This window comes from Dermacentor andersoni, chromosome 1, assembly GCF_023375885.2.
Source record: "Dermacentor andersoni chromosome 1, qqDerAnde1_hic_scaffold, whole genome shotgun sequence".
NCBI lineage: Eukaryota > Metazoa > Arthropoda > Arachnida > Ixodida > Ixodidae > Dermacentor > Dermacentor andersoni.
In genome coordinates, this window is record NC_092814.1 from 97487128 (window position 1) to 97631306 (window position 144179).

The following is a 144179-nucleotide window of genomic DNA, read 5'->3' on the forward strand; positions in this document are numbered from 1 at the left end:
GCTCAGTAGACTGGATTCGTAGTAGCCGTGATTGGTAGTCAGCATCCAGAATCTGTGCAAGAATATGTTTATCTAGGCTATTTAGTCACAGGGGACGCGTATCACGAAAACAAAATCTACAGAACAGGCGTTACGAAGTCATGGCCGGCAGTATACCGCGATTCTTGGAACGAAAAGTATACAATCATTGCATTCTAACGGTACTAACATATGGACAGAAACATGGACGTTAACAAAGAAGCTCGAGAAGAATTTAAGGATCGCGCAATAAACGATGGAATGAAAAACGATAGGCTTAACGTTCAGCGATAGGCGAGCGGTATGGATTAAAAGCAAATAGGTGTAGCCGATATTCCAGTTGAGATTAAGGGGAATAAATGAAATTGGGCAGCTTATGCAATGCGTAGAGCAGATTGGCGAATATGCGAAACGATGAGAAGACACTAAGGCAGGCCAAGTATTGCTGTCTACACAACCACTTAAAGATTTTAGTCAAGATTAGTGAACGTAGGGAACACCTGAGGGTTACGTACGTATTTTATGAAAGCAGAAGAAAGGCGCTATGGAATGACGATAAGAATGACGACGACATCAATGTCGCGGCAACGGCTCCCATAATAACGATAAGGATGGCATGACGACGACCATGCAAAATGTCCAAACTTCACTACCAGTTGAAAAAATTAAACTAGAAAGAAAACAACCGCAAAAGAATTTTCAGTGGTTGCTGGCTTCTGTAGCAGCACTAGCAATGACTGCGCTTACAATGCTTCTAAATTTTCACCTATAGAAAACCATTGTGGTTCAATTCCATTTCGAAGGACAGATGCTGCAAGTCAACGTCGCTATCTTGCACGCGCACTTTCATTGGCTGAGTGTGATATGCCAAGTATAACGCCCGCTATAGGGTGCCCACCTTGACAGCAGATGCAGCCGCTAACCGGATCGCTGCAGTGTAAGGTGATTCTTTTGTGTCGGCTGTGCCAAGGAGTTACCGTGACCAAAATGAATACCTTATTCAGAATGTTTAACAGCGCTTCATTCGATGTCGGTTGTTGCCAAGAAAACATCAGCCGCTCACCAGTGCTATTATCCCCGATTTGACTTACAGACAGAATTCCTCCCCGCTGCACCGAACCGACTAAACGATTTACCACTAACCGTTCAGAAAACTCTTACACTGTAGCTTAACAACTCGTCGGCTTGCGATGCACTGAAGGATCTTGAGTGCTTTTTGAGGTCGACATGGTTGAGCGTTGGGCTAGTTGGTGCTGCGTTATTAAAGTTTCCTAGTGCGTCCTGCACGGAAAACAAGAATGGACATTCTTTTTGTGACTGTCGATTATTGTTGTCCGTGTCCGGTGCACTGGGTAACTGGGGCCTTAATTCGCAAAGCGTTGCCATTTGCCAGCCGCCTCTGCTAATAATATATCGAACACCACCATTGCCTGAAATTTTCCCTGACGAATAATTCTAGTGTCAGAGATTTTTTGTGAATGTGAGACCAGGACTTTTTTTTTTTTTACATCGACTGATCGACATGTGAATGATTTTGTCTGCGCGGAGCGGCTCGTGGGCGCATGTGTTCACAGCGACCTCCCTTCCAATTTCTCTCTCTCTATTTTTTTGCTTGTCTACGCAGCGTGCGAAGCCAACCAGCTACTCTTCTGGGGCCAAATTCATGAAGGTCTTCGTTCATAAGTGATATTTGCCATTGGCTGGCCGTCTTCCCTAATTTTATTTATTTATTTATTTTCCATACTGCCACTCTCAGTTGAGAGCATAGCAGGTGGGCATTACAAAGACAATCATGTCTAAAAACAACTGAAAAAAAGAATCGACAAGGAAATACCGAAGCGCATGCGCCAGGGTAGCATTAAAGCAATAAATGTGGTCTAAGCAATTTTTTCAAGCAAGAACATTAATATTGAAATAAAGTTTAACAGCGCACAATCAATCACATTGCGAAAAAAATTAAAAATAGAAGATATTATTTAAGAAAAAAGACAAGAACGCATCCTTCTATACAGAGCATTTAAGGCAAAGATCGCCCGAAAATTCAAATTACCATCTCGAAAACATGCATGCTGCGCACACGAAATGAAGCACAAGCACGAGGATGGTTTACAACTAGTTTGCCAAGCAAAGAGAATCAATGCCGTATCGATCATGCGCAATGGGCAAACACCACAAAATTATATTGAAAATAAAAAGGCGAAGCACAACCAGGCACAGGATTGCAATCTGTTACAAAAATGGGAATGGAATAAAAAAGCAAGGAAGTGATTGTACAAGAACAAAATTATGTGCAATAGCATAATCAATCTCTTACACCAATACAACTGGTACACATTTCAACGGCCATTACCAGCAAATATTAGGAAAGGAAATACATTGTAATAGTGCAGGAACCTAAGAAAAGGGAACTAGTGTTCAAATGAGAGAGGGTGCGCGGCAATGGCGATGGTAGTAGAGGTTAGATGTATGTTCTAACTTTGTCCAGCGTCAGGGTTGGCTGGAATTCGCTCGTATACGAACAAGTATTTCGTGAATGCGAGTTTCTCTGTTTAACCTCCTTAATTCAACTCTTTTATTCTACCTTGTTTCATTGTTGCAGCGTACGAGTAAAGTCCAACAATTTGTATCTCAGATGTGCCATTAAATATTTTCTCCGTTCATAAACCGCAGATCTATTAAAAGTAAATTAAATTCTGAGGTTTCACGGGCCGGAACCACGATCTGATTGTGAGACAGGCCCCCATGTAGTGGACGGCTCCGGATTAATTTTGACAACCTGGAGTTTTTTGCCTAAAGCTAAATACAAGACCGCTGTTGCATTTCGTCCCGATCGTGCTCAGCAGTGCACACCGAAGTTCAGGTGGACGGGGAGGATGATGAGGCTGAATATAGATGCAAAGCTCACATCACCCCAGAGTGCGTCAGAAATTCAGAGGACGCGTGCCAACAAAAAAAACCTCTCACCCTATATTTGTTCGTAGCAGCAAATTCCAGCTAACATAACACTGCATTAACGAAGGTGGTCAGCTAATAGTCAAGAGCACTTATCAACTGAAATCTTTGTGGATTCGCCTCCTATTTATTCATAGTGCATCCACACGACGGAATAAATCCGGATTTTTCATGCCGGACAGCGCAATCCGTGACACAAGTAACGGATTGCAGTCGTCCGCTGCCCTTCAGCGACTCGGACGGACAGAAAATGCCGCGCTCTTTCTCGCATCCTCATTCTGGTGGTCGAACACCTTGGCTTTAGCTTATAAAGTGGTTTGTAAGTCTGGCAACCAGTGCTTTTCTTTCTGTGATAGGGGCTATGACGTTGCACTGCCGAGCTTGCGGTCGAGAGTTCAATCCCGGCCGCGGGATTGTCCCCCCACATAATCATGTCGTGGTTTTGTCGCGTAAAACCGCAGAATTTATTTTAAATTCAAGAACACACACACACACACACACACACACACACACACACACACACACACACACACACACACACACACACACACACACATATATATATATATATATATATATATATATATATATATATATATATATATATATATATATATATCGCGCATGTATAAGTTCCGTAGTGGCAAAAATAAAAAAAAAATACTCTCCTGTATTTAGATTTAGCTGCGCGTCAATAGTGCATCTACACGACGGATTTTCGCAGCGAGTATCTACAAAAAGGGGCGAGCCGCTCAGAAGACGGAGCGGTAAACACTACTGGCACTCACCGCAAATCCTAGCCGCGGATTGCTTTGAGAGTAGCGTCGCGATACAGAGCGTGACGCGCACACATGGAGGAGAAATTGATGTATACCACATTTATTTATTTATTTGTGCTACGCTACTCTCAAAGCAATCCGCGGCTAGAATTTGCTGTGAGTGCCAGTAGTGTTTACCGCTTCGTCGCCTGAGCGGCTCGTCCGTTTTGCAGATACTGCGAAAATCCGTCGTGTAGATGCACTGTTAACGTGCAGCTAAATCTAAGTACACGATAGTTTGTTTTTTTTACCCCTACGGAAATTCGGCAGCCGCGGTCGGGAATCCAGTCCGCGACCTTGTGCTCAGCTACAGAGCGCCATAGCCACTGAGCCACCACGGCGTGTAAAACAGGTGTAAGCAGCAGTATAATGTAGGTGCCTTATGAAGTAAATATTCTTTCTTCAAGGGGCAGGCAACTTCAACAGGGGCCCACTGATGTACAATAGCGTAACTTGACAAGTACAAAAGATAATCAGATTACTATCTAGTTGCCTTCCACAGCAGCGAAAATAGTCTGATGAATTCATTGCCTTTTCTCCCTTTCAGCTGATTGGTGTACAGAACAAAGGGTTAGGGTAAAGCCATGTTGGCGAGAAAAGCTCGTAAATCATTTCAGACGAACACTCCCAAGGAGTCCAAAGCGTGCAACAAGGATGAATGCGATCACCTGGAAACGCGTCCGAGTTGAAGCTCTTTGACCACAGCCTCGTGGCAAGTGCAAGGGGCTCTCGAAGCTCGTTCTTGGTTGATGCCCAACTCTGGAAGATATAACCTAGGCACGACCGTTCCTAGCCATCCATTTCCAGAGAAGCAGAGCCGGCGCTCGTTTCCGCACGCGTTTGATGGCCATCCGCGTCACTTTCCACTCGCCTATTTCTCAATGCGAGCCATCGGCTCGGTCGTGCCAGAGCCATCTTGTTTACAGGTCCAGATGGCGCCCGTGGAAGCGCTTTTAAGCTCTCCTGGAGCCCGCCATTGATATCGGTCGAAGAGAGAAGTCACGACATGGTTTTAAATCACGTTTTCAATGAAGTATATGCCCATCATGAAAACCGCCACGGCAGCAGTAAACGCCGTAGTATCAGATTTTAATTTGTGCGCGCGTTCCGCAAGCACTGGAATGTGTGATGGGGATACGTTGCTTTGTGTTTTACTTGCATTATGTTACGCAGCAGAGCTGCCGATATTGATTTTGTGTGCGCCCTCATTCAAAGTTAGGCGCGACCGGTTTTCTGTATCGAGCATTTCTCTGCAGAGGCACCCTCGGCGTACGGCCGGCTCTCGGGTTTCTTCAGGCTAGCGGCTAGTTTCGTTGAACTGTGAAAAAGTGGCGGTCCTTCTGAATGAACCCAATTTCCGTTAAGGCTCCGCCGTATCAGGAGGCGCCGAAAATCATGACCGCTGCGTAATTAGGTACATCCTGTTTCGCCCCCCCCTGCCCCCCCCCCCCCCCCCCCCCCAATACCTTGTCGCCCTTTCTATTCTTCCTAACAGCCGTGCTTAACGGGTGGTGAATGGTTTGCGCGTCCACTATGTTTTTCGTCTAAAGCTCACCGGTATACTGCTGTTTTCTTGAAATATCATTGCAGCTTTCACCAAGACAAAAAGAAAAAGACAAAAAGAAACGGGGGGGGGGGGGGGGGGAGGGTAATGTACGTTTTAGTGTTTCAAGAGCAATACCTTTCTTTTTCTAATATTTTAATTGTTCGCCTATATTCCTCAGAATGTTCTGCGAAGCGTCTTTTTAATATTTGCATGCTTCGGTGCCTCTTACAACCTTGTGCTGGAGGTTAAGGGCTGTTACTGCCTTTACAGAAATAGTTTTGGCTTTTTATGGTCTCGTCGTTGGGCTTAGTAACGTGTGAGAAACACCGATGTATATAACGTTGAAACGAGTAAACACAAATTTGCGCTATTTCATTAAAAACTTGCATCTCAGTAGATTTACCAGGTGTCGACTATAGTAAGGGTCAAAATTTACAAATACATTTCAATATGAAAGGAACTTCGTGATTAGGCCCCGATTGTTGTCACCTATTGTGCCTGTTGTGACAGGCCATCGATAAGTGCACGTACTCTTGCATTTGTGAAGCACGCGCGCATGCGGACCGTCCCTGCTCACCGCCTTCCGCGGGATAACGAACATAGATTTCATAATGATCAGCAGACTTCATGGATTCCTCAGGCGTTAAACTTACTGCGACAACAACAGGCTCTCAGAACTGACGCCGTCATCTTCTATAGAATATCAACTTCGTGATGCGCACAAAGTCTATTCATCCGATACAGTATTGCCTGTTGTGGCCTCCGAAATACGTGCACAGGCAGTGCCACTCTCATAATCTGTGGGGCGCTACGCCTTGCACAAATTACCCAGCGCAAATGTTGCTCAATAGCGCAGTGAATGGAGCGTCCCTTTCCGAAGTGCCATGAACATGAGTTCGAAACGCAGCAACACTGGTGGACAAAGTTTTGATCCGAGTGTGCAAGCGCTCATTTCGCTATCCTCAGCGCGTGTGGCCGACGCTCGGCGTTCGTATCTAACACCTAATGTGTGGACACGATAAAACTAGTGAGTATAAGGAACTCTTCTATTGGCATATTTATAGGATAGGATAGGGATAACTTTAATAAAGTGCCGGCAAACGACGGTTTGACGCGTCGTGACGCTGGCCAAGCGTCGACCCAGGGTTATACCCTACTCTGCACTAGCCCAATTGGGCCCGTTTGTAGTGGGTCATGAGGTCATTTACTTTGGAGATCCCTTAAGGCATACATATATACCGGGTATTTCACGAAGTGCGTTTGAAATGCCCTAAAATTAAACACGATTTCTTCTAGATTACTTTTACTACAGAGGCACACATTTGAAGATTATTCGATGTTGTAATCAGACAAGTAATTCTACAAAGCAGATTATTTAAGTTTTTAAACAAAAGAGCCATGCGATTGGTCCCAATGGAAGACTTGAAGCGCGCCATCTAAGGAGCTCAACCGTTTCCAGAAATGAAGAAAGCTGATGCTGCAAATTTTTACAGCGTAGTTAATTCCTGCCGACTCTACACAGAGACGCGAAACTGAACAGCCGAAGAGCTCAACTGTCACGCCCTTAGTAGACGCTGATCGATGAGTGACGTGACTTCTTGCGCCTCGCCGTCGGACCAGCATGAAGCTAGCGCGATTGGGGCTTGATAAGGATGCTCGCTTCACGCTTGGCCGATGGTGAAGCGCAAGCAGTCACGTCAATCATGGATTAGCATGGTTTGGATGTGGCTGCCGCGTATTTTATTGTAATAACAACCATAAGGACACTCCATACGGATTTTGTCCGTTGGCGTAGCCGTCGTCGGGATGTTTCTTACAAAGTCCAAAGGCGATAACACCGACGCTGTGCGCCGTATGCTGTATGTGCTAGTGAAAGCGCGCGAGGGGATCCGATGATCGTTGCTCAATCTGGCGCGCGGAAGGGGGGAAGAAACGCACCGTATTCCGTCACACGAAAGGCCATGGGGGACAGGAGGTAAGAAAGGGGGGGGGCGGCGTTATTTTCCGGCAGCAACTGCGTATTTCGCTACCGCGCGCAAGGGAAACCGATGATCGCGGCTCAATCCCGCGCACGCAAGGGAGGAAAGCAGGGAGGCAACGCGGGACTCGGGAGGGAGGGGGGCGGCGTTCTACTCCGGCAGTGACAGCGTACTTTGCGCGGTCGCGCGCGGCCTCACGCGCCCTATCTGGAAAGCGATCTGCAGACGGCTGATACCTTTGTGCGTGCTGTGTTCTCGCCGGTCAGTTTGCGATGGACAGCACTAAGGTAACTTCGCTCGCTACTGCTGCCGCGTTTCCTTACGCCAGTGTTTTTACAGCGACTGTCCTCGGAGTGCGATGTGTTCATGTTTGCCCGTGCGCGCTGACACCACGCATGTTAATTTAGTAAGTAAGCAAATTTTTCCAGGTTTATACGGCTGATAAACCTACTATTCTTATTTCATATAAATGTCTACTAATTCGCTATCACAATCGATGCTTCGGCTTTCGGGCGAAACTGCGACTTTTTTTACAGACAGCCTCTGAGCAATAACCGAGTTGCGAACATTCGTCAGAGTTGGCTTCTCTGCACCAAGGGTGGTTGTACGGAGAAGCCCGCATTAGTGATTTCATTATTTGCAGGTGTAGCCAACCTACTGAAAGTCATTGCACGCGTGTACTATAGATGCAGTCTCATAATATTTCAGAATATCCTTAAAAATAATTAAGTTTCAGAAAAATGGACTGATGGGATAGTTGGTATGACATTATGTTCAGTGTCGCACAAACGATACACACATGGCGGCATACAAGCGCCATGCCCCCCACCTGTTTCCTTGTTTGTTCAGTTTCCGCTGCACTGCACATAATTACATTTAATGACCGGCTTGAACCTGCGTCGTTTTTATTATGACACCGGCCTTCAATTTATTGCACTCAAAAGACGTTCACGGCCTGTATTAACAAATCTTTCTTAAATAAGTGCGCTTCCTCATTGGCCAGCTCTTTGGCATGCGCAGCTACAATAATAGCGAGAAGCCTGATAATGAGATGGTTAATGAGATGAGACGTGATAATGAGATGCGCAATAGTGGACAGCACTTACAAGAGCGGAGTATGCGATTAGTATTCTTAGGATACTTTACGAACTTTCCGGTATCTATCTATGTTTCTGACCGTTTCTCCGCCAGCTAGGGTCGCTGGGTAGTCCATGGTCTTATGGGTACAGCATCGGGGCGGCTGTGCTAAGGGAACCGTGTTCAAAACCAACCGTTGCGCCAACTTGGATCACTGCGCACGTGGCATTGGGTTTGTGGCGCTCTTCAGCGATCCTTTTACACACAAACTTGCGTCACTGGGCATTTGCCACTGGGTGTGTGCCGTTCTTGAATGAACCTCTTTGACACAAATCCGGGTCACAGGGTATGCTCCACTGGGTATGTGCCACTGTTCAATGACAAGAAAAGTCCTTTGAAAGTTATTCACTGCTGGGCGCAAGCAAGCCCGCGAACATGTTTCAGCAGTGGCAATACGGTGTATCGCTACATTGCTTCAATTCTTATCGTATTAACGTCGAGAGAGAGAAAGAGAATAAACTTTATACTTCTAAAGTACATATTCAAAGGTTGGAAAGATACAGAGAAGATTAGCATGGCACCTGCGTTAACGTCGACATTCATCGTAAGATGGGTTCCGCCGGAATTAGTGAGTACGTGGTGGACGCCCAAACGACTGCAAACGGGGAAATGCGCTTACTTTAAGAGTCGTTTTGTTATACCAAGTGTTCGCTTTGTGGGAAGCAGATTACTTTAAATAAAACTGGCATATATAGGCCCCTGCTGTTCTTGCAAATAGGCTGCGTAATTAGGGAAACCTTCACCGGAAGAAAACTTTTAACGACACTTTTGTTAATTATCTAAAATTGGCAATTTGACTTTTTAATTGCTGATTTTAGGACACGTGTTGTAATTGTGAAGTTGAAGACGAGGAATAGTGAAATCAGCCCTGCTTAGCAGAAATACTAAGTCTAGCACCCCTAGGCGGTCTGCGAGTAAATGAAGGCTCGCCTACTTGCCATGGACTCGTGACTTCCCTACGCGGACGTAGTCACCGACGCCGAGTTCAGGCTCCCCGACGTTGGTCCGTTTAGCTCCGATAATGTTAAACGATTACGTGCTAGGCAAGAGAGTTTTTTTCTGACAGCCAGGGAAACGAAGAAGCGTGGGAGGGAAGCTCGCGAGTGATGGAAGGCACGAGCTGGCATTAAATATGTTCTTCAGTATGCATCTTAGTATCGTTCCTTTGTGTGCTGTCAAGTGCAACGTATGCTGTATCTAGGGTAGCAGAATTGGGAAGAGGATCCAATACGCAGGGAGGTTGTGTGCGGCGCAAGCGCCGCATTCTGAACGCTTCTCATGTTTCCAGCATGCACACGCGGTTTAACGACGTCACAACTCGGGAGTAGTGGCTGCGGTGAAAAAGAAAAACTCGGAAATACGCGCTACTCTTGCCTGCCGAATGTAAGTTGTACAAGCGACGGCAGTTGTTCGCGATAACAAGTACATGAGGCAACAAACGTTTGCGCGATGTTTATTGTTTGGTACATGGCACGAGGAGGAGGTTTACCGAGTCGATGGAGGTATCGGCGAGTGAGCAAGTGCGTTGGGCAAGCGAGCTGGCGCAGCTTGCGACGATCAGTTTCTGTCAAAACCTGCGGCACTTGACGTTGTACCGAGCGTACGATTCCGCCGTCGTGTCATTTGCAACCCGCATTGATGAAATGTCACGTGAGCAGCTGGTTTCTTTGAGAGCGTTGTCGATGCATTCTTTCATGAGGTCAAGTTCCCTAGAAATAGTAATAATGTTTTGTTTACTGAGCACCTCACTACACTCTCGATGATACAACTCTGTGCATTTCTGTATTTATTGTTTCCAGGCTATGATATACGACGCAGTAGAAAAGGTCGGGTCACAGCTGTAGTTCTGGCTGCATTTACACAGATGGCTTAAAACATTGTGGTCTAGTTTTGATATCTTTAGTGAGTGTTTGTATAGTTAGCAACCTCATAAAACAGCCTTTTCATGCGCCTCCTGCATCATTTGCATTGAGTGCGTACAATTCAAAGGTAAATGTACATTGAATAAAATTACGCGTTTATGGTTTAATTCTTTATACGCAAAGATACAATACTGGCCCCGAGACAATAGCCGAGTCAGATTTCTGATTATCATGGCCTGAAATCTAGTAACCTGCTGATAGGCCAAAAGTACATTAAAATAGTCATGTATAAAACCCATTGTATCTTCCCTAGGTTACAATGCTTCTATATACATGGCTGAGTCTCTCCTTCCCGGTTGTTTGAAATTGCATCTTACGTTGCTGAAAGGTAACATTTGACGCTTTCTTTCTAGTGTCTTCTTTATAAGTAAACTTCAGAAACAGCACAAAAAGTTATAACGCCGTCTGTATAGGATGACTATGCAGTATTCCTCATGCTTAAGAAAAGATGCTGCGCCAAAAACACTCATTGTCTGTCTTTGGCACACCGTCTTTTATTAAGCATTATCAACCAACTCTCCCAATAATAAGTTTTATTGAACTTGATTCCTAATGTCACGGAAGTATAGTACGATGATGAAGTACCTTTGCATGTCGTCTGTGATGATTTAAGGAACGAGAAAGGATTGGCATAACTAAAGATAAAGAGGGTTGTTGAATGCTCTGAAACCTTTATTTCTGAAAGTTATTCATCGGTATTTTTATCCCCGTCTATATGCTATCCGGTAAGTAAATTGCAAGTGTCCCATCGTTTCCACCAAGCATAGATAACATCTTTCCCACCGTTTTTTTTTTTTTAAATACCCTCGAATGGATTGTTCAGAGAGTGGCTCATGAAAAGTTGTTTTGATTTGGCTCAGCAGTTTTAATTGATCTTAAGTATTTGTTAGAGCCGCAGTTTATGCTGCAGCCTATGGGGCCTGTGCCTAATAATATGAGAAAAATATGATGACCACTTTCGCATTCCTGAAGATGAAGGGAAATGGATGTTCTGTGCGTTTTTTTGTACGCCAGGAAGAAGCTAGTGAGATGCAGTAGAGATAAGCGAGTACCTCTCATGGGAGACGTGCCGTGAGAGACACGGCGAGATGAGGAAAAGCATTTGTGAACGCGTAAGATCAGCTGGTAGGCTCTTCCAGCTGATCAAACATGAGGAAAAGAGAGATATGGGAAATAAAAATAATATGAGTAGAATGTTCGACACCAAGAAACGACCAGAAAGTTATAGTTTGTGTCATGATAGGCGCTGACAAAGGGGTGGTGGTCGATTTACATTCACAGTAACCGAGCTGAACTCACTCGCAAATGTCCGTCTCGCTGTGCACATCCCGTGCGCGGATAGTGCGATAGGCGCTCTGCTGACAGGTGAGCACTTTCTCTCTCAGGTCCTCGGGGAGACACGCAGTTTCTTCAACTTGGCGAGCTTCCATCATGTCTGCAAGAAAGGCCAGGCCTTCGGCTTCAAATATTACCAGGCTGCGCAATTCAAGAAAGTCACGTGCACTGCTTCACAACATATAATGCGCGCGAAAACTCCACTACATCATAAGAAACGCAGAAGCGGTTACAGACACGAACGAAGGCGTTGCCTCTCGGCGCAGCGACGATACGTTACGTAGAGGAAGACAGTGCACTGACGCAAGCAGTACGAACTATCGCACGCATTATCAGGCCCATCTTGGCGAGCTGGCCTTTTGTGTTGACAAAGTAGCATAACTGCGCAACTAAACGCAACTTCGCCATTGGCAACGACTGCTTGGACAGAGTCCTTACAAATTTCTCCCCAGCGCCGGCTACCCTCCACTTTCTCTTGTCGTCGCAATTATGACAAGCGGCACCAGTTCTTGTGAACTTGTCGCGAAGTTTCGCCAAATACTGTTCGTCACTGGTCATCAGATAATAAAGCAAAAGGGTCTTGCGCCACTAGTCGAATGGGCTGTCGATATCCTCAACTCGAGATTAGCACTGTCAGTATTATTTGTTCGCAACAGCTTGGTGCTCACCGTCATAGCGAATATTAGCGAGAGCGGTCTACCAAGGATAAGTTGCAGTAAAAGTTTTATTTGGGCGAGTTGGTTCATGGCTATTCAAAAGGCGCAGCGTGACTGGGACGGAGACAAAGAAACCGTCCCAGTCACGCTGCGCCTTTTGAATACCAAGGATAAACCGCTCTGACAATCGAAAACATTTGTGCCAATCGAAAGCTACAGTTTGAGCACTCTATACTCTGCTGTCCTTCGCAACCCTCTTATATCTGTTATAAACAAAGGCATTTTGCCTATCGACAGGTTCCTTTCGGCACCAATTATTAAAGATTGGATAATGTTACCTAAATGGGCGCTTCTTAGCACTTAACGAAATAAGGACTCAACTTCGCGTGCGCTCAGCTAGAAACCCGGAAGTGTGCCGCGCGAAACGATTTCCCCCGCTCCTGTCTGAGGTACACAACCGGAGCAATAAAGCGGCTTCCCTAGGCATTGAAAGACGTCGCTCGATTCCTGATTGTGCACAGGATTATGAGCGATGAGTACTGGGGAGGGGGGGCGGGGTTGTTTAATATGATCGTGACACGCTTGTGTAATGAAATTTAAAAGGACTCACGTTTCATGGCTATTGTCTTGCAAGATGTTTGATACTCTCCCACCACAGCTCTTGAGAAGTGAAGTAATCTTGAAATGAGGTTTTTGTTGCCAGAGCACGCGTCGTTCTTTATCAGAGGTGTTACGCAGTGCTTGTAGTCCGTCAACGAGCTGCTCTTGAAATGAAGGTCAGAAGAGGTGAGCACAGAGAGGTTATTCGGGGTGCTTTGCACGCACCGCATGGTTATTTGGCGTTATCGTTTCTGCTCTTCGTTCTCGTGCGACACACGAATACCATCAAGGAAACACAGCTTTCACGATACCTGCAGAGCTTTTCTTTGTCCTCATCAAGCTCGAAGTTTAGATTGACGATCGACCTGTCGAAAGTTGTGCCGCAAGCAAGATGGCGATTCAGGAGCGTTTTGCTGTCGCACATGACGTAGTCGTAGTTTTCTGGAAATCGAGATCGTATCAGCACCACACACGCAATTGGAATTTATTTGGCTTGCTCACAGAAATATTCTTGAAATTTAATTATAAATAGAGGGTATAAAAAAGTGTATTCAATATTTTCCGGGGCGCTCCTTTGCATTTGCCAAGTGTTCTCGATTAAGATTCTAACTTCGAAAATGCCCGTAGCGCGTTTTTACTGACCGCATTAAAGACATTGCGCGGTGACGTATAGCAAACATATTCTCGATGTAAGATTATTGTTCGCAATTGTCCTTTTTTTCGTACACGGCCTTAGGCAACAGAGCCCGTATTTATGAAACTCCTTTCGATGATCACACCCTCAAATATAGCGCGCGCTCCTGCGCCCGGCGCTCATTATAGCGATTGCAGCGTTAACGAAATTATTGCCGCGCTGATGGGCAATCACAGATGGCACTTTGGTAAGACAACTTTTATATATACACATGGACCCCATATATAGTCATATATAGTCATCTGAGGAGCAATCCCAAGCACGCTTTTTAAAGATGTTGCAGGTTTATTTTGTTTGAACAAATTGCCGCTCTGCGCAATTACGTAACAACACTTCGAGCTCTGCGTCTTCCTGGCTCAAGACAAACGAGTGATGTGTTGTATGAACAGTGAATTCCGCTCGCAGAAAATTTCCCCTTACGTACCTTTGAGATCGTTTCAAGTGATTCCAGGCATCTTCTATGGATATTATTACACGAAAGAGGCTCGAGAAAGCATGCATTGCAGGACAGTTAAAGTACACATACCAAGCAGCAGGTGGTAACAAAGACATAAAAAAAGGACGTGTCTAATTTCTTCGCGTTATCACTTGTACTACACACAGGCGGTTAACGATGATGGATCTAAGATAACCCAAAAGAGCTTACGCATTTGTAAATTGCAGTCCCAGTTGTAGGTCTCTACTTGGCGTTTGCGGCGTTCAACTTCACGACCAAAAACGTAGCGGTCTCTGCGACACTTTGTTGACGTTAGCGCCATGTCGATGCACGTTATGTACTTGCGAAGTTTTCTGCAAGCAAAAAGTTCTCTCTGTAACAAGCTGGTTGCAGATATCTCACAAGTGTTGACGTACCGTTTTGTTGGTAAGGCATACTCGAGGTTGTTCAAGCGCATTGATGACGAGTACAAGCGAGGCGAGCGCTCGTGTGTGCTCACTCGCTTGTCTTCGTCGTCAATGCGCCTAAATAATATTGCTTGTAAGTAGATAGCTCAGCTTCAGAGACTTAATTTGCACCATAATTAGACGCACTCAGCGGCGTGTATTACTGCTATGTGCTAAATAGAGGAGTAGCGCTTGCAAAATAGGCGCCACGTCTGACGGCGAATCACTTGTTTGCGCCTGAACTGAAGCGTATCTGGAGCAACTTGAACAAACGTAACTCAAGGGAAAGCAACGCTGGCTCAGTCCGCTTGCATTAGCGTTAGGGTAGGCGAGCAGACACGCGTGACAGATCGTGTTACGTTTGCTTGTACTTTGACCGGTATGCTGCTGCGTTTGAATTGACTTTTCGTCTTCCTTTCTTTGTGAATCCTCCTGTACTTTGCTGATCGTGGCTGCTGCTGGTGCTGCTACTGTCTTGCTGAACAGCTCCTACACATGACAGCACACATATAACGAATCGTCGGATAGGTAGCCATCTTTTCTACCTCTACAGCTGTGCAGGTGACCGGCTCCTTTCTCTACGGAATTAGGCGATGAAGCGACAAACTGTACCTAAATATCATCACTGCAAGCAATACATGCTTTCAAGCCCATAATTCCTTTGTTATAGCAAAGCATTCTGTGCCTTCAACCGTGGGGTCTGGCATGTATATTCGGTCGGATTCTCGCCTACTACAGTTGGCTGATCCCCGAAATGGTTTACTGAAAACCGAGACGATCTCCGAGACAGTGTAATCAGTCATCGCGTGGGTGACGTGGGCAGGCGCGTTGGGGGTCACCGCGTCTTTCCGGGCAGATACGTAACCGCAATTCTCCAAAACGTGGTGTAGAAGATGCAGTTTTCTGTTGCTCAATACGTTTTACATAAATTTGTTTTTCTGAGAGTAAAAGAAGCGCGCGAACACACGCAAAATTGCCGCGCGACTGGCCGAGGCACTTTGTGTGCATTCGCGGGATTATTTCACTCTTGAAAAAACACTTTTATGTAGCTCTTATTGAGAAACAGAAACCTGTATCGGGACTTTTCCATGTTGCTCTACAATTTTCTCATTCACACTTTTCATTTAATTAAGGTGTTTGAGAAGCTGATTAAATAACCATTTTAGAAGGAAACTAAAAATGCATTTATTATTGACAGACTAATGAGAACGTTTAGTGTAACCATTTTTTGTTCGTGGTTTTCCCGCTTTTTTTCCTTTTTTGTTTGTTTTTGTTCTTGTAAATAAAGTACTGGTATTTTCTTCCCATACAATTCTTCTTGCTACCATGAGATATGCTAAACCTAGTTATTATTTGTAATCAATTCTGTATTTTGTTCTGTTAACGTTCATTTCTTGTTGCTTGTACACTACCTTATTATATGCTACTGTTACTTTGAGATGTTAACTATCATAACTTGGGGCCCTATAACGTAAAACTATTCCAATATGTTTTAAGTCCAATCTCCAGACGTCAAATTTGCGTAACCGCCGACGCAAGCACCGGGCGTTCACCCGAAGGGTTGTCTGAACAGACCAATCAAATGCTCTCCTCGTTCATAGGAGGTCACTTTTGTTTGCTTGAAAAACGAATAACATTGCCTACACTGAGCGGCTTGTCTTATTTAATTGGCTCACAAGAGGCGAGGAGCATGCTCAAGTGGAGAAGGATTCGATGGGGCCGAGCCACTGCACTGAATATGGATAACCGGATGAAGAGGGTTGTGCCGGCGTCTGCGATTGGTCCGCTTTCTCTTACATAACTCGCGGTGGCTCGTCGACAATCGTGGCGGCATGCAACGGAAACTTAAGAATGACGCTAATACGGCTCCTCAGCAAAGAAGAGTTGGCAGAACGAGGTCGTAAACGTGCCGAAAGTTCTCGGAAACGTTACATGGCCACGAAAAAAGGTTTATTACACGCAAATAAACCCATGCTCTCCAGCAGGGGCGAGTAGCCAATGCCAGAGCGATGGGCGGAAGCCACCTTTTATTCCTTTCGGAACGGGGCAGCCTGCGGCTATTCAGAAAAAAAATTCAGTTTTGTTCGGCATATTAATGCATCTTTAATGCTTACACGTCACTTCGACGCGATGAGTTATTGCTGTTTTATGACGTCGCGTGACAGGCAGGTGAAGTGGGTGCAGCCCGAAAACTTTTGACCAATAGCCGGGGGGGCTAATGGCGAAAAGGCGTCGAATCACAAGTAACATTTTTATTTTTTCGGTCAAATCATGCATAATCAGCGTGTACCTCAGATGCGGAGCTATGGCGGTTTTCGTGTCGTCGCGTGACAGACAGGTGAAGTGGGGGTGGTCCAAAAATGTCTTTGACCAATCGCGGAGGGCTGATTGCAGAATTGGAATAGAAAAGTTTGGAATAGTTTTACGTTATAGCGCCCCTGTTCTTGTACAGGAGGTTTCGATAGAGACTTTGACTATGGGACCTCCTTCTGCATACTAAATACTTGCAATGTGACCCAACTTCTAACAATAAATTCTGATCCTGATTCTGATTCTGAAGACTAGTTATGTAATTAGGCGGAATGCAAAAAAGTAATCTATCTCCAAGCGATGGCAAACAACATTGGCTTGGTTATGTCAAGCTACGTTGTATTCGCATATTTTTAAAGTTTGGCTAAAACTACATGGGTCTCACTGTATGTATGTACATATATATAATGATCGACAGAATCGCGGAAACCTTTCCTTGGGGATGAAACCCACAAAGCCTAAATAAAACCATTGCAGAACGCGGTCTTGGCGTCACCGAGTAAAACAGATGGCTGCTCATAGACTTCTATGCGGCTTTGTTAATAAAAAATGCTTTTACGATTTCGTGCTCAGTCCTATCTTTCACTTTATTAAAACCTTTTCCTGCCGTCAAAGTTTGCGCACCGCAGCACCGCTTGCAATGTTCAGCTAAGAAGCCGCCTTTCTTGTGCGTTAAAACTGTGCTCCTGAGCCCTCTCCTTACGGACTCTACCTCTTTGCCCTATGCGCTGGCAACCACATCTTAGTGAAATTTCACAGATGGCGTTGGCCGCACATTCTTGTAAATCCGGTACCGTTTTGTGTCGTGTACTGTGGCAACTTGTCTTTGTCTTGGCACAGTCTTGATAATTTGTTCGGGGCCGGAAAAACGAAAAAGCTATCGGAACATCATGTTTTCACTACGGTTTAGATATTATGGGAAAGTTTACGAATGTACAGAATCACTCGTACCAGCCTCTGCTGCGTTTCCGTCTTTTTTTCTTTGTTTCTTTCATGTTAGATTTCTGTAAAGTTCTAGACCAAGATACTTGCAAGAAGGACTTGTAGGAATAAGACTGTCGCCAAGAAAGTAGGAGGAATGGAGTGAAGTCTTTGTTGGTGAGCAGTGAATAGAAAAGATGTCTTTTTCGACGGCTTTATTTGCAGGTTCTTAGTATGGCACCACTCCAGAAGGCTGTACAAATTGTCATCAAGTTTAAATATTAGAGCTGTAAAACATTCATCACAGTTGGTGAAAGTAGTAGCGTCTGCATAAAGTATACATTTCGAAGAAGAAAGGCAGTTAGGCAGACCACTGACAGACGTATTAAAAATAGAAGCGGACCAAGTATGGAACCTTGGGGCACGCCAGTTTTACATGGTTTTATAATAAACGTCTTAAATGGGTACTACCTGCGTTCTGTATTTTATGTAATTTCGTAGTGACAGCAGTGCTAGGCTGGTAATTCCTAATCGATCAGGCTTATTAAATGAGATATAATCATTTGTTTTCTCAAACACTTTCGTTAAGTTATCGAATACAGAAGATGCATAACTAGCCTGATCGATGGCGATGTTATGTTGATCGGTTAGAGCAACAAGAGCAAGCTCGGTCGACTGAGTCGGGTGAATACCGTATTGGAATGGCAACAGAAAGTTAAATTTTGTAATGTAATTAGTTAAGCGTTTTTCAATAAGCCTTTCAATTAATTTGATGCGAGAGGTAGTACGCAGATGAGGCGATAACTGGCGATTAAAAGCAGTCACTTTTCTTAAAACTTGGACTGCTTCTGCCTTGTTTAAGTTCCTTAAACATGATGTTGATTATGTCCTTAAGGATACCAGTTATTAAGGGTGCGATTAGTTTTATATGAGAAGGGTTTAATTTAACAATGCCGGCGCCGGTTATCTTCATGTTGTTTATAATGTTTAGAACTTCTTGGCATGTGGTTGGAAATAAAAGAAAGACCGGCAGATGGCGGCGCATGCGACTATCATGCGCCGGTGTGCCTAGTTCACTACTGAAGAAGCAATCAGCGAACGAATCAGCTATTTCTAAGACAGCTTTAGACAAAAGGCCCTGATGAGCAATTTCTGTTATTATTTCGTGATTACTTGCCTTACTTAAGAAGGAACGATTACTTTCCCATTTCTTTCTTACGTTCTTACCGCATTCCAAAATTTTCCTTTCGTACCGTATATATATATATATATATATATATATTTCAAAGTGGCAGAAAGCTGGTTGGAAAACTTCTACCGAATGGCCTAGTTCTCTTTAAATGGTTGTCGTTTAGCTTTCTTGCAAAAATTATTGTTTTAGCGCATTAAAGCTAGGAGGTTATCCACTATCCATGAATTCTGAGGCGACGGAAATTTATCTTTGCATTTAACTTGATGGGAATGACGATCAAAACAGTATTTATGCATACAGAGAAAGAGTGAAAATGTCCTTTGTGGAACCTTTGCCACTAAGATGGGGGACCTGTCATGATTACACACGGCTTCAAGAAATGATTGTTTGTCCAGCATAAATTTCGACCACATTATTTTTTTGGAACCATGAGTATAGTGAAAATTCAAGAATATAGGATAGGGATCAGTTATGTCGGTCATTAGAACTTATGCATCTGAAGAATATGCCAAATTTTACAGCGCATGGTCAATTAATGTACCCATGGGGTGATTAGCACATCGTGTCTTTTTAAACATTCATAAACAAAGAGCTTTGTTAAAACAATCAGAATAATGTAAAGCGCTAGAACACGAGCTGTCAGCAAGGTTAATGATGATGTCACCTATAATTATTACATTTTTATTTTCATTTACTAGCATTCCCATAACATTATGGAGAGCAACACAGAAATCTATTGCTTATGAAGGAGGTGAACGATATATGTAACCAGTTGTTAGGATTTTGTTGTCTATGTTAAGAAAGTCGTTTTTTAATTCAATCCAAACATATTCGCCATTAATTACTCAATTGCTTTGATTATTACAATTAGGTCATGCACCTTGGGCCGTACTTCTAGCGTATATGATTATATTTTAACAGCAACCATATGTCAAGAAACTGAAACTTGTCGCTTTCCGGCGTTTCTAACGTCAGCCTATCTGCGGCGCTGTTAGTGCTTGAAACGAAGCTTCAGACACCTCCCTTGGGCACTGGCCACCTTCGACAATTGCAACACATGGCCTAAAAATATTACTTTATTTTTGCCTCCAAGGTACATATGTACATGACAGCGGAGACGGCCGATAAGGCATGCATATATAAAAAGGAAAATAGGCGATATGTAAAATAAGGTAGTAACATGAGGATAAACAATTAGTATGAATAAGAGCACCTTGGCTAATTATTTGGTTATTCACTGGCTATCACATATGTAGCGGTGTGGGCTGCCGCTATTTATTGTATCTGCCAGAAAGACGTTATTCGTTCTACTGCACTGTTTTCAAAATGTTTTGGTTCTTCCTACTTGAAGCATGTGGTATTATGGGACGCTATAGTACCTTCTAACAGATCATGTACTCGCCATTGTGTTCATCAATGGTGTAAAAGTATACCAATGCAAATGCTCACCGTGACATTATTCGCGTTTTGCTTATGGTCGACTGCGCACAGTACAGGGCCAGCACAAAAGATCTAACCGATTCACTCTACCCAAGCACTCCGCTACGGCGTCCCTTATGGCTTGCGTGTTGATTTGGGACGTGAAGTCCTACAATTCGATTTGATTTCAATCCGCATGCCAAATATAGGCCGGCTTCCTTAATCGAAAACTCACCGACATGATTCCGATTGGTCCCTTTTCATCCTGAGTCGGGCCACGTCGTCGAGCGAGCCTTCGCATTCCAGCCGCAGCCGAAGAAGCCGGTTCTCGAGACAGCCTGTTGCGGGCGCTGCGTGATAAGAACTGCCCCGCTGTATGACTAACACACACACAGACACACACGCACACGTGCGCGCACAGGCACGCATACACACAAGAGAGAGCGAGAGAGAGAGGAACCACCATCTGTGGTAAATCGGAATATAAGGTTGAGGAGTGCTCGGTTCCCCAAGGAGAGTTTTATCCTCAACGTCGGCCGTCCCGGTTGTAATTTCACGGTCAACACTAAACCAGGGCGTCCGAAGAGTGTCAATTCACAGCTGTCTGACGCCTCGCTATAGCTAACGCTGGAAGGCACGCAGTTTTGATGCGCCACTTATCGTGCGGACGCTTCAAAACATGTGTTGTCATTTCAGCGACAACAGCGTGTCCAAGTATTGAGCACTAAAACCAAAGGGGTCAAATGCAGTGATCTGAAAGCAAGTGGCACAGGCTCCCGCTCACTGTGCAAAGAAGGCGGATCGCGATGTTCTCTTTGCCGGTCCACTATATTCACTGACCGTCGTACACATGCGCGATTCGCGCTGTCTTTATCTGTTGAGCTGCACCACAAGGGACACACATCAATGAACCGAGCACGTCAGGGCGCATTTGGTCCGTCCTTCCATAAAGGTTCGATGCGTTGTGAGAAAGAAATCCGGGAGTGGGACGCTGTCACATGCAAGCAAACTTGACCATGCCAATGAGCGCTTTCTTCCTTGTTTTTCATTCCGTTCGTGCTTTATTGTAATTGAGCTGAATTCAATTCCGGGCCTTTACGTGCCAAAACCACGATTTGATGATGAAGCACGCCGTAGAGGACGATTCTGGATTAATTTCGACCACCAGGGGATCTTTAACGTGCCCCTAATGCACGGGACACGGGTGTTTCCGCATTTCGCCCCCATCAAAACGCGGCCGCGTGGCCGGAATTTGATCCCGCAACTTCTTGCTTAGCATCGCAACACCATAGCCGCTCAGCTACTGCGGCGGGAAGTTTTATTGTAGCCTGACAGTACATTATATGACGGCGTGTCACTTAAATAGACCATATTTGCTCCAGAGTGACATCACTGACGATTATTACGGCACCGATGGTAAAGTACTCGTCTATCGGTCTATTGAATTTTCTGGCATAGTACACACTTCTGCGTAACTTATCTTTGAGGCGGCGGTCATGACGAAGCAACATTCACAATGATGTCCGGAAAAACTCACAGGCGAAGGGTCGTCTTCGGATCTGATCGCTTTCCGCGTTGATTGAGCAAACCACCAGCAGCAGGTAAGCTGGTAATCCAACCCGCATCTCTACCTTTAGCGCTAATCAAAGGAGGCTAAATGTGGCGAAATCTTATCTCGCTAGCGTTTGTGCTTTAGCACATGCACAAGCTCGGCCACATTTGTGTGGTATGCCGTTACCTCTAGCGTGGTGAAAGTTGCCCGAAAATTCTAAGGCCTGCGTTGCGCTAGATTTTTATGACGATGTTCATGCTGATGCGCCTTCAATTTTTCTCACAATGTTGATATCGACGGCGCTGCCCGCTCAGCTCTTCCCCAATTTTCAACGCAGCATTGTTAATGTGTCAGAAATATGGTGACTAGCGTGAACTATTTGAGCACGAACAATAAAATGATTGTAGACGTGGTATAAAAGTGGTTGCAGAAGAATGTATAAAAAACAAGGTTCATCGAATAGAAAAAAAGGGAAATTCTTTTTAGTCGTTCTAGGCAACGTGTTATTGTTGTAGCAGAGTGGTCAAAGGTTCAGCGCACCGAAGTAGGCAGTTGCGCTACGTATGATTTGCTGAGCCAAAGCATGCATTCATTTTCATGAGTAGCTTACTTTTGGGGATTGTGAAGCACCACACACACCGGGACCCAACAGCGCGTTCTCGTCCTTATGCATCTGCTCTATCCCATTATCCATATTGGTAAGCGTGATAGATTGGAACCAGAGCTCGAGGCTTGCGGTTTGAGTGTTGGTGGCGGCTCCTTATTTTTCAATGATAGTTGTTCATCGCTGCAAGCTAATGAACGTTTTTGCGAGCGTGAGGGCACCGATTTGGAACACTCGGTACACCATCCGACAACAAGACATCCAATTGAACGCCGTAATGAAATTGAGGGAGATGACTAAAGATGTTAGTGCGTGTGAACCTGCACAAACACGCCATAGGACAGAGGCAGCAGGGGCGCTTTGAATCCGTGCACTACACATGAAAATGAACATGGTATCGACTTGCAATACTTCTGGGACCGAATTCACGGAGCTTTTCCTTCGTCAGTGCCGTTTGTCGTTGAATAGCCACCTTAGCTAATGTTTCCGATCCAACATTTGACACCTGCTCTTACGAATAGTTACGAGTTACGGGCGATCGTCACGTCACGCCGATCACAACCGTCTGCGACTGGCCATCGCCGCGACTATCCTCTCTATCGCACCGATTGCAGTGGTGAGTGGTGGTCACCAGTACGCCGGCCAAGCTTCCCGATTGGCCCACGTAAGGGCACTGACCGCTGCCTCGGATACTGTGTGTATTGCACCACATTCGCCAGTGCAGTTCTGGAAAAAACCTTGGCAGAGGTGCTAGGTACAGTCACCAAGCAAGAAACAAGTCATGGGAATTGTAGCGGCCAAGAACCGGCCAGTCATTCGTTTTGCTTCACTATTTTTTTTCTTTGGCCAGCCTTCTTTTAATTTTGACTCTGTTTAATATTGTTTAATCCCTTCGGCTAGACCGCCGCTTGATCACGATTGGCTCGACAGGTGTGCGAGCCAGACAGCTGCGCTGGCGAGCGTCATCATGCCCCAGGCGCCCGTCCTGCGACTGCAGTCGGAACAGTAGATAAGGCCCAGGCGGTCGAACAACTCGTTGCTCATCTCTGCGACCTGAGGTGCCACCGCGGAGCAGTGGTGCTTGTCAGCTGAGTCGTTCAGACATTTGCGGTAGCCGATGAGGTCACTGCGCAAAGAAATCACCTCGCAATGCGTTACAAGCAAAGGCATCAGGAAAGAAGGGGAAGATTCCGAACAGGCTGCGACTGATAATGGTTCGTGTTGATGGTCGTTTTAACGAGAAACAGACTCGGTACTCGGTACCACGAATTCTATTGATTGAGGTATGGCACTCCAGTCATGTGCGGCTAGTTTTTCCCCAGCATGAGCCTCTGTTTTGGAACGCCCCTGGAGCCCCTGCAACGTTAATGTCGATAATGCTGAGAGCGAACTGCCAAACTGATGCTTCCCACGAAAGTGAGTGCATTTTTCACGATGCGGAATGGCGCGGCAATTGCACTTAGTGCGTTTTACGAGATGTGCGTTGGCGGGGCATTTGCAACGGCAATATCGATGGCTGTAACATTTCAGTTTCTGTAGTGGTGACAGCGGGTGCAGTTCGAGCGGCGTCCACGGTGTATGTTAGAGGCGCTCAAAAGCCATAGTCGGCATAGTGAACATGGTGCAAGATTGCGCTTATTATAGCGGCGTATTAAAAACAGTACTTTTTTAATACTATAGCCTAGGCTGCACGAAAAAAGAAAGTTGTGCCATTTACATGGGAAAGTATAGCGCGCAGTGCGGGAATCACGACAACTTCACAGTGGATCGAGCGCTGTTGGAGTTGCACAAGCGCACTAGTAGGTCGGCTTTTTATTTAGGTCTACAGATAAGCTTGGCTAAAGTAATTCGTCGAACACGTCCCACAACCGCACCTATGGTCTGCAACCGGTATACCGGCGCTATGTGTAGCGCAAATATAAGAAACGTTATTCTTCGCGCTCTAATTTCGCTCAAATTTGCAGGAGATGTTACTTCTGTTGTAGAGCGACCGATATTCGTTCCCACGAGCTTAAGACTACCATTATTTTTGACCTGCAGCTCCCATTCATTGGGTTTGAATTCACCGGTCGCGTGCACACAAATCATTCCGCTAAGAACAAAGGAAGGTCGAGATCTCGGCTGCCGCTCGCGAGACAGGCCTGGCGTGCTCACGTGCAAAGTCTCCGTCGCACACGGTTGCTGACGGGAGTCTTCCGGAAGGCAGAGCCGTTGCGATAGAAAAGGCTGATGTCGTCTTCCATTGCCGAGTCACACGATTCCCATTCCTGGGTAAATTCCTTGAGCTCGCAAGCTGCGACGACGGAAAGTTACAGGGGACAAAATTAGGCTCCAAACAATGGTGCATCCCGAAATTCATTACTACTAGCCTCGTTTTACAGCACGACAACACACTCAGCACCTGCTCCTCACGGTTGACTTTGTAAACAGCCACGTGAAGGTTTAAGAGTAGAATGTTTCGCTTAACGTTTAATCTCGATTTGCACACTAATCCCGTGGCTTCATGGTTCTTCTCGGCCAATAATTTTTACATTTTCAAGAGTATTTTGTATCAGCTGAGCTGTGAAGGAGCAATTCAATAAAGCCACATAACAAGCGATCAGACGAGCGAATACGGCGCGCAGGAGGGTAATATTTATTCGGCAGCAACCCTTGAACTGGCGAAGTTGCGTGCATTTACTATGTGTCACTTCAGGCAATGTGCAACAAATTTTTATATGGGACAATTGCATCTGGGTGTAGGAAGATTTCTTAGAGATGACCTTCGCACTACACAACATGCAACGAAGACACAAAGATGAGAAGGGGATCATATCTCTATATACGAGCTGTTGCGCTGTGTAGATGTCATGCATGATCGCCCAGCCAGTCATCCTACTTCCAATGGCAAGCTAGTAGACTCGTTACTCGGGGCTCTTCAACCGGCTTCGCTATATGCTGTTAGCATATATTAGGGATAGAGACATATGTGTACCATTTCGGCTACAGCGCGTGCAAGAACATCATTACCATTGGTCTGTTGCTATGAATGTTGATGTATTTGTTGTTGGGGTGGCCTACAGAGTTTTACGTTCTAATGTTACGCTTCAAAAAGAGAGACATCGCATATAGGCGGGGGCGTTTGCATTCCGTCAGAGTAGGAAGTGCACTATATCAGACACCTTGCTGCGACGCGCGGTATTTCCTCAACTAGTGCGCATTTTGAATACATCCAATGTGAATCTTCATCCTGAGTTTCCCTCATTGTGAAAAAAAGAGACCCATGCAGAAATTCTCTGTTCGATTTCAATTGGTCGAAAACTCTTTTTTTTTCATTTTAACCGGGACCGACTAAGAAGTTAAAGGTGCGACTGTTATGCAGTGGACGATGCACATGGAAACAATGCATAGCAACTGCTTCCAGCCGTACTCACTTATCGCAGACTGTTTCCAGTCCCGTGTCACTCACATCCAGTTTAACGAAAAAAAAGAAAATGATTGTGGGGCTCAGCGGTCCTGGAACTGCACAGTGATTTATGAAGGATGCCGCATTGGAGGGCTCCGGATTAATTGCGACCTCCTGGAGCTCTTTACACTGCTTCGAAATATGCGAGCAGTTTTGCATTTCACCCCCATCCAAATGAGGCCCGGATTCGAATCCGTGATCTCATGCTCAGCAGCAGAACGCCATACACTAAGCCACATTGGTGGTTGACTCAAGCCCAGTAGCTTGGGAGAGTCAGGTTAGCTACTTGAAATCATCATATATGGTTAAGTAGTTACCCTCCCATCCCCCAACTCCACCATTCGAAAACGCCGCTTTGATAAACCCAACTTGTTGGTGTGGACAAGCTAAAAATATTTTGGATTAGATTTTCCTTTTCAGTTTTTTCACCCTGGTTAAGCCCTTCATACCTATTTTCCCGATAGACCATCCTGCTGGATAAATTTGTACCCAACCAATCGATTCAAGCAACGCTGCAGACAAACCACCCATGGTGCATTACGGATGATAATATTGCCAGCTAACCTCCCTCCCGCCTTCCTGCATCACGGGCTCATGCGAGCTCCGGATCACGCGGTACGCCTGCTTGATGAAGTTATCTGACTGAAATTATTGTAGCCGGATAGAATGGGCCTAGCTTCGACAGCAGATGCCTGCTACTTTCTAGTTTATTAATAAACTCGGTGCAGCTGGGCTTGCTTACCAAATAATACAGCCGTGCATAAACGTCACCTGGCTGCTGTATCGTCTCCTTCCTATTCGATGTGCTTTCTTATTTTGTGAAAAGGGGGTGTTTGAATGGTAAATCCTGAATCAGATCGAATGTAAATATTTGATAAAAATGACATACGAACTTTAATCGAATGCCGTATATTCTCTAAGTTCTAAAGCCAGTGAAACAAAAAAAGTTTGGAGTGCGTCTGGTTAATACGGCTTGTTTACAGCATTGTACATGTGCATGCAGTGATCTTAGAAAATTGGACGTCCTGTAAAGTGAGGAGCATGTAAGTCATAAACTAGTTCTTACAGTTATCTGGTGCGCTTCGACAATGACAGCAATGAAACAAGAGAACAGCGCCACATGCATGTACAGTGCTGTGTTCTTTTGAAAGAGCGGTGTATAATACTGCAACGCTGCACACCATTTTAGCGAAATGCAACCACGATAAGATCTGTAAAAATTAAAGAAAAAAGTAATGTTTAGAAAACCAACGAAGATGATTGTTCAAGTACTGGCTTGCACCATACTATGCCTGTCGTTCTGTTTTTGTTTTTTTTTATTCAACCCCCGTGTTGTTAAAGCGTCGGCGTTATCTGCGGCTTATGCACGGCTGCACCTCGCAGTCCAGCAGAGGCATGGCACCAAGACACGTGGCTGTGCGTGAACATCGTCACAAGCGCATGTCTCGCTCTTCTGCTGTACATACTCGCGGACAAATGTCTATGACAATGAAAGGAAAGCTGCGCTGGGGAAGCTTCTGCGCGCGTATTGCAGCGCCGAAAATTCCCGCAGCGTTTAACAGGGCTTTTGGTTTCTTATAACAGAAACCGGAAGGAATCACCGTAGTTTCCACATGCGATGGTGTACAAAAAGAAAAGCAGAAACATGAGACACATTTAACACTAATTTGCGCATGCGTTTTCTTTTTTTTTTTTGTGCGTGTGGTTGTAAGTAGGACAACTTAAACTAACGCGCATGAAAATCCGGGACTTTTTTAGGAGCGCTCTTACTTGTGTGCGCTTTTGTCTCCCTAGATTCCCTTCATTGCTACAGAAAGCTGTCCGCGGACGCAGCAGTGTTCGCGCAACATGCGAAGCCGCGCTTTCTGCCACCGACCTATAGGCCGATCCCGAAGAAGGTGCAATGCAACATCGCATCTCCAAGTGCTAGCTGCCCCAAGGGAAGGATGGGGGAAAATGGCGCGCTATGACACGAGGCGAGCAGATCGCTTCTGGGCGGCAGGACCGACTTGCCGAACGTCTCAGAGCGCTAACTTGAACGACAGAATATGTAGTAAGGTTTTCTCTCGTGGCATGCTTGTGTGTGTGGCCTAATGGGTAAGGCAGTGGGCTGCAGCGCTGGAGGACCCTAGCTTAAATCCCATCATCGGGCACGTGATCTATAATTCGATGAGCATTCTTTGGGAAGTTGGCCCACTTTGCGGTATGCTTGTAGCTAACTTCTTTCACCCAGTGACCCCACTTGTCTACTAGCTAGGGCCAGGCATGTGGTGGCTGCTGTTTTGGGCCACAGAGCATGTACCCGAATAGTATAGTTGCTGCTCGCTGCTCTCTGGACCGGTAGCCAACTTGGGTCACTGAGTATGTGCCACTGGGTATGGGCCCGAGCAGACAACTACGGCACCGCGTATGTGATATTTGTATGTGCCATTTTTTTGCTATCTCAAGCAATGGATGTGCCAAGGTGACATAAGGGGTATGTAGCCTTAAATATATTAAAGCCATAGCGTCCCATCCGCAGCAGACACCACCGCGTCCAGTGCGGCCGATTGATGGAGAGCCACTGCAATGAAGTCGCAGCCAGGATACTAGGGATAATTACGGAGTTTCAACTGGCGTCCAATGATTGCAACAAGATAGGCTTTGTCCTGGTATCATTTGGAATTGGGGTTGGCAGCGAGATTGCCACTTCGTGTGCCTGCGGTAGCAATACGGTATGTCGCTACATTGCTTTAATGCTAATCGCATTAACGCCGACATTCGCCAGGATATCTGTTCGGCCGGAATTTTTTGAATGAGCTACAGCTTGCGTTAAACGTGTTCTGACATAAAGCGTGACGCATATACCTGACGCACCAATAAGCAAACATTTTACTTTCTTGGCGAGAAACCGCAGCAGCACCGATCCACGGCAAACCCCGTTGAGCGAAGCCAAAGGAGCCTTCGCTTGAAGAATGCTTTGCCTCAACAAATAGAAGCTCACGCACTGCCTAAATAAGTGTCGTTCTTAGTCAATGACTGGAAGTTATTGGGTTCGCCGCTCATGGCGTTCGCTGAGTAGCTGGCGTCTTTTTGCAGTATCCGTGGGCTATCCTGAAGCCAAGCAATTCGCCCTCGTTGCCATTCTTATTTCTCCTCCGAGTGTCCACTAAGTGTAGTTCTCCCTTATATTCGAACAAACACGAACATTCTACAATTTATAGCAGTGAATTGTTCAATCGAATAGCAAAGACTGTTCGATTCGGATTCGAAATGCCTAAAATACTCGCACGGCCCTATTTGGAAGCTTAAATTTGAAGACTCACCTATAAGAGGGATGGATTTGTATGAGCATTTCTTACCTTGACGGTACACCTTGAATTCCTGGTCTTCACTAGAGGGTAGAGCATTGCATGTGTCTTCGAACTCCATGAGCAAGTGCTTCTTTAGAACAGATATCTCAGTGTTGAGAAAAAGGGCATCTGAGCAGCCGGAGTCGTGTGTCGCTGAATACATGCAGTATTTCATTTCCTTCACCAGCCTTAAAAGAAGAGAAGAAGAAAAGAAGACATGCGTTGCTGTGATTTCGATGCGTAATGCGTAGTCATGTACTATTCGCAAAATGACGTCGCAGCGCCGGCGGTTATTCCCCCAGTCTGCGCACATCTATACAGGCCTAATGCGTTCATGCAACACTATTTAATGAATTTGCGAAAATTCTTACCTATCAGAGGGCATCGCTTCATGGATTTCCTCCTCGCGGAAGAATGTTTCAAGAGCGTTTTGTAACATTAGAATAATGAAGTGGCGATTCAATTGACACGCAAGAAGCACAAACAACCGTAAGAGCGATTTTTCAGATTCCCTGCTGTGTGTAGTAGAATATTTCCTTGGAGTATTTACAAGAGATAATATGTAGCTACTCGGTGAATTTAACTTTAATAGCAAAAAAAATTGTAGAGACGTTTAACCCCTACGAAAACGCAGTCCCAAGCTTAGGAATCGACGTTGCCGACAGAAAGTTTCAACGGATCGAATGCTGTGCCCCTTGCTTTTGCGAGATATTACGGTCTGCCAGTTAGACTAGCACGTAGCTGAAAATTCCGTAAAGAACTTACTGCTCTCGCATAGATTCATTTTGTTTGCTTGCGAGACATAAATGGCCTGCATATGTTATCCTCACTAGAGCCGAAATCAGGCACCCCAGGGCGGTAACTCGCACAGCACGCGTTACCGAAACGGGAAAAGTCGGTCGCATAGAGACTGTAGTAAGATCGAATAGTGGTTTATGTTCACTTTCTTGAAAATTCTGACCGACGGTTCTTGTGCTCCGCAGCACGGCCCATACGTGCTGGCCAAACTATCTCACAGCCCCATTTCCCTCCGTTTTGTGCTGCCTAGAAAAATTACTTCAAAGACTTGGATTGCCCTGTACAAGCCACCCAGAATTAAGCTATCACAATTTTGTCTGCAACCACACCAGCTTTCGAAACTACATTTGTCCAGCGTATTATTTGACCATGCGGACAATGTTTGTGGGCATAAAGTTCTGAAGTAAAATATTAATTATGAAAATATTCATTCACCCTTTAATTATATACGAATGCCCTTTCTTCCACAAACATGCTACAGAAAAGTAGGAAGATACCTATAAAGAAAGGGGTCAGAGAAAAAGACACAATCTCTGTTATGCTATTTACTGCGTGCTTGGAAGAAGTACTCAACCTATTAAACTGGGAAGGCTTAGGAGTGAGGAACAACGGTGAATATGTCAGCAACCTTCCATTTGCGGATGACATTGTGCTGTTCAGCAACACTGGGGACGAGTTACAACAAATGATTTAGGATCTTAACAGAGAGAGTGTAAGAGTGGGGTTGAAGATTAATATGCAGAAGATAAAGATAATGATCAATAGCCGGATAAGGTAGCAAGAGCTCAGGATCACCAGTCAGCCTCTAGAGTCTGTGAAGCAGTACGTTTACCTTGGTCAATCACTGATCATGAGAATCAAATTTACAGAACAAAAATAGGTTGGAGCGCATACGACAGACATCATCAGATACTGACTGGAAGCTTACCATTATATAAGAAAGGTGTACAATCAGTGCATTCTACCGGGGCTAACATATGGGGCAGAAACTTGGACACTGACAATAAGCTCGGAAAAAAGTTAAGGACCGCGCAAAGAGCGATGGAACGAAGAATGTTAGGCGTATCGTTAAGAGACAGGAAGAGAGCGGTGTGGATCAGAGAGCAAACGGGGATAGCCGATATTCTAGTTGGCATTAAGAGAAAAAATGAAGCTGGGCAGGTCATGTAATGCGTAGGTTAGATAACCGGTGGACCATCCATTAGGGTCACAGAATGGGTGCAAAGAGAATGGAAGCACAATCGAGGACGGTAGAAGACTACGTGGGGTGATGAAATTAAGAAATTCGTAGGCGCTAGTTGGAATCGGTTGGCGCAGGACAAGAGCCTTCCACCTGCAGTGGACATAAAATAGGCTAATGATGATACAAACACGCTTGCAGGAAGTTTGTGTCCCTTACGATTCCCAAGATTCGCTACTTGGCAGGACGAATGATAATAAATAAGAATAATTAAAGTGAAAGAACCTTTACACTAAAGCACGTTGTTGGGCTAGTTGGTGCATTGTAGATTAGAAAAAACCAGCCAGAAAAAGACGAAAGAGGAAAGAGGCACTTCCTGTCTTCTTGTATGTTTCCTGTGTGCCGTCTTTTTTTGGCTGGTTTTTTCTTAATACAACCTCTACACTATTCGGTCCTATCGATGTGTCAGTGATAAAATGTAGAGCAACATGAACTCCCGATAGAGCTTTATACGTCCTTGCTCGATACGTCCTACGTAAAGTTTTTTCCGAACGTGAAAGAAGCCCGCGAATACACGCACAGTGCCGCAAGCGGCCGGTCGCGTGGTACTTTTTCGTGCATTCGCGGGCTTTCATGTTTGTAAAAACACTTTTATATATCACATATTGAGGAACAGAAAGCTGGATCGGGAGTTTCTCATGTTGCTCTACATTTTTCTCATTGACACTTTTCATGCAATGATAATATATGAGAAGTTATTTAACTAATTAAGGCTAATTATGTAATTAGGAGGAATGCAAAAAAATAATTTGGGTATCTCCAAGTGACGGCACACAACATTACTTTGGTTCTGTCCAGCTACATGGCATTTGCGCATTGTGAAAGTTTCGCTAAAATTACATGGGGTGCGCTGTAAAGTGTGAATCCTGCTAATCTACATGTACTGCTGTATTCACGACGCCTCCCCCCCCCCCCCCCCTCCTCCCAATTTATGCCTGCGGACCTTCAAGGTGGAATAAATGGAATGAACTGAAATGAATTGACTGCACAGAGCGCATTTAAAAGCTTCTGCTCCAGTGCAACGTTCCCCTAAGTATATCTTTAAAAAATCCCGTGTCCGTGGTGCAGGCGATGGCACAACTTTGTATTTCACGGGTGGCTTACGGGCAGACTTCTGTTCGGTTTTCCTTCAGATGCGTTCCATTGTCGAGAGACACAAGCATCCTGTGGAAGGTAACGCCACACAGCACGAGCTTCTTGATGGCCTTGAATTGATCGCACGTGGTCTGCCGCTCCAGTCCCAAGTAGACGCGCCGCTTGTCCTTGTCTGGGCAGTCACAGAAAATACAGCGAAATAAAGATGAGAATCGAACCAGAGCGTGTTTTTTGGACATACGTGGGAGCAGGGCAAAACGCGTAACACAAGAACAAGACAACACACTGCTCACTGTCAGTCGTAGACCTGCTGTCGTACTCCGTGCTTGGCGCCGTACGTTTTTATATTTCACCAACAGATGACAGCTAGACATCGAGAGCGTCTCAAAATACTGTAGCGGTTTGGTCCACACGAAAAACTCCGGTGCCCACCGGGCGCCAAGTAGATAAAATTTGCAATCTATAGTTCCTAATAGGGCGCCTTGCATGCGCTGACGCGAAAACCACTGCCTTTCGTAAATAGCACTATATTCACGCACGAAAACGCCACATGTTCGCACACACTTAAGGATTAGTGCCGGGCTGTTAACCTTCACTTATTGGCATAGGAAATTGGGCCAGATGCTAATGACTCATCTTCAACAGCGCCACTGTAGCCTGTATTATTTTGCTTGTCCCTGTCGTAAGCGGGGGGGGCGGGGGGGGGGGGGGGCATGGTAGAAGATGAATTCACCTTCACGCCACAAGTTCCTCCAACCTGTGACGAAAACACGCAGCGAAGTGTTACTCATTCGTGGTCATGGTTCTTTGCACTTGAATTTTGTAGCATTAATTATCGGTTCCCTCGCGGTTGGCGACCGAGGAATTGATATTAGAAATGATGTGAGTAAGACAATGGTCGAATGGACGTCACCTGCAGGAGCTTTGCAATCTGATTTGTGCTTGCGGTTGAACACCTTGGTCACATAGTCCCTGACCTTCTTGATGTTATCAAACAACGCCGCAGTCTCCTTGCAGTTCGGTTTGTTCTTGAATACAGATTCATAGCTGCAGTTGTGAAAATCTTCCAAAAGCCTGTAAACATGGACACATACAGGAGTCTGAACGGGCTCAAAAATCATGACGCGTGCGACGTACTTGCAAATGTGTGGATGATTAACAAGGTACGTTGAGCCGAACTCGTTGTACGACTGGTAGTACGTCAGACCGCAAGAGAAGAAGTTCTTTATCAAAACCAACTTGTCACAAGTGTCTGCAAAAAAGAGCAATAATTTCTTTAGCGAAGGCAATTTGATTATCTACCAAAAGCATAGAGCAGAACGAATACAAAAGGATATTTGCAAACTGAAATCCTCAAACCAGAGTTCAATACCAAGCGCTAAGAATTCAATGTTGAGCGCTAAGAAAGCTTTGGTTACGTGTGATGGCGAGCAGGCCCACCGCGGGCCAATGCTGCATTGAAGCTCGTGCCTTGAACGTTTGCTTCAATGACTCATCTCACTGTAGTAGTTAGAAGAATGATAGATTCATGTGGTTTGGCGTCTCAAACAACTATGAGGCTTTCAGAGACGCCGTAGAGCGGAGTGCTACAGAATAATTTTGACCATCTTAGGCCCTTCAACTTGCGCCTAAATCGAAGTACGCGAGCGTTTTTGCATTTCGCCTCCATCGACACGCGGCCACTGTGAACGGGAATCATACCTGCGACTTCGAGCTCAGCAGTCAAACACTGAGTGAACAAATACCGAGCTGCCATGGGGGGTAGTCAGAAGAAACATCGCTTTTGCAAGTCACTTGCACCTTTTCACGGGGCCGCACTGGAACTAAGCTAAAGCTGGGTGAACACGCAAGTCTTTCCTAACTGTGAAAAAAAAGGAACCTTTTGTTGTTTAGTTCTTGAAGCGCGCACAATTCATCTTCCACCACGAAATATTCGAGAGCTAGCCCCATTACATGAGACAAACTTTTTTATTCGGTATATCGACGACTTACATTATTAATGTCGTTTTATCACAGGTTAACGAGAATATCTTATCTGTGGCATAGCGAAATTTCGCACTTAAAGCTCAAGGTTATGAACAAGTGGAGGGGGATAAGGGTTGTGATTCGAGTTATTGTTTCAAGTGATAATGTGCCTAAAGCACAATTTTAACGTATTTTCTCGCTGAGACATTGAATGGAATGTAAACGTAGAGTGAGAACCGTCGATTTTCATATAGTATTCTATATAAGTATAATCCTGGTCATCATCATTTCTACATTAAGTTTATCTATTTCGTATATTTAGTAGAAATGTAAGCTTTGTTGACTGTTGCTTCTGCTTTGTCCAATACTGTGGATTGTGGAGTGCCGTGACACGTAAACGAACAACTCTAGGCAATCGCCTCCACGAGTAAGATAATTAAAACAACAACAACAAACAATTTCTTCAGCCTTGACAAGTGGCAATAGAACAATTAGCGCTCGACGCAGCGCCTGCTTCCGGGCTACTGGCTGTTGTTATGAAAATAACTCATAGCAACACCGTCTGACAAACGAATGGAAGGGGGCGCGCTTGCCGACTTGTTGGTTTTGTTTATTTGGAAGCGTAGCTGTCGAAATATGGAAAATATTTAAAACGGCGAGCTAGAGATACGATTTCAGTAAACAATGTGTTTCTGCACGTGCGCCTGCATAAAGCGTTGTTTTAGAGCGTAGCTCTTAGGCGCCCGTTCCTGCGTTTAGGGTCGGCGTCCCTCAGCGTCGTCCTTCAGTGTCGGCCCTAGGCGTAACCGAGCGAACGAGGACATCGAAAGATACAAGAGCAAACGCGGAGCGCAGCGGGGCATGAAAGACAGCGATAATGAAGAGAGCGCGAGGCCGAAAGCGGAGGAGGAGGGCATGGCGAAAGCGTGAGAAGAAAAGCGTAGAGTCGCGCAAGACGGGCTCTGCGGCGACGACCTCATAGAGATGGCGCCAGAGTAGCGCGCAGTCGTCTGTTCACCGATGGTATGCCACAAGCGCGTCAGCCGATGCCATATATGGAAACAAAGCCCTGCATGAGCGGAATTCTCTGTGCGGCGGCTGCTATGAATAACGCCCACGCCTCACCCACGCACTGCCTCTCGCTATCTCCCAATTAGCGAGGCAGTCGCGCCACACTTCGCTGCGTTTGCAGTGTGCCGCACGAGATGGATTGTCCGCGCCAGCCAATATATCACGAAGTGAAAACACGTATAGAGCTGCACCCAAAATTCGCATTAGGGTGTATCGTAATGGTCAGTGAATTTTTTCTGTAGCGGACACGGTACCGAGAAAGTTTCCGGGGCACGCATATTGCGAATTCCAACCTGACTTTGAATACAGGGGTGCGTTGTGATAGCGCTAGAGAAACTTGGGCGATTCTTTCCCTTCTATGACTGTAACATTGACTAGGCCAAGTTTTGTTTTATTACGAATCTCGGTGCTAAATTTTGCAATCAGATAACACACAGTAGCGTACCGCTAATGACGTCTTGCTATACGTTATCCTAACGTGTTTCTTTTTTCTTCCTTTTTCTTTTTTTGTTGTAGGTACGTACTGCAATCTCGAAGGGGGATTTTCTCAATCTTAAATAACGGCCACCTGATTTCGACTCTTTCGGAAAAAGGAGCAAGAACAACAAGTAGTGTCAGAGAACCATAGCGCATAAGTGCAGCAACACGCATCCGGGAAAACGAGCAAAACGTGCCACAACATAATCATCACCATTTGAGAGGTGTAAGCAAATTCAGAGAAGGCTGTAAAGCTTCAGCATAAGAAAATTTATTCCATTGCGTTATTGCTTTATAGGAAAACGAACATTTCAGGTAGTTTTGACTACCAAAGGGAGCATATATTAAGAGCAGTTCTTTGTCGGCGGAAAAAGGCAACATTTACGACGTGCCTAAAATGAAATGAGATTAAATTTTGGGGTTTTACATGCCAAAACCACGATGTGATTATTAGACACGTCGTATTAGGGGACTCCTGATTAATTTTGACCACATGAGGTTCTTTAACGTTCAGCCAAAACACAGAAGGGGGTTTTTCTTCTTTCTTCCGTCTCTTTCTTTTCTTTCTTCCGTCTTCCTTTTTTTTGAGCAGTTATAATACGACTTAAGCATTTTTGTGGCATTGTCCAACTGAATGTCGCATACCTTCCGGCGAATATTTTTCATTTATTCCCTTGAGCTATTGCTTTCTGTCTTTGCCAATATTTTTATTTTGCTTCGAACATTTGCCCTTGTGAAAATTCTAACCTTTTCCGTGGTGATAACTTAAGGAGGAAGAGGAGAGAGAGACAGAGAGAGACAGGTAGAGGCTATGGGGCTGTCGAGCTCATTTTCTTTTTTCCTTGAGCTTTGCCAGTCTTTGCTATCAGACCAAGCGTAGGAACAAATAAACGCACAGAATAAAAGTAAGAATAGCTTGCTCAGCTCTGCCACCGAGGCACCGCTCACCAGTCAAGTTGACACCCCTGCACTTATCCTCGTAGCCTTCCGTCAGTATTTGTGAAAACCTCATTATTGCTGACTTTATGTCGGTCGGGCTGGAGCAAGGAATCAGGAGGGAATAGCACTTCAGATACTGGTTGTAGAACCTGCAGGAGGAACCATTGCCATTAGTGTAAACTAGATGTGGTAGTCGTTAAGATTACTAGTAGGCGAGTGCCGGCACTGGCACGGCCGTGAGTCACGCTCGTTTCATTCATACGCAAGAATGATCAAAGAAACTATCATAGCGTTATTTCCATTGCACGATGCGAGCTTCTGTCGCGTTACAACATGATCCTTCACCGATTCCGGGAAATGCGAAATCCGCGTGTTGCGAGTACAGAGTAGGTCATACGTGTCCCAATTTCGCCTCCTCATGCAGCCATATAAGCAAGTGGCTTCAGGGAGGTTAACTACTTCGCGTCTATACCTTCACGTACCCCTGTTTGAGGGCCACTGATACGAGAACGTCTCAAGTGAGGAACGCGTTTGCTCGGCTGAAAAGGCAATGCGAAGAAAAGCTCGTACAATCTCAAATGTTTTAGACTTTAAGAGTGTTTGTTTGTCTCACAACTAACACATTTACCTTTATGGCTGCACAGATTTTGTTGTACATGACAGCGAGGTCAGACTACGCCTGTGATGAGGGAAGTCGTAGCTGCAGGCTGTGTTATAATTGTGACCACCTGGTGCGCACTGAAAAATATGACACGAGAGCTTGACAGCGGAGCTATTTAAAGTTCCTTTTTGTGCAGTTTTTGTGTTGTCTGTCTTAGCTATGCTCATGCTTACTTTCCACAAAAAGTCGGCCGAAAAGATAAAAGAACTTTCAACAACTATACACCTTAAAGGTAGGAGTGTTGCCATGGGACGAACTTAGCACCCTTTATTTATTTATTTTTACGTACTACTCCTTTAACACAACTATTCCAGGAATGGGAGTGCTTACACAGAAAGAACAATATAAAAAGGACGATGAGCAAAACGAGAACAAGGTAAAAGCGGGAGCCAAGCTCTCTAGAAGTGGTTTTGTCTTGGTCAAGCCCTTGAAAAGGGCTTGACCAAGACCCGTCGCTAGCGTCACCCGTCGATACCCCCGTCGCTAGCGTCAATGTGCCATAAACCGTGGCTATCCTCCTGTTTCTGCACAGTAATGTTCGCGAGGAATCAGGAGCGCCCGAAACGCAGGGTGTGTAAAAGTGGGCAATAAAGAGCAATAACATACCATAATATAATGAGGAGGTGTTTTTAACCTTTGGATCGCAATACTGTTGGCTACCATTAGCCATTTTGCCAGCCTGCTCCTCGTTTTCTCTTTCCTGTTAATTGTGTATATGTGTTCAAAACAAATAATAATACTTACAGTGACCTAGCTGGCGAACCTAGGTCAATGTTTTCAAAATGCCTCTTAAGCACTAAGGCCTCATTTTTTTTAATTCGAGAAATGGTACCGAAATGGCTCATTAAAAAACTATGTAAAATGATCTGAAATGCTTTAAAAGCATGTTTAAACACAAGGACATCTCAGGTAAACTTGCATCACAAGAAATAATTGTTTATTTACAATTATGGTACCGCCCACTTCACTTGTTGGGTCTCACTAAAAAAATGCTACAATATTTCTGAGAATTGTACACTAATGCGTAAGCATTATTTGGCTCGGCTGTTATCTAGCTTTTATTTACTTGATTTTCCTAGCTTATGCATGACTACTCATCGCTTTTCCGGTGCCAAAGAAATGAAATCCGTGTACTGAACGGTGTGGAGATGAGTTGCCAGGAAGCTGGCATGACCCCTTCAAAGCGATGAATTGACTCAGCCGGAACGCCGTCACAACGGGAAAATACCCTGACGCCCTCGAAGTAGCAAAGGTAGTACCAATTTATAAGGAAGGAGGTCTTTCTGCCCCCAGCAACTATAGACCAATATCTGTTCTGAGCATAATACTTGGTTTGACAAACTAATTTGTACACGCATGCAGGAATCTTTAGGTAAACATAATATTATCTGTGCCAATCAGCATTGGTTTCGTCCTCACAGATCCACAACATCTGCAGTTCTTGCACTTAAACAATTGAATAATACAGCATTACATGATAATAAAATTGCCGTTGTTTTTCTGGACTTGGAAAAAAAAAGCATTTCATACGGCTAGTCGTATAATATTACTGCATAAACTGTATACTTATGGTTTTAGGGGAACAATATCAGATCTGATAAATAGTTATCGCTCGGAGTGGCAGCAGTATGTTGTAATTAATAGCTTCATGTCAGCCTCACATAGTGTTTCGATGGGCGTTCCGCAAGGCTCAGTTCTTGGGCCCGTCTTCTTCTCCCTATACGTTAACGATCTTCCCTCGGTGTTAACGTGCTCTGAAATTTTATTATACGCGGATGATACGGCTTTATTATTTGTTGGGGACACTACTGAAGAACTGCAGGGCAAAATAAATCAAGAAGTCCGTCGTGTCGCGAAACTGTTCACGCAGAATCACCTCACACTTAACATCGGCAAAGCCAGTTTTGTAGTCTTCATTCTAGGAGGAAGGAAACGAATTGTGACACCGTGTCTATATTTTTGAATAATGTCCAGTTGAACAGAGCATGCCGCTACAAGTATCTAGGTGTTTGGTTTGAATCTGATATGCGTTGGAAATATCAAATTGGTAAGGTATGTTCCAAATTGGCGTATGGTTGTCATGTATTGTTAGAAGTCCATCAGTGTTTTGACCCTCAAGTTTTACGGATACTATGCTTTTATACAGAGGCACCTTTATTATTGCTTAAGAGTCTTGGGGAAGTACGTACACAACCTATGTAGAGCCTGTCGTCGGTCTTCAAAAACGGGCGCTACGAATAGTTACATTTTCTAAACACAATGATCAAAGTAAACCTCTCTTTCAATTGCTTCCTGCTCTGTCGTTCATCCAGGCGCATTAAGTAAACGTTGCTGGGGCAGTTAATGCAAAAATATGTTTTAATTATCTACCACAATATCTAATTTTCCGGCATGAAACACGAGGGCAGCTACTAACAACTGTATTAACTTACCATCATGTCACAATGTATATGGATGGAGACTCGTGGAGTTCAACGGTGTTATAATATGGAACGCACTCCCACTCAGTGTATAGACTAGCCAAAACTTTCTACAATGGTTAAAATACTTCTTTCATGAATGATCAAAGGATCTTTCGTATTTGTATCCCCTGCTGTCATAACATGGTCTTTTGTTTATCCTATATTTTCCCTGTAAAAATACTTTAATAACGCGTGTTTAAGTTGTCTCGTACAATAAGTACGCTTTTCTTATGTTTATTTTGTTATTGGACCCCAAACTAGCCGCCAAGGCTATGGGTCCAAACAGTATTGTGTACTGTGTGTATGCAATGAATTAAATAAAGAAATAAAAACGGTTTCAGCAAAGCGGCCTTTTTTTTCATTCTTCTTAATTTAACTTTTAAAATTTTTTATTACCACTGTGACACAGTGACGTCGACGTGGCCAGTTTTTCTAAGTCCACCAATCTATGATTATTATGATACTATTATCACGTGCACCAATCAGTTAGCCTTATTTTTATACTGAGCAGCCCCATAGCAGGCTTCTCTGCGCACCACGCGTCATGCCAAAAAGTAACCTTTCAGGGCGGCCTGAAGAGAACGGTTTTCTCTCTGATCAATCTTATTTTTATTTTATTTTTTGTTTCAATAGTTCCTTATCGCTTATGAATGTATCAATCAGCTACATTTACGCTATCATAACGATTAAATGTCTGAACTTCATAAATTATTCATTTTTGTGCAGGTACAAGCCTTTACACGTCTCACATGACAGGCAGATTTTGCTCAGGTACTCGCCGAACAATACTTACGCATTAAAAATATCCGGATTGTAAGTGTCCCTCTCCTGATGCTCTGCAAACTGTACCGCAGACTACCACGGGTCTGATAGTGCTAAAAACATGGCGCCCTGAACTGCGCATTCTTACACCACCCACTCCAGATCCTAGTTTCCTTGCGCTGTTCTTCCGATTGCTCTCTTGTAACTTGAGGTACACTTGGTACAATATGGTTAACCTCACTGGTATTGCATCTACCCTTGCATTTCCCCAAGAAATGTCTTGCAAGGCCATTCTAAGCTCATCGATAGTTACACATAGATCTTCTATATCTTGTTCGTCACTACTCCTGGTGACATTACTTTATGGGGTTGTGATCTTAAAGAACCAGAAGCACGGCATGCTAAGTTCAACATGGTGTAATAAGCAAAGCGTTCCACGGCGGGGACACGAGAAAACGCACAAACGCATGGACACAAGCCCATCGTGTGTGTGTTCTGTCTAGTGCACATGACGTGTTGAGATTTACTTAATCAAGGTAGCACTTGCAGAGTTGCCCATCATGTGCGTTGTTGTAATAAATGAAGTTTTCATTGAGATCAATATGCTTACCTGCAATCTTCATCTTTGCTCGGAGGAGTTGGAAACGTGTTCATTAGGAAAATTGTGCCGCAAGTAAAGAATGTTCCGGCGTATTCACGTAGGTGGCATTTTGGTTCGTTACTACGGAACCGTATTTTTCCTGTCAGAAGTGGCAATAGAAGCGTGTTGAACGAAGCGCCATAATCGGACTCGACAAATGCGAAACGCAACAATCCACTTACCGGAACGTTTGAACGACGCTTTCGAGCATTGCATGCCGGGAGCCGAGTGCAGCTCGTTGGTTAGGTAGTCGAGACTTGCTTGGATTTCAGACAGCGATTGGCAGCTGGAAGACTTCTTGAGCTCTTCCAGACAAAGGTTATGGCGCTCTATAGTTCTGCGTACGATAAGAAATAGGGCAGGATGTATAGTTATGGTAGGACAGAACTAATGTGCCGCTTGCCAGCACTGGCCAGAAGTCTGAAGCGGCGCCGAATTGAAGAAAGAAGTGGGAAAGGCAAGAGATACTAAATTATATTCTGTGTGGAAAGAAACTATATTGGGGCAATATAAAACATTACCCCGACATTTTTTTCTTGTCCTTCCAATAAACTTGTGTCCAGATGCAAACACTGGTAGTAACCGTTTCACAAGTATTACACGGCGTTTCAGCCAACTTTTGTCAATTCTGAAGGTATCCAGGTTTGCGCTACGAGAATGCAACCGATTGAGTATAGTTCTTGTGTGCTCTTGAGAAACTCAAGCTATATTGTTACTATTGCCCTAAGACATTAATTTAAAGAAGGTAAACTCCCAAACACTCCGTACAAATGGTTAACCAGTGAAGGTGAAACGTGCGGCCCCGGTGTTTATCACTGGGTTAATCATGGCGGTTCATTAAACAGCGGCTTGGTAGGCTGCCGGATCCTCGGTACGCAGTTGCTGCTTGTATTCGGCTGCACGAGCATGTTCTTGCGCCCGGGCTGCAGTATCGGCACGGCGCAGACGAGCTCGTTCCCGATTCTGCTCGGGGCGTTGCTGATCGAAAGCTGCCTGCTCCTAAGGAGTATCTATGACGCGTGGCCTACCATTTCGGAGCCGGAAATCAACTCCTGTGCGCGCACTGGGCTGCGACGGAGAAAAAGAACGTCACTATTGGTGCAGCTAATCCAACACCACCTAGATAGCACAAGGCCTTTTCTCTCCGATCCATGACGTCATGTTAACTGGGCCGACTGCCATAGAATATAACGGAGGTACTCCCGAGCAGGCAACAGCGATTTTGACCAGTGCTTTCATCACGCCAGCCTTGTCAGTGAAAATTTCGGGCCAGGTAGCGTGTCCTCATGGATCGCAGTAAACAGTCCTTGTGCTATCTACGTGGTGTTGGATAATCGCGCGCCTCTATTTCTCTCTCTCACTCCCCCCCCTTTTTTTTTTTTTTGGCGCATACGCATGAAGTTGCGCCGGAGGAGTTTTCGGCGTACAGGCGACTGACAGACGGACGGACGGATGGGTGAATCGGCTAGCCATAGACAGCTTCGCTGTAAAAACAATTAACCGACATTTAAAGTTTTGTTTAAATTCAAAATCTTAATTTTTTAGCCGATTTGATTAAACGCCACTGAAATACTGCTCTGAACCGCCCTGTCAGCAAACCATCAACACGAATCGTTCTTGGGCGAGTCAATACAGTTTTTGCGAATACAGCTCTCCTCGCCGTTTTCGCGGGACGATCCTGGAGTTGGTACAGTCTAAAATTATGCGCCACTGGGGCTACCCGTCACCGTGATGTTGCAGATCTATATAATGAACGAAAATAAAGGAAACTGGGGTGCCCGGTTTTTATTAGCTATATCATAAGTCAACAAAGACACCAAGGACAGCATAGGGTAAATGATTTCTACTTATTAATTGAACTAAGGAAATAATAAATATCATTAAAAATGAAAGGGGATGTAAAAACAACTGGCCGCAGGTGGAATACGAACCCACGTCTTCGCATTGCGCTTGCGATGCTCTTACCAATTGAGCTGCCGCGGCGCCGTTTTCCCATTCACTTTCTGGGGTATTAATGTTTATCTACTAGAACTAACCCTGGGAGTGTTAGCCAGCGCCACCACTCACAAGCCTTGGCGGCGGATGTTGAACATCCTTTATGCCCCAGGCGTCACGTGTACGTGAACTTTTTGGGTGCAATCAACTGGTCAATAAACCCACACATGCTAACTGAAAGCATCAATGCTGCCGGATTCGAGACTCCAGGTGGGATACGCATAACTAATAAAAATTGGGCTGCTCGGTTTCCTTTCGTCTCGTTCATTACAAAGCGAGGGTCTCGTATCCGGCAACATTGATGCCTTAATAATAATAATAATAATAATAATAATATATTTGCGTGTGTGCGTGTGCGTGTGTGTGTGCGCGTGCGTGCGTGCGTGTGTGCGCGTGCGTGTGTGTGTGTGCATATTTAGCGCGCGCGCGCGCTAAATGTGCTACGCATAATATGATCCTGCTGTAGTCGACTTAAAACTGCATGTAGCATTGCGCTCTATGACCGTCCGTTGCTTGAAGTTTCATTTTTGCGAGCTGTTACAGAGTTTTAGCCTGTCCATAATTGTATTTAGTTTACAGAATACCAGAGTACTGGAGACTTCGACGGCTTTGATAATGATCGATGAATTGTATTCGCATCCCCTTTGAAACGGGGCGGTGACGAATGGCCTCCTAGCCTCCTTGAGCTAATCAGGTTTTACTGCATCTCTGGCGGTTTAGTATTATGCATGTCTCTCGATCTTTTCTTTGTTCAATAAAACCTCTATCTCTATACTTTAGAGTTACTTATGCCTGTAGTGACTCCGGCTCTACCAATCTATTCCGTCTGTTTTTTCCATCAATACTCTAAACGTCTGTTGTCTAGCTCGACTGATTACCAGGTAATGCCTCCATTTACTTTGAATCCAAGCGCTTATTGAAGGTGGGCGTTTCCTACGGGCCTTGCTGGAAGAATGTCTTAGCATTCCATTACAATGTGCTGAGTCGTTTCGGAATTTTGCTGCAGCAGACACATGCCTCGTACTTTTCCGAATATTAGCTCCGGTATGTTCTTGTCTTCAAGCAGCCAGCTTGGGTCTCAAATAGCCAGGCCACTGCCCTTTGTGTTAGCGTACAAATTTCCTCGCCTGATTTCTTTCTTGTATTTGTAGGTATCCATGGTCCCTTCTTTAAGGCGAAAGTTTTAAGTGGCTCGTTGCAGTGGCGCATACCCCTAAATAGCGGCGTGTAGTCGAGTGATGTATCAAGTCGAGTGATGTAAAAAAAGTTGACGAGTGGTGCGAAAAATATCAGCAATGGTTCATACCCGAAAAAAAAATTGCGATCTGGAATGGCTGATGCCTCCCCCCCCCCCCCCCTAAGCAAGCAAAGATGCAATGGCTGAATATGAATGAAAGCACGAAAGAAAAAAAGAACGAAGGAAAGAAAGCAAGAAAGAAAACAACATCAGGAAAGCCTCATAAAGCCGCAAGCAAAGATGCAATGGTTGAATATGAAAGAAATGAAAAAAAGAAAGTACGAAAGAACAAACTAAATAAAGATCGAACGAAACAAAGAACGAAGGACAAAGAAAAAGAGAACAAAGAAAAAAGAACGAAAGAAAGAAAGAAGGGAAGAAAGAAAGAGGGAAAGGAAAAAGATGGTAAGAAAGAATGAACGAACATTTAGATAGTACATTAGGTGCTCGCATGTGTCGTTTAGGAGATGGACCTACAGCGAAATACGTTTACTTCACACTGCAGCTCGTCATGTGTTGCAAGAAGTCTGACACCTCCGATCGGAAAACTTAGTGCATCATCCCTACGTGTGCAGCAGGCTTTCGCCTTAACGTGTTACAGGAGTGTAACATGCTGTGATTTTTTGTTTCCATCCTTTATATTTGCTTAGCTGCTCTGAATAACGCTTTTTATTAAACGTTACTGTTGCGTTATTGCCTTCTCAGGAGGGAGAATGAAAGCATCCACGTCAAGCTGATTGCTGCTGTTGAAGCCTTGGCCCAGCACATAGGTAGAACATGGTAATTTGAATTACATTCTCTATATATCAGCGGCACAAGATGGCACTACCAGGGCTGCATCCGCCATCTGTCTCTCTTTCTCTGGTATTCTGCAAACTTAATCGTCTATGAATCAGTTAGAACCCTCTCAAAAGGTCTGCGCGTAGCGTCGGAAGCGCCATGTATGAAGGTCGCAAATAACTCCTCTATACTATGTAATGTTCCAATGGGCATGCATTTCCTCTACGTCGCGCCAGCAGCTCGCAAAGGGGCAGGCAACGAAAGAAAGGCTCCACTCACTCGCACACCTGGTTCTTGTGCTGTGGATTGTCGCCGTACATTGCGTCACGCAGATTGTACACGTAAAGGAGGCCGCACTCAAAGTATTTCTCCATGAAGTGGTCCTCGACACAGCCAACTGGTTTTGACGGCGTCTGGCCGTCGGTAGGGGGTTGTTCAGGTTTAACAACTAAACGGATGGTGAAGTGGACAAGTTGGAATTTATACACTGTGATTAGGGCGCAAACAAACGAGGACAACCGCTAAAGATAACACAGGACAGACTCACCCATATTGCTGCAGAAGTGCTCGTACTGGCTGGTTAGTACGTTCATCACGTGCATAGAATGCGTGTGGAACTCAGAACCGATGTTGCAGTGTAAATCCTTCTCAATCACGTTTGTGCAGTTTTTGAAGTTTTTGTACGCCCTGTAGAAAGAAGGAAGAAAGTGGGCAAAATGTCGGGGAACGCCGATGCCAAGTGATTGCGGCCTCAAAATGCGTTTGGAAATGTCACTTGTTGAGTCATCTTTCGATGACATCACTGTCTACTGCTGCTCTATCAAAGTCAACCATAATAGTCGTAAGGAGAGAGAGAAAGATAAAGATAAAAATAAAAGAGACTTCTGTCAAGCGCAATGTCAAGACGTGCCACGCCAATGGGTGAAGTAAACATTCCGACCAGTTGCCTCCATTTAAGTCATGAATGCGTGTGTGTTGCCAGAATTTTTTTAAATTCCTGGTTAACCAGATGGAGGCAAAAAGAACTGCACGCCCCACATGTCGTTCTCCGCGTAGCTCTGTAGGAGAGGCGGAAGCAAAATTATTCGCTGACCACAAGCGTCACTGCGAACGATAGCAATTTTCTCAGACAGACCAGCACAACCAGTGTCCGAATAAGAGACGCGCTGTTCTTATGGTTGAACGAACCCCATGAAATGAAACGCGAACAGTGCTGCGCGAATTCCCATTAAAAAAATAAGTACAAGTAAAGCAAATGAAGAGGGAGAGGGTACCTTCAGCACAAAGCGGTGCACCTCATTTTGTAGTCGAATAGGTACAACTTTGTACGTAATTCCGACAGTTTCCAAGTATGACGCCTCTGTTCATACATATACGCCGACGAGTTAAGGGGTAGCTTCGGTTAATGTTACGTTTATTCGTAGTTCCCAAAAACATGGGTTCCGTTTAAACCAAGTTTGATAACACTGTGCTTATGGGCGGCCAATCAAAGTTTATATCATAGTTCTGTTTATCGGCCATTCCCGTTTAAGTGACTTTCGTTTATCCAGAGGCCACCGCTGTGCCGAAGTCGACTGAGCAGTGAATATGAGCACTTATGAACAACTTTGTGACGCCATCCTTGGGCCCAGAGGCCGCACTCGCAAAGCATTCAGTTCGTAAGTGCTGTCTGCCATTGGCAGGCCCTTTTCGCAAATATATCCAACAACATGATTGGGTGGCAGTTTGCGTTACAAACAATTTTACCGCAATAACATTTTTGTGAATACAGGTCCTGCCTCTGTACTAACACCGGGGAGCAGGGCTGCACGCTGCGGCAGTATAACTGACCTTGACGGCCTCGTTCCTCGTTCTTGCGGGTATGGTTTCTATCGAGCGACAGAATGACATTTGGCGATGGAAATTGGACGTTTTAGAAATGCACCTAGTACTGCATTTGTAAAATAGTGCGTCAACAAAATTAGTAAAACATTGTAAATGTGCACTGATCGGGGTATCATTGCTTGTACTGCTGCGTGGCTGACGGACAAGCATCCTGTGCTTAGGTTGGCGAGCAGATTACTATCGTGTAAATATACCAATAATAAATTTAAATGTTCTATAGCCTCGTAAGAACAAAAGCTTGTCAGTTGTAATAGCGAATATATTATTAAGCAGATCTACTGGCTGATAATAGAGTTCTTACAGGTGAAAAACATTTTAAATTTCACTCAGTCTTCAGTGGCTAAAGTGAGTTAAGAGAACTTACACGCAGATCCTCTCCTTAGAGGGATTGTGACTCACAATCTCGTTGAACAACAAGCCACACGCGAAGAACTCCTTTGTGGCGTCTTCTTCCTGGCAATTGTGATCTTGAGTGTAGCCTGCACAAGAAAGCCAAGACGGTACGGAACATTTCTACTAGAAGCAATCACGCTTGCGCGGAGAGGTGCTCGAAGTGATAACTGTATATAGGTCACGCACAATAGCATAGGCTTACCCTCAAGTCTTTTGGCGACGTTCATGGCAGTAAGCTTGAGCTCAGCGTAGCACATCTCGCGGTACTTCTGGGTTAGCACTTTGGGAAAGTATTCCATGTGCATCATGAGTTCTGTATCCTCTTCGCAGGATTCACTGTGAAGGACTGTGTTCAGGCAACTGTAGTAGCGACTTAGAGATCTGATGCAAGGAGTGAAAAGAAAGAAAAATAGCATACAAACCACATGTCTATAGAATTTCGCACAAGGCGTTATTCTTCGAAAAAGCAAATTATCTGAACTGTAGTCGGGTTCTCAGGCCCCAAGGCGAACGGTCTTACTGACAGCAAAGAAGTGTGCCGACGCCACTTGGCACAGCTCGTCACACTTACGACTCAATATTATCTGCTAAATAAGTTACATTTTATTTCATTTACCATTATGTAAGAAAAATTACTGCTGCCGCCTTCTAAGAACCTTCTAAGAACTACTACCTAGTGGTGGTTCATCACATCACGCCACATAGTAGTGGCGGTTAATAAGTTACTCCTTGGGCATAATGTCAACAATTAGGCTTTTCGCTGAAGATTATTTTGTACCGCATCATTACAAATCCGTCTGATTGCTCACAGCTACAGTACGATATTGCCAAAGTTAACTCATGATGAAAGATTTGATTAATGAAATTAGATGTTTCTAACTGCAAAGTATTGAGGGTTATCTTATTTTTCTAGCATACTTAACGATTGTCTTTATGCAATAAAGAAAACAGTGCTCAGCCCTGTATATTCCTTCAAATGACTAGTTGTCCATACTATCCACTACCTTTCTTGGAATTTGCATGAAACTTACGTGTCTAATAACGCTAAGGGCATGCTACAATATCTAGGCTGAAATTTCTCCGCTGTTCCATCCAGCCTTATGGTGCAACTCCTTTGTCCAATCTAAATTAGTGTACGGGTTTTCTATTTGGGATCCCACTTACGTCACTTTATCACTCTTGAAGCAGTGCAAAACCTAGCTGCCCGCTTCATGCCATCCAATTTTTGCCGTGCTGCCAGTGTCTCGTCAGTGAAGGCTAATCCCAACTTGTCTGTCCCGCCATCGCGCCGTAAATGTTCCCGCTTATACCTGTTCCACAAGCTTGACCATACTAATTTAACATTGAAAAATCAACGCCTACTTCAACCTAACCACATTTCGTCAAGCAGTGATCATTACATTGAAGTAGGTGTTGCCACATGTCGCACTAAAGCATATATTGATTATTTCATCCCCCGGACCAACAGCGCAAGTGAAGTGAACCACTTTCCTTCGTCCATTCCTACCATAACTGATGCGGCCGCCTTCAAAAATGATGTTACTAGTACTTTGTAACACCACTCCTCTCTCTGATGCCTTCTGGCCCTTGAGAGTATGAAAATAAGTAAAATAAATAAATAGTATATAAGAATGACTCTGACCTGCAAATTTGGTGGGATTCGACTTCTTTGTCGTCTTCAATCTTTCGTAATTTAGTATGAAATTTTTTGGCACACAGGAACTGTGTCTCCCATGCCTTATCTCTTGTGCACAAGTCTAGCTTTGCACGAAAGCCTGTAGGTGATCTTGACTCTGACGACGCTGGAAGAAAAAAAAAAGCACAGAATTTGAGGTGCTTTGCAATTCTTGTGCAGAACATTGTGGCTATTGCTCACTAGCAGACATACCGTTGACTTCTGGAATGCATTCGATGTGGCTTTCTTGGATGTACTGCTGCATTGGCTGTAGCTGTCTTATCAGGAACTCTTTGTCGTCGCATCCAGTCGCTTGGATCGCGTTGGCAAGGCACATTTTATATTTGCCGATAACCCTGCAAAGTTAGAATTAAAGTATGAATGATGACATCGCAAGCTATACGCTTGTGAGCCCGGGCAGGTGGCCCGAGTATAAAATGCCACCTGCGGACGGTCAACCCGTGATGGAGTCATCTGTACTGCTCACATTATTTTTTGTTTTAATTCACTTTGCTTGTAATTTCCTTCATAGAAATGAAATGAAATGAATGAATGAATGAATGGCTCAACCGATAGTGTTCTTAGCACTGATAACAAGCTTGGCGCAGTGCCACAAATACTTGTCCGGGACGCTTTCAATGTCGAGTCACGCGAAATTTCTCGAAAGGGATCGCCCAAGAATACCGCCCAAGGAAAGCTGTCTCCACCTCACATGATAACGATAAGTGAAGATAACTTGTTTCCGATTTGTGATTTCTTGAATAAAGATACCGTTTCTTGTTCCGTTCAGCTCGCGTTATATTTGCGGTTTTATGTTTTGTTTATTTCGCGTGACTGGAAAATAGACCGTCGCGTTACAATCGCGGTCGCCCTACATTTGAGTAAATACGGTACATTATGAAGCAATGAAAATATATACCGCATATATGGTTGGCGACTTCGCTTGACGGCTTCTGCTCGGGATCCCGGCTACGATGGCTGCATTGTGATGGGGGCGGAATGCAAAAACGCTCGTGTGCTGTGCATTGGTGACCGTTAAAGGACCTCAGATGGACGAAATTAATCCGGAGCACCCACGGATCATGCTTTTGGCACGTAATGGCCAAGATTTTTTTCAATTTTTTGCTCGGGCTAACCAACTGAATTTGAGATTTACCGAACATGGACACCTCCGGCGTAATGTTCCAAACGTCTAAACCTTTGGAGATCCAAATTTTACAGCTTCGGATCGCACACTCGAAGATGCTGCGCAAGGGCAAGACAAGGCCGAAGCAGAAGGAAGAGCGATGGTGGCCTTTTCTTACATTCTAGCTTTCATGCCTTTATTTCAAGCATTAACTATTTACAACAAGCCCAGCTGTCCATCCTACTCACAATCACACACTTCTCCTCAGCTATACAGTGCGCTGTACCGAAAAGTATTTCATTCTCATTACACATCGATACAGATCGTCAACGCGTGATATAGTTTGCACATACACGAGGCAGGGCGAAAATTCCACCTAGACGCGCTCACGGTAGGATTTATAGCTGGCTCACAGTCGAATTTATACCAAGTAGAGATGTAAACAGCAAGAACGCTCTTGCATAGACGTTATTGTAAATTACTTACGCGCATACAAACTTCATATCTCCGTGGCTATGAGGAATGTTCAGTTTGAATGTAGCATCGCACAGCTCCCTCTGGGGCGTGAAACGGGTGACGTCGCAAGCACTGTCATCTAGGAGAATAAGTACAACAAATAAGACGAACTAGCAACACGAAACAAGAAAACATTGAAGCAAGTGCAATAATAGGGAGCCGCAATGTGCTAGGCGCAATTGTTAATGGGCTAGTTTTGTAAAGAACGAGTGATATACCGGAGTTTTATTTTCTTTTTTTTCTTTTTCCTTTTTAATCTGAGGATGCTGAGCTCAAATTTCACCTCCTCCAGCACACTACTTCTCTCCAGGCTTCGAGTGGCGCCTGACACCGGCAAAAGATGCCGAGAGCTCTGTGGGGCTACACTGATCCAGGTACAACCAAAATAGGAAGGCCCACTAAGCTTCAACAAAGACACTCCCTCACCAGAACAGGAATCGGCCTCCGTAGTACAGTATAGGGCCACTACCTCCCTCATGATTCCTACAATTAATCCATGGCCCTCAGTCCCCAGCAGCTGCGGAGCAGCTGACCAGGGCGGCGGTCAGATCTGTAACGCGGCAGAGGGTGCTAAGAACCTCTGGACCCTGACAGGCCGCCAATGAAAACTGACCTTGGCAACCTTTAGCACCCGAACTCTGTCGAGTGCGGCTAGATTACGAAGAGTCTTTGAGGAACTATCAGATATGTTTGGGATATCATTGACCTTAGTGAGATTAGAAGAACTGGTGAAGCTTACGCAGTGATGACGAATGGCCGTGTCCTCTGCTATAGAGATCTCCCAGATAAGAAGCAACACGGGGTAGGGTCCCCAATCCAAGGACATAGCGGGCAACATTGACGAATTCCACAGCATTAATGAGAGGATAGCAGTAGTCGTAATTAAACATAATAAGAGGTAAAGGTAGCACAAGCCTACGCTCAAACATCCAGTCACGATGACGATGGAGTAGATCAGTTTTATGAAGATGTTGAATTAGTGATGAGAAGAAGTGCAAACTCAGTATGCTCTCTAATGGGCGACTTCAATGCAAAAGTGGGGGTAAAGCAGGTTGGTGAAGAAGCAATTGCAACTACGGCGTCGATTCTAGGAACGCTAGAGGAGAGATTCTGCTAGAATTCGCAGAAAGGAATAAGCTACGAATAATGAACACATTTTACAAGAAGCGTAACAACAGAAAGTGGACATGGAAAAGCCTTAATGATGAAGCAAAAAATGAAATAGATTTCATACTTTCTGCCGATGCCGCCATAGTACAGGATGTAGAAGTGTTAGGTAGGGTAAGGTGCAGTGATCATAGGTTAGAGAGGGCTAGGATTCACCTCAATTTGAAGAGACAAAGAGTAAAATTGGTCAAGAAGAAACAGGCCAACCTAGAGGCAGTAAGCATAAAAGCAAACAAATTGAGGCTGGTGTTTGCAAACAAATATGCAGCCTTAGAACAGAGAGATGAAGATGACATAGAGGTAATGAATGAAACCGTAACTAGGCTAGCTTCAGAGGCAGCATTTGAAGAGGGAGGCAAGGCACAGCGGCAACCAGTAGGCTAGCTCTCCCAAGTAACAAAGGACCTAATAAAGAAACGACAAAGAGTGAAAGTGCCCAACACAAGAGATAAGATAGAATTCGCCGAAGTGTCAAAACTGATCAACAAGGCGAAATTAAGGGATATTCCAAATTCTAACGTGAGAAAGACTGAAGAAGCCGTAAAAAATGGGCGCAGCCTGAAATAAGTGAGAAGGAAACTTGGCATAGGACAAACCAAGATGTATTCACTGAAAGATAAGCACGGTGATATCATCAGCAATCTCAAAGGCATAGTAAAAGCAGCGGAAGAATTCTATAGTCACCTGTACAGTACCCAGAGGAGCCACAATACCTCCAGTCGAAGCAGTAATAAACAGGTTGCAGAGACTCCTCCTATAACTATCGATGAGGTCAGAAGGGCCTTGCAAGTCTTGAAACGGGGAAAGCGGCGGGAGAAGATGGAATAACAGTCGATTTAATCAAAGATGGAGGAGACATAAGGCTTAGAAAGCTGGGGGTTCTGTATACGAAGTGTCTATCGATTGCAAGGGTCCCAGAAAACTGGAAGAATGCAAACATTATACTAATCCACAAAAAGGGAGACGTTAAAGAATGGAAAAATTATAAGCCTATTAGCTTACTCCCAGTATTATATGAAGTATTTAACCAAGATAATTTGCAATAGAATAAGGGCAATAATTGACTTTAGTCAACCAAGGAAACAGGCTGGCTTCAGGAAGGGATACTCTACAATGAATTACATCCATGTGATTAATCAGGTAATCGAGAAATCCTCAGAGCACAATCAGCCTCTCTATATGGCTTTAATAGATTACGACAACGCATTTGATTCAGTAGACGTACCATCAGTCATAGAGGCATTACGTAATCAAGGAGTACAGACCACTTACGTAAATGTCTTGGAAAATATCTACAGAGATTCCAAAGCCACCTTAATTCTACACAAGAAAAGTAGGAAGATACCTATAAAAAAAGGGTCAGACAAGGAGAGACAATCTCTTCAATACTATTCACTGCCTGCTTGGAAAAAGTATTTAAGGTATTAAACTGGGAAGGCTTAGGAGTAAGGATCGACGGCGAATATCTAAGGACCCTTCGGTTTGCCGATGTCATTGTTCTATTCACCAATACTACAGACGAGTTACAACAAATGATTGAGGACCTTAACAGAGAGAGTGTAAGAATGGGGTTGAAGGTTAATATGAACAAGACAAAGGTAATCATGAATAGCCGGGCAAGGGAGCAAGGGTTCAGGATCTCCATTCAGCCTCTAGAGTCTGTTAAAGAGTGCGTTTACCTAGGTCAATCACTGGGAACCCTGGTCTTGAGAAGGAAATTTCCAGAAACATAAAAATGTGTTGGATCGCATGCGGCAGACATTGTCAGCTCATGACTGGAAGCTTACCATTATTATTGAAAAGGAAGATGTACAATCAGTGCATTTTACCCGTGCTCAAATATGGGGCAGAAGCTTGGAGACTGACAAAGAAGCTTGAGAACAAGTTAAGGACCGCGCAAAGAGCGATGGAACGAAGAATTCTAGGCATAACGTTAAGACACAGAAAGAGGGCGATTTGGATCAGAGAGCAAACGGGTATAGCCGATATTCTAAATGACATTAAGAGAAAAAAATGGAGGTAGGCAGGTCATGTAATGCGCCGGTTAGGTAACCGTTGGACCATTATGGTTACAGAATGGGGTACCAAGAGAAGGGAAGCGCAGTCGTGGACGGCAGAATACTAGGTGGGGCGATGAAATTAGAAAATTCGCGGGCGCTTGTTGGAATCGGTTGGCGCAGGACAGGGGTAATTGGCGATCGCAGGGAGAGGCCGTCGTCTTGCAGTGGACATAAGATAGGCTGATGAGGATAATGACGTTGACAGCGAATACTTTCACATTTTTGTAAAAATTGCGCATTGTAGGTAGGACATTCCTAGTCCACAACGTGGTCTATTCGAAGAGGCAGACATTATTTGCACAAAAAAATTGAAATGGGTAATCGTCTAAATATAAGTATTCACTAATTAATTTTTTAGCTAATTCCCCTATGGCACGTATTCTAATTTACAAATTCTAGATCGGGAGTTTGCTAGGCGGATCCACTTGGAACGAATTCTCAGGATGACACCAGTTTCGAGATATTAATTTCCGAACTTTGCGGAGAAACGCATTGGCGTTCCATTTACTTCTGTGCTTAAATGCAGAAAACCACGTTTTTTTTTTTAAAGTAAGTGGAATGACAGTTCCTTTTTACCGCAAGTTTGACGGCGCGTATCTCGTAAATGGTGCCATCCACACAGTTCTTTTCAAGTGGATATGCCTTGCAGTCTCGCCCGCTAGAATTTGCAAATTTCAATACCTGCCATAAGGTAATTAGTGAAAAAGCTTCGGTAATTGATCTTTTTTAATTAGTCGGTATTGTATTTCAATTTATTTCGTGCACGTAATTCCCACCTATTATAGGAGACCAGCTCACGTACTAGAATTTTGCTATCTGCCACAGGCAATTTCTAAAACAATTTTGAAATTGTTGGCTTAAACACCCGGTATGTACGCTTATTGTATCTCCCTAGCAAAAAGAAAAAGAAAGCAAAAGAAACAAGAAAAGAAAGGAATGTAACACTTTTCTGCAGTTGGTCCAGAGTGGCCAAATTTTCTTTCGTAGAAAACTCCATTTGGCCGACCAGTCACTGCTAAGTCCGCTTTCTCTATCAGAGAGAGTCTTTTTTCTTTTTCCCTTTTTTTTTTGAGGACCGTTGTAAAAAGAACGCGGAGCCGAGGAGCTTAGAATTCTGGGGACGAATCCAGAAAGCGTCTCGTTCGTAAGTGCTGTTCGCAGTGGCAAGCCGCCTTCACTAATGTGTACAGTATCGCGATTAGCTGCAATTTGTGCCGACGAGCAATTATAGCATAAAAGCTTTTTGTGAATACGGGCCCTGCATCCTTGGGCCCCAGTACAGTTTGCCATGCCACTTGACCTATTTTCGCAATGTATGAGACGGTACGCCGCTCGAGCCGCTGATGAAATTTTAGCAGAACCATGTTGTTGTACAACTAGACCAGAAGCTATAGAACTATTACATCAGCGTTGTTGGTTGTCACCTTCGGTCTTTTTTTTTTTTTTTTTCTAAACCGGGATCTTGTCTTATAGACAAGGGGCGTATTCTTAAGACCTTATGGTTCTGCAAACTGCTTGTCATTGACAGGTCCCTTAAATAATGCTATATTCGCTGTCCCGATTGGCTTAAGCTTTCTCCTACGAATGTTTATATTATACTACATAGCTTGTGAATTCGCGCCCTAGTGCGCCCTGGAGCCATCGGAGGGGTTCGAAAGAGCAGTTTGCTAATAGCGAATATTCCTTTAATGAAGGCCGTTGACTAATTAAACTCAGTTAGGATCAAAAACATTGAGAATTCGTTCTCCGGCGCTGAATTAACAAACCTCTGTCACTGGCCGGCAACCTGCGCTAGTAACATGTTCGCTCTCACCGGTTCTCTCAAACAATTCTATCGTAAACGATATCGTGTGAATGTGGAGTCAGGACCCCTATTCCCATTGTGTTTATGAGCCCAGGGCCCGTATTCACGGAAAATGCTCCTTCCCTAAGAGTGTTCGTCAGAGAAAACGCCAGCGAATCGTGACTTTGTACATGTTAGCGAAGGCGGTCGGCCAATGGTGAAACAGTACATACGAACGAACATCTCCGTAATCACGAACAAAAGTATTTCGTAGGTACCCTTTGTCAATGGCTGGTCGCGTTCGCCTAAGTATGTCCAGCGTCAGGATAGGCAAGAATTTTTTCCTTACTAACACCTCTGGCGTACTAACAAGTTCCAGGCAATCCTGATCCTAGACATACTAATACCGAAGGCGACCGGGGAATGGCAAAGAGCATCTACGAACGAAAAACTTTTAATTCGGCCTCCGATATCTATGGGGTGTTCATGACCAACGCGTTGCTGTCACGTACTTATTCGACGTGTCTGACTCGTACTTTAGTGTATACGCGTGCGTGTGTGTAATCGCGTGCGCACACAAACACACGTACTCATCAGCAATATAGGTTTTCTTTGATGCTCTGGTAAGCCTTCCATTTGTTCACATTCGCAATAATCCCAAGAGCCTTAAGTTTTTGAGCTCTTGCGACAAGTTCATCGCAAATACAAGCACAAAATACCCGAGACATAAAAACGTATCAGTGAAAATGCACGAGTACGACGCCATGCGGAAAAATACATAGTTATCTTACGTTTTGTTTCCTGCCGTAGCACTGACACCTCGACGAGTTGAGAGCCATCGCAGGTAGCTAAACAGAGCACAACGCCCAAGAAGCCGATAAAGGCCTTCATTTCCAGCCTAAGACGTGCAGTAGTTACTAGGGAAAAAAAACACACAATCACACACACACATGAGTAACTCCAGGAGCTCGTCAGCTTCTTGCTAGGACCCAACGTTGAAACACAATGACAGAAGAAGAAATCGCCGACAATTAAAGATTTTAATGTTAGCTTTTCGGCTCGCACACACTAGCCTTGTTTACAATGTGGTTAAAAAATGACCGAACAGTCACTCAAATAAGCCGTATAACGTGTTTTGACGTGAAACGACTTTCGATTCGATGATAATAAAGGGCTAGACCAGTTGATTGTTGGGCAAGTTGGATTTCCATAACTGAGCAAATAATATAGTGCAATAAAAACCACAAACACAAGAAAGGTGGACAAAGTGCTTCTCTTTGTCCACCTTTCTTGTGTCTGTGGTTTTTATTGCGCTAAGTTACTTGTTCAGTTCAGAATAACGGGCCGCTTGATAAAACCGCATGTAACGAGAACATGCCACAGTATTATCATTTGTATCTTTGCAACCGTATTAACCACGTGCCTTACTTTGGTATTATTGTGTACAAAGTAGTCATTAATCGATTACGCATGGATCGCGTCCACAGATGGCACTGATGTCGGGCCATCCATGACGCAATAGAGGCTCAATTTTAGCCTCTCACTCGGCGTTCAGAGAGACATTGATCGGCAGTACCTTTGTTATTCCGAGCAGGAGCAGTCACGTTTGAGAACTGACTCAATCATATTAGGTATAATCCATGAAGTTCAAACCTGTGCTCATCTCACTTATAAGGCTTACAGTGTGCAATTTTGTGCAGAAATTTGATCCTTGCTCCGCTATGGCGCCCTGGCATTCGACACATATGGCCCAGAAATTGCGGGAAGAAACTCAGGTAGCAAGACAGAGATGCTTATCCTCGCCCACCCCATCAGACCACGGCTCAAAATATCTGTCTCCATGGGAAGGGCAAGCGAGCGCAGGTGACATATGAGCTAGATACACTACACCAGCTGTAACATAAGTGAAGCACGTAAGCTTTGTAATGCTTGCGTAAATGAAGGTTGTTACGTTATTTCACCCTGGTACCCCATACAACCTCCTCAGCACGTCAAGACGTTTCAAGTACCCCACAGTGGTTGCGTCACTGATAGAGCCTAGCCAATCTTTTAAAATCTCATTGTAAACAACGCTTCCGAGTGGAAGCAGGAACGTTAACCTACTATATTGTTTGTGGCCGGCTGTTTGTCTCTCTTATCGTGCTCTTTCACAGAGCGACGGGATTTGGTCATACTCGTTTCGAAACGTTGAAATAGCAGCGCAATATATCGGCAGTCCAGTCTGTTTGCAAGGTTGCTTCTTGTTTTCCATGTGAATAAATATTGCAGCTGAACGGCAAACATGAGTATACGCATCCACTGCTTATCTGAAAAATTAGTCTTGCAAACAAACCTAGCATTAGAAAGCACCAGTTGCACAGTGCGTGCAGCATTATTTTGCAAACGATCTTCGCAGCGTCAACAGCAGCCAACCCGCAATGTCAAAGTATATCGAGGTGCGACGAGTATGTCAAGAATCAAGTAGCGGTATCCTGCATCACCTCTTCTTTTCAGACGCCGGATGTTGAGTTCTGTTGTTTTGTCCGTTTCCACAAATGTTGCGATTGGAGGATTTCTCGCGAAATCATGCACATTTACACAAATACAGCTCTACCGGACGGAACGAAACAAGGAGCACACAGAGAGGGCGCTTACTGACGACTGTACGCATTTAATGACACCCCTTGCCTTGTATACACGGATAAATAACAAGGCCAACAACATAAGATGGCCACAAAAAATAAAATACATACAGCTGCTAGCACCGTGTCTGTGTGCTTCTTGTTTCAGCCAGTCTGGTAGCGTTGTTGTCATCTAATCATGAACCTACTATAGCCCGGCATTCAATCCTCAATTATTTCTCGTACACAGACAGATGCACCGCTGCGTCGCACGGATCACTGCAATTTACTATTGCTGGTGCCTAGCGCTGACCGGGTCGTTAAATTCTAGTGTCCTGCGGCTTATGTGTCGCTACAAGGGTTGTGCACTGTCACTGTCGGATACGGCTACGGCGCATGCGCTTGCGTCGGCTTGTAAGTAATCGCACGCGAACGTAATTTCAGCAAACAAATGTCGCATCTGTCCGTCATCTGCATTTATTTTGCATTTTCTTTAATTTTTGCTGCGTATAAACGTAGGGAAAGTGAGGATGCTGTTTAGAACTGCTGGAGCTCCCCTTTTCTTCCTGTCATTGATGCTATTGAATATCTCGACTGAAACTCAGGTTCCTTTAATTACAAAACAAAACACAAATTGGTGGGCGTGCCATGACAGCACTGGCTGCATGACCCATCCCAGTTACCCGTTGCGAGTTCTTAAAATCTGCCTTAGTGTAACGTACGAGACTACGAAAAATTGCGCTATGAGATGAAATTCAGTCAGTTCTCAGAAGCTCCAAAAAGCGCGGAAGAACTATGCTCACTCGCTTATCAATTACTGGCTGTTTATTTTGCTAGAACGGCTTCCCCGAAAAAATACGCTAGTTGACTCCGGTTCGATGCCCTGCACACTAATTTCACTAAAAGCAGCAGTGCAAATGACCGCACGAGCGGATCAGTCTCCCGTTAGTCTCTTGCCTTCTGTCGCTTTCTGTCGTTCGACGTCATCTTCATTAGGTTTGCGCTGGTAGCGAAAACGAACGCGCTAGCGCGGTGAGTGGCAGCAACCACGAAAAAGCCACAATAGCATCAGAATCCCCACCGGCAATTCCAACGGCCCACTGTGATAGCACTGGCGAACTCGCTGGCAAGCATTCGCGGTAAACACTGAACACCGGTAAGCCTTACAGGCCTTGCGAGGCGCTTGCAGCAAAACACATGCGCTGCACTTTCGGCTCCGCCACAAAGAGCGAGAAAAATCGACTCTGCGGTACCTGGAACAGGCTGTAAATCGGGCTTCCTCTGATGGCGGTCGCTAGCTTCGTTTACATGGCCCACCTTGGCTCAGCGTCCGAGGGGCCGGTTCACTTCGAAGGCATTCGAAGGCTCGCGACAGTGCGCGGCGAGAACGTGCCTCGCAGCCGCACTGGCTGGTTGTGTGCGCTCGCGATGGCCATGCTGCTGGTCGGCGCATGAGCCAATTAGTGGGTCTCTGCTGCCACCTAGCCAGCCGTATGGAGGGGTCGCAGTACACGCCGTTACTAGAAGTACAGCCATATGTTTTCAATGCGCGGACGCCCGCTGGAGTGAGTAACACGTTTTGCACACCGTTTAGCGTTCGAGAAAATATATAACCGCCCGCAGTGCGAAATGTTTGACCTCTCATAGTACGGGAAATGCACCGAAAATAATGTAAAATGGAAGAGTTCAAGCTTAACGAAGCTACGGTGGTCCTCCATTTACACGAAAATAACGCTGCACTTAACGCCACACTGAGGTCGTGGGCTGTCGTCGAGCGCAACTACAGAAGTTACCTAAAAAAAGAAAAAGCGGTGTAATCAAGGCAATAGTTCGAATCTACGAGAGTTCTAATCCAAAAGCTCGTGCAGTACGTTTAAATAAAATTCATTTCACAAGCTTTCAGATACATCAGTATGGTCAACTTCGAAATACTCCACGTTAGACTCAATGCGATAATTCCACTTGTACTGCTGGAAGCAGCCTTAGATGTTCTCAACGGAGATGTCGTTTCCTTTTAAATTTGGTCACATCCCCGAAACGCCACCCCCAGAACACCAGTCTGCATTTGAAAAAAATATGAAAATCTGGTAGAACCAACGTTGGGTTGATATTTTTGTAAGCATCTCTCAGCTAATCATGTTACGTAGTGACGCACACACGTTTACTCGTATGAGGTATTTACATAAGTACGTTTTGATTATTTTCAATGCGAAGCATTGTTTGTCTCATTCTAGGAACTTTTTAATAGATGGGTAGGTCGGTTCCTGTCTCACTTTGTTTTAATAAACAGAAAAATAAATGTATGAGCGATGGTGGAACCAAACCTCTACCGTCGAGCATCCCTCCAATCGAATGGAAGACCGCCCTGGTCACTTTCATTCTGAGAGCCGGCAAAGCCATAACCACGGACATCCTCCGCCCCATCTCCCTCACGTCTTGTGCGTGAAAGCTGATGGAGACTATGGTGCGAGATAGGCTTTCGGAGTTTCTGGAAAACCAAAACGTTTTCGTAGGCACCATGTTCGGGTTCCGCCCGCACCGGTCCGCGCAACATGTTCTGCTTCAACTAGACCGCGAAATTCTAAATCCCGTGGAATACCCCTTCAATGACAAGGCAGTACTCGCCCTCGATTTGAAGGGGGCTTTCGACAATGTCACACACGACATAATTCTGACACACCTCTCCCAAACCAACTGTGGACATAACACGTTTCAATACGTTAAGCAATTTCTCTCCGACCGGCTATCGTACATCCGGATACAATATGAAGAACACGGCGCTTACCAATTAGGCACCAGAGGTACCCCGCAGGGCGCGGTCCTCTCACCCCTACTATTCAATTTGGCAATGCTGAAACTCCCGGCTCAGCTGGAGAATGTGGAAGGCATACAGCATGCGCTGTATGCCGACGACATCACCATCTGGGCTAAACACGGATCGGTAGGAGACATTGAAGCCAACCTGCAGCAAGCGGCGGAGATCGTGGATGCCTACGCCCGCCGCTGCGGCCTTCAATGCTCCCCGGCCAAATTGTAATTTGTGCACATTCGCCCCTCGCCGAAGTGCACTACCAAAATCGAACTGTCCCTACCAAATGGACCCATCACAGAACACGATCAGATCAGAGTACTGGGTCTCTTTATTCATAAACACCGCCGAGCCGACACAACACTGGCCAAACTGCGCATGGTGGGGGACCAGGTGGGCCGCATGGTTCGCCGGGTTTCCAATAAACGCGGGGGGTTACGGTGCAAAGACGCTTTGCGGCTGGCGCACGCATTCATAACCAGTCAAGTGTTGTACTCGACTCCTTACCTCCACCTTCGCAGGTTTGACGAGAACGCCCTCGAGGTGATTCTCCGTAAAATTTACAAGCGTGCTCTCGACCTCCCGATCAACACATCCAACCAGCGCCTCCTCGGCCTGGGAATGGTCAACCCTTTCGCGGAACTCCGAGAAGCACACTTGACGAACCACTACACAAGACTCTCAAAGACGCCGTCGGGTCGCCGCCTTCTTGCCCGACTACACATCCACCATCCAACACTAACGGAAGAGCGCGTGCGCATCCCGGAAATCTGGAGATACGCCCTGTACGTGCGCCCTCTTCCGGCCAACATGACACGAGACGACCATAGTGGCCGGCGCCTCGCGCGAGCGGAAGCATTGGCACGTCACTATGGGAACAAGCACGGAGTATTCTACGTGGACGCCTCCGGCCCACACCATGGGGGTTGGTATAGGCCGCAGTCGTCCACCAAAACACCGCGGTGAACGGCCTTACGTTCAAAGCACAAGACATAACACATGCGGAAGAGGTGGCCATCGCGCTCGCCGCCGCAGATCAGGATTCGCTGGTCATTATTAGCGACTCGCGAGGGGCCTGCAGAAACATCGAAAGGGGCTTTATTCCTTATTTGGCGTACCGCTTACTTCAAGGCAGCAATTATCTCGGGGTCCCCGCGCCCCGCACAATAGTATGGACTCCCGCGCACGAGGGTCTCGAGGGCAACGAATCGGCCGACGCCGTTGCCCGCGCGCTCACTCTCCGGGCATCGCCCTCGCCTCCCGTCGCTGCGGACTCCGACCCAAATCCGGTATTTACCTTCAAGGATCTCACCCAACACTACCAATACGGCCATGCAATCTTTCCTAAGCCCTGTAAGGGCCTCACGAAGGCAGAGGAGCGTTTACTCCTTCGCCTCTATACTAAAGCACTGTTGTGCCCGGCAGTCAAAAAACATTTCGACCCTGCTTGCACAGGGAAGTGCCCGTACTGTGAGGAAAAATCTTCGGACATTTTTCACATGGTGTGGGCGTGCCAATCAACCCCTCACCTTCCCCCTATACCCAACCCTACCCGGGGGGACTGGGAGGCGGCCCTGCTCGGCTGCTCCGACCTGGCAAGCCAGAAGGCCCTGGTCGGCCGTGCCCGAGCCGCGGCTACAGCCAATGGGCTCCTGTAATGAGGTGCCCACCTAGTCTTTATAAGGAGCGGCCCCTTAAGGATATTGCTCCACACTCTCCCTGTAGATACTTCGAACAATAAAGTTTTTCAGTCAGTCAGTCAGTCAGTCAGTCAGTCAGTCGGTCGGTCGGTCGGTCGGTCGGTCGGTCGGTCGGTCCGTCGGTCGGTCGGTCGGTTGGTCGGTCGGGTCGGGTCGGGTCGGGTCGGTTCGGTTCGGTTCGGTTCGGTTCGGTTCGGTTCGGTTCGGTTCGGACCGGTCCGGTCCGGTCCGGTCCGGTCCGGTCCGGTCCGGTCCGGTCCGGTCGGTCGGTCGGTCGGTCGGTCGGTCGGTCGGTCGGTCGGTCGGTCGGTCGGTCGGTCCCACGACCGTCTAGCAGGGCGAGGGCTATGGCGGCTTGCTCGGCTACTCCGGGGTCTGAAGTGCTAATCGAGGCGCTTTTGGAGTCGACCACAACGACGGCAAAGGTCTTCCCGTTGCTGTACTTTGCGGCGTCGATGAAGCTTGCTCTAAATCATTTAAATTTAATTATTCGAAATACTCTCGAAGGGACCGCGTGACTGCTCTGTGCAAGTATACGTACATTCCAACACTAGCAAGCTACCGACGCATTACTTAAATACCTACACCTTTTTTGTCATGACTGCATGGCTATCAACAAATACTGCATCCTAAAGACACCATATCCCCGCTCATCTAGAACCATGCTAAGTTTATCCGACAAGTTCCGCACTGTGCGGTGCAATATTCGAACAATATTTTATATCCATCTCTTATAGAAATATGGAATAAGCTGTCGAACGAGTGTGTATCTGAAGTCTGTAGGTTCATTCGTGACAAAGATGGAAGATTTAGGAGATAGTGAAGCAGATGCGCAACACGCAAGCGTAGTGATACGAAGTAATGATTGTGCCATTCAAGTACTTTTGTTTATTATCGTAAAGGTCCACAATTTGCTGCTGCACATCTCTATTGCATGTTTGCTTGCGTGCCTCAAAATTGGATTTTGTCGAAAGCTAAGCAATCTTGCTCTTCCTGTTGCTCGCAGTACTTGCTTTGGTCCAGTTTTTAGATTCGTTGCATTGGGTGTATTCTTGCTTAAGTGTTGCTCACACACGCCTCCATTCTGCACAGCTTCCTGACATGTTCATCTAATCAGTGGGGTAGTTATAGCTTGTTTGTCGAATTTGTTGACAAGTATTGCCTGTTGTACGTTTCTGCCCACTCCCGTGAGAGTTCAGGAGTGCTTACAGCACTAGTAAACAAACGAACAAGTTGCCGCCAAGTTGAAGTCGAATCCGCATTTTCCGCATTCAATGAGAGGCAGTTTCAGATCTTAAGAAAGGTGACTACACATGGGAATATGTTGAACGGCCTGCGACAGTACTTTTATATAGTCGACGCTTTCACCATTATCATCTACGTAGGCCTGGTATGTTCACGCATTCGTTCAGGCAAGCAGTTTTTTACAAAACAAGAGGAAATTTTGGAGATGTCCTGTTTGTCAAGCACGCTATGCACACGCGCAACGCGAAGGCTTTGTATGGCGTCTTTTTTCGCTTAGAGCTACTCTCTTATGGAAGGAAGGACAAAGGTGTCTGATCTGACACCAGAGAGGTTGTGAAACTGTTTGTGATGGCAGCATGCGCGAAAGAATAACTAAATCAGTGGGTACCACACTTAGTGCACGCCAAGATGAATACTTCGTTCGGGTTGCTAAACTACAAACCGGCCTTACGGCAGACAAATGGGCATGGTCCGTGAACCTGAGGTTTAATAAAGCTTGCATAGCTCCAAATCTGACTGATCAAAGATAAATCCGTGCAATTAGGATAGCGGTGTCGAATACCGCCACACTGTAGTTTTTCTTGCAGCAGTGTGCCTCTGTGGTGCAACCGCTCTCGCCGTTGTTTGCCGCTGCCTCTTACTAATTAGAACGGTTAGAGGTAGATAGTTACGCCAGTTTTCATTGCACCTCAATTTTCAAACGCCCTCATTTGTTCCTTTGGACGCGATTTTGTGTCTGGTGCTTCGGGAAAGAAAAGCCTCTTGGTTCGCACTTATGATAGAGGAGTACCGGCGCTGCGCCCGAGTAGCTTGTGTGTGCACCCAAATTATGTGCACTCCCTACGCTTGCTGCTTCAAGACACATTGCACGTGAGGGAACCTTTCGTAAAAAATTCTTTGCGAATGACCAGCCGCCATAAATGTCCGACATCCCGATTGGCTATAGCGCCTGCTGTAGCGCATATGTAGTTGCAGCACATATGAGAACTTTTTTGTAAATACTAGTCAACGTTTCCAGAAATAGCTGTACGTAGTCGAAGTTGACATGATATACGACGCGTTGATGTTCTCAACTTACCAGATGTGATTAAACCATGGCTCCAATGACAGGTCCTGGTTCGTGCTCTGCAGCTTTGCATAAAGGTAACTAGAATTAAGGGCAAATACAGGGTCGCAGTGGCACAACATTCACGACCACACTTTTATGCGCACTCAGCTGAAGTGATGTACACGACTACATGATGCAGAAAAAAAAAATACGCAAAGAGAAAGAACGGGTGAGTAGGTGGAAGTTTTTCAGCGCTGCTCGCGCAGCTTTTTCTTGCGTCGGCTCATTCCTTCCGCCTCCTCGGAGTCCTCCAGGAAGCCATCGTTGGGGTCAGCTGGGTAACCGTCGCCCTTGTCTTGGTCGTCCCTCTTGGTACCCCAGTTGTTGGGCCGATTGCGACGGCCTTCTCCGCGGGATCCCTTGAAGCCGCCCTTGCGGGCGCTGCGTTCTCCGCTGTCACCACCGCCGCCCTCGTAGCCGCCGTGGTGCGCGCCTCCTTTCCTGGCGAACTTGCCACGCCTGTTCTCGCGATTGGGAGGGTCGTCGTAGTCACGTCGCGCCTCGGGTCGCTTTCTCTCCAACTGCGACGAGTCGTCGTCGTGGCTTCTCGGGTAGTCCTCGGCTTGAGGAATGCGCGGCTCAAGTGGCATCTTGCGAATTGGAGGGTAGAATGGGTTCTCGGTGGTCACCTTGAGAAAGGAAAAGAAAAAAGCTTATCATTTCTAGCCGTGCTCCCTCAAGGGCAGCAGAAAATAGCCCCTCTTTACCACAGTCTATCACTCACTGTCCTGAGTGAACGTAGCTTAATGCACAAGATGCGATGTGTACCTAGCAAAAAAAAAAAAAAAAAATGACCATTACAGCCATTTTGGTTTCTTTAACATGCCGATATGGTGGCGTCAATTTCATTGCGAGTGTTTGATGGAGGATCGCCAGAGACCTTGTCATTACACGTTTTATGTGTTTAAGCCCCAGGTAATAGTTATATTAAATCTTTTCGGTGCCTCTATGATCAGTGCAGTTAATTTACTAGCTTATTGGACTGCTAAGTTAAGCAGTTGAATGGCGAAATAATGAATTGATGAAGCAAAATGGAAAATAAAGCTATTTTCCGTTTGCTCGTGAGCGTTGTATTGTTAATATATCTCAATATATCGCCTGGTAAAACGAGCAGACCGCAGGCTTGTTGTATAGTCGGACCTTCAGTTAAACGCGCACCAGCACAACTGATAGTATTGACTCCCAAAGAGCGGAAGTAAAACTGTGCTCACCATTGGGCACCTTGCAATGCTTGTCTTCCCTGGCACGTTGAACACATAGCTTAATATCGACAGAGAGCGTTTTACTTAGCCTGGAAAGGAAGCTTACTTAGCTCAGCAGGGAAGTCCGTCGCAAAGGGATCTCATTGTGCCTCCATCTACACGTCAGGCGCAGAACGACCACGACGTTAAGCTTAGGGTGGAAGTGCAGCATTCCATGCATCCAACACAAGAGAGGAATTCAAAGGAAGATGGAGGCTTGGTCTGAGGGACCGTGGTAGAGCAAGGAATGCCGCTGAAGCCAAAGTTTCGACAGGGAAAGTTGTCTTCGTCAGGAAGCGCTGACGAATACAAGTTTCCTTATCGAAACGTTGGCTTCGACGACATTTCTACCACTATTCTATGCATTCAGCTTAAGCTAGAGGCAGTTTCTGTAAACGACTCGTGGCTTACGTTTGATGCAATATTTATTTATTTATTTATTTATTTATTTATTTATTTATTTATTTATTTATTTTCAGAATACCGCCGTTCTCACGTGAGATCATAGGAGCCTTGTAAAATACCCCAAATCAACGGCCAAGAATATTCGATTGCACTTGCCCGTATGCGACATCAGCTTTCTGTGAAAGGATTGGAGTGAATGTCGCGAAAAGCCCGCTAGAGAACAGTCTTTCCAGTCACCAGGTTGACTGCGCACTGTGGAGTAATAGGCAGTTCCAGAAGCGAACAAATGCAATGGAGCACTCTACACTCCACTTGCTCTGTACTTTATTGGGTTTCTTGGGCCGAGTTCACAAAGCCTTTCGTTCTTAACACGGCCATTGGCCGGCCGTCTACATAATATGTCCCTCATCCCGATTGGCCGGCAGCTGCTATGAAGGACAGTTCTCGTATAAGAGCTCTTTTAGCGAATACGGGCCCTGCAACTTATGTGCGCTTTCAATATCTTAGCGTACGTGACTTTAACTTACACAGCGTTCGCATATTTTGGCAAATGGCGTTGGCAAATAGAAGTAGCGTTGGCAAACATGGTTGCACAAGTGGCTCCCACTTCTGTGTGAATTGTTCAAACGACTGCGCCCTCTCAGTATCGCTGTTTGCCAGTGGTGACTTAAGCTATCGCTTCCCCTTAGCTAAGCTGGGCCTGTGTTCACAAAAAGTTGTACAATAGTAATACTTCGTAAGAGCAGATGCAAAGAAATCGCGATGTTGAACATTCGGTTAGCGAAGATGACCGGCTGATGACAAATTTCGTTGGCGAATAAAAAGGTTTGTGGCATTGGTCTCTTAATCCCAAGTTATGAACGGCCAACTCCATCGATATTTAGCTGGTGCGGGGCCATTATGGGCCGGTATAATACAAATACGCCTTTCCCTCGATTCTATTCCGACCAGCCGATCCCGGTGACAACGTAGGCGGAGCGCCGTTCGGACAACTGACGAAGCTCGAAAAGGAATAGTATTCAAACATAATGTTGACATTATACCAGTTCTGGCGCCCGTACTTCTGAGCCTACGTGTATGCATAGGACGTGTTTCAATCCTAGACAGCATTTAGGCCAGCAGTGTTCATTTAGGCCATTTAGGCGCCAAGCTCGAGCACACACACACATCCAACACACAAAAACAAACACACAAGTACGCCCACACGCGCGCGCACACACACACACGAGCACAGGCAGAAGCTGTCTTCTTTGCCTGCTTTGTCATAATTGGAAGGAGTCTTAAGATGGCTGGTCACCTCTCACTTCATTCGGTTGACTGCACTGGTATTTCGCACAAAAGCCCACGAAAAGGTCGCGCACTAAGTCCTTTTGATTGTATTTTGAGCGAAATACCAGCGCAGTAAGCCGAATGATGCTGTATCAACTAGACTCAGCCTTATTGAACTCCCGTCACTGTATATAAAGCCGTCTACGACGATTATTATTGCGATAGCAATTATATGGACACTCCAGACGCATTTTGACGTCGTCGTCGCCGTGATGCTCCGTATAAAGTCCAAAGGCGATAACACCGTCGACGCGCACCGTATGCTGTGTGTGCGAGTGACAGCGTGTGAGGGTGAGCCAACGATTGCGGCTTACTTTCGCGGGCGCAAGCGGAAAAGCGGGATGAAGCGCGCCGTCTTCCGTCGCGCGCGAGGAAGCGGGGGGAAGGGAGGCAGGGAGGGAGCGTTGTACTTCGTCAGCAACTGCGTATGGCGCGGCCGCGTGTAGTCACATGGGCTTTATCTTGAAAGCGATCTGCTTTCGGGGCAGAGCCTAGGTGGTCCGACTGCTCGTAGCTTTGCCTGTGCTGTGTTCTCGCCGCTCATTCTGCATTGCAGCCATGGACAACACGGTCACTTCGCTCGCTGCTGCTGCCGCGCCTCCTCACGCCAGGGTTTTGACGGTGAGTGTCCGCGGCCATCGAGTGTGATGTGTGCATGTTTGCCTGTAGGCGCTGACACCGTCTTTGTTACTTTAGTTCTTAAGCGAGTGTTACAAGTTTATACGGCCGGCAAAACTACTATCCATACTTAGTATGGGTGTCTTCTAATTTGCTATCGCAATCGACCCTTCCCCTTTCAAGCGAAACTGCTACTTTCTTGGAAAACACCCACGGAAATGGCACGACGTATGCTATAGGATTGTCTTTGTATGGACAGCTTTGGCAGTAGCCACAATCAGGTGGGGCCACGTTCACTTGGGTTTTCTTTGCGTTTGCGCTCTCGTACGTTAAACAAATTATTGAAGTGACGTGCACCCAAAGGTCTCCTAAACTGCTCGTGTTTAACGTAAGGCATGGCACACTAATATAAAACCGTCTAATAGTTAGGTGGAAGCAATGCTGCTGCTGCCCGTACAAGAAATACAATATAATACCCCACATCAGAATTGAAAGTACAGAAGCCGCGTGTGTTCTTGTAAGCGCAGAGAATCGCCGTTCAACCTTGTTTTTTGCAATGCAGCTGTAATCTTTGGTTAAAACTCTATCTTCACTCCTTAATTAACTGTAGTATGTAGTAAATGCGCAGCCAAACGGGCAATAAATCGCCGCTAAGGAAGATTGGTACCTTGAAAACTTGGTCTGTGTGCTTGAAGAACCTTCGGCGTGTGGGGCCACCTTCGTGTTCTGGCGGGTGCGATGTAGGTTCGGTGTGTCTTCCGTCCGGTTTGTTTTCGGGCAGGCGCGGGCCACCATCGTTACGCCCGCGGCTATTGTTGTCTGCTGTGGTGTTAGCTTGCTCTCCACCGATCCTGCCGCGTTTGTCTGCGAGAAGGTCGCGGAAATGTTGCACACAGTTATAACAACGTTGTAGTTTTCGCACAAGTTCGTCGACAATCCGATCGTGTTATTTGTGCTTTTCGCTACTCGCCTCATTTTTATTAACTAGCGATTCGGAGCCACCTGGAGAAGGCACCTGTTAATTCACTGGTCATTTGAACAATCGGAAGTTTATAAAGGCCCAATAAAATTTAAAGTGTGCGTTATTTAGTATTATAATAAAACCGGTGCCTTTAGCGCTCTTCGAATTCCGGTTAGTATCCGTCGTTAATGTGCTATGATTGAATTACGAAACACTGTTTTTTCTTTTGTCGCATGCGCAGCAAAAGAAGTGTCAGCTAGGAAGCTGCTTTTTTTTTATTTCCCTGCTTTAGAAGAACCATGCATTCTTATTTATTCGCTTACAAGCAGAGTTCGCTACTGTAAGGCTGTGACAGCTCGGTTACAGTGAGAAGTGAAGCCATAAACATTCACAGTTTATGGTATGAGCTCCTACTCTCGACTGTCATAGCGTTGTCGTGTGGGACGAGGGCCAGTTGGCGAACGTATGCCAATGAGGAAACGCTGTTACGTAAGTTTTATGAATATAGAAGGATTGTGACTTAATATATGCAAGAATCACTGCAGAACTGTGAATGTTCAGTCAGTCAGTCAGCCTAATTCCTAGTATCATATGGAGTTAGGCGAGAACGCTGCAATAAAATATTGCTCAGACGAGATCATTTTATTCCCAGCCACATTTCTACAATTCAATTGAAAGATGGGCCCTGTGGGAAAGCCGGGTGTACGATTTTCTCTCCCGTAAGCTTAACTTGCGTATAAGGGGACACTCCTGTAGCGCACAGATTAGGCAGTTTGATTACTAACAAAACCTGCCCTATTATTGCCATATTTGCATCTGCGAAGTTTAAAGGACGGTATCTTTTTCACAAGGAGGCAAAATTAAAGGCTTCAGTTAATTTTTCAGCGAAGGTTTTTCTAGATCGACTCGCCAATCGCAGAAGAAAACTGAATTTGGTAGGTCGAGTGGGATACTTTTGTTCGCTGTATTAAAATAGGCTGGTTGTGAACAAGAAACACCATGTTTACAGAGACGATACCGACACCAAGTGTGAGATTAAATTTACTACGGTTATCAAGCCGACGCGAGGCCGCACTGGCTGTCCATTAGCGATCTCCTTCGCATTTCATCGCATCCAGATGCAACTTGGAAACATGCAGATTGTATATCACTGAATCTCACAAATCCGGGAAGGGTTCGAAAGAAACGTGCCACGTTGTCATCAGTCATTGATTTATTCACTGTTGATATATTTTCAATAATCAAAATGTGGCCTCTCCGCTAAAAAAAAAAAGAAGAAAAAAGAACGATATATTTTAATGTGAACTACGTATGCGTATCGCTGCGACCATGATGTCCATTCTGAGGGCGGCGCGTTGTGGTACTGTTAATTTCGTCTGCCTTTCTTATCGCATCGTACTTAGAACTTGTCTGTGTGCGCGTAATCGTCACCCATGTTACCACGCCCTAGCTACTTTATACTTGTCATAAGGAACGTTATGATAGCAGTCTTGTCATTTCCTATGTCGCCACCGTTTGTTGTAGGTGATTTCAACTTCCTTGCCACTTTTGTCACTGTAAAACGCATTTGCTTTGAATGTACGAGATTTTAATGCATAAGCATTCCTTGGCGAGTATTCTGGAGAAATTTACTGCGTCTGTACCGTAACACCTTGTAACTGGGAAATAAGTGCGTAATTGGTCAAGACATTTTATCGTTATAGTAGTGGAACTGTAGATGATTGGCAGCTTTATCATCGATAAAAAAAAAACTGCTCACGTCGTTGTCACAATTGCCCAGTTTTGAACACTGCATTTGCTTCGCTATGCTGCAAGAATGTGCCTGCATGGTTTTTGCGACTACCTGAAGAATTTCTTTCTAGAATATCATTTTTATTCATTGCGTTGGTGTTGCTAAGAATATAAACAATATAAAGATCTCGTCTACCGGCCCTTATTCAATCAACTCAAAAATCCTAAAAAAGTAGCAACGTATATCCGCCCCATAATGCTTTCGAACTTTCTTGCTCAATTCTCAGATTGTTCCCTACTAGCAAATAGATGGAAGGAAGAAAAGGTGCTTCCTGTCTTCAAATCAATCAACGCAAGTTTGCCCGATAACTTTCATCCCATCCGAGAAACCTTAAAAAAATATTATATTCGCAGTCATTTAATTTCTGAAGGATAATTCAATCTTTAATAACCAACACCATTGATTCACAAAGATATGTCATTGCGATAGCGATTACATGGACACTACAGGCAAATTTTCGCCGTCGCCGTTACGTTCCCTATTAAGTCCAAGGGGGGTAAGATGCTATCCCGCCCTGCGCTGTAGGTGCGAGGGAAAGCATACGGGAGTGAATGGAGAAGGATAGTCGCTTGATGCGTGTCCAAAGTTAGAGGTTAGGTCATAAAGCACGCGCAACGCAGGCAGGAAAAATGGGGGAGGGGGGTAGTTCGGTCGTGGCTGCGCATGGCTGTCCGCGCAGCTGAGCGCGTATACCGCCTGCGCCCTATAAACCTCTTCATCGGGCGAGGAGGATAGAGCGCGCGGCGAGCATTTCCTCCTGTCTGGTTTGGGCGATCCGGCGCGGTGCTGCTTGAAAGTATTGCTGTCGCGTGCTGCGGAGCGATTTCGGAATGTTTTAGATCGTACTTGGTGAAATTTACGCCATGTATGTTCATATAAGGTCGTCAGGGAAGCCTTTCGGTGCATCGGTAACTACAGTAGGCGGAAATATGTCTTGGGGGCGCAAAAATGTGCCTCGCATAATCAGCCGCGGTGTACGCACGTTATCAGCCGCGGAGTGTGCATGTGTTGTGAACTATTTTGCTTATATCGGTTTTAATTCAACAAAGAAAACCGGTGTCTCTGTATTACCAGCATTAAATGGTAAATCAGCTCACTGTCTGATCGCTTGGAGTAGGGAGTAAAACATAAAACATACGAGCGCATGCTCGTGCACGGCCAACCTAAGGCAACCACGAGACATCTAAGCGGCAGGCGCTATCAAGTTCAAGTTCAAGGTTATTCATCATCAACGATGTCAGTTTTACAACAATTCTATGCAAAATAACACTATGCGTTATCTCAAGTTTCGGAGACATGTTGAAGCGAAATGTAGCAGAAGCATTCGCTTCCCTCTTGTTTGCGGTGTTCATCACGCCAGTGCCGTGACAGCGAGTGTTTGCGGCCATCGATCGAGTCAGATCTGTGCATGTTTGCCTGTTCGTGCGTGACACCATGCTTCTTAATTTAATTAGGAAGCGAATGTTTACTGCAATTTATGCGGTGGAAAGAACAAAAAACATTTCTTGTAGTTGTCTAATCCTTTGCTATCGCTATCAATGCTTCGTCTTTGGAGCGAAAGTGCGACCTTTTTGTTTATATTAATGACCCGCCCCGTGCGCTATGTCCGTAGATTGTAACGGGGCGGCTGAAAACTCGGGACAGTGACGCCGCTATTGTCGGTAGCAATGCACATTTATAAAACCTTACACTACATTTCGCGCTTAACGCGGAGGGCTCAAATGTGTTACATAATGATCGGAAGAACCTACCCTTACGACTCAAATAATAAAATAAATTATGGGCTTTTGCGTGCCAGAACCACTTTCTGATTATGAGGCACGCCGTAGTGGAGGACTCCGGAAATTTCGACAGCCTGGGGATCTTTAACGGGCACCTAAATCTAAGTACAGGGGTGTTTTCGCCCCCATCGAAATGCAGCCGCCGGGGCCGGGATTCAATCCCGCGACCTCGTGCTCAGCAGCCCAACACCATAGCCACTGAGCAACCACGGCGGGTCCTTACGACTGAGTACGTTTGTACAATGTAGTAAAAATCGTTTCAGGGTCCGTTCAAACTTTTCAAGAACAGGCAACAGAACACAATGCGTTTCGCTGCACGTCAATTGCACCTGACGCTCGCAACATTCACTACCATTTATCAAGAGAGTAATACTACTACAAAAAAAAAAAAAACGATTGAAACTTGGTTGCAAGTATCAAATGAAAGCATGAAAAAGACGTGTTCTTTTGAGGAAAATAACTTCTCCGTATTGCGTGATTTCTTAGTCTTTTGGCGCACAACTTTTCATTTTACCCTCGCAGGTTCAGATTTTCACGTCCTGCTGGCCTCGACATTGGGCAAGGTTAACTTAAATTATGGAGTTTAATGTCTTGAAACAGCACAGTGGGTTATATGAGGGATGCCCGCATAGTGGTGGGCTCCGGATTAATTTTCACCAACTGAGATTCTTCGACATACAACTGCAATTAAATACGCTAACTATTCTGCATTTCGCTTCCATTCAAATACAGTGGCAGCGGCCACGAAACGAAGCCGTGACCTTGTGCTCAGCAGCACTACGCCGTAGCCACTGATGGAGCGTGGTGGAATATTACAAAGAGCGCATTTTCATGGCGTAAAAGCTGCGATACGGCACTGCGCTTAAGTGTGCAAGCAAGACAAAGGGGGCACGAATCATGGATGGAATCGGCAAGCGCCCTCACGAAGACAAGCCCCCTTGACGAAACGTTGACTCTAGACCGAGAATTTTCTTGTTCGTCCGCATTTGCACACTTAAATGCATGCGTCACGTGTACCACTTGAAGCAACCTCCTTCGCTCCCGTATCAATTGAGGCGGGCTTCTTACTGTGAGCGCACTTTGACTGGTAGTCGTACAGGAGGACAGCCAACACATTTTGGGCGTGATGGTGGAACTCAGAGCTTTCTCCACAGTTCAGTGTTTGGGCAATCGTTCTCGAACACTGAATGAAGTTTCGGTAAGCTCTGTAAGCACAAGGGAAAAAAAAAGGTAATCAGAGTGCAATAATGAGTCGTTAATGCTGGGCCTTTTGATTTGCAAAGCATTTCTTATACGTTAAGTGCCGACCGCGGTTGGCCATCAAAGCGCCTAGTGTCTCGTTAACGCGACGATCGCTATCACGAGTAGTGGACTTCAGAACACCAGCCAGCGACGAAAAGCTTTACACAGTCGAGAATTTAGTCGCCTCCGCTGATAGATACAGCGTCACGACCGGCCAAAATGTTCTCTTACGAACAATACTAGCGTAAGAGCTTCTATTGCGACAGCAATTATAAGGATATTCCAGGTGAATTTTCGCCGTCGTCGCCGTGATGTTCCGTATAAAGTCCAAGTGCGATAGCAACGTGACGCGCGCCGTATGCTGTATTTTATTTATTTACTCTCATACCCACAGCGTCATTTAGGCATTGCAGTGAGAGCGGGGGAGAGGGGGGGGGTTCCACAGAGCAGTGTGAACAACCTATGGCATTTTTATGTGAACATCGGTACAGTATGACACACAATCAATGTCACTAAGGAACATATCAGCATATCAAGATGTCAGTGCACATTACCAACATAAAATAAGCTAAGCTCATATTTAGACGAAGATGTAGGTGCGAGGGAAAGCTCACGAGGGTGAACCGAAAAGGATGGTGGCTAGATGCGGCGCCGTCTCCTCACGTGCGCAAGGGGGGGGGGGGGGGGGCGGTTGCAGGGAGATGTGCAAGCGGTAGCAGTGGAGGGCGGGGGGAAGGGGGCGGGCTAGTGCGCACCTGCTCTTCTACTCCCTATCTTGGAGATAATCCGCGGTGGGTTCGAATGATAGGCGGCCCGAGATAGGCGATGGCTTCGCATGCGCTGTGTTCTCGCGCGCCTAGTTAGCATTGAAGCGAGAGGCAGCACGACGGGCAATTCAGTCGCCGCTGCCGCCGCTCTTCACCACGCCAGCGTTCTGACAGCGAGTTTCCACGGTCATCGAGTGAGACGTGTTCGTGTTTACCTGTGCGCGCATGACAACGTGCTTATTAGGGCGCTATAACGTAAAACTATTCCAAACTTTTCTATTCCAATTCTGCTATCAGCCCTCCACGATTGGTCAAAAACTTTTTTCGACCACCCCCACTTCACCTGTCCGTCACGCGACGTCACGAAAACCGCGATACCTCCCCATCTGATATGATGTGTACACACTGATTATGCATGATTTGACAGAAACAAAGAAAAACAGTTATTTCTGATTCGACCCCTTTTCACCATTAGCCCTCGGCTATTGGTAAAAAGTTTTCGGGCTGCACCCACTTCACCTGCCCGTCACGCGACGTCACAAAACTGCAAGAATTCACTGCTTCAAAGTGACGTGTACGCGATAAAAATGCATTAATATACCGAACAAAACTGAATTTTCTTCGGAATAGCCGCAGGCTGCCCCGTTCCGAAAGGAATAGAAGATGGCTGCCGCCGATCACTCAGACGCTGGCTACTCGCACCTGCCGGAGAGCATGGGTGTATTTGCGTATAATAAAACTTCTTGCGTGGCCGTGTAACGTTTTCGAGCACTTTCGGCACGTTAACCCCCTCGTTCTGCCAACTCTTCTTTGCTGAGGGTCCGTTTTAGCGTCATTCTTGAGCTTCCGTTGCATGCCGCCGCGATTTTCGACCAGCCACCGCAAGCTAAGTAAGGGAAAGCCGACCAATCGTAGACGCTGGCACCACCCTCTTCATCCGGTTATCGACTTTCAGTGCAGTGGCTCGGCCCCATCGAATCCCTCTCCACTTGAGTGTTCTCCTCGCCTCTTGTCAGCCAATTAGATACGACAAGCCGCTCAGTGTAGGCAATGTTACTCGTTTTTCAAGCAAACAAAAGTGACCTCCTATGAACGAGGAGAGGGTTTGATTGGTCTGTTCAGACAACCCTGCGGGTGACCGCCCGGTGCTTGCGTTGGTGGTTACGCAAGTTTGACGTCAGGAGATTGGAATAGAAACATATTGGAATAGTTTTACGTTATAGGGCCCTTAATCTAGTTAGAAAGCAAATGCTTACGGCAGTTTATGCAGATCATATAGACTTCGCATAGCTTTCTATTCATTTGCTATCGCAATCAATGCTTGGCGAAACTGCGCCTTTCTTCTGAACATGTGCGCAGAAGTTTTGTGAACATGGGCCCCGGTTTCTTTGTTCTTACTTATACAGGGTGTGACAACTATCATACAGCGAATTAAACAAAAAAATAAACATGTATTATTCTGCGCATATAAGCACAAGCACATCTTGTTCATATTCTGATTAAGAAACTGGTAGTAACTTCTAACGATGAATTATTAAAAATTATTATGACTTTTTTTCGCTCTGCTAATTGCCGTTAAGATGTCAAACAGTTGTAAACTATATTAAGGTACGTCAGAATGAGGTGTTTCCAGCAAGCTAAGCATCGCTTCTTCATTTGCTCCGCGTAATAGAGAAAGCCCGCGAAATTTAAAAAAAAAAAATTACCGACGATTACGTTACTTCCTAATGCGAAATTTGAGCGCAGCAAATAAGCTGTTTCACCTTTTCGATAGATTGAGGCAAAGAAATCGAGCAACACATGTATGCGCTATCACAGAATTTTTTTTTTACTTTTCACACGTATTCCTTTAACAAAGACTCCACTAACAGTTCTTGACAGTCATGAAGGAAGCTTTGTGGTCGGAGAAATAGACTGATATATGTTCGACTTGGTACACCAATGCTTGATTCTCAAAGACGAGATCTTTACAAGTGCCTCGCGAGGTTGTCACAGCCGTGGGACGCGTTACGAGCGAGAGGAACGGGATGTTCTCCCGCATAAGTGTTAGGAAATTGCTGTTTGTCTTTATGTCAAGCCGCCACCGATCTGGCTCTCTGATTGCCACCGCACAGGGCGAACGGCAGCGGCAATTTCGGCTCGGGCGGTGCACATATACAGATCCGCCGCCACCGATCTGGCTCTCTGATTGCCACCGCACAGGGGTTGCATTGGAGGAGGAGCGAAGAAAGGAATTAAGTTCGAGCCGGCGCTTTGACAACCGGAGACTCGCAGGAAGAGGGGGGAGGGGGGCGGCGTGTACACCCAGCGGCAAACGATGGGGGCAGAAGCGCGCGCAGCAAGCGGACAACACGATAAAGGGAGGAGGGAAGAGATAGCAGCGACTGACTGATGCCGCTGACGCCGATAGTGAGTCAACCCCAGCTGCGGAGTTGGTTTCAGGGACAACGCCGCCGATGCCGACACAAACAATATGATACCCTCGCTTCCGCAGCGCTAAGAACCAGGTCTAGCCGTGGGAAGGTGGTCACGTATTCGTCGACGTGCCGGGGCCTACGTGAAATAACCGGCGCGTCGGCAACTGAAGAGCACCCTATCCGCCACGCAAGAACAGGGGGGGGGGGGGGACCCTTTCCTCCTCTTTCTGCATGGCGGCGACGGTGTTCTATGCAGTCACGTTATCTTGACTCTCTAGCGGCGTCAGCGGCATCCAGCGGTATCAGTCGGTCGCTGCTAGCGCTGGGGGGATGAAAGGGGGGCGGAGCTGGTTACGAGGCCGACGACAACGCCGACGACGACGCGAAACCCAGGAACGGACGCCAAAGAGCTGCGCTCTAAAAAAGAATAGCATGTGACTGCGCACCCGTCAGCCCATATTGTACTTGCTTTCCTACCGAAATTGTTTAATGGCGGTATACTATCCCGTTCCCACTGAAGACTCTGGATCCTCGAAAAGTAGCGAAATAGTTTGATCTCGCCACCGAGCTACGCGATTGGATGATACCTTCAGTGCGCCTCCTGGTTTAGGCCAGCTAGGAGCGCTGGCAGGCAGGGCACATCGTTCTCCGTTCTCAACCGGCGCACAAGTTTGCTTCATGACGTTCCCTTTGATATGATGTGGCTGTGATATGACTATAACTTCTTTCTCAGTTTCTGGGTTCTTCTCCGTTTGTTCACGCAAATGGGAAAGAAGCAAACGGCTTTTAGAGAGACGCCGAATTCCCGGTTTTGTCGCCTGCAATGTCACGCAGCCATTTAATGTAACGCGGCCTCGTAATGAGGGCTCACACAAATAAATCCTTTTCTCTTGGCACAAACCAGGAGGTGCAAGTGTTACTGCATAACGGAAACATCCAGGGGCTTTGGTGCGCACGGGCGCGCGATCACATGGTGCTTTAATATTTTGGTCGAGCTTATTTGTAGGAAACAGCAAACACGCGATGTCTATGTTGCTGGAAACAGCTTAAACAACTACCTAATTGACATCTTTACAATTAGAAGAACAATTAAAAAATGTGAGATTATTTTTAAATGAATAATTAAATATTCCAGACCAAATAGACTAAACATTAACTTTTTTTTTTCACCTTTGTGCATGACATGTACAACACCCTGTATATATGTGAAACTGATTGTCTCCTGTTAATCCAACTGTCTTGAAACCAAACGAAGAAGAGTTCCATACTGATTATCGCGATTCATTGCGAAAGTACTTCTCAATCTGTATTTGCTCAATTTGACGTTAGAGATTATTTTAAATGTTAGGCTCAGAAACACTTTCCTGGGTTTTCTTGATAAGCGGTCTATAGAACACAAATATGCGGACAATAATGCATTTAGGTGTTTGCTCTCTGAGTAGAAAACACCTGCTCGCCTAAGGGACCTGGTGGAGGCTCGGGATGTGTCAAAAAATGCTAACGTACTCGCCCCCCCCCCAAAAAAAAAAAAAAAAGAAAGCGCTCTTACGTTAGAAGTTTTTGCAAAGAGCAAGATCCAGCCAATCGTGATGCTGGCCATATATATTAGCGAAGGGGGCCGGGCAATCGTAAAGACCGCTTGGAAATGAAAAGCTTTGTGAATTCGGTTCCATTTCTACATTACGCTCTGTTGTAAAACTTATTTTTTAATATACTCTAGTGAATATTAAAAGAAAACGCGCTTACACTAGAACTGTTCGTAAGAGAAAATTTGAGAAAATCCTGATGCTGCGCGTATTATTAGCGAAGGTGATCGACCAATGGCAAAGGGCATCTTACGAAGAAATAGCTTTCTGAACTCGGTCCTCTGTTCTCTCTAAGGCTGATGCCAAAGACAGGAAGTAAATTCGGCGCATTTGATCAACTTTCGGCGTCTACAACGCGTACCTCGATTAAGATGTGCACAGCTGCACGTGCGCTATAGAGGAATCTCTCTCATGCTCGCAGAACATTATGGTGCCACACACCTGTCACGGAAAAATCAGAACGCAGGGTTACCTAATGAAAGGCCAAAAGTGACACGTGTTTTGTATGGTGTTGTTAGTAGCATGAGAATACGGTTGTCCAACAGGTTTCTATGTAAATAAAGTAGCGCGTGCTGTACACAATACAGACCCAGTACGCTTGGGATTTTCTATCAGCCACCATGAGTTGGTAGGTCTAAATTTGCACATTCTTTTCAAAATTAGTATTTCCTGCGTATCTGGCCAACATTTTGCTCATTTGGCTGCGACCAGACGCGGCATTTTCTGTACTTTAGCCACCCATTTATTTTCATCCATGTTCCTGGGCCTTTCTTCTAAACTAATTTTGCTCATAATGTTGGTGACCGCAGCGCCATGTGGGGTTTCGTGCGTGGCACTAATCGAGCATGCGAAGATGCGAATTACTTGGCCGTCTCGGCGCCCGAGTGCGCAGGATGTGATGGAGCAGTAGCTTACTCGCACTGTCGGAAGTGATCCCTCGTGTGTGCTACCACTTCGTTGAACACCAAGGCGCACGCCAGAAACTCTCGAGACGCCTGTTCCTCCTTGCAGTTGTCCTGGCTGGCAAGCACGGCGGCCATTGATGCTGTTGAGAGAGCATTCTTTTTAAAGCAACACCACCAAGGTAATTGCACGCATCTTTTGATCAAACATCCTTTCGGTATAGCGCACCACAAGTTTATACCGCAGTTTAAGTCGTGCGTTAATGAAATACGGCGTTTCGCGTTCGGTCAGTGTGGCTGGCCGCTGCTTTGGCACATAAGCAACTATGCTTTGCTCTTAGGTGCTTTCCTTTCATAAGTTATTTCAATGTATTTAATTACTGAATGGTCGTAATTACCGCTACATTAAATCAAATATTAAAAATGAGAGAGATCCCAGCTTGAGTCAAATAGCGCTAAGCAATAACCTTGCTAAGTGTTTCTAATGTTGCAACTTCTGCGTATCCGAGTAGGGTTCATAATTTTTTTCTTGTTCTCCTCTATATTTTTTTTTGGAAACCATGATTTGATTATGAGGCATTGATTAAATAATACACTGATTACTAATTAAAATTACTAATTAATCCGCATTAATTTTGGCCACCTGGGATATCTTAACATGCACCTAAATCTACGTACACGAGCAGGCTTTCTCTTTTCTTTCTTTTTTTGTGTGAATGGCGTCCGTATATCAAAGTGCGGCCGCCGCGGCCAGTAAAGTAAGCTGGATTGCACGAGGAAGTGTTACGGACTATTATATATTTTTTTTCTCAGGCCGCTTTCCGTGTCTATACAGAAATACCACGAGGAGTTTAGCGCCATTTAGGTATTAAAGTGGGAACGGGGGTGGGGGTGGGGGTTACACAGAGCAATGTGAACAACCTATGGCATTTTTATATAAACATCGGTACAGTATGAAGCACAATCAATATCACTAAGGAAGAGAAGCAGTACATCAAGATGTCAGGGTACATTAACATAAAATAAACCAAGCTCCTAGGGCTTTGACAGACGAAGGTATAGGTGCGAGGGAAAGCTCAGGCGTTTGTATAACCTTTCATGTAATACAAACCCGAACATAAAAGGGGTCGCGAAATAAGCGAAAAAAGAAAAAAAATGTCTGGATATAACGCAGCTAGAACACACTTGGTTTTTGGTCGCGTATTCCAAACGACACTTAGAGCTGGAATCTTTCCTATCCGAATATAATAATAATAATAATAATAATAATAATAATAATAATAATAATAATAATAATAATAATAATAATAATAATAATAATAATAATAATAATAATAATGAGCTTGACGTGCCATAATATGGAACAAAGCCTGATATTAGATATTACGGCGCACAAATGTTAGGTTACCATAAAGAATTGGTTTACCGATTTCTCGAAGTGTTGGATTGTATATGCTTTTGAGAACCCAGTACAAAGGAAAAAAAAAAGGTGGGGGGGAAGCTAATGTCGAAAGAACGATTGCAGAAAACTATTGGTTTGTCTCTCGTAGAAGACTGGCGGTACTTTTTTTTTTTAATCGTGTGATCTTTTAGTGTTTCAGGAAAACAGTATGTCTCGCACGCGATTATTGCATGAGCTATGCGCTCTTGAATGAATGAATTCTCGGGTTTGGTGTGCCAAAACCATGATTTGCATTATGAGGCACGCCGTAGTGGGGCGCTCCGGATTAATTTTTACAACCAGGCGAATTTTTTACTGCCCCCCATCCCCTGCACGGGACACGGGCGTTTTCTTTTCTTTTCTTTTTTTTTTTCATTTCGTCCCCATCAAAATGGGCCGCCGCCGCGGCCGGGTTTTGATCGCGGCGGATGGGCTCTTTTGTTCCGTTCTAAAATTACATGCATTAATGACACGTTGCAATACTGCCAAAATAAATTTTCGTACGTATTAAAGCTGCGGGCCAAGACGGAGAAGCAAAGCTCGTCAACGCTATTGTTCGAAACGAACGGAAACAGGTCACCAAGTGCGTTTAGAGAGGTGGTCATTCTCTAGACTCGGCTGTGCGCATAGGGCATCGGCGTTGTTTTATCGCGAATGATGGCAATGACTCAAACAGCAGCGTTCGTATTCCGACTTCCTTACTGTTCACTTTTTCCTTGAAGAGAGATGGACTGATGTCAAGCTCCCTGAGGCACACTTCCTTGTACCGGGAGGTGATGGCTTTTGGGAAGTACTCCAGATCTTTGACGAATTCAGGATTTTTTTGGCAACTAGCCGACTCTGTGACAGGTGTCAAGCAGTGGTAGTAGCGAAGAATGGTTCTGAAAAGGCAGGCACAGTCGAAAACTGTAGAGCATACCAGTTTTAATTTTAGGAACATCTGCCCATGCTAGTAATAGGCGCAGTGCTGGGGGAGCTTTAATTTTGTGCGCATAATGAACGAAAATTCTCATTCATGGCAGAATTCTACTTAGCTGGTGTTTTTTATATGTTGAAGCGAATTGGTTTTAATTTACACATAGAATTACGTAACGCTGAGCAACACATCTGTTCTTTAAGAACACCCAAATATGTACTCGTACGGACACTTGTTGACCTGTAGAAGTGTCTTAGACCTGGTGTGTTGTCTATGGCACCTTCATTTCCTGATATATACAGGACAGAAATTAAGTAAGTTTCGTTATAATTATTATATGATGTGGTGATTTCGTGACCGCGAGTATACCGCCACCGTAATAGCCGAACTGTCATATATCGACATAATTATTCTGACGTCGTTACTTAAAGAAAGCAGTTTGGCTCGTGGAAGCATAAAAGAGTCACGTAATGAAAAATTGGTATTCGGGCTTTTTCTTTCTTGTTTTTTAATGACGAAAATAGAATATACAGGGGTGATTTAGCGGTAAATAGGAGCGAAATGCGTTAGAATTACGTCGCACCTCTTTGAGGACCCTGACCTCCGATTTAAACCGCGTCCACCACATTGCAAAGTGCATGTCGTTCATGAGCTCACTCGACACACGTGCTGCCTCTTCAAGGAGCGAAGTGCCACTGACTATGGTCTGCTCTGGAACAGCGTCAGTGGCACTTGGCTCCTCGAAAAGGGAGAATGTGTGTTGCAGTTCTTTATGCAGTTCTTCAAAGAGAACTGTGTATTGTCAACGTTTCGGCCGGAGACCGACCTTTCTCGAGAACGGCCGAAACATCGACAATAAACAGAAGTTTTTCAAGAAAGTGCATGAACTTTTCTATTCTCTTTCTCTCTCTCTCTCTCTCTCTCTCTCTCTCTCTATATATATATATATATATATATATATATATATATATATATATATATATATGTATGTATGTATATATATATATATGGTGTTTATGAGTCTGGTACGTTATACAGGACGCTGGTTCCTGTAGCCGCATTTGCATGAATAGGACAAGTGGCGCGTCGCATCGCATTGCTAGAGCCTCGCATCCATGTCTACGGCGGTAATGTGCTAGGAAGGCGAATCGCAATAATGTGCCAGGATAGGGTAGATCGAGAATGGTAAGTCGACTCACGCGGTGCATGCAAACACGCCGGTGTGTCGCATGGAGGGAGTAAAGAAAATTGAGACCCCTGACAGCACACGGTCTACTCGACTGATCGGCGAAACGCACTCTTCGGAAACAGGTTCCGCTCGTTCCTGACGAAATGGGAGGGCCACGTGTGAATTTTGTCGCATAGCATTACCTGGATGCACTAGGAACTGCGACAGGCCACTGTAGCATTCGTGTAAACGCGGCTGGTGTTTCCGATATAATATGTACCTGCCTGTCGTCGTGCGAATTGGCCGCTGTTGAAAATAACGGTGCGGTATAGCCCACATCATCATCATCATCATCACTGTCGTCGTCATCAGCCTGTTTTATGTCTACTGCAGGACAAAGGCCTCTCCCTGCGATCTCCAATTACCCCTGTCCTGCGCCAACCGATTCCAACTAGCGCCCGCGAATTTCCTAATTTCATCGCTCCACCTAGTCTTCTGTCGTCCTCGATTGCGTTTCCCTTCTCTTGGTACCCATTCTCTAACGCTAATGGTCGAACGGTTATCTAACCGGCGCATTACATGACCTGCCCTGCTCCATTTTTTTTCTCTTGATGTCAATTAGAATATCGTCTATACCCGTTTGCTCTCTGATGCAAACCGCTCTCTTTCTGTCTCTTAACGTTATGCCTAGCAATTATCCTTCCATCGCTCTTTGCACGGTCCTTAACTTGTTCTCAAGCTTCTTTGTCAGTCTCCAAGTTTCTGCCCCATATGTCAGCACTGGTAAAATTCACTGATTGGACACCTTCCTTTTCAATGATAATGGTAAGCTTCCAGTCAGGAGCTGACAATGTCTGCCATATGCGATCCAACACATTTTTATTCTTCTATGAATTTCCTGCTCATGATCAAGGTTCCCTGTGATTAATTGACCTAGGTAAAGGTATTCATTCACAGACTCTAGAGGCTGACCGGCTATCCTGAAGTCTTGTTCGTTTGCCCGGCTATTGGTCATTATCTTTGTCTTCTGCATATTAATCTTCAACCCCACTCTTACACTCTCTCTGTTAAGGTGCTCAATAATTTGTTGTAACTCGTCTGCACTGTTGCTGAATAGAACAATGTCATCGGCAAACCGAAGTTGCTGAGATATTCTCCGTCGATCCTTACTCCTAAGCCTTCCCCGTTTAATAGCTTGAATACTTCTTCCAAGCACGCAGTGAATAGCATTGGAGAGATTGTGTCTCTTTCTGTCTGACCCCTTTCTTAATAGGTATCTTCCTGCTTTTCCTGTGTAGAATTAAGGTAGCTGTAGAACCTCTGTAGATATTTTCCAAGGTAATTACGCAAGCCTTCTGTACTCCTTGATTACGTAATGCCTCTATGACTGCTGGCATATCTACTGAATCAGATGCCTTTTTTTTTATCTATAAAAGCCATATAGAGAGGCTTATTGTACTCTGCGGATTTCTCGATAACTTGATTAATGACATGGATGTGATCCGTCGTAGAGTATCCCTTCATGAAGCCAGTCTGTTCCCTTGGTTGACTCAAGTCCAGTGTTGCCCTTATTCTATTGGAGATTATTTTGGTAAATACTTTATGTAATACTTGGAGTAAGCTAGTGGGCCTATAATTTTTCGATTCTTTAACGTCTCCCTTTTTGTGCATTAGTGTAATGCTTGCATTCTTCCAGCTTTCTGGGACCCTTGCAGTCGATAGACCCTTCGTATAAAGAGCCCGCAGTTTTCCAAGCATTATGTCTCCTCCGTCTTTGATTAAATCGACTGTTAATCCATCTTCTCCTGCCGCTCTTCCTCGTTTCATGTCTTGCAAGGCCCTTCTGACCTCATCGCTAGTTTTAGGAGGAGTTTCTGTATCCTGTTCATTACTGTTTCTAATGGAGGTATCCTGACTCCTCTGGGTATTGTACAGGTCTGGAAGAAAGAAACTGAAACACGAGTGGATTACACTGCAATTTACTTGGCCTATATTATACAGAGGACTACATTTTACCGCTATTTTTGGAGCTGGAAGAAGACGTTAAGTTTCGCGAAAACCATATCTACAGTGTATTCAAATCTAATGTATGATTCGTTGGGTAAAAAGATTGTATGCAATATTTAGCGAAAGCTCGCGAGTGCCTCCGGCTTAGTTAGCTATCTAGTAGGCAGGAGAATGGCAAGTTACAAAACAACAGTGGTCGTAATTACAACACCCTACGCTAGAGTGCTTGTAATAAGAACTGTTCCGGCCAATTGTGAGAGCGAACATATTGTTAGCAAAGCGGATAGCTAACGAAGACGCTTAGTGAATTTGTCCTCAGACAGCCCAATTGGGCAAGCTGCCTATCAGCGCTGACCAAAGGATCTGCGGACGAATTCACAAAGCTTTGCATGCTCATTATTGCATGCTCTATGCTACTGGACGGCCGCCTTTGCTACGTCGAAAATTACGAATGGCTGGGGTCTTCTGTTGCGAACAGTTCTAACCGGCGTTAGTTCGTAACAAATGTTCCATTCACCGGCCACTCGCTCTCACGAACATCGACCGGCGGATGTTCTCGTGAATGATTCTAGCGTACGAACTGACTTACGAACAAAGGTCTTGGGGCCCCTGGGTGTCTCTTCGCAAGCTGTACATTATTAACCGGGAAAGGCACATGGTAGGACATTAAGGGTGCGATCTTGTACGCGTTCCAAAATCGGACGGAGGCGGTCCGTTCTTTACGTCACGAAATGGGCGGTCCGTTCCATTGCCTTCGTCCGATAGCAGACGACACGGAATGATTGACAGCAGATATCACGTCACAATTGACGCCATGGCGTTCGTCACGGTTCAAATTTACCAATCGTGTGTGGCTCGGTGGAACGGACCGCCTCCGTTCTATTTTGGAACGCGTACAAGATTGCACCCTAAAGCAATAAAAGAACGTTAATACAGGAGGCAAAATTTTGTCTCGGACATTAAACTTGTCAGACATACAGCAACTGCGATAGCGACGGCCATTCCAACATGTCGTGGCAGTAGTTGGGTCTTTTTAGTTTATTCAGCAAGAAGCGCGTGGAAAAAAAGAAAGCTGAGCACTAACATTCATCATTCAGCTGTAGTATGGTATAGCATTTTTATAATGCCGCTAGTCTGTTTGGTCGCATTTTCGTTTCTCTATGGGACTTCTCATGCACGAACGCATGCACGTACACGAACACACACACACACACACACACACACACACACACACACACACACACACACACACACACACACAATACGCAGACTGATAGAAAGGAAGACACAGTTTCGCCTATGTCATTAGGCGACATTGTGTTTGTACGGCACGTAATGACAGACGCGCTCGACTGAGTTTGCACTTCGCAAACAAACTCCTTACCGGCAAGACTTTTTGATTGCCTTGGACGGCTCGTTCAATTGACCGAGGGCCTTCATGTCAGACTCGAAGTCCTTTGTGCAGGTGAGCTCCACGGCCCACGCTGTTGCCGGGCTGCACTCCGCCGAAAGCTTCACCTTCGCCATGCGGAAGCGGAGGCGCCGGACTTTCAAGCCTCGCCTGTTCGTTTCTGCGCCGACAACGTGAACACGTTTCAGACGTTTGACGTGCCGTGCGACTGTGCTAAAATAAATAACACCTTGCGTACAAATAAGTTGCCAGTACTTCGAAATTCGCGCACGGGACGCCAGGTCAAGCTACGTTGAGCCATTTTCCGGTTTTATCAGCACCTGTTACGCTGTGAACCAGTGTAGTACTGACGCCCAACTACGCTGTGTCCACGTCAGTGCAGCTTCTAGTCTACAAGCGTTAATGTTATTATGAAAAAAAAAAACGCACACAACATCGAAAAGGCATCGTAATTGGTGAATGTGCACGACCAGAACACAACTTCCACAAACCATTTATGTTGTTTTTAATTGGAAGCACCCATTATCACGCGTTCGACGCTTTTCGGTGCGTTGTCGGTCGGGCTCATGCCAATGTCGTGCGCGCAGTAACACTGCTTATTTTTATGAGCTGTTTATGATGTACTGGAGCTGTAACCAGCCCCTTAGCTTAACTGCGCTATACACATTTGCGATAAACGGGATTGCACATGAGTAACAAACGAACTACGTGAGCATAATAGTTAATAATCAGCATATATAAGTGGGCTGTCGACTTGAATATGCATTTAAACTTATTTCCAGCAAATGGCTGCAAAGCAGTGTTGCAGGTGGCCATGAAAAAAAAAGGTGTTTAGGACAGCTTGCGGCAACTTGGCTACCACATCAGTGAGCAGCAGGTCACGGAGATTCGTGAACAGTACAATACAATACGACAGTCTGTAATATGTAATGCTACAACGATTTTTAATCCAGGAGCTCCTAGAAAATAACCGAGTGCTTAAATATAAGAACAACTTCAAATAAGGCACGAAACTGCAACAAACATAGCCATAATCCAACACGAATAATACAACACGTACAAGAGTTCAAAGTTCCCCACAAAAGGTGCATCAGAGGCTGAACTGACTTCGCTGCAGTGGCCTCTTATACACAAATATACTTTTCAGCTTACTTAATAAAAATTAATCAAGCCAATAATTTTTGGATTGTACATGGTGTCCAACATCATGAGCAACAAGAACTGGCTCTGGCTATCTGAAAATAACTGCTAAAGTCCCACAGTCTAATGTACTGGATCCCACGCATTTTCTTTTATGTATTTCCGGATGTTTTTAGAGCTTTCGCCAAAGATAAAATTTTTTGGGGGGATAAAACCTCCAGGAAGGTGGTGATGGTGAGGAATGATAGTATCTTTAATAGAGGATGAAATTATTGAGTGCCCAGTTGACTCGAATGATTTAGATGCTGTGCATAGGAGAGATATAGGCCTGTAGTTTCTCGCAGCTGTTTTTACCAGTGACTTAAAGACGGGAACGACCTGCGCTATTTTCCAAGCCTTTGGGAATGTGTTCGTCTTTAAAGCAGAACTAAAAGTACAAGTAATCAATGGAACAAGCAAGGACCCGTACGTCTTAAAGTAGGTCGAATGTCATCAGGACCGCACGAAAAAGACTGCTTTAAGCGTTTGATGCTCTCAAAGACAAGTTCCTCTGAGAACGATATACTTGAATGCCGGGAAGGGCTATTGTAAAGCTCACTAACTCCGTCACTGTACCCTTCACCGAACACAGACCCGAAGTGTAGGGTGAAGGCGCCTGCGACATCTGGGATAAGTTGACCTATAATAATAATATTAATAATAATAATAATAATAATAATAATAATAATAATAATAATAATAATAATAATAATAATAATAATAATAATTAGTTTCTAACAGACGTTAGAAACGAAAAGTTCTGTGTTGAAGCTGTTGACTGACTGGTGCATGAACCTGCTGCCGTGTCATTGCCCCTTCTACCAAACCCTTACTCCGCGGGGCAATGGATGCACCCACCATGTGAGGTATGTAAATACTTGTACCTACAGCAGTGAACAAAACGGCGAACTGGGCGAGTTCGTGTGCATTCATGAAAAGTGCGACGGGACTGAGACGATGACAGGTAAGACAGCAGTCTTACCTTTAGTTATATTGAAGCAGTCAACACTGTAACCCTGTATGATGCCACGAATCTTGTGGAGCTCTTGAGATATGAATGTCCTTTCGTAGCAGCTCGACTGGATCATCACACTGGCGACGCACATCTTGTACTTGCGCAGGGCGCTAAGGAAGGGAAAAGTATGAAATATAACTCACCATCGTGACTATTGGTCGCTCTAAATGTGTACGACTTCGTTGCCCGCGACTCTTGAGCACAAGATAACAGCATACGTTAAGAGAGATTAGTAGAACGTAAAGCTCAGAAGGTTTGTCAGCTGGCAAGCACTCAAACAGTTTCAGTTATGTTTGATTTGATGAAGGCATCCTATTCTAATGCCACGAACACTAAGTTCATGACTATGAGACCCCGCCATGATCGGTGCGGAGTTTTGGAGCTTTCAAAATGGATATTGCAATCCAGCAAACTGTACGAAACACGGAATTTAAAGAGGACAGATTTCACATGTTGCATTTGAGTTTAAACAATACACAGCGCCATTTGGGCATGTGACTTTTCCAAAATTGGCATTACTGAGGTAACAACGCACGTAAGGATTAAGGCGAAATCGTCCTCTTTAAGTTAGCAACGATATATTCTAATGACTTGCGAAATCTGTTTAGTTTCCTTTAAATGTAACAGCATCCAAATCTATTCAGCGCGTCCCTAAACCGTAGTATATTTCTTCGTTTTACATATATCTGACCAGTAAAAAAACGAAGCCTAAAGCCCTCACTTAGCTGAAACTGCTTTTGTTTTTCATTACATTGCACTATTTTTTACGAGTGGTGTGCTATTACTGCAAAAAAAAAATAACGCACGAACGTGCGTTATTACCAATTTCCAGAGCTTGATTTTTTTTAAACTTCTTTGTTTGTACTACCTTCGAGAGCCCTTCGAAATCGGGCTAAGGCGATTTGCTGCGACTTTACACGCCTGACATCAAAGGGCCAATGAGGAAGCGTTATGACATGTTTCTTGCGACAGAACAAATAAATAAACAAACGTGGTGGGATAGAACTTGTATAACGAAACAGACAAACCCTCAATGGTGGACAGTGGTCTGACGATAACAGGCACCTCGACGCCTTTGATATATCCGCTGGCATTTGCCTATAGTGTTATAAGCGAGGCGTGCTCATAGTGCAGTGGTACAGTGCGTAATTTTTTTTTCGTGCACATATTTTTATCGTCGTGAACGAATGGGCATGTCTCAAGTGGCTCGCGTACTCGACTTCTGAGCTGGAGACAACGAGCGAATGAGCGAGACAAAGTGGCGAGACTCACTAGCAAACATAATCGTGACTGCCGTAGTGGTGAGGCAGATTCATTCGCAAGATGCGGTCGCACTCGGACTGCCCCCTCCTGAAGCTGTCCACCTCGCATTCGGTCCTGGGTGGTGTTTGCTCTTCTGCAGTGATCGCAAAGAGAAAGCGTCAGTCAAAGTTTGGGGTACTTCTTGTTGGGCTAGTCAAGGGTTATGGTGACGGGCACCGTAACGTGGTTACTATAACGCGGTGAGTTCTGTCTACCTAGCTGCATCGTTTGCTATTGTGTAACGTAAAATATTTACCACATGCTCAATACAAGCACAAATTTCATTTTACTTTAGCATCTAAAGGAAAGCAATTTTTCGAGATTCTAACGAACCATCTCCGAAAAGAAAGAACACCTGCCGCAGAATGGTTGCTCATGACTTGTGTATCCTGGTAACTGCCTCAGCAGCACCTGCCAGCTCCTGTGCATTCCTATGCGATTTAAATTATGTGGTTAAACGCCCTGGAAAACTGCACATTTGGTTATGAGGAACGCTGTGATAGAGGGATCCGAATTAATTTGGCCACCTAGGGCTTTAACGTGCCCCTAAATCTGAGTACACCAGCGTTTTTGCATTTAGCCCCATCAATCACGGCCATCGCGGCATGGAATCGAACCTGCGACCTCGTACTTATCAGTACAACGCCAGAGCCACTGAGTCGCCGCCGCGGGCGTTGTGAACTAGAATCCACCAGGTACAAGCAAATTGCTGCCGCAATGAAAACTCTTATATGACCATCAAGAAAATGTTCGGTCTATGGCTACAACAGAGTCGGAGCTCTACAGCACATTAGAGTATTGAGGCCAGACATTGCTCTGTGGATCGCTTTTTTTTTTTTCGGAAGTTGGGGAGTGGGGTGGGTTAATGGTGGAGGGAGTGTGATATGACATGATCTGCTGGAAAGCCATTTTGCTCGGGAGGGGGAGGGGTGCCTTAATGGCTGGAGGGAGCACGGTCTTTGGTGGTCAGCCGTACCGCCGGCTGGGCGTAGACCTCGCGCACACGACTACGACAGCCAAGATAGGCTGGTAGAGGTGCTGGCCGTACTAAAACTGGGTTTAGGCACTTACGATCATCGTAGCTGTAGCCCGAAGGACCACTTGTCTCCGGCGCCGGCTTGGGGTCACGGTGGCGACGAATCTCGCCGGGGTCGCTCATCCACGGCTGTTCCTCCTCGTCATCATCGTCAGTCTCGGCGCGGGTGAACCTGCGGCCGGTAGTTAGACTCACAAGAAGCAGCAGGACGAGCCCGCTGCGGCGGAGACCAGCTAGCATGGTGCAAGTTAGGAGCAGCAGTTCGGGCGCTCACAACTGCGGCCAGGGCATTCCACGGCACGAGCTGGCCCTCACGCGCGGTGCTGCCCTACGAGCTCGCCGGGGCGCGCTGATTGCTCTTCGTGATGATGATGGCGGCACCTCGGCGCGCGTGACCACCTGGCGCTCAAAAGCAGCGCCGCTTGCGTGTTTTCGGGACAGCGCGTAACATCTCAGTAACGGAACAAACAAAAGTCTAGCCAGGTGCCAAAATATACCTTGCTTCGGGATCGCAAGTGAAACTGTGTGAAAGTGCGGGAATCTACTTATTTGCAAGTCTGACTGTTGCGGCAAATACGGGCGGAGGTTTACGTTTTCCATGATAAATTCGCACGGCTAGGGCCTTTATGCTTTGGGCAACCCGGCCTACCTGCTGCTCTCAACGAAAACGTCAACAGTGGCGGTGACAACGATAATATTATGTCACCATTCTAAGTACCACTAAAACAAGGCATAGAAGAAGACGAAGCGCTGTATGAGGTTGCGCTAATGGCCTGGTATGAGCACCTTATATCGATATCTGTTCGTTATTGTTCTTGCTACTGGTGAGAAGCGAACTTTTGAAATAAATGAAATAAAAGTTATGAATTAATTTTAAGAATTCTTGGAAGAAACGTCAAGGAGTCAAGGAGGAAGGAGAGATTACGAGGCAGCCGGCATGGACTTTTTTTGTTCGCTATACGCATGCAATGTAGCCTTCTGTTTCACGCGTGAGATGCGAGAACCGGCAAGCGTAGGGCGAGGAATTGTGTACTTGTACTTCACTCAAAGCACGTCGAATTAAGGTGATAAAAAGTTGTCACCTTTCGAAGTAGTCCCCTTGCACAGTAATACACCTTTCCGGAATCCCTCTAGCGCGTTCTGCTCTACGAGCATTCGTGTTAAATCGGCAAAATTCGAGCTTGGTTTTAATTATGGGACCATAGCGAACAAGAGAGGCAATTTGGCTGTTCTCCGGCTAAACTGACTACTTTTAGCAGTGTTTCACGGGAATAAATGTCTCCCGTTGCGGGAAGAAATGTTTTTCTGGCCACCTGCAAGTGATGTTTGCGACCTTGTGGTGGTAAAGCAAGTCGAAGTCGACATTTTTCTTATACCTACTGTGCTCTGACTTTCGTAAACACAATATTGACACATGCCCTCTTTTAGGTGGGAAAGAAAATTGGGATCCATAGTGAACTAATAACAGCGCAAATTGACGAGGAAGAGATGGGAAGGCGACACGCACACGCGCTGACTTACAACTACCTTTATTTTCGGAAGCGCACGAAATGTATAGCATACACATGACACACAAAAATAAAGAAGCAGAGGCAACAATCATGAGATCGTGTTGGCAGCTTAATCAGAACTGCTTATTCAACTGAACAAGCACACCAAGAAACGTTCTCTTTTTTTTTTTTTTCAGTCGATGCCAGGGACACCATGTTTACACATGCGCCATCCATTTCAACTATATTTGCCGCTTCGACTATTAATCTAGTCATCTGGTCAGAGCAGCCGTAAGCACTGCCGTACTATCAAAATGTGGTACGCATCCACGATTTCGGCATTTGTGTATTCCCATCTGCCCGGAAGTGACTGAGTTCACCTTATAATAGTGTTCCTTTAATCTTTTTTTAGGCACCTGCCAGTTTGACCTATGTGTGCTTTACCACATGACACGGGAACAGAATAATCTACATTGTCTGTGCACTCAATAAACCATCTGCGCTGCTGCGTAGAACAAGCGACCACCACAACTTTTTATTCCTTTTTTTCGCGTCCGCAATGACTGCAGGCGCTCAGGAGCAGAGAACACCACCTTAATGTCTGCTCTGTTATCTATCTTTTTGAAGGTTATGAGAAATACGATGCAAGTAGGACACGACCACTACATTTTTTTGGCTTTTCAAGACTTAACGTTTCATTCCGTATTCTCACCATGCACCGCTTTAGCAAACCTTCCGCGACCGATGTCAGTAACGGAGCACGATAGCCAGCCCCGACAAGTCGCTTAGCCTGCCCTAGCAGGTTTCCTTCCACCCGGTGCTCACAAGATTTTTCCAGAGTGTTGCCAAAACAAGACGAAATAACTGCGCGTTTCGCCAATTTAGGATGGGCGGATCCAAAAGAAAACAGTCTTATGGCCCCTCGGTTCATACCCCAGGAGGTACGCTGAATGAAAAAATGCAGCGCTGAATATAAAAATTTTATGAAGCCTTCAAGAGGAACTTCATGTGTCAACTCTAAAAGTTCAAGGCACTTGGAAAACATCGCCATTGCCTTTAAGGCAAGTGAATGTAAACCAGATGCGTGAGCAGTTAAAGCAACTAAAAGGTCGCCAACGAACTTAAAAACCGTGACAGTGTCCGTCTTATTCATATGTCCGTTGACCTCACTAAAAACTGCACAAATGATCACATTATCGCCTTGCATTTTTGCCAATGAAGTCTGCACGGCTGTGCAATAAAATTATGCAACATTGACACGCTTATTGAGAGGCAACCATAATTCATAATAAAAGGGGGTTGTGGTATAAGTTCGTGCTTGAAGACTGAATACGGCATGTTCCTAGAGACGTAAGAGGAGCGAAGAAAGCACAGCTGTCTGCAATTAACGGGGTAATATATTTCCGCAGTGTGCAGTCGCACGAAAACCGTTTATTAATACTGTATAAAGTCCAAGGGTCACCGCGCGCCGTACGCTGTATGTGCAAGTGAAAGCGTGAGAGGGTGAGCCGGCCGTGGCGGCTCATTCTCGCGCGCGCAAGGGTAGAGAGCGGAGAGGAAGCGCGCTGTCTTCCGTCTTGCGCACGATTCCGGAGGGAAGGCAGGGAGTGGGGAGGGCACGTTCTACTCCGACGGCTGCTATGTAAGCCACGGCCGCGCGCGCGCCCGCCGCTTTTTTTTTCAAAAGCCATCTGCGACGGGGACAGAGTCCGCCTTGCGCTGTTCTCGCGGCTTTGTTCGCGTTGATGCTGGAAGCATCAATGCGAACAAGCTTCCTGACTCCAGCATTCTGATAGCGAGTTTCCGCGGTAATCGAGTGAATATGTTCATGTTTGCGCGTGCGTGCGTAACACCATGCTTGCTAGTTGAGTTAGTATACCTATGTTTATAAGTTTATACGGCCACTAAAACGGAAGTCGAACTGCGGAGGTCTCTGCTAAACTGTGTGCGCAGTGCACACAAACGTTACACGGGGTGTATGGAGCATGACCAGAGGTGTCGGAGAACCGTAAAACGAAGACGTGAGGATGAGACGAAAAGCATGGGACAAACGCACCTCTCCCATTGAGGAGAAGTCCCTCTTGCTTGCCAGTATTTCTTCATTCAAATTCCTTCTTAGCAATGTCGAAGAACTGATAACCAGTAGTCTCAATAAAATCCACCTACGATTAGGATACTCTCTAAAGCGAAATTTGAGCGCAGCTGTATACTTGTTTTCATCTCGTGATCTATTGGCTGGGGCGGATCACCTGTCTCATGCGGTACGTTGCAGACGGAGCAAAGTGTGGAGCGATTGCCTAGCCAATCTGGAGATCGTGAGAGGCAGCGCGTGGGTGATACGTGGGCGCGATTCACAGCCGCCGCACACATCTCCCAGACGAAGCGCGCTACTCTGGCGCCATCTCGCAGCCATCGTCGCCGCACTGGGCTTTTCTTCTCAAGCTTTCGTTATACCCTCTTCCTCTGCTTTCCTCTTCGCATCTTTCATCCCCCGCTTCGCTCGCGTTCGCCCTTTCATCCATCGCTGCGCTCGTTTACTCGGTCTGCCCGCAGGAATGAGGTGCGCTCTAAAAACAAGATGGGCAAAGTGAAGAGTGGCAACATCTTGCTCGAGGAGGCCAAGACAGGTCTGTCAAAAGTGCTAACGCGACAGCCGTGTGTACGTCGACTGATGTTTTGCCAACCTTTGTGGTAGGGGCCAGTGAAGTACGATATTTTTTACCATTTTGAACGCACATTTACAGTGAAGTGATGTGCAATAGTATTTCTGCGTGCTTAAGTCTAGCACACCAGTGTTCGGTATGTAATAAAATGCTCCAAGGCGATCGAGCCTCTTTTTGTCACAGTTTTATCAGGTTCAACGTCTTAAGATATGATACATGCTCCTCTAATGTAAAATAAAGTCTGATATGCCGCTTCTACATCTTCTGAAACGGTATTTTAGCTGCTCCCAGCCAGCTACAAAACTGCAATTTACCTGTTCCCAGGAGTGCTCCAAGACACTGTGTATCAATTCCACCCCTGCTTCGTACTGCAGTGGACCTAAATCGGCTGCCGCTGCGGCAATTGCTACTGGAAATACTGAGGTTTCTGCAAAAGGTGCCACGATCTATGTGGTATCTCAGGTGTTTAACTTAGCCTACGGTAGTAAATAACACGCTCTGTACGCATACGCAGATTTAAGTTACCTCGGTCCCTAGGATTTATATCCACTAGGTTGTGTAATACAGTTCCACAGAGAATGAACGCATCGTTCTCACGTACGTTTTATAGCGCAGCTCATGCCTGTTCCTGAGTTGAGTGTCGACGTCGGTGTCCCTCGGCGTAACCGAGCGAACGAGCATGGCGAAGGATGAAATAGCGAACGCGAACGCGAAGTCCAGCGGGTGATGACAGACGGCGATAGTGAAGAGAGCGTGAGGAGGAAAGCGGTGTAGGAGGGCGCAGCGGAAGCATAAAAAGGGAAGCGGAGGAGGAGAGTATTGCGAACGGGTGAGGAGGAAAGCGGAGTGCTGCACGAGACGTGCTCAACGGTGGCGACTAGGCGTGCGGCAAGCGCGTCCACCGATACCATATATGAAAGCAAAGCGCTGGCATGGCCTTTGGCCCACTGTGCATGCTCTACTTCGCCTGCGCCGCCGCTGCTAGAGAATGCGCTCCGCGCGAGCGACGCGTTCCTGTGTTCATGCTTTCTTTCTGAACAATGAGGACGCAACCTGTGGAAATGCTTCGTGTGCCGCTGCTGCTGAACAAGCTGTCCGAGCAGAGGCTCAGCACGGCTGCCGAGATGACCCTGTAGTTCAGAATGAAATTATTTGCCACAATATATTGCGAATTCGAAACACCGTAACAGCTGCGCTCAAAATTCGCATTAGGGAGTGTGTGAATTTTTTAAAAATCACAATGTAGATTTTTGCTTCTTCGGTTGGCCTTCCCTGCACCAAGAGGGCAAGCGTGAGGATACGCTTTTCTCAAGCAGTTCGGCACGTTTATGGTTGGACCCGCCGTGGTACCGTAGTGACTTTGGCGTTGCGCTGCTAAGCTCTATAGGGCGCGGTATCGAATCCCCACCGCGAAGCGCCCGCATTTTGATGGGGGCGAAATCCAAAGACGCCCGTGTACCGTGCATTAGGTTCACGTTAAAGAATCCCAGGTGGTCCAAATTAATCGACTGCGGTGTGCCTGATAGTCATATCTTGGTTTCGGCACGTAAAACTGCAGAATTAAATTTTTACCTTACGGATGGAAATTTGCATTGTGTATGTCTTGCACAAAACGAATTGAAATAAATATTATCACTCGTACAGCGACCGCTCGAAATCGATGACGTCTTACTTGAGTAAACTAGCTGCTCAAAGTCACTTGTTGAACTTTCTTGAAAACAGCACCCATAACAGCTGTTTACCGAGGGAGTGAACCACCGTGGTGACTTAGTGGTCATCCTGTTTTGCTGCTAAGCACGAGGCCGTGAGTTATATTTCTACGATAACTCACCCAAGCGAGCCCATCACCGTTACTGCAGCAGGTGTATCACGGGATTTTGACAGGCTCCCACTTAGCTCCAGTCCTGGACCGGACGGCATCAGCTTAAAACTACTAAAACTAACTTCCCATGTATCATCGTTTTTACTGTGTTTAATTTTCCAACAATCACTGGATACCGGCTGTGTTCCAGATGATTAGAAGTTTGGCCACATCATATCCACATTTAAATCTGGTGAGCCCTCATGTCCAAGCAATGACCGCCCGATTTCACTGACATCAGTTTGTTGTAAACTCCTTGAGCACATTATTACTCCCACCCTATGGGTCATCTTAATCCAAATAATCTATTATTCAAAAATCAGCATGGCTTCAGATACAAAGGGTCTTGCCAAACGCAATTGTTCGAACTAACCACTGACCTACATCACTCTTTGCACAATTTGCTTTATACTGACGCAATATTTATTGACCTCTCTAAAGCCTTCGATCGTGTTCTCCATAAACGGCTAATCATGAAAATAAACAGCCTTAAGTTGGATGAAAACCCTAGCCTCTGGATTAACGACTTCTTATCTGGTCGCTCTCAATCAGTAACTATTAATAACAAACAATCTACTTTCTGTCGCGTTAGGTCAGGGGTCAAGGGTCAGTGTTAGGCCACTTATTATTCCTTATATATATTAATGACATAGCTATGAATCTAACTTAAACAATGCAGCTGTTTGCCGATGATTGTGTAATTTATAGACAGATAACCACCCCTGATGAAGATGCCATGTTAGAAAAAGATTTAACCACAATAGCTGAGTGGCATTGTGTATGGAAGATTGAAATTAATGCAGAGAAAACTAAGGTCATGACATTTTCTTCCAAGTTAAGCTTTCCGTCCAACGTATACACTCTACGCAATTGCATACTCGAACGAACCTCTTCTTTTAAATACCTGGGCGTTATTCTTACTTCTGATTTAAGCTGGGCCATGCATGTTGAGCATATTACTAACAATGCACTCAAAAACCTTGACTTTTTAATGCGCCGTCTGTACCTAGCAAACAGTGACACAAGACTTCGTGCATACAGAGCAAGCCTCGATTACGCCTCAATTATTTGGAACCCTCACACAGCTAACCTTTCTGATTGCATCGAATCAATTCAAAATAAGGCTGCCCGCTTTATTTTGCGCTCCTATACTCTCCATACCAAAGTGTGTCTGCGTAAAAGCAGACGCTTAATCTTCCGGATCTTGGCACACGACGGAAATATTTCCGTCTGTCTTTTTTTCACTCCCCTAACTATTGCGGTTCATATTTTTCATATGCTCCGATCTTGTCCACCCATTATCTGTCCAACCGCGATGACCATGTATGCAAGGTGTCTCCCATATTTGCTAGGACCAAAATATTCCCAAACTCCCCTCTGGTGTTATCAGTTAATGAATGGAACGGCCTACCTCAAGATATTGTAACAATCGCTGACCCGTCTGCCTTCCAGTCTGCCCTGCGGACATTCTTAATTGTATAAAATGTTGAGCTGCCACTTCATGCCTGGCCTATTATATATATATATATATATATATATATATATATATATATATATATATATATATATATATATATATATATATATATATATATATATATATGTAATGTAATGTAATGTAATGTAATGTAATGTAATGTAATGTAATGCCTATGTAATGCCTTGCGGGGCCTTTAGGGTATTCAAAATAAATAAATAAGTACAATTAGCGGCCGCCGCCACCGCATTGCGATAGAGGTGCAATCAAAAGGGGCTCGCGTGCTGTGCTACATAAAGAAGGCCATGTGGTCAAAATTAATTGCCCTCCACTAGGCTGTCACCCATAGGTCTTTTCCTGAATCGTTAAAGGGTCCCTAAACCCCCCAGAAGGCGAAATTTAGTTGTGGTGTTGCAGCTGTGCACGAGCCTGCAGCGAGCACGTAGCCGCAAGAATTTTCGGAAATAGTGCCGTTATGGCGTAGTTATACGCGTTTGATGATCGAAACGCGGCCCTCATTCGTTTCGCTCTTTCCTTCGCTACTCTCCGTTCGTCGGCTGGTCTCCTCCACGCCGAGTGCTTCTCCAAGTGTCACGTGGCATACGTCATCGTCAACGCGCTTTTCAAAACACTGTCCACTTCCGGTTGCTGCGACTCCGCGCTTCTCAGCTACCCTCTGTTGCTGCCGTGCCGGCCCGTACTACTTACAAGCGTGCCGCTATGAACCCCGTTTTGCGCGCAAGTCTAGAAAGGTGCACCAATATAAAGGACCCGTACGGTGATGTGCCATGCCGAAGCACCTCCGCTGGAGATGAACAGCCCCCGTCGCCGCCTTCCCCAGGTTGTGGCGACAATATGGGTCGGTAAGCTCCGCTGTTGTCGCCCGCGGGCTGTTAGCCCGTTCCGCAATAATGTTATGATCAATGCAAGTGTGCGTGCGGTCTATGCGTGGCAAGTACAAGTACCGAGGCGAAAGTTTGCTGCAGGGAGGTGACAGAGGTCGTTGCTAAAGGAAACTATGCCTGCATTAGGCGGCACCCATATTTCCCCAACATATGTCTGAATCCTGGTATCCTCAAGGCGGCGTACTACGCTTTCCGGGAGCTCGTCATGCAAATATAGGAGGGTTACACAAGTGAACAAAAATATGCGTTCATTACAACGTTTCTAGGTTAACTCACTGAAACAGCTCCAATGCGCTCAAGCCAAGCATTGCGCAGCTAGGGCGTCATAACGAGGCAGCCGGTGTCGCGTCGCTTTGTTTTTCCAGTCGGCGCTCTTGCAGCCAAGCACTGCACACTGATGCCTTCTAGCCATCCTAAACATTGTCGGACTCTGTTCGCACAGCTAATCAGATCGCTGAGCACGACTGTGTTGGAACGCGAGTGATTTGGCACTTGTGGTGCGGACCGTATAGTTACCAATTCGCAAGTGCGCACAAGCGAGCAACACGACGAGGAAAAGCAGAGAGCGCGCATACTTGCTAGCAGACTAACCGCAAGTCCTCGCTTCTTGTTCGAGCAATCGACAACGTCTGCTCCTGGTGACATCACCAGATGCACCCTGGGGACGTTACGACGAGCGCTTGTTATACCGGAAAGGCGCGGAGATGGGCGCGGGATTGTTTTTTCGATTTTGTGGCGCTTGCGGCGCGTAGCCTGCAGCGTTCGGCATGGTTGATCGTGGCGTCATTCTGAACTATATGCGCGTGTTCACTTGAAATGATTAAAAAAAATATTGGATGTCGTTTAGGGCCCCTTTAAAACGGTAAACCGCTTGAATGAATTATTATTACTATTTGGTGTTTTCTCATTGGGCCTGGGCGCTGGCATGTTCGTACTGACTATTTCAAATTCTCGTGTATATCAGGCATAGCATCTTCGGGGAAGCCTTACTTTTTACAGTTGATGTGTGTGCACCTGTGTTTGTGTGCGTACATTACATAGAAAATATTACGCGGCTCGATTCAACAGAAGCAGTGGAAACATATCATTTAGCACATAAAATTCGATATAAATAGTAACCTATGGAAATATTCATCAAGTGGTATGGTTATCAGCGATTTTCACATTCGACATGCGCATTACATAGCCATGTAGTCGGCTGTTGCGAATAATGCTGTGCGAAGCTTATATTCTTTGGTGCAACTACTATTCACCCACTATATTTCCAATTAAAAACTAAGGAAGAGAAATCTTCTGGCATGCCGTTTTATTGTAATGCGCTTAGCAAAATTGTGCCTAGGACTGGCACTAAGGCCATGATCAAAATCAGCGTAAAAGGTCTGCGAGTCAGTGGGGCACTGCTGCAGTAGCTTATTCCCAAACGATTGAGCTTCTGCTTGAAAAAATCCATTATTTCAGCCGTCGCCTCGTAGCAGTGAAATATCAAAGCCGTGTCCATCAGGCATTTCTTGTAGTCGCGAACGTGCCTGCGGAAATAGCAGTGGAAGACATCAAATACATCGTATTGTTCTGACACTTTACGGGTAACATTAGAGCACTTTAATGCGAATCTTACGCAACATCACCGAACGATAAGCCACGCCAGACTGAAGCGATAAACAATTAAAAAATAAATGGAGACACAGCTTCCTCAGATACAGCAGGGGCTGCCAGAAATTCCGTTTGAAACAGAAACAGGTATGCATTTACTTCTCAATCAGCGTTAAATTTGTTTTCTAATCTATTCCTTATTGTCGGCTACGGGATTATTGCGTTGATTTGACTTGGTGGCCTAAACGGTTCATATTTACTCAACTTCAGTCAATGTAGCTGCGTTAACTAAATTTGGTTATGGAATCGACAACTTCCGCTTAATGCTGCTGTCGAAAAATAACTCGCTGTGAGCCCCTGTATGCTCATTGGCAATAGAGGAAAAGCAGTTAGGTAATCGCAAAAGTAGGCCGATTACGACAGCTGTTGCAACGTGCCCTTGATTTGTTCGACAGGATATGCCAATTGTACATGTGTTAGTGCGGAAAATGTCCATATGCCACAACATTTGATCGACTTACAGACAAATCATAGCCTTGGCCCGAAGCAGGAAAGAGCTCCGAACAGGTGCCATCCGGAAGACGTTCTCCTTGAGAAGCACAGCGTCGTCTTCAAAGACACGATCGCACTTTTCGATAGCTTTCAAGAATCCCCTTTCCCGGCAGGACTGGTCTGAAAGTGTTTATAGAAGTATCTTCTGTATACTACATTGTAACAGTTAGCTTCTATCAACAGTCGACTGGGCGCCTAAGCAAAATTTTCGAACAGTTTTCAATACACTGTACCAGTGTCCTAGTGAGAGCTGCTGTGCAATAAGGATGGTATAGTTTAGGAGATCAAGCGCAAATCAAACTGAGCTATCTTAAGACTTTGTTGTAAAAACTTAATGATTGCTGCGTACAATAGCCACATAAGAGAATGTGCCACCAAAGAAATTAAATGCATTCAGCCGCGTGTAGCGCTTATGTTTCTGTATATATGTCTAGTAGAAATTTAATCTGCTTTGATTGACTCCATGAAGTTGCACTAGCACAAACAATAGAGAAAAAACGTCGTTACTCACGCCTTAGTCTCCTGTCACCTCTTTCACCTGGTCCGGTATCGCCTGAACCTTCGCAAACAATGCCGTAATCGCGGGCTAATAGTGTAGTCAGTGTGTGCAGACGGCTCAAACCGTGACTCTTGAAATCGCAGTTTGTTTCGTGTGACGACGTCTCGAGGCATTCTCTGTATTTTTCCCGTATCCTGGAGAGAGCGGGATAAAGGCTCATAAATATAACTTTGAATTAGCGTTCTTTGCATAGCTGAACATGCATTACGGCGTTCTATGGCGTCATATATTTTTTTGTTTTTCAGAGGTTTAAGTAGATGTAATACATTAGTTAGTTGGGTCGGAGGAGGTGCAAAATAAAGGCAGCCTTTCGAACAGGTCTCCAAAGAGCGGCGATCATTCACAAGATTCTGTCTTTTAGTGGGAAATGCGAGCAGAGGAACACATACTGGCAAATGCGCTCGTTGTCCGTGCCGATCTCCATGAGTTGGAGCATACGCATGAAGTCGCCGGCGCAAAACTCGTACTTCTTCTGAGCCCTGTCTGAGTCGCATTCCCTGTCGCCGAGGATACGCTGGTACGAGAGTCTTGCTGCCGCTTTTTAACGCAGCAACGGAAAAGAAAAAAAGGGCATCATATTGTTCAAGTTTCCCGTCAAGCGAACGAAACGCGATCAAAAGCGAAGCGAACAAAGCAGGCTTGCACCAGTGATTTTCTTGCCTCTTGCTCTTTTCTTTTCCAAGTACCCTTTCAAGAGCCTGTGACTCCAGAACAATCAAAATACTAAGGTTACTAATGGCGAATTCGGCAAATCGCCCCCGTGCGCACCAGGGTGCTTCGATGTGCCGTTTCGTCCAATCATGGTTGCACCAAGACGCCCCCGTGCGCATCGGTGCGATTTGCCGAATTCACCATAAGACTTGGCTTTCACTGACATCTTGCGTGCTCGCTTTGATCGTCCCTAGTTCTTCTGTCACATAAAGCGGAAGTACGAGCTCGGAGTCTAAGAGTACCAGAATCAAGGCTAACAAGAACCATGAAAACGACGAAAGCAGTTGTGATCTGTCCATTTTCCTTCAGTTCTCTCATAGATGCCAGTAACTTGGCATACCGTAGAAGTCTATAGTCGAATTGACAAAGCTTTTTTTTTGTAAGTTTTCTTTGCGATTGGCCGGTATCCTTCGCTAATAATAGGTGCAGAATCAGAATTGGCTACAATTTTGTCTAATGAACAATTCGGGCGCAAGAGCTTTTTGAGAATACGAGCCCTGGCGATTTCTGTTCAATTTGCACGCTTCGATAACACTCGGCGCGCTGCGACATCCGCTATCACCCTCCATACTCGTAAAAACAAACCTGTGATGGGACCCGACCCTCGAATTCGAGTTATTGCAAAAGTACACGCGCCAGCGCTAAACCACTCGATCACAGCATTGACGGGTTTAGTGACACACTATCACAAGATTTTGGCACATTTTAAAAACTGTGACTATATGAAACGAAAAGCGGTGCAGTTTGGAGATGCGCTGTTTGCAGGGGATGAAGACCGAGTCTATAAGTGATACATAGATGTTGCAAACTTCTACTGCGCACAGCTCTTCGCAAATTGTCCTTGTATTACGAAAAATTTCGCGACTTCCAAGAGCTGATATTGTTAAACCTTTGCGAGTGTTTGGGCAAAAAAATACTGTAGGATCAAAAATCAAGTCGGTGTGCTCGAGACGCGTAGCTGATCGGGGAGAATCTACTTCTCCGCATAACTGCCACTTCGCTGATTGCGTTATTGGTTATTAAGAAAAAGCGGCGTTATAGTGCCGGTTTCATGTCCTTGAATATAGAGGGGCAGGTTCCAGAATTTCCGCCCATGGTCACCGGGCTCAACGCCGAACTTTTTGTGGCAAGGATGGCACGTTGCCGCCATCTGAGAGGACGATGAGGTCGCCGGCCGCTGCCACCTAAACACGTTTCTGGCAGTTAGTGGTCTCACCGGCGTTTTTGCCCACCAGACGCCAACTGCGTGCCTGCTCTCGTTACCCTGGGTCATACTCAGCGCTGACGCTTACATAAAGGGTTGAAGCTTGACATGGGGCACACTTTTTATTCAGTGAAAATGCATGTTTTACATGGGCAGTACTTCTAAGAGCGCTGGTGCCGCTGATCTCACAAAGTATGATTGTGACAGTGCAGCAGGAGCTGGTGGTGCAAAAAAAAAAAATTTCCTTTGCGCATGCGCGCTTCGTTCCGACTCTGCCGCGCTGTTGCAAGCGGAACGCAGTTTAGCGTTCCGTCTTTTTGGGGTCACTCTCCCTGGATGTCTTGCCTCGTCTCACGGCGCACATGGGCTCGTACTGTTCCAAAATAAAGTTCTGCATGTAGGCAAGGTGGTTGTTGAGCTCCATCCTCGTGTTGCAGTGAGTCGCATGTCGCGCCCCGTTGACGCAGTGTCTGTAGATGCTCACTACCCTGCCGAAATCCAAAAGGTGCGGACACTGTGTGAGCATTTATTGGCAGCGTCAGTTAAACGTCAGAACAGTGAGTGAATAATTTCTGCGGACACGTTTTATTTCGATTTCCTTTAGGAACGCGCTGACTAAGGGCACTGCACGAAGAAACAAGACGGAAACGCAAGTTGACAGGACAATAGGGCGCGAAACACAAGTTCATAGAATAACTTAGACAAGAGTTGACATGTCTTGTTTCTTCGTGTAGTGTTGTTAAGTGAGCGCGTTCATAAGGAAATCAAAATCAACCAACTAGCCCTATTTATTGCTCTGTTGACCCTTCATTTTGTCTGCGTGCGTTCGCTCTTATCTGAAGTGGGCGTAATGCAGCTAGCATGAGAGTGATTCGTTTTATAGCTGTCAGTCGCACTTCACGTCGTCGCGAAATTCACCAACCAGGCTTCACGTTCCTAGCGACTTTACTCTCGAACTGCGTGGGCATAGCTTATTCAACGTGGCCTTGTTGTGCGGTAAGTTTAGGTTACACAAAATGAATCCAGAATTTTGCGGATGATATGAAAGATATGTACCTGCAGATGTAGTGCAGGTCCTTTGGCGAGTTGCTTGTTGCATTCACAAAACCAGCGGCGCACTGGAAGAAGAATCGGATGAACCGATTTCCGTCACATGTGTATGCAACATCTGAAATAGAAAGAGGACATTGCTTTAGCTATGACGTGGAATGTGCGCAGTGAACAGAAGTTTAGTTTACGGAGGTGCTTTAATAAGTACGTGTGTTAGTTGAAACATACGTCATTAGCAGCAAAGTAAGTAGTATGGTATTTTCATGACTATTAAAATATTGGACAACCATAGCATTTTCATGTTGGCACAAGAAACGATCCCTTTAAGAGACGTTCTTACTCGGGATTCATTTCATTTTCATTTCATTTATTTACGCTAAGGGCCCAGAATCGGGTACTACATGGGGGGGGGGGGTTAACAACAAAAAGACACTTCAAAGGGGGTTATACGGAGGAAGATCAAAACACAAATAGAACTGTTTTCAGCATTAAGTAGATACAGTGCACTAGTAGTAGCATCACGTAATGATTATATAATGCAATATCACGCGATTGAGCTGCAACACTATTAGAATAATGCAACACATACATGACAGTGATCAAAGGTGTTAAGGCGCGCAATCAGGATAACATGGCTGTTTAGAAAACATCAGCTGGTACGGCAGGTTTTTTCATTAAGGTACGTTGTTAAAGCCGATTGGAAAGAAGATAATATTGTTGGCAATAAATTGCGGAAAGGCGTTCCACTCATTTATTGATAAGACTAAAGGAGTGTGTAAATATTTTTTAGCCCGTGCGAAAAGTGGGTATACCTTTAGTTCGTGGTCAATACGGGCGGAGATGTGGACTGCTGGATGAATGAATTTGCGATTCAGTGACTATTTGCTGGCTTCAGATCCCATAACTGACAGCTGTCAATTTTAAGCTGCTTTTTTTCTTCTTTACTGCCGCGAAATGTAGCCCTGAAAGGCTGCATAATTTATGCTGCCTGAAAGTTGCTCTTATCACTGAGGATAGCGGCGATAATCAATAACGGGAAACACGTACCACAGGAGGATTTAGTTTCATGTAGCTCTTATCGTATGCCTTCAGAAGTCAGCGCCTTGAAAAGGGCACAAAATCCCCGCCTTATTTCTGTGTCACCTATCGGGTAGCGCTACGTGACTGAAGACCTCATGTAATGCAGCACGCTGTTAGTAACCGGGGGCCGAATTCACGGCGATTTTCGTTTGCAAGTGCTCCTTGCAAGTGGCCAGCCGCCCTTGCTGTACTCGCGGACAACTTTCTGTGGCTATGAAGGGAAACCTACAGAAGCAAAGCGCGCACAAGTGAGAGCGCTTCTGAAAAGAGTCCCGCATTTTCATCCACGTTAGTGTAAGCTGGCGAAGAGAAAACATAAACACCTTATTAGCAACACTTAAATAAGACAAAACACACCAGTGAACGTAAAAGCTTACTTATTTTGCGGCTTTTGCCTACCCCGTCTCGGAAAACTCGAAACCGTCGCACGTGGAAGCTGCGCCGATTCATCGTATGCTCCGAGCAACCAAAAGCCCTGTCAAACGCTGGCGGAGCACTTGGCGCGGTACGACATGTGCAAAAGCTCCGCCCCCGTAGCACTCCCTTCATAGCCACAGAAAGTTCTCCGCGAGTATAATCATATGTTTAGCATCAAGATTAGCTGGAATTTTTTCTTAACATCAGTGCTGTCGCAAGAGCTTTTTGAATACGGGCGCTTGATTTGAATTCACAAAAAAAGTTTTTACGCTAGAATTATTCGTAAGACAATATTTCTGACAATCCCGAATGTAGACACAGTCTTAGCGAAGGCGGCCGGCCAGTTGCAAACAGCACTTATAAATGAAAAGCTTTGTGAATTCGGCCCCTTGCCCCGCATTGACAAAGAAAGCTCTGACGTTAAAGGTTTTCGTAAGAGCAGATACCAGGCAACGATGACATCAGACATATTGTTAGTGAATACATCGAGACAATGGCAAGCAGCACTTATAAACGAAAAGCTTTGGACATCCGGACCATCGGATCAAATTGACGAGGCTTTTCCATTCGTAAGAACTTTTTTTGCCATTGGGGGGGGGGGGGGGGGGGGAGGCATAAGAACGTCTTTGCGGAAACTGGCCAGGCGAAAAGGAGCCGGTGAAAGAAATCATTAGGAAACACCAATGTGTTCTTTACGGATAGCGTTCGTAACACATCGATGAATGCAGAGGTTGGACAAATTGATAAAAAAAAAGAAATCGTATGAGCACAATTAGCGGATATTTTCCTTTTACTATTACGCTCTACTAATCTGTTAAAGCCAAGCTGCCGAAGATGACAAGGCCGCCTTCGACGAAGATAGGTCATCTTATCGAAATGTTGGCCAGCCTTTCTGAGGCACCTTGTCCTGGTTTGTAACATTTATATCACAGTGTGCTGATTCATCTATCAGCCCTCTTCTTGATTTTGGATTACCATCCTTGTTTGACGAATCTTTAACAACCTTAATCTTTAAACTAAAGAATGAGCTTGCAACGATTGTTGCATGGTGCTATTCTAAAATTTTTTTTCAAGCCTGCTAAACTCAAGACATTATTTTCCGAATAAGTCAAACAATACTACCTGGCATACCTGAGATAATTCTAGATGGCCCTCGCATCTCCATCGCCGACTGTGTATCATTTTTGGTATCAAATTATATTCTAACGTAAATTTTCTTTCAACACATCGCCTTCATTAAGCCAAAGTTCATTCGGTTTAGTGAATAAATGAAATCGAAAGCATATTTTTCTAAACATTAAAGAAAACTAAATTCTGGTGTGTTACGTGCCAAAACCATGCATATGATTATGCGGCACGTCGTAGCGGGAACTTTGGATTCATTTTGATCACCTGGGGTTCTTTAACGTGAAACAAGTGCACGGTACGCGGATGTTTCCTTGCATGTCGCCCCCAATCGCAATTCGGCCGCCGCGGCCGGGCAAACGATGCCGCGCCCTCGCGCTTAGTAGCGCGACATCGAAGCCACTACGACACCACGGCGAGTTTTATTTCCTTGATTCCAAAGACGCATTATTAACATTATACTTTGCTTTCGTCCATAATGAAAACACTTACGCCATTGTTTCTCGGGGAAATACATATTACTATCATATCTCGTCTATTCAACCCCTACAAAACCAAGTAATGCGCGTAACTACTAAGAGTGCTTTCTTTTTTTTTTTTTCGCGAATGCTACTTTGTTACTCCGGGAAAACAACGTCCTCCTTGTGACGAGTTTGTTCAGCTATCGTCTCATAATATTGCACCATAAATGCGTTACTAAACAGCTTTCACACGATTTCATTGATTCTAAATATCTTACAAATAAAAATAAGTTTAGGTATACATGCAAGACCAATATAATCCTACCTATGGTTCATATTAACTATGGTAAAATAACATCGTCATTCCCGGGTATAAAAATATGGAATGATTTACTTCACTCAATCAGATCTGCGTCCTCGCACTTTCATGCACTTAAGAATGTCCTGAGGCATTTTTACATATATTACTAGGTCGAAATCTATGATTTACTGCCTTGCGTCATTTGCATGTATTTCTGGTATTTTTTAGATAACTACAGTTTTGTACATTGACCTTGCATCTCATTCGTTCAATTTTTCTTTCCAGGTATTTCACGCCATTGTTTGTTCCTTTTATGTTTTATGTTAGGTTCTAGCTTGCTACTCTTCGCCCATGTCCCTTCATTTTTACGATTAACCAGGGGTCCCATTACAATATTTGACTTTGGGACCCTCGTCTGTATAATATCTACAACCCATTTACTGTGTGTTAACGACTGATAAAGTAAAACTCAAAGTGAAAAAAAAATTGACACGCAAATTTGCTGCGGAGCTATGGCTCTATGAAAAAAAAATGCTGATAATAAAACGCAACTGCCGTTGTCTAAGTGCACTCAAACATCTGAGAATAGAAAAAAAACAATCTTAATGAAGGAAACCGCTCACCTTCTTTAAACGTAAGACGTGAAGCCAGAGGCGAGCTGCGGGCTCTCCGCTGTGATGCGCACGTGCTGCTGTATTTTTGCGTTAGAAGGTCGAAGAATTTTTCGGCGTCCTTGGACAAGTGATCGGGAGGAGCGCACCCGTAGTTGACAAGAGACGTGTTATGGCATTCTCTGTACTTCTGTATGTACCTATTGACAACAAGGCAGCCATTAATACTTCGTTGATGCATAGGATGTCTTGTTAATTGCTCTTGCTCATAGACGAACACATTATGTCAGGCGTTTACATTGCCAGCCGGAATATAGGTTTGCAGCAAAACAGAGAGTGTCGTTTTCCTGCATAATACTAATTATCCTTAAGTACTGATTCTTCCAACCGCTTTCTCTGTTGAATTTATTCATTATTTTTCCGCGAAGGCCCAAGAATGCGGCTCTCTCTGCCACTTTTTGCTCTAGCCAGCAGTGTGCTCTAAGCACCAACGTTCTCTTTCAACAATTTTTCTGGAGCTCAAATATCGACTAGAGTTTCTTGGGCTTCATTTGTCTAGTTTTCTTTGCTGCCATTGAAACTTTTGACCGTTTGCCGCAGACGAAGTGGCTCTTGTTGATTTGTGCACATTTTTTATGCAATTAGATGGGCTCTTCATGGCGTCACAGTGATTTTACAGGTCTGTTGCTGAGCAAGAGGTCGCGGGCTCGATCCATGGCCTCGTGCTCGGCAGCAATCCAATGGAGATGGAATTTCTAAACAACTGTGCGAGTTAGATATTTTAGGTACCCAATAAAGAATTCCAGGGTGTACATGATCAAATGCATCCGGAACCCCTCACAACGGCGTCTCCTGTTGCTCAGGTGTTGCTCTGACACGTTATATGCAATGAACGAATGAGTGAATCTACAATTAAATGAATGAATCAAGCAATTAATTACTTCTAAATGAAATGAACGACTTCTTCCCATCACGAATAGATAAATGGCAAATTAATACGGATGTTTCATAAATCACGTCTATAGAGCCAAGAATAAAACGTCATTTGTAGAGCCCTTTTATTGAAAATACGGCCTTACAAGATCTAGCTACGCGCTAATCGCTAACGTGAACGTATGCAGAATGGCAGAATTGCAAGAAGAAATGGAAACGGAAGTGCGTGGAAACGTACGCGCATACTTCTTCTGCGTTCGCTCCAACAACTTCGGCAACATTAGCAAAGTGGTAGCCGCAAAGGAACATGTCATTTATGAACTTTTGGCGGTCGCATGCTGTGGTACCTTTCTGTAAAGCTGGAAAAAGTGAGTACACGGGTGAGAACAGGGGAGGTAGGCAGCGGTACAGAGCATGCTGCCGCCACACCCATTTTTTTCTTTCTACCATAGAGCTTTGCTCTTTGCATAAATCTTTGTTTAAAAATTCTGCGTGCTACCCAAGGCGCTATTCTAGCACGTTCTGCTTCGTGGTTTACATTAGGGCTAAGCATTTATCACTATAGTTGTCGTGTACATGTGGTTTGGAGTGTGTGATTTGGTTTTGTGGTGGTATGGTGTGGTTTGTTACATGCATTTTTTTTTTTTGCCTTTTGTGATATGTCTTTGCTTGCCCAAATGACCAATAGTTCGTGTTGAATACTATTTCATTGGCTTCGCGCGATACTCTGATTATGATAGAAAATACTTTTTCGGCCTTTTGATGTTCTGATTTAATTCTTCTCGAAATTTTTTTTTACAGTTTCAAATTAATTCTGCGCTTGCACAATGACGGCGTGACTCCGGAGTGAGCCATAATTCGCAGGGTATGCAATTCCGTACAGGGTGCAGCGTTGGATACAAAAATAACCAGAACCATAGGAAAGTGAAGCAAATAGATAAATATCACAGTTTTCTTCTTCAAAGTAATTACGAAATTATCGACGCTGTAGATACAGAATATTTTCCGCTGGCTGCACTATATGAGCGAAGGCAAATCTGATGATTTTATATTCTGTTTTAAAGTTGTACTGGGCTAGATTGTTAACAAATTACAAGTAGGTTCTGCGTACTGGATGCCTTGGTGAACGAGTTACAGTATATTATGGTATGTAAAGTATTGACGTTAGGCTGCTGCGACGGATCTTTTTGCCACTGCAATGGCGTCACGCGCACTCCGCGAGTGCGTTTCTGCATGAAAGCTGCTACAGCTTGAACGAAAAAACCAGTCAGAAACACAAAGGACAAGAGGAGAGGTTCACACCACAACGACTGGACTATCAACTGAGGTTTATTAGAATCGGTGTAGTCCCAGCAAGGCCAGCAGAGCCGATTCTAATAAACCTCAGTTGATAGTCCAGTCGTTGTGTTGTGAACATCTCCTCTTGTCCTTTGTGTTTTTGAGTGGTTTTTTCGTTCAAGTATGTACCAACTGGCCCAGATTTCAACCCTTCTGCAAAGCTGCTACAGCGTGGAGTTCTGTTTTTTTTTCAGTGCAGACATTCGAGTACATGGAAATAATTATCTGTTTCTAGTACCGTCTCAATGAATCTTTATGTTCACTTTAGGTTGTCTAGGGCCAAAGAAAAAAATTAATTTTTTTGTCCCAACTGTTTGCCTAAAATGATCAATTTCTTGACGTCACCCGATCGGTAGGCAATTGCATGGCTTGGGCATGCGCCTTGGATATCTTTAACGCCTTTTTCATACGAGCGTTTCAGTTCACCATGCTGCAGTCCAGTTTCCCGTTAGACCTTGCAATGATGATGAGAAGCACTTGAGCGCAGCGGTGAATTCAGAAGCATTTCAGGCCACGTTTTCCCCAAAGCTCCTCGAGTTAGCTAGCACACTAGTTTTCAGTCTGTGAACGTCCTAGAAATATTTACTTTTCTGTCATTTATGTTTCTGCGCTTTTTTTTTCTTATATAGGTTGCTGTCAATGTCCACATTGCGCATCTTTGAATGTAGTTCCATATCTTCACGTTAATCGCGGATCTGCACTATTGCCTTTCAACCGCTGTTTAATGTCCCATAGTATAAGTGGAACGGTTTCGATAATAAGTTATTTTTAACTGATTTTCGCTTTCACGCTGTGCTATATCGCATAGGCATCGGTAGCATGGCACTACTAAGTGCTTAAGTTTGCCCGATAAATTTTTAGAAACAAGGCTGATAGATCAATTAGAAGGCATAAAAACTAACGCGGAGATCAGTTTCTTTATGATAATACATCAATCTACGTCTCTCTCTGAACATTTGCTGCGCTTTGTACGTTTCTCGACATAATCAACGCCGTACCTACCTGATTTTCTCAGGGCAGTACAAAGAAGACGGTACCTGTGCACAATGTTGTCCGCTATGTACTTCATGTGAGGCACCATCTGATAACCCAGTGAACAGTTCACCTCCTGCTGGACTTTGTGAGCGCACAGCCCGTACTTCTCGACTTCCCTGCGATAAATTAAACACCTCGTGTTTTCTGTGGCCGTTGCTTTGAAGTTCTGCTAACATTAACTTTGTGTAGTTCGAGCGGAGTTAATATTTGGTTGAGTTGATACGCATCGGCGGCGAAATGAGGGTGACACGACAAACAAGGATGGACAAGAAGTAATCGCTTGTAAAATGCATTTTTCGTCCTTGTTTGTCGCGCTACCCTCACTTCATTAAGTATATGGTTAGAGCACTCATCGTGTGCATTTGAGTAAATCAAAGACATTTGTGAGCTAAAAATAATCTTTTCCGATATAAATGCACAAATAAAACAATTTTACTTATCCCACTCTTTAGTTTAAATGTACTGTATAAGATATGTCCAGGAGAAAAGGGGGCAAAAGAAGATGAAATAGCAGTCGATCTTTAAGATATAACCAGAATATTGTAATCCAAAAGCTTGCGACCTCTAATATGCAATACTATACGGCTTCAAGTGCGCCAGAGAAATAGAGAATGCCAATATCAATCTCTAAGAAAAGAAAGGTAAACAAGCTATATCGACCCTTGCTTCCAATATTGTACAAAATATTAACTAAGTGAATACTTCAATCAGCTCTTGCAACAGGCTAGCATTAGAAATGAATATGGAACGTTGGATTGCGTCTGTGTCGTCAATTATAGGTTAAGTAAGAGGTCTGCAGAATGTAACCAACCTCTATTAATGGCTTTCGTCGGTTACCAGTAGGGACACCAGCAGTCATGGAGGCATTGCGTGGTCGAAGTGAGATACTCAAATATTTCAGGAAATATCTACGGTAATCCTACAGTTACCACAAATCTTCACAACAAAAACTAAAGAAAAGAAGATTAAGAAGGGTCTCGGGCAAGGAGACACAACCTCGCCAATGCTATTCATTGCATGCTTGGAAGTGCTCGATGTGTTAAATTGGGGACAATTAGGTCCGAAGATCAAAAAGAAATATCTCAGCATTCTGCTCTTTCCATATGACAGTGTCCTGTTCAGCAGCGTTAGAGATTACTTGAACAAAATGGTAGCGGTCTTAAACCGACAAAGTGTATGGGTAGATTTCAAGCACTATACGCAAAAGACAAGTTTCATGTTCAACAGAATAACAAGGGTATGATATTAACGCGGTTGGTGGTGAACCTCTTGAAACTGTGTAGCAATACGTTTATCTAGGCCAAGTAATTACAGGGTGTGCTGATCATGAGAAGTAACTTTTCTGATGAATAAAAATGAGTTGGAACGCATACAACTGCCACTACCAAGTCAAGGCACAAAAGATGATAGGCGTGACGCTAAGAGAGAGGAAGATAGCGCTAAAGATTAGAGTAGAGCGACGTGGCTGATATGTTAGTTAAGAATAAGAGGACAAAATGGAGTTCCGCGTGCCATGTAAGGCGTAAAAAAAGAATTATTACCCTCACTTCATTAAGGTGAGGGTAATAAGGGGTGCAAAGGCGAGGCAAACGTAGTCTAGGAAGTCCATGGACCGGGTGGCGGGATGTAATTAGGAAATTCGCAGGCATAAGATGCGGTCAGATGGTGCAACAAATTCAAGGACGATGCCAGAAACCTCCCTGCTGTAGGCACCATATCGGTCAGTGATCATGATGAGTGTGTATATGCTTTCCTTGGGCATAGAGCCTACAGACTCCATGTACGAGCGTTTTTTGTTGTTGTTGTTTTTGTTTTTGTTTCTAGGACACCACACCGTTCCGAAACTAGCGTTCCGCAGGATATTACTGGCGAAATAAACAAGCAATGCAACAGTGGGTAAAAATGCGCCAAGATGTGCAATACTGTATCACGTGTGACAGTCATTGTGATTAAACGACTAATGTACAAACCTAAATCGTACTTTGGAAGGCTAACTCAAACGAAGCATTAATACGATGTTAAGTTTAGTGCTGTGACGAAATTACTTTCATATTGTTTCTCAAAGGTGAGGTGTATGAACGTAAATGATGTTTGTAAGACCTGAGTCACATAAAAGGGTCACTGTGCAGTCTACTGGCACAAAGACGAAGACAGAAATTGGGTGCATCTGATGCACCCAATTGCTTGGTACCCAGGCCTTCGCTACTGTTCACAGCCGATAAGCTAACGCTTCGAACTTTATATATCTTCGATGTCACTAAGAGGGACATAGATCCCTCCGTGCGACCAACCAGTTACCGAACCAGACCGGCTGCGAAAACAACAGGCCGGTGGCAGAATACAATAAGCGACGTCATGTACGGCTCATCGCGAAGTTTAACCTGCTGCAGCTGAAATAACTCGGCCGCGGGGTTGTTAGCTTACAAAGCTTATATCGATCCTTGTGCTCGAGTTCTCACGACCTTTATTTTCGTAAAAGGTGTTGATTTTAAACACACCATTACGTAATTTTGGGACCCGCCGCCTAATATGAAAAAAATATATAATTAGCACAGAGTCCGTGAACTTTCCTATATATATAGAGCCACAAGAAATATTTCATTTCATGCTGGACATCATTCGCAAGTCATCTTTTTCTGCCTCAAGGACTTGACAATCGTTATTGTCTCCCACAGCTAAGATATAGCGATAGGTCGAAAAAAAAGGTATTTGTTTCAGTTATAAAATTTATTCCGCTAAAAGTCATCAGACGTTATTTGCCTTTTTTTAATCCCTACCCAAATTCAAGTGCCTAGACATCCGAGTCCGCATAATCAAGTCATTTCACGTCATCACATTTCGAGCACTTAGAGTGCTGCTACGCTGCGTAACATGTACAACACAACATACTGTCAGCGGTTCGATTTGACTAAAGCACCACTTTGGTAGGACACCAAGTGCGTGACATCCAAACAATTATAATTTTCACGTGACGGAGCCTCTGTTGTTGGCGGTCGGCGTTGGCTAATTTGTTGTCCTGAAATACAGTGCAGTGCCACTTGGCGAAAATGCACAATTGAGCATGGCCTCGTTCCCATTACGTGACTGTGGAACTTACGGACAGAGCGAGGAGAGTGATATTGATGAGCGCTTGTTGGATGCATGCACAGCCATGTCGTAGAACTGTCCTCCGCAGCTCAGTAGCTTTTTCAGCGCCTTGTCTGGCCGGCATTCCGCTGATAGGGCACTTGTCTCGCCTGAAATGAAGCGTTCTACTTAACCCAGGTGGTTCTCGCCTGGCGACCGCCCGGCATGAGGGACAAAAACAGTCCATACCGTGGAGTGCGCCTTCATGGAAACACTAAAACTACTGATGTAATTCTCATCAGCGTGACGACGTCCAATAAGTTTAGGTAAATAGAAACAGAGATAAGACGGGCACTTTCACAACGCGCTTCCCAGGTAAGAACGGATGTTTGGATTCGGATTCATTTCCATGGGCAGTAGATCGAAACCTGAACGCTCGCGGCATATTTACGTTCCACTTGTATGGAGCACGTATGTGGACACATCACTCATCCCACTTTCTCGTAATGCCTTCAGTGCACTAGCGTTCCGACAATAAAAGCTTTTGTTGGTGATAACAATCGTTGTTATTCAAGTCTCCTGCTTTTCATCGCCGCTGCTGTTCGCGTGACGACCAAGAAACAAATTACTTTTGAAACCAGTGGCCGTGTCAATACCGCGGAACGTGCATGGTCTGTCACTTTGGCAGCATTCAACTGCCTAAAACCATGGTAAAATACGTTGGTCGTGCCAAGCGGCCCACTTTTGTCCTGCGGGAAGTTAAGTGCTTCACGTACTCTTTACCGCTTTTGGCGCTCTTTTCTAGGCGCTGGTGGCGCCGTGTGACGGCAGCGTGGTGCATGTGTGACTTTGAAGCACCCCCAAAAGTCATTAAAATTATTATTGCATTAGCTTAGACTACGACAGTGTTTTAAGTTGCAGATTACCCCTTTCCTTCACCTTCGTCGCTTACATGAAGATACCGCAGTTCAAATATAGTACAAAATTAGTTTCTTCGCCTAGTTGCTGTTTGGCAAAAAAAAAAAAAAAAAATAACGAGGCAGCCGAGTTATCGTGCATGGGCAGTTGTCCTGAAACAACCTCAAACATTGCAATAAGAGGAAGCACTGGCGATGAAAGTAAACATTAGGTGGTGTTTGGCGCATGATGTCCTCCTTTCGTCAACGATAACTAGCGTGTAGGTTATGAGGTATCTATGGGCCATTTTCTTTCCCGTACGTCTTCGACGAGCGATCTCCCAGTAGCTGTTTTTATCCGCACAGTGTGATGACACAAAGCTGTGGTTGTGGTTTGGTTGTACCGGCAAAAGTAAGCCGGCAAAGCCTGTTCAGAAAAATTAAATGAAGCAAACAGTACGGAAACGAGATCCACACGCAAGCGATTCTTTGTACCTGGGGTTGTTGATACGATGTCGCAAAGGGCGGAGTCTTCAAAAGACACGTAACACCAGAGTGTATCCGTGCTAAACTGTGGTTTTGGCTTTATGCGCTTTGTTTACGTGAGTTGGAACACGCTCTATGGTTCAATTTTATTTCCCTTCTTAAAGTCGGCCGACAGTACATTTGTATAGATGACGAAACCCTGTTATGCGTGGGTGAGTGAACGTCGCCCGTATATTATATATGCATTACTCTGTGAACTCTACGCACTATTATAATTAAAGTAAATAAATAAATAAATAAATAAATAAATAAATAAATAAATAAATAAATAAATAAATATCCGGAATAAAATTACGCCACTTCCAAGGCACTTGTTGGAATGTACGCTTAGCGAAGCTTTAGTAAATCATTTCAGTTAATTGGTATGCAAACAGACGCATGACATGATGCCTGCAATTGTGTTCTATTCCCAACTTCTGCTTAGTTTATCCAGTGAGATCTCATTTGTCTTTTGTGAATGTCCTTTGTCTTTTGTCAAGATACCATAGAAACTACGACCGCATGGTGCAACTGAACGACCGCGATGCATATCACTGTCAGGATTATCAGGATTGTGCTGCCTCCAGGATCTATTCGCCTTGCAAACAACACTGAAACCCTTGTAGGCACTCATATCACACATTGGTATCTGAATCGGCGCGGTAACCACCTTTGATTAAACACACCCTCTGTGGTCGGCCCACCTTACTAAAACACTGCCCCCGAGACCAGCCTGGTTTACTCGGCAAGAAACCAGCACTGAAGGACGCCAAATTTCGGGGAGGTAGGCAAACAAAGCCACGCTTAAATAACTAATTATTTAATTAATCATTAATCATTCTTAAGACGAAGAACGGTGGCCAAACATCGTTGCCAACGCTAAGCACTAGGCTGTCGCTCGGGCTCAGACTCTGTGCGCTGTTCTCGGGTGTCGCATTTCTTTTTTTATGCGTTCTCCCATCGAATGCACCTCCTTCACAAAATTAATAAGTCGCATCGAAAATTAACCTTAGCCACTATCGGATCGTACGCTGATACTGGATTGATACCCCGTGAGGGCGCAGCCGCGAGGCTTGCGCTATGGTGATCGAAAGCCTGGCGACCCAGTTTCGTGGTGCATGTACAACGCTGTCCACAATACACAAGGCTTGCGCACTTAGAGCCTTAAAGCCGTCAGCGAAGGACGACAGCTTCTATGTTTTGATGAGGGCAACTGCGACGTGCAGTTTCATTACTATAGTAGTTCAGCCGTTATGTGTACTTTTTCGTTGAGCCCGTGTCAACTACTCGTTCCTGATTATATTAAATCAATATGACATGCCGAAATATGGCTTCAATAGGACATGCGGGCGACGTCTGGCGCGTTGAAATCACACTTGTCATCGACTACGGTCACGAATACTATAATGCATATACAGCGCTTGCGACCAGTTATGGCTATATTTACCTTTAAATGGCAATAACACCTTTAACCCCACATATAATTACTACATCCAACCTCGAACCCCTGTCGTGTGAGTTCATACCGAGCAGTACATGAGTCAAATTACATTTTCTAGGCACGTACAGCACGTCCATATGAGTAGCCTTCGTGTTGTTTTCTCTCCTCTCACCGTCGCTTCTCGCTGTAAGCGTTTGGCGCCTCACTGTCCTCACGCGCAAAAGCCACCTGGTGCGAAAACCAAAATCGCACAGAAAGTCACTTTAGACGCGCGTGCCGTAAACCTTCGCTCGACGTCTCGCTTTGTGGGTGGCATGCCGCTTCAAACTAAGCAGACGCGCTGAGCTGCCTGAATGACGCTCGAGGGATGATGCCGTGCACGCCTGCGTGCGAGACGTATGGGCGTGTGCGGTATTGCAGAAAGCTGGCACAAAGATAATTATGCATTGCAAAGCCTGGCGCATGCAAGACGCGCCTTTGATCGCCCCTACACTACACAGGCGGCGAAGGGAGCTGATTAGCGGTGCATGTTTACGAGGTGCAAGCTTCAGCAGCTTCCCGCAACACAATCGCAAACGAAATACCGCGGAAAGTGCTGCAACAGAAGCAGAATACTTACTCAAGCAGTTGGAGAAATATTTCCTCTTCATGTCCTGCACAAGCGTATCATTGTTCTGAGTGGGTGCTGTAGAACTTTCGCAGTAGGAAATCCTCCAGCTGTCTCTGAGGCAGACCTCGAAGTCAGCGAAGTCCCTGTGCAGGCGGTACAAGAAACCTGAGCCCGGTTTCACAATGTCTTTCGTCCAGTAGACCGGTTCTCAGGAATGGCGCTCGCTGATTCCCAAATATGTGAAATTATAACCAATGTGCCAACCAATTACGTCGTTCGAACGAAAGGAAAATGCGATTCCGACCCCGGACAGTCACTTGGTAGACGCCTATAGCGCAGATAGGAGGCATTTTATTACATTGAGGCAAAGGGACACGTGGCACCGCTAAGCTGAGGCCAACCAACTTTACAAACAATTTCTTTAGTAAAGAGGTTGTCACTGGCTGGCTTCCTTGCCAACGTTAGTGTTATGTTTGGAATCAGAATTCACCGAAGCCCGTCATTAGGCGCCGTTCTTCCACGCGAATAGATATCTAAGCGCAAAGCCTCATTTCAGTTATTGTACATGTGACTTACTTACTAAGGCAGTGCGCCGCAATATCAGTATTGCAAAGACAAGCTTTTGTATTTTTTTATGAACCATTGTTTGCTAAGGATTTGTCTTTGTACATATATTCCCGGTGGCAGCAAGGAACGTTGCTCGACGTTGTCCTCTCATGAATAATTATGTTATGCTTCTATACAGAAACCGGGGACGAAGTTGTACCGTACCTTGCTGAGTCTTCGTTTTTGTCAGAAGTGAAGTCGTCAGGATGTTCTGGTTCAACAAGAGAACCTCCCCAACCCTCAAATACACACACAGTATATATATATATATATATATATATATATATATATATATATATATATATATATATATATATATATATATATATAGAGAGAGAGAGAGAGAGAGAGAGAGAGAGAGAGAGAGCGAGAGGGAGAGATAGAGAGAGAGAAACTGTACCTGCAATTTCGGGTGAGGTCGCCCTGCACTTGGTTGACTTTTTCGTGCAGAACCTGCGTGCACTGTCTTCTCAATTTGTTATAATTTTCACCATTGCACGGCAATCCTGCAAACAAGCATTAGAAAAAGCTTTTTATCCTGTCGTATTTTGATATGCACCTGTATATGCTGTTTCTGTCGTCCCTACTCTTTTGCTGCGTCACAATTCTGGTAACAAAAAAGTCAAGCGCAGTCGCGCAGCAACGTGTTTTAGAGATGCTTTGGTTTCGTCAGTGGTGTGGTCGGCATGCGCGGTAAATGCGACAAGCACTTGTTATTCAGCACACGGTTGCTGCAATACCCTGCTCATACTAGCGCGTACATAGGCTGAGGCGGATAGAGCCTTCTTACAGCAAGATGTGGTGGTTTCTTACCGGAACATACTTTCGCCAGGATCATAAAGGAGAAGCAGAGTTGCCACTGCATAACGTTCACCATCTTGTCACGCTGGATTTATGCAGCGGACATTTCTGGAAATGGGGAGAAATAATATTTTGTGTAGTCGTAACAATGTGAGACCACCCAACCAAAGATGACGGTTTCTATGCGCACGCACCTGATGATGATGATGATGATGATGATGATGATTACTATGATGACAGCCTCAGAAGATGGTACGAACCTACTGCAAGTTCAGGAATCACGGTCGAGCATCAACTTATAGTAGGGAAGTATTAAGCTAAACGCAACTGCTTAGGAAATGAATCACAAATGAATAGAAATAACGAGTACGAGAGTAATGAGCCCTGCAAGAGCGGAGTAAGGCTTGCCGTGGCAGCTTCGTTTTTGTCACTTTTGCTCAAATTTCTGTGAGGAAAGCTTGAAGATGGACGCTAGAAAATTAGCTAAATAATGGTAGGTCAATTATGTGAATTTAAACATAGGTGTGAAATAACAAAACACAAGAAGTAAAAAATATTTCGAATCTTTCAAATACGAAGGCTTATTGTTCTTTTTTTTTCATTGCTGTTGTCTTCGTCAGAAAGCTCAGTTCTACATGTAAGAGAATATTCTATTTCTAGATTCTTTATTCTTTTATGCAACGTCTAAGTCTCGTTGTTTTTGTTCCTGCGATCCGGTTATTATTATTATTATTATTATTATTATTATTATTGCTTTCTTCGGAAATAAGTATTAGTCATTGGTAATCCCAACCCTACACTAGACGCCGATTTCAGCGTATCTGAAATACGTGCTGCTCTTCACAAGCTGAACGGTTGTTCTGCTCCAGGCCCAGACGGGGTCACTAACAAAACCCTTCGCAATCTCGATGACGATGCCGTGTCCCATCTGAATGACTTCATCAAAGATTGCTGCCGCAATGGCACCCTCCAAGCTGCCTGGAAGATTGCCAATGTTATCCTAATCCAAAAGTATAGACAGTTGGGCGAGTTGGTACGGTAACATGATCTTGGCTAGTAGCGCGAAGTGAACATGGACCCAGAAAGGAGCAGACAGGACGAGCGCTAACTCTCAACAAAATTTTTATTAAAACGAAGAACATATATATAGGTGATTGCAAAAACCGCAGCATAAGAACATGACAAGGTAAAAAAAAACATCAGTTAAACATATCAGGAGGTATGGAAGGCAAAGAAGGAAACAAAAAAAGATTACTTCAGATTAGTACACGTATTGCGAAGGTACTGAAATTCGCAGTCTAACAGAGACAACGATGCATGGCTAACGCAAGTGTCTCCTAATCTTTTGATGTGGAATGCCTCGATAATTTCCCGTGTGGTTTGGCATTTATGACTGGAAAGAATTTTTGTGTCTTCAAAGAAAGGAAAGCAAAATTTAGTTGACAGTTAGCGCTCGTCCCGTCTGCTCCTTTCTGTGTCCGTGTTCACTTCGCGCTACTAGCCAAGATCATGTTATCCTAATCCCAAAGCCTGGCAAACCATCTAGCCTCAACAACCTCAGGCCCATCTCCCTCACTTCATGCGTAGGCAAGGTGATGTAACACGCCTTCTTAGCACGCATGAACACTCACCTCGAAGACAACTCTCTCTATCCCCACACCATCATTGGATTTCGCCCTCGCCTTTCTACTCAAGACGCTATGCTGCAGCTCAAACATCAAGTGCTAAACGACCGTTCCCGTAACATGAAAGCCATCCTCGGACTCGACATCACTCAAGCCTTTGACAGCATTTCCCATGCAGCTATCCTTGACCAGGTCTCCCACCTCCATCTGTGAGAGCGAGCCTACAATTACATCTGTGACTTCCTCTGCAATCGCACGGCCACCCTCTTGGCCGGGAATTTACGATCAGACCAGCTTCCCCTTGGCAGCAAAGGCACCCCGCAAGGTTCAGTTATCTCTCCCATGCTCTTTAACTTAGTCATGATTGGCCTTCACCAGCAACTACAACGAATCGACAATATCAACCATACCATCTACGCCGACGACATCACCATCTGGGCGTACCGAGGCAGTGATGGTCAAGTGGAGTCAGCTTTCCAAACGGTGATTGACACGGTTGAAGCATATCTCCAAGGAACCGGACTACGCTGTTCGCCGGCTAAATCGGAGCTTCTTCCCTACAAGCCCATTCAGCGGGGTCACCCTCCCACACACCAATCTGATCACCGACCAAATGACGCCATCACCCTACGCCTTCAAGATGGCAGTCCTATCCCACACGTCCCTAGTATCTGGGTCCTCGGCCTCACCATCTCTACCAACGGCTCCAAAGCCTTGACTCTGAACAAGATCTGTGCCCAATCTCAAAACACCCTACGCCTTCTTAAACGTATCTCTAACCGACGAGGGGGACTCAAAGAAGAAAGCTTTCTCCGTCTCGTACAATCCTTTGTCATATGACACATTACCTACGTTGCTGCGCACCTCAACTGGTACCAGGTTGAGCAATACAAGCTCGACACCCTCATACGAGGGGTTTACAAGCAAGCACTTGGCCTCCCATATTACACCAGCACTGAACTCTTCAATCAACTGGGAGTTCACAACAGCCTTGCCGAACTCATTGAAACCCAATAACGCTCTCAGCTTGAACGGCTCACTCTTACTGAAACGGGACGCTTTATTCTATCCGCGCTTGGCTTCACCTACCATCAGCAACAGGGCCCCAAACAACCGATCCCGACTGGCATCAGCAGCTAGATCTACAAATACCCTATCCCTAGAAACATGCACCCTGAATACAACAGGGCCCGGCGCCAAGCTCGGGCCAGAGCTATTATAAAAGGCCTTGCTCACGTACCTGGCGTGACATTTGTTGATGCAGTCCAATATTCCCAGGGTACACGATTTGTGGCCGTCGCCCCACGCGATGAAGTCCTACACCACGCCTCCAGCGTCACTACCCCCACTGCCGAGACGGCTGAAGAAGTGGCCATCGCCCTGGCCACTCTAGATCCCACCTGTCACAACATCGTGTGTGACTCTCGCTCAGCCATCACTAACTTCAGCAAAGGCCGTATTTCTCCCCAAGCTCTTCGCATCCTCTGCCAAGCACCACGCTCTAAAGACAGCATGATCTCCCTAACATGGATGCCGGCCCATGCGGGCCCTGTCCACCCACACCTCGCCAATCTCAACGAGGTCACCCACTCCATTGCGCGAGGCCCAGTCAACCTCTCCGGAGTCACTGGAGACGAGTTGGACACCAGGGACAATCCGACCTCGTTAAGGCCTTTTACCTCATTCGCCGAACCTTCCTCCCACCTCACCCCAAGTTCAGCCGGGCATAGGCTACCACCCTGCGTCTGCTACAAACAAACACGTACCCTTCACCCGCCCTCCTCCATCTTACATTCCCAGATGTTTACACTAACCCCAACTGCCGGTGCTGTGACATTCACCCGGCTACGCTTCCGCATATGCTGTGGGAGTGCCCAGCACAGTTAACACACATTAACACCACGACCCTCTCGTCGAGGTTGCATGAGGCTTTGCGGAGCTCCGCCCTCGACGACCAAACCTGGGCTACCCAGCATGCCCGTGAGGCGGCGGCGAGGCAAGCTCTCGACGTCCCCTCATGGGAGGCTTAGGCCCGGCCATCATAAAGTGCTGGTTTTACAATAAAAGTTTATTCTACCCCCTCCCCCCCCATTGGTGGGAAGAGAAATGGCATCAACGATGTACGGCAAGCGCTTGCCGTCTCTATGCTTTTTGCCCCTCCTACCCCCCCCCCCCCCCCCCCCCCCCGAGATGAACGTTTTTAAAGCACAACTCTCCTACTTGACGTGAAAGGGGCTTTCGACAACGTGTCACACGAAGTCATACTGCAACACCTCAACGTATATAACTGCGGTAAAAATATATATAATTACATCAAAGCTTTTCTGAAAGAACGGACAGCCACAGTGGGGATAGGCAACTTGCGCTCTGAGAAATTCGACATACCGCGATAGGGAACGCCACAAGGCTCTGTCATTTCACCGATGCTATTTAATCTAGCGATGAGCTCGCTACCCAAACAACTGAAGCAAATAGAAGGGATTGGTCACGCAATATATGCTGACGACCTCACCATCTGGACTACGGGAGGGTCGACAGGTAAACAGCAAGACGCTCTGCAAGAAGCGGTTGACACAACGGAGAGGTACCTGGAAGCATGTGGACTGACGTGCGCACCAGAAAAGTCAGAGCTCTTGGTGCTAAGAAAGCGCACAAGAGGCCGACAACCGCAGAATATACCAGACCCGGAAGTAAAGGTGGGAGGCATCATGATTCCGCAGGTAACGAGGCTCCGCATCCTCGGACTCCTGATTCAAAAGCACGGTGCCCGGGGAGCAGAGTTGGAAAAGATTCAGAGAACAATGCAACAAATAACCCACCTTATCAAAAGAGTGACGAGCAAAAGGCAGGGACTCAAGGAGGAAGACTGCACGAGAATAATACAAGCGCTGCTCACGAGCATCGTCACCTACGGCACCCCATACGTAGACATGAAGAACAGTCAACGAAACAAAGTAAACGCCCTCATCAGAAAATCCTACAAAATTGCGTTGGGCCTGTCCCCTTCCACATCCACAGTAAAACTACTCAAAATGGGAGTTCACAACACGTGGGAAGAGCTCGTGGAAGCGCACAACGTCAACCAACTGGAGCGACTAAAGTTAACAAAAACGGGAAGAGCCCTGCTCCAAGATCTGGGCTACCAAGTCGAGGATGAGAGGCACCTACCTCAGCGTATTCCCCACGAGATCAGAGACAAGCTACACATAAGTACCATTCCCAGAAACATGCATCCCGAGTACGACAAGGAAAGGAGACAGGCGAGAATACAGGCGCTCAAGCACATACTGGAACGCACCAACAGCAAAGAAGAAAATGTGAGATACACGGACGCAGCTGCGTACAGAACAAACGACCGATTTGCAATCAGCGTGGTCGACGAGAAGGGCGAACAGCTTACAGCCACATCCATACGTGATAAGGATGCGGGCACAGCGGAGGAGCTGGGCATAGCCCTGGCCATCGCAACGTGCAAGAAGACCCTGGTTACCGTGGTGACGGACTCGTAAGAAGCATGCAGGAGGTACGTGAACGGAAGGATCGGAAAGGCAGCACTTCACGTCTTGACGAACACCGAGATAGAAACAGCACAAATCCTCTGGACGCCGGGACACGAGTCTCTCGCGGGGAACCAGGCGGCGCACGCCGCGGCACGAGATCATGCACGCCGAGCCATCTCCGACACGCAGAGAACACGGACCAACGACTGCGACGAGGATGATGAACGGATATCCAAAAAGTACTCGGACATCCTGGCGCACTACAGGAAGCAGAGGCGTCGCTACCCACCCGCGCATAAGACTATGAGTAGGGAGCAAGCGGTAACCTGGAGAAGACTCCAAGCTGGAACATACCCGCATGGAACACTGCTGCACGCCATGTATCCGGGCACCTACGGGCGAGACTGCAAGTTCTGCCCGCCGGACACGCCCAACACCTTGCGCCATATGGTGCTGGAGTGCAGAAATAACCGCGAGGTACCACCGTCATCATCACCACCAGGTCATAACATGCAGGAAGAAGCGGATACAGAAGGAGAATCGGAAGACCAGTGGGAGGCTCTGCTGGTGACGCAAGACCCTGACAGCCAGCTACGGTTGGTAAACAGGGCTCGGGCGGCGGCAGCGAGCCATAGCTACCTGGACTGAGGAGGCCACCCACCTTTGGGCTCAAGAAGCCTGGTCTAACAATAAAGTTTAATTCTCTCTCTCTCTCCTATTTGAGCAACATTGTTGGCTTAAATTCTGACGCTGAGCTTTGGGCTTTGTATCAACTTTGTAAAATCTTCGTTTACGAAGGCTTCATTTCATTGATGCTGAGCGGACAACATTTGCAATGTGATCGTGCCCTCAGGAAACTGATTTCTCAATATTAATGCAAAAGGATAGAAAGTTGGGCGAGTTGGTACGGTAACATTATCTTGGATTGTAGCGCGAAGTGACACGGACACAGTCCTGTCTGCTCCTTTCTGTGTCCGTGTCACTTCGCGCTACAATCCAAGATCATGTTCTGAATATTAGTTTAATCACCGATAGGTTTTGAATCCTCCCTCGAGATGGTTCACACGCAGTATTACCCAGACTTTAACTCGTCTATTGCTAGAAAGTTCAAGGAAGTAGATTGAGCATACCGCAAGACTCAACTGTCGCGGACATTGCAATATTTTATCCCTGGTATGCGAGACCATCGTGAAACCATTCATTCATTGGTCTGCCAATTTGTTTGCCTGTTGAAGATGGATGGATTACACGTTGGAGCATTCAGTTTAAAATTTCAAAACACAAGTTACACGCCCGTTTAGGGGTCGTGTTACAGTATTTTGTTTCTGCAGTTCTGCAGTAGGGAGACATGAAATTATGTCTTCATGATGTTTATTGAGGGGGTCGAGGCACGCAGTACTTGACGAATTAGACGTTCAAATCCTCCTTTAGTGCCGCCTGAAATATTTATTTTGTAGTTGTTCGGGCAATTTTTGTCCTCCGCAAACCGCACCGATGACTTCTACACTGATAACGTTCGCGCTTCTTCGTCACACGCGAAGGAAGTGCAACAAGACAGCAGCTATCACGAGCTCGAAGGAAATGCGCACAGTGCTGGAGTCGCAGAACATGACACCAGCTTTCTTGAGGTGATCATCGGTCAAATTCTTGATCAACTCCTGGCTGTCAACGCAACGGTACTTCTGTGCGAAGAGGTTGATGCACTGGGAAAAATCACGTGCATGCCTGCGAAGTAGTTCACATTAGATAAGCGAGAACAAAAGAAAACCGCAACGTGAATAGTTTTCCGACACAAAACGTATAGGTAAACAAAACTAAACTGAATTCCATCCAATAATGATGATGTACATATTAGTGAAGGTGGCCAGCCAATGAAAAAGAGCAATGACGAATAAATCAAACTTCGTGAATGAGGTCACAGTTACATGAACATGTGTAAACGATGTATTCCAAGCAACTATTCCAGCTTGGCAGATGTGTCAACTGAATTCCTTTAATCGTAGGCCTGAAAATGTTTAAACATAAATATCACAGCACTGCCTTTACATCAAATTCCATAATACTGGGCAATAAATTGCTCTAAGTTATTGCCATCAACAAAGCAGAGAGCCATAACTTGGTATAAATCTTTTTTTTTTTATGACGACTGTGTCTCCCAACTAAAAATTTAAATATTTAGATAAGCAAGAAATAATAGAGTGAGGTTTCCTGTTAAGGCAGTAATACGGCAATGAATCGTGATTATGTCACTTACGAACACACCGACTTCCGGATCTGTGGTGTCAAGGATTGAACTTCGAAATGACGTATGGTCCCGTTGCCTACAGCTTTAAAGTCATCTTCAAATACCCGTACACAGGCAGCAGATCTTCTTTGAAGATTGTGCAGGTGACATTCTATGTATGGCAGAGAAGTGAAATGAAAAGTTATTATAGTAGGGTATTGCTCCACCGAATAGCATTGCGAAGCAACATCTAGCAGTATTGCGAATTAAAAACGTGGGTATTTTGTTGCTTTTGTGATACAAGAAAGACATCGAGTTGCGACAAAAAAGTGCCTTTGTCGAAGATATTTTTACTTTCTCACTTCAATAATTAAACTTAAGTCGAACACTTACGCGACATTTCGTCTTCGTCTGTAACATTGTCGGCGAAATCTCGACGCTGGTCAGACAGTAGCCTCTCCATACCGAAAAGGTCGTTGTTATCACTCCAAATGTCATCGGTATACCAAGCGTTCCGCTTGCTCAGTTCTCCAAGTAAAGGGTCCGGCCGTTTTTCCGTGCCTTCAATGTGTTTTCTTAGTAGTTCTTCCTTAATGTCGTCTCTTCCAGCGCTCCACATTGAAGATCGATCTCCACTGTCGCTCTCAAGCTTTGCGTCTATTTCGTAGTAGTCCTTATTTTCCTCCAGAGCCTTACCATCAAAGTCCCGCACAACTCTATCATCGCGAACGAGATGCTCATTCGGAAAAAGCATCATGTCTGCCTTGCTGTCGCTTTCTTCTTTATGTTTACTTATAATTTCCTCTAGGTCGTCCTTTACAAGCTTCTTCTTCATTTTTCTCTCTAGCTCGTATTGGTTTAGCTGAAGGTTAGTGTTTTGGCGCGGCGGCTTCGGGATAGCACTGCCGGCTGCCTCGTCGTTCTTATCAAGCAGTAACCCAGGCGATTCGTCGATGTGCCTCACGTATGGGAACCCAAGCCTCGGCTCACGCCTTCTCTTTTTAATGTCAAAGAATCGCTTCTGTCCTTTAGCGCCTTGGTGCACGAAGCCCTCATCGTTACCTTCTTGACCGTCATTGAAGTCTCTTTCCCTTTTCACGTCTTTCATGCGACTTCCCGGAGAGTTTACTGACCTGCGATGTGACAACTCGTCTTTCCTTGGTCGTGCTTCTGGTAATGCGGCGCGCTCTTTTGTCTCTCCAAGAAAGTCGGGCACAACCTTCTCTTTAGGCGACCGCAGGCCTGGCTCTGGAAGAAAACTATTGGGGCCAACGTAGTTCGAGTCGTTAGAATGACGCTGCGATGGGCTCGGGAAGGGCCGAAGTTCATCCGGATACGAGTCCATTTCGTGCGGCTCTATTTCCTTGTAGTTAGGTTTTTTAAAAGTAGGTTTGCGTTGAAATGACCGCACGTTTCCGGACGTCTCTCCTGGTACTTGAAAATTTGGGTTGTTTGGCGACGGAATCCGATCATGGGCGCTAAGTCGTTTCATGGCATTCAGACTGGGAGGCATTTCTTCCTTCGTCGGAGCAGGAGGCCCGTCACTGATCTTTAGTGAAGCTTTATTATAATCTCTCACTCCTCTGTCATAGTCTTCTTGCATAATCCCAACAGCAGATCGAGGGTCAGTAGGCAGGCCCGCTCTTGCACGAAACATATTTGAAGCTAATCGCCGAGGATAGTAACGTAACGGTGCTCCTTGTCGATGATTCTGAGACATTTGGTCTTTCTCTTCGGTCAAAGCGTCCGCACCATCGTGCCTGGGTAATTTTGCGCCAGACACGCTGTCAGATAAAGAAAACGTTCCATCAGGGGCATAATTCACGTCTCCCATACCAAGTGCCACCTGCAAGTTCCTGGGAGCGTCTGGATAAGCTTTGTTATCGTGACGTCTCACTGAAATGGCTCTGCGAGGACCCATCTGCTTTACGTCTTGACTAAGAGATTCGTCGTTAGGCAGTACGGGAGCATCGTCTTCTGGGAATGACACCACGTCCCTTGACACCAGTTCTTCTTCACCGTCCATATGTGGTAAGTGGCCGAGTGCCGGTTTCTCGTATTCACTAAGATCGTAGTCGGTACTTTTGTATGCATGTCCACGGCGCTGCAAGCCGATCACCCGCCTGTCGAGCTGCACAGTCTTGTGTCGCCTTTCATCTTGCTGTTCTTTCCCAGTCCTTTCATTAGGTGCGTAATGCCTGATGTACGGATAGCGCTCAATATGACGCATCCCGTGGTCAGCTCTGAAGCGCCTAGTGTCTGCTCCTCCGTTGTAGTCGTAGTACGCTAAACTTCTGTTAAATGAACCTTTGACATTGCTGAAACCACCCCTGAATACTTCATCGCCAGAGACGGCGTACCTGTGGGCGGGATCTTTCCCTGCTCTCTGCATGTCGGATTTAGGATTGAGGTTGTCCCTGCCCTTGTACCGACTGTAGTGCCTTTCCCTCTGTTTCTGCAGTAGCTCTGCCATTCCTCTTGTATCCTCGTACATTTCCAGTTCTTCTTCCCGACTCAATGGAGGCACCCCTCTCCAACCTTCTGCATCGCGCTCTCCTTGCCTTGCTGCACGCGGTACATTCCGCATTGATTTATAAATTGGCAATTTGACTGGAGAGTTCCTGAAATTTTCAGTAAGTGGTTGACTGATAAACTTGCTATCAGAATCCTGAGCTTCATCTTTATTTCTGACATAGTTATCACTGTTGTAATCTGGTGGGTTACCCAATTGGTCTATGAAGTACGCTCCGGGTCGCGCAAAATCTCGGTTAGCTCCTTTACTATTGAGATCCTGGACAAGCGCTCGGGACCCCGATTCATATCTGTGTTGCGACCTGAGTTTCCGTGCCCGCTCGACACCTGCCCAGAACTCTTGGTTTTTTCTAGGTTCGGTATTTCCGTCTTGTTTCTGCATAGTCACTGATGAATTGTGGGCAATTCCTTCGGGTGATAATTGTGCGATTCTTTGCGGTGCATCCTGTTTTCTTGTTTTCGAAGTTGCTTCGCGATCGGCATAATCATAGGCAGGCTTGACATCAAGGCTGTCTGGTACTTTGTCTTCTTCTTCAACGTACTCATCGTAATCTGGACCGTAGTAATCTTCCATAACTTGGCTTAACATTTGTTGTTTAATGGCAGCAGAGACATTCCCACCGCGCTTTAGTTCTTGCTTCAGCACGTTCACGTTACCAAGTATATCGCGACTGCCATTTTCGTTGCTTACCCTCCCTCTTCGCCAACTTTGTAAGCGTACCGGTGCCCCCCTTCGGCTTCTCAGACAAGCCTCGTAATATTGCCTGTGCAGTATCCTGCCGAAGCTTCTCACGTGTCCTTTCATTACAGGGTCATCTTTGCATCCAAGCTCGCTCGCCGAGTCCGGAACACACGTTTCATATTTCTTCAATAGCGGACAGAGTACTTCGGCCTTCTGGTGTACCAGCTCCATTTCTTCAAGTATTCTGCTGAAGCTCAAACCACAGTGGAATATGCGCTTCAGTGCTGGAAGCCGTCGACACGCCGGCGAATTAGGAGACATCATCGGAGCGGACATGTTCGACCACACGACCTTCTCGCACCTCTTCGCGTAGTCAGTGGTGAACGGCTGCAGCAATGGCGCGACGTGAGCGTGCAGTTCAGACATGGCGCACTGCGTGCGGCTTTTCACTTCGGAGATGCAGGCATTCATCTCCTCCAGCCGCCGGCACACCTCTGGAGACATCTCCAGCGGCGAGAACTTCACTTCCCGTACGGCTGTCTGAAAACTAAGGCCACATAGGAACACCTTGCGCACTGCAGTGCCCGTCAGGCACTCGACTTGCGCTCCTCGGGGAGGCGTCACGTCAAAATCTGAGCACTCTTTTGCGTGCTCTTTTTTCCACGTGTCTAGCAGGGCACTCATGATGCTGGTCGCTTCATCGGCCAAAAGGCACCCCGACTGCTCTTTGGCGTTGATGAAGCATTTCTCGAAGTTTTGGGAAATCCTGGATTAAAAAAAAAGGAGCAATAAACAGTTACAGGTACGATGCTTTAAGAGCAATTCCAAAGATTCGTTATTATAACCTATCCACAGTGCGCACGCTAAACTCATGTGAAACGCCGCACTAGACTTTCATCCTTTCACTAAAGCATAGTAGACGCTACATCAACGCTCCAACTGCTTGCGTAATTTCTTTCTTTGTTCTTTGTATGTGAAACTGCGGCTTGCCTGCATCGTTCCTTGTCACCTTTCTTCAGCCCTTCAAGGCGTGCTTGGACCTCCATTCCACAGGAGAAGTAGTTATTGAACAGCGTCGTTCGTTTGCACGTCTCTTTGTAGACAGAAGTTTCAACGTCTAAAAGAGAAAACGGTCAATTACAAGCAGTTCATATTGTACTGAACGCTGCCTCTGCAAGCCGATTAGCTTACTTCTAACGCCGTTGCAGCTGGTGTTCACGTTTGTCATGACTTTGTGGAGATAAGTAAGGTGGTAGCTTAGGGAGAGGTTTCTCATGTTGCAGTGTGTTACACGTTCGGCAGCTGCGACGCATTCCTTGTAGGAAAGTACTTGACTGAAAAGAAGAAAAACTGTGCATATGACGACATGCTGGATTTTGGGCTTATTGTTAAGCATATTGAAGCGAGAGGCGTTGTCACTCAAAGACAACTATGTTACTAGCGGCAGCTAAGTGACTAGTAAATTGGTAGCACCTCTATGTCGCAGGAAAAGCGGTTGTCATTAGTTTGCGTTACTCCCCGTGCCCAAAACTTCAACGAAGGTTAATCAGTCCCTCGTTAAAAGCGGATCATACAAAGACCAAGAGCGGCGGTGAATAATACTCTCTTTAGACCGCATGGAGCACCAAAAGCAGCAGTCCTTTTATTTAAAAAGAAGGCTCATGATTTTATGATAAATTGCATAGAAATGCTGGCATATGCCGCCGACATATCACATTAGGTTTGTTATGTGTATTTGTGTTCAACTATTTAAACGCTGTATAAAAAAATCCCCGACCATTACGATACTCCCTAATGCGAAATTTTTGCGCAGCTGTATATGTGTTTTCATTTCGTGATATATTGGCTGGCGCGCACAATCTGTCTCGTGCTTTACGTTGCAAACGGAGCTGTGTGGCACGACTGGCTCGCTAATCGGGAGGACGTGAGTCGGCGCGTAGCTGACGCGTGGGCGCGATTAAGAGCAGCTGCCACAGACAGTCCTCCGCTCATGCAGCGCTTTGTTTCCATACAGACGACGCGCACTGCTCTGGCGCCATCTCGTAGCCATCGTCACTGCAAAGCGCGTCTTACGCGGCAATGTGCTCTTCTCACGCTTTCGCCACACCTTCCTCCTCCGCGCACCCTCTTCGCTATCGCCGTCTTTCATCTTCCCCTGCTCTCCGCGTTCCTTTTCATCCTTTGCTGTGTTCGTTCGCTCGGTTACGAGGGGCAACGCCGACGCTCGCCGCAGGAACGGGTGCCTAAGAGTTGCACTCTAAAACCTTGGTATAGCATATGAGCATTAGCGGAGGCGTAGTGGAATGTGTGACAAGCGTTATTGTGTGACCATACATTCAAACCAATTTAGCAAGAGTACGATTATGCATTGGCCTTATTGATAGATCCGTCATGTATAAACAGTACTTGTGTACGCTTTCAAACCACTTTTACTGAAAGTTCATGTTTGAAACCACTCGTTTTTCAAACTCTTCATCAATTTGCTTCCTGCGAGACCTTATGTCTCAGCCGCTTTTAAATCTGTCCTAGCTCTAATATTTACTATTCAAGCAAACTGGGGCGCTATAACGTAAAACTATTCCAAACTTTTCTATTCCAATTCTGCTATCAGCCCTCACCGATTGGTCAAACTTTTTTTCGACCACCCCGACTTCACCTGTCTGTCACGCGGCGTCACGAAAACCGCGATACCTCCCCATCTGATATGACGTGTACACACTGATTATGCATGATTTGACAGAAAAAAGAAAAACAGTTATTTCTGATTCGATCCCTTTTCGCCATTAGCCTTCGGCTATTGGTAAAAAGTTTTCGGGCTGCACTCACTTCACCTGCCTGTCACGCGACGTCACAAAACCGCAAGAACTCACCGCGTCAACGTGACGTGCACGCGATAAAGATGCATTAATATGCCGAACAAAACTGAATTTTCTTCGGAATAGCCGCAGGCTGCCCCGTTCCGAAAGGAATAGAAGATGGCTGCCGCCGATCGTTCAGACGCTGGCTACTCGCACCTGCCGGAGAGCACGGGTGTATTTGCGTATAATAAAACTTCTTGCGTGGCCGCGTAACGTTTTCGAGCACTTCCGGCACGTTTACCCCCACATTCTGCCAACTCTTCTTTGCTGAGGGTCCGTTTTAGCGTCATCCTTGAGCTTCCGTTCCATGCCGCCGCGATTTTCGACCAGCCACCGCAAGCTAAGTAAGGGAAAGCCGACCAATCATAGACGCCGGCACCACCCTCTTCATCCGGTTATCGACTTTCAGTGCAGTGGCTCGGCCCCATCGAATCCCTCTCCACTTGAGCGTTCTCCTCGCCTCTTGGCAGCCAATTAGATACGACAAGCCGCTCAGTGTAGGCAATGTTATTCGTTATTCAAGCAAAGAAAAGGGACCTCCTATGAACGAGGAGAGCGTTTGATTGGTCTGTTCAGACAACCCTGCGGGTGACCGCCCGGTGCTTGCGTTGGTGGTTACGCAAATTTGACGTCAGGAGATTGGAATAGAAACATATTGGAATAGTTTTACGTTATAGGGCCCCTGGTTTAGCAAGCAAGTTTCCCAGTGGAAAAATGTGAAGCATTTTTCTACAGTGCTAAAGTTTTTTGCCACTATTATACACAGCATCTTGAATCGGCTTGTGAATTATTCGAACCAAACATACGTGCAGATATCATGATCGACGCGGTCCCCCGTTGTCTCGTATCTGTTTACTCCGCAGTGCAGAAATTTCCTCAGAAACGGCAGCAACTGGCAGTCGAGGTCAGGTATTTCTGCGAACAAACACAGGTCAGCTTTTATGGCTTGTCGCATTTCAAATCGGGCAATGAGTTGCCAAAGTGAAACAGATTATCCCTCACGTGTTTGTTGGCTGCACTTTCCAGCGACTTTGCGAGTCACAATATTCGCCAGGTATTTGAGATGAGAGTGTACTTCCGTCCCAATGCCGCATTCCGAATAAAGGTGAATGTTGTCTATGCAGTTCCTAAACTTCGCGCTTCGCCTGTAAAAAAAAAGAGAGTTGCTTCAAACACATAATATAATTCAGTGCGTCTTTTTTTCCTTTCGGAGCTATTGCCTTGTAAATTACAGTTGATAAAAGGCAAACACCCGACCGCTTGCGTCATTGATTTTACTGCTAACAGCAATTACGAGCTAGCAGATGGCCTTTAATGTATATTTCCACCCTTATTTGTAACGATTCTCAGATAATATATGCTGAGTAGTAATGCTGAGAAATGAACCAACGCCAATGTTTCTTCAAGCCGTGCTCTTTAACCACTTCTCCACGTCTGCATTCTACGACAATCAACAGTTAAAAGCTAGAATATGGGCCGAACGTGCCAGTATCTGTCTGATCACATTTACCGAACTGCGCAGAATGATGCGCAATAGACAGAAAATAGGTTCGGCATGGTGGGTGCGAGGAGCGGTTCTTACAGGATGTGCTAGGATCAGAGATCAGTACAAAAAAAAAATTACTTGCGCTGGATTCGCTATCACTGCAGTGTGCCGCCACACACACACAAAAAAAAAAAATGAACGATTACGATGCTCCCTATAACGCGAACTTTGAGTGCAATTGTATATGTGTTTTCATTTCCCATGTATTGGTTAGCGCGGACAATCTGTCTCGTGCGGCACGTTGCAAACGGAGCGATATGTGGCGCGACTGCCTCGCTAATCGGGAGATCCCGAGAGGCGGCGCGTGGGTAACGCGCGGGCGCAGTTCAGAGCAGCCGCCGCAGACAGAGCTCCGCTCATGCAGCACTTTGTTTCCATACAGACGACGCGAGCTATACACTGGCTCCATCTCGCAGCCATCATCGCCGCAAGGCACGTCTTGCGCGGCACTACGCTTTTCTTCTCACGCTTTCGCCGTGCCCTTCTCCTTCGCTTTCCTCCTCGGGTTCTCATCGCTATCGCAGTCTTTCATATCCCGCTGGACTCCGTATTCGCTTTCATCCTTCGCTTCGTTCGTTCACCCGGTTAAGAGGGACAATGCCGACGCTCGCCGCAGGAACGGCCACCGAAGAGCTGCGCTCTAAAAGAGAAGAAGCTCGCCAGAGCATGGAGAGCCGCAGCCGGTGGGGGGACTTCGCATTACTGACCGAGGTCAAAAGGGCAAAACCGGAAAAGCAGAATCCCAGAGCTGGATGCTTTACTTCAAGAACGACAAGCGAAATATAGTGCAGTTGCTCAAAATGCAGTGGACAGAGAAAAGATCAGTAAGGAAACGGCCTGATAACTACTCTTCACTCTAATGGAGTATATGGATACAAAAGGTCACTGGAGTCTGCCAGTTTTCTATATGGAACCCTAGGAAGGAACATGGTATTGTTTTTATTTGACATTTTCGGTATTGAAGAAACGTGAGCAAGAGCACTGGTCAACTACTCTTACAAAGGCAAACGGGTGCCCTGCAGGAGTGCAAGCAACTTGCACTGCAAATATAAATTAGAGCAATGGCTGGTACCTGATTCAGCCTTGACAGGCTGAATGTCTGAATCCGATACTTCATTATTTACTCTAAACATATCATCAGGAGATACATACGTATAAGGAAACCTAAGCAGCTGACAATGTTTTAAGACGGTCTCTATAGCCTAAGGACAGATAATTATGCGCGTGTTGTTTGCGGCTAGTGTGCTGCTTGAAGAAGAAGCCTTATGGAGCAAAGTGGTTGGGCCCGCTCGACCAGTTCCACAATCTGTGCAGCCGTTCCACGTGACAGAAATAGCTACGTACCTGCACTCAATGGATGGTAGGCGGTTGTATTTATCCGGCGTCCCACCAACAGCAGGCGCATCGAAGATGATACCGAAGTGCACACCACGAGTTGTCGTACTCAGGTCCTGGCTATGGTTTTGCGGCGCGACAGTTTGAGGCTCACCGAGGTAGAAAGAACTTGTGCACTCGAGGAACCGCACAACCGCCACTCGGATGTCGCACACTGTGCTCATGTCCGTCAACACTGCATAAAAATGTAAAAGCGACTGCACCTCAGTTCCACTAGCAGTTTAAAGTGCAGATATAGGGCATATCACACGGTGGAAATACATCCTTGCTTCGTCATAGCAGTGACCTTCGAGCACGACAGAATGTTGGCAGAAGCGGCCTTCTGCTACCTTTAGCGTTCGTGCGTTGTTTAAATGTTGCCCCTCCCCCTTTTTCTTATGGCTGTTTCGCCTCATAAATTTGACGTGTGGCAGCGCGAGCTCTTTACCGCGTTTTCAGTCGCATTGTCAACTTTCGGGGCACCCTATTGGGATAGCGAATGATATGAAAATGAGAACGTCAGGCAATGACAAGCAGCTTTTGTGATCACAACGTGTGAACCCGGGCAAGTCGGATGGCTCACAGTTTACGATGCCTTCTCGGTATCACAACATGCCACTTTCTGCTTCTTTCTATAGGTTTCATCAGATTTCACATTGAAGTATATGTTTCATGATCAGAAATAAATGTCAATAATTACATTTTTAGGTGGATTCCCTTCCCGTGATTCTAGCTGCAGAATCACAGCGCGTTTCTTTCTTTGGATCTTGCGTCGGCGCAGAACACGTGTTGAGCAGCCTGTGCACGTGTTCAGTTGCTGCGCTCTCGAAGAAAGGTGCACACTGTGAAATGGGTAACAGAAGGACAGGTACAAGCATACGACGTGGTCATGTAGCTGTCGCTGCCGGCGCGGGAATAGAGCATGTAGGTCTCACGCTAGAGTCGCTAGAGCACAGTGCATCACGCTCTAGCGTGGCTGGCCGGCAGCATGCTGGTCTACAGTTCTGGTGCACTGCAGAGATTGCGCTGAATTTGCGCCTTCGCCAAATTAAAAAGCGATAGCTGGCCGCGCACTTGCGCGCATGCGCTGCAGCAACAGCTCATCGCTGCGCTACTGCGGGCCGCGTTCAACGCGCCGCGGGCAAAGTTTCGGCGATCCTGGCGTCGCCGGCGGGAGGTATTCGACTTCGCCGACCGCTGCCTTGCACGTTAGAAACGCCGGACTGTATCCGCGCCTTTAGCCTCCCTTTAGCTCACGTTTCATGCGCTCAGGCACTGCAGAGAACTGCGTTTATTTCGTATTTTTGATTAGCGCGTCGCCTAAGAAAGAAAAGAAAGAAAAAAGGCCTGGTGGACCCTTGCTATCAGCTGAGCGAGAGCAGCGTTTTGGCATTCCGCTGCTCGCATGAAAATTCGCACTTGTGCTCCCGCTGAGCGGCTCACAGCCGAATGTAAAGATGCATCGGCCATCGCGCCGTGGACTAAACACCAAGCTAAAACTCTCTGCAGCAGTCAGCGACGTCGGGCTAGTTGGTGTTGCGTAACTTCTGAAGTGTGGTACAGCGGAGTAAGACGAAGACTGACAGCGAGAAGATATAACAAGCGCTGACTTTCGTTAGTCAGCTCTTGTGTTGTCTTCTCGCTGTCAGCCTTCGTCTTGCCGCTCTGTATAACACTTACAGAAGCCATAAAACTTTCCATTTATTCGGTGACTTACTCGAACTGGTTTCCCCGCTTGAACTGCAGGTTTCTTTGTACATCTCGTTGACGAGGGACGAGATATGCTGAAGATGAAAGTTGAACTCCGAGCTTCTCACGCAACGCGTCAAGCGCATTGAGTCTTGAAAGCACTTGTCGAATCCCTGTGCTTTCCTGCAGTAAAATCCCAAACATAATTTCTCCAATTTATTTTTGAAAAAGCACGTTTTACCCGTAATATACCGGCGCCCGTTTACTAACTTACTATAAGGGGCTTATTTAAAAAAAAATTCGATCTCAAGGGAATTGTGGTTGTGTCACGTGGCTACCAACGAGTTTTCACCAAAAACCGCCAGGAGCCCAATAGGCTGTTCAGTTTTGTGTACGCGCACAAAAATGTTACCTACAATTATGCCTTGTAATGGTGTTTCAATAAAAACCGCTATACTCAGTTTATGCGCAATATTCACAGCTTGCTTAAAAACAAAGTTCACTTTCTCAGCGTATAGCGATGCTAACAGCTACGCTGGCAACCATGTGATTATCCATGTTCTTGTGGGCTGCGTTGCACGGCTACTGGTTTTCGCGGTGAGAGAATTAAAACTTGGGTGACTTTGTACTAGTTCATACTGCGGGGCGCGCAGGACACACACGAACGAGGAAGGAAGGCGCGGATCGTGGCGTCCGAGTTATCGTGTGCCACGAACACAATACTTTGCGCCCGGCGATCTTCGTAAGCCTTCCCTGATACGGACCCTACACATTTTCGGTACAGGTAATTTCGTACACAGTGGTGAAGCGCGACGTGCCAAGACCACGACAGGGCAAACGCGCACTCAACCTCGCAGCGAACAAGTAAAAGATGGCGCCTGTGTGTGGAATCGAGGAGATCTTTGGCTCGACAGTATAGGACAGCAGCAAGTATAAATGTATAAATGTATAAACCATTGCTCGAACTTATTTAGTGCGCAACCAAAATTATTGTAATCAAGAGCAAGGGTAAGCTTAATGCAGACAAAAAATTATTTTTTTTTTGTTGTATCTGGAGTATCGTGGAATCAGTATTACTGCCTTGAACCGTCAAGGGGAATCGTCGAACTCACTTCACTAAAAGCTCCATTAAATTACCTTAGCGAAAGGTAATTGATGCAGGAGTTAAAAGGAGTTCACGGGTGCTTGCGTGACAAAGGGATTAGGCGTACTCTTAGCTGACGGCAGTTACAGATATACTTAGGAGAATAATATCAGAAGGCTTCGCAGATGTAATAAATGGCCGAGTAGAGGTACGCACATTCCTAAGCGTAAAGTCATCCTAAACTAAAGGTGGTTGAACACCTGAGGCACTCTGATTCTAAACACAAGGCGACGAAAATCTTTTTGCAGCCGCAGTTACTGTATTTCGATTGTAGCAGAATGTATAAACTGTGCACCAGGATTTATTTGCACCGTTAAATAGCCACAGGCGCCCAAAATCGAGAGTTCATCCATTATGGTGTATTTTGCTGTAACCCGTGAATCCGTCCTGCGACACGCAGTAGTAACATACAGGAAGAACAGCGCTGCCTGACGTGACGATATAAGAAGCGTTATTCCTGCTAGCTACTGTATGCCAACGAAATCGGCTTGTAATGACAGGCAGCTTTTGAGAACGAAAGATGTTGTGAATTCAGGAAAGTTGGACCGCTGATAATTTACTACGCCCCCTCAGCATGCTTTAGTGCAGTGTTCACGGCACACCTTTAGTCGCAACAGCTTAAAAGCTTAATTAGAATTAATTTGGCATGGGGGGTGGAATGACAATGCCTGCGCTAAACATTTCCACCTTCTTTGCCCTGTGCTAACTGCTCGGTTAGGCTTCTCGTCATAATATGAAAAGTAGCTTTATAAATCATGCCTAATAAAGCAGCTGTTGCCTTGACGAAGTTGCCCTTTGTCGAATCGCTGACTGCAATATCAATAGCTAAAGGACCGCAGGTAGACAACACAGGCACTAGAGGCTTGGGGAAATGGGGAGGGGGGAGGGGTGCATACAGGCAATGACTGCAGGCTCAGGCGTCCCTTTTTCGCCCAGTGCTGAAAACGTGAAGTCTCTATCTTCCTCTGACCCCCTTTTTCATGTATGGTTCTGGGATATTATAGCCGAATGTCAGCTTAGATGGTAATTTGAAGCGGTCCGTTAATTATAATGGGCCTTAATTTTCTGTAGTACAGCTGATTAACCTTTGCTCTTAACGTAAAGCAGCAAAAATAACGCGAACCTGATTATGGCACTTTCTCTCGAAACAGTATTCTTTTTTTTTTTTTTTCTGAACTCGGTGTTTGCTTCTTGTTATGCAGGCACAGGGAGTACCTCCAGTTCGTAAACTCTACTCACTGGCACGTCGCGTTCTGGTTCGGGTTTTCCAGGAGGCTCTTCTCGCGAACTGCATGGCCAACCACGGCTCCGCAAGCACTGAAGCGTTTGAGGGCGTGGTAGCGCTGGCACTTGGTCTTGGGGACACCCTTCGTCTTGGATGAGGCTGCAAACATTTGCTCTCTGTTAAACTGACCCGCACGCAGCTGCTGTTATCACATAGTCCTTACGCAGGCCGTCGGTTGGTGCCAGCAGGAGAGCGGCGAAGACGAAGAGGCAATGCAAGGGCGCCATGGTCTTCCTCCCCTCACAGCCTCGGACCAAAGGAAGCAGAAGCAGCCCTGCAGGAATTCAGCGCAGCGCTTGATGGCTGGGTTGCTCCGCTTTCCCCCGTCACTTGCGTTAGCGATTTCACTCACTTCTTGCAGATCCTCGCTCCGGACCCGGGAAAGAACTACCGCATGTCTCAATTTAGTCCATTTCTTGTCATCTCGGGCGGACGCTACACACCTGAAATACACGAAACGTGCATGTCTCGGCCTGCAGCTAGGTATAAAGCGAAGCGGCAGTGCTGGCGAAAAACAGCAAGTGCTTTATCTTCTTCGCGGTGTATTCCTGGGGAAAAGAACGAGAACATCGTACTACTCACCATTGTGCAGAAGAAAAATTTAGAGGTTACCTAGCATCGCACACGTCTGGAATGCTACCAACGGTCATTGGCGTCGGCGCGAGACTCTGCACGGACTCGCCCTGTTTTGTCTTTTTCTCTCGTTGTCTCGCGGCGCGAAAAAAAAAAAAAAGAAGAGGAAGCACAGGCAAAATATGAGAGTGGTTTCGCGACGTACGTGTGACGAATGGAAATATTGCCGCAGTAAAGTTAATTTCAGGGTGTATTGTGTGGTGACAAAAATTGAAATTTCACGTCACAGGGAAAACAGCCCCTGTTCGTGGTCATATGCTTTCAGAGGCAAATGAGCATCGAATATTTTAGGGGCGTAAACGATTGTTATTATATTAGGTGGTGCTATTCTCGCAATTTTTCTTTTGCACGCAGAACAACGCCGAAGGACATTTCTTTCCCTTCATGCGATTCTTGAGCAATTGCCTATAGTGGGTATGCGCCACTCCATACAGTGAAACGAGGTCTAGATCAAATACATCGCTCTATGCTCGGTCTTTCTACTTATAACTTTTCTTCCATGTCCTGTTTTGTCACATTTATGTCGTTCTGGCAAATATCAACTATACGACATTATCAATGGTTTATCATATATTCTTCCTTTCCTATCGGCTTTGTCGGATGGCCCGCTACATAGGTTACTACATCCAACTGGCAACACTGTGAATCGCTTAGAAGTAAGAAAGAGCTACACATTGACATGGGCCTAATGTGAGAGCAAGGATTACTTACCTCCAGGCATAACTTAACGGCCTCAAAATATACAAAATCTAAGGCAAGGACTCACGCGAAACTGTCGTTACTATAATCACTAGCTGAGGTCAAATTCGCTAATGAATCCGAAGTTCCCAATTACAGCCAGCGCCACTCGAGCCCATGGCAGCGGATGCAGAACACCCTTTTGACAGACGGTGTCACATGTTTACATATAAGGCAATTTGCTCCCCATGGTAAATAAAAACCTTTCTCTTGTAAAAAGGCCCGTACCGGCAAAGTTCCGGTATGCAACTTAAAGAAAAAGGATTTAGTGCTTGGCTGCACCTGCATTTTCTTAACACGCTTTAACACGTCGTTTCCTTGTCCTCCACTGTTTATGGCTCTGTACATCGGAACCGGCATAATTATGTCAACTACATCCCTGTACAATTTTTTCCGCGACACCGAAAAGAGATAATCATTAGAAAAACGTACGGACAGAAAACGGACACTGTCAACGACTTCCCTTAGGTACCCTCGAAGAGCACCAGGCATACTTAAATTGGAGACCACGTACATCGGCAGATGCTTGTTCAGTCGTAACTGGCACATTGTGCGCAGAAAGGGGTCATGCACGTCTCGAAAAAAAGAAAACCGGTTTACTAGCTGCTTCACAAAAAGATGTGGCAGGCCTAAGCCCCCGTCCTTGACTCTCCTAAATAAGTTCGTGCGGCTGCACCTCTCCCATTCTGATGCCCAAATGAACACAGCAAAAACTCTATGGAACCTTTGCACATTTAAACGAGAGCAACAGAAAACTTGCATAACGTACCATATTTTGCTTATTAAAAACAAGTTACATACAGTAGCTCTCGCAAACATCGAGAGATGAGCACCTTTCCAATTTGTTGTTTTTTCCTTGAGTCGTTTGGCCTCTTCTAGCCAGTAGTCCTCATTCCGCCGGTAATGTTCGAGCGGAACGCCCAAGTATTTAGCTGGCGCTTTAATCCATCTAATGTTGGCGAACATTTCCGGTGTTGACTGCCATTCACCATGCCAAAAACCGAGACACTTATTCCAATTTGC

The 144179-nt window shown here is 45.6% G+C and overlaps 6 protein-coding genes, 1 non-coding gene and 1 pseudogene across 7 annotated transcripts in view; 2 read left to right on the forward strand and 6 right to left on the reverse strand.

Moving 5' to 3' along the window:
* The window catches only part of LOC129380540 (uncharacterized), a 16933-nt gene extending 12302 nt beyond the window's left edge, over positions 1-4631 (reverse strand). The window contains exon 1 of the mRNA XM_055061817.2: positions 4457-4631. The gene's annotated coding sequence lies outside the window, so the exon portion shown is untranslated. The remainder of the gene's footprint in view (positions 1-4456) is intronic.
* Positions 4632-8913: 4282 nt separating this feature from the next.
* LOC126546469 (U6 spliceosomal RNA) lies at positions 8914-9018 on the forward strand. The gene has a single exon (XR_007602603.1). It is a non-coding gene; the product is annotated as a U6 spliceosomal RNA (small nuclear RNA).
* An 882-nt stretch (positions 9019-9900) lies between these two features.
* On the reverse strand, positions 9901-22175 carry LOC126543286 (uncharacterized). Its single transcript, XM_055078351.1, has 7 exons — positions 21919-22175; positions 20617-20731; positions 14304-14446; positions 13275-13404; positions 12974-13122; positions 11672-11807; positions 9901-10159 (listed from the first exon to the last, which is right to left on the reverse strand). The coding sequence occupies exons 1-7, from the start codon at positions 22004-22006 to the stop codon at positions 10018-10020; spliced, it is 903 nt and encodes a 300-aa protein (XP_054934326.1). The 5' UTR covers positions 22007-22175; the 3' UTR covers positions 9901-10017.
* A 1151-nt stretch (positions 22176-23326) lies between these two features.
* On the reverse strand, positions 23327-60036 carry LOC126543287 (uncharacterized). Its single transcript, XM_050190417.2, has 18 exons — positions 59894-60036; positions 56832-56957; positions 51001-51109; positions 49602-49744; positions 49356-49515; positions 47916-48094; positions 47685-47799; positions 45984-46123; positions 45716-45884; positions 41607-41761; positions 41395-41524; positions 36909-37048; positions 33585-33699; positions 33361-33521; positions 32457-32619; positions 29324-29502; positions 24692-24830; positions 23327-23663 (listed from the first exon to the last, which is right to left on the reverse strand). The coding sequence occupies exons 2-18, from the start codon at positions 56929-56931 to the stop codon at positions 23450-23452; spliced, it is 2511 nt and encodes an 836-aa protein (XP_050046374.1). The 5' UTR covers positions 56932-56957; positions 59894-60036; the 3' UTR covers positions 23327-23449.
* Positions 60037-62259: 2223 nt separating this feature from the next.
* LOC126543911 (uncharacterized) lies at positions 62260-63107 on the forward strand (annotated as a pseudogene).
* Positions 63108-65560: 2453 nt separating this feature from the next.
* Positions 65561-92532, reverse strand: LOC126545337 (uncharacterized). Its single transcript, XM_050193147.3, has 9 exons — positions 92054-92532; positions 90953-91076; positions 89648-89790; positions 87460-87646; positions 82687-82865; positions 80557-80686; positions 74698-74834; positions 69763-69959; positions 65561-66131 (listed from the first exon to the last, which is right to left on the reverse strand). Exons 1-9 carry the CDS (start codon positions 92256-92258, stop codon positions 65691-65693), a joined length of 1743 nt encoding a protein of 580 aa, XP_050049104.1. The 5' UTR covers positions 92259-92532; the 3' UTR covers positions 65561-65690.
* Positions 92533-104775: 12243 nt separating this feature from the next.
* Positions 104776-112227, reverse strand: LOC129388214 (uncharacterized). The gene is made up of 4 exons (XM_055078352.2): positions 111247-112227; positions 110088-110275; positions 106087-106198; positions 104776-105518 (listed from the first exon to the last, which is right to left on the reverse strand). Exons 1-4 carry the CDS (start codon positions 111456-111458, stop codon positions 105332-105334), a joined length of 699 nt encoding a protein of 232 aa, XP_054934327.1. The 5' UTR covers positions 111459-112227; the 3' UTR covers positions 104776-105331.
* A 15650-nt stretch (positions 112228-127877) lies between these two features.
* Positions 127878-142747, reverse strand: LOC126543288 (uncharacterized). Its single transcript, XM_055061820.2, has 13 exons — positions 142368-142747; positions 142138-142228; positions 141949-142059; positions 141740-141884; positions 139385-139539; positions 137638-137863; positions 135750-135892; positions 135554-135662; positions 133081-133223; positions 132880-133006; positions 129069-132655; positions 128706-128847; positions 127878-128176 (listed from the first exon to the last, which is right to left on the reverse strand). Exons 3-13 carry the CDS (start codon positions 142010-142012, stop codon positions 127981-127983), a joined length of 5037 nt encoding a protein of 1678 aa, XP_054917795.1. The 5' UTR covers positions 142013-142059; positions 142138-142228; positions 142368-142747; the 3' UTR covers positions 127878-127980.
* Positions 142748-144179: the final 1432 nt, after the last annotated feature.

Excerpts from the sequence above, each read along its gene's own strand:
- LOC126543286 (XM_055078351.1), bottom strand. The coding sequence starts at position 22,006 with ATGCGGGTTGGATTACCAGCTTACCTGCTGCTGGTGGTTTGCTCAATC. Across the intron at positions 13,405-14,303 it reads GGACTGCAATTTACAAATGC|AAAACTACGACTACGTCATG; the intron begins GTAAGCTCTTTT and ends CTCGATTTCCAG. Across the intron at positions 11,808-12,973 it reads CAAGACAATAGCCATGAAAC|ACATGATGGAAGCTCGCCAA; the intron begins GTGAGTCCTTTT and ends CCTTTCTTGCAG.
- LOC126543287 (XM_050190417.2), bottom strand. The coding sequence starts at position 56,931 with ATGAAGGCCTTTATCGGCTTCTTGGGCGTTGTGCTCTGTTTAGCTACC. Across the intron at positions 49,745-51,000 it reads GATATGAAGTTTGTATGCGC|GGTTATCGGCAAATATAAAA; the intron begins GTAAGTAATTTA and ends CTAACTTTGCAG. Across the intron at positions 47,800-47,915 it reads CGTCGCCAAAAGACTTGAGG|GCTACACTCAAGATCACAAT; the intron begins GTAAGCCTATGC and ends TTTCTTGTGCAG.
- LOC126545337 (XM_050193147.3), bottom strand. The coding sequence starts at position 92,258 with ATGCTAGCTGGTCTCCGCCGCAGCGGGCTCGTCCTGCTGCTTCTTGTG. Across the intron at positions 74,835-80,556 it reads GATCACTTCCGACAGTGCGA|AGCTTACCGAAACTTCATTC; the intron begins GTAAGCTACTGC and ends TTGTGCTTACAG. Across the intron at positions 69,960-74,697 it reads CCAGTCAAAGTGCGCTCACA|ACAAACGCGGCAGGATCGGT; the intron begins GTAAGAAGCCCG and ends ACCTTCTCGCAG.
- LOC129388214 (XM_055078352.2), bottom strand. The coding sequence starts at position 111,458 with ATGGTAGAAAGAAAAAAATGGGTGTGGCGGCAGCATGCTCTGTACCGC. Across the intron at positions 110,276-111,246 it reads AACGCAGAAGAAGTATGCGC|GTACATACAGAAGTACAGAG; the intron begins GTACGTTTCCAC and ends TGTTGTCAATAG. Across the intron at positions 106,199-110,087 it reads ACGTCTTACGTTTAAAGAAG|ATGTTGCATACACATGTGAC; the intron begins GTGAGCGGTTTC and ends TTTCTATTTCAG.
- LOC126543288 (XM_055061820.2), bottom strand. The coding sequence starts at position 142,012 with ATGGCGCCCTTGCATTGCCTCTTCGTCTTCGCCGCTCTCCTGCTGGCA. Across the intron at positions 137,864-139,384 it reads AAGCGGGGAAACCAGTTCGA|TGTTGACGGACATGAGCACA; the intron begins GTAAGTCACCGA and ends ATTTTTATGCAG. Across the intron at positions 135,663-135,749 it reads AAAGTGCAGCCAACAAACAC|AAATACCTGACCTCGACTGC; the intron begins GTGAGGGATAAT and ends GTTTGTTCGCAG.